Genomic DNA, 144179 nt, shown 5'->3' with positions numbered 1-144179 from the left:
GATACTTCTATAGTGCAGTACTCTCTCTACTTTTTGGGGAAAGTAACTAGTAACTATAACTAATTACTTTAAGTAACATTCTCAACACTGCTTGTATGTATGTATTAGTAACTTCACAGAACAAGTTACAGACTATCATACTGTTAGTGTGATATATGTCCTTCCTCTGTGCCATTGCTGTCCAAAAACTCATAAAAACCCATCAGTAAGCCACACTGTTGCACTGGGTGACATGTTTCTTCATTACTATGAACACACAGACTGTAGTTTATTTTGACTCAATTTCTCATACAATCAATCAAGTCAATCAATTTTATTTATAAAGCCGAATATCACAAATCACTAATTTGCCTCAGAGGGCATACGAGATCCCTCTGTCCTTTGGACCCTCACAGCTGATAAGGAAAAACTCCCCCAAAAAAACCTTTAACGGGGGGAAAAATGGTAGAAACCTCAGGAAGAGCAACTGAAGAGGGATCCCTCTTCTAGGACAGACAAACGTGCAATAGATGTCATACAGAACAGTTCAACATGATAAATTTACAGTATCCCATATGACAAAATGAGACATAAAGAGAGACAGTGAGACAGAGAGACAGAGAGAGATGCAGGACAGACAGTAATGACAGTAGCTTACAACAACATTTCTTTAAGTAATAATATTATAATAATAATTACGGCTATTGTGATACAATATGTTCTAAGTATATGTTAATATATGATAGTATATGTATGTGACAATAATCATATGTGTATAATAACCGTACAAGTATGACTAATAATAACAGTAGCAGTAGGCTGCATCAGGCAGGACCACGGCAGCACCACAACCACGTCACATGATCCAGGCACAGCTGTGATACGAGGTAACCTGCCCGATTGTGGAGGACAAAGGCTCCGGAGAAGAAGCCAAGTTAGTGACATGCAGTAAAGCTGAGTTTGCGATATGCAGTAACAAGACATGAATGTTAGCAAAGGAGAGAGAGAGAGAAGGAGAGAAGGAGGTCCCCTGGCAGACTAGGCCTATGTCAGCCTAACTAGGGGCTGGTCCAAGACAAGCCTGAGCCAGCCCTAACTATAAGCTTTATCAAAAAGGAAAGTCTTAAGTCTAGTCTTGAATGTGGAGATTGTGTCTGCCTCCCGGACCGAAACAGGAAGATAATTTCACAGAAGGGGAGCCTGATAGCTGAAGGCTCTGGCTCCTGATCTACTTTTGGAGACTTTAGGAACCATGAGAAACCCTGCATTCTCAGAGCGCAGTGTTCTGGTGGGATAATATGGCACTATGAGCTCTCTAAGATATGACGGAGCCTGACCATTTAGAGCTTTGTAAGTTAGGACAAGGACTTTAAATTCAATTCTGGATTTTACAGAGAGCCACACATACACCATACTGCTGACACAAATACTCACTAGAGCACCAAATATGGATTCGTGGGCAGCTGAAAATAGTTTCCAACAAATGCACTATAAACCCTGACCCTATTTTATAGGCCTCTGCTTGAAAATTGCATATCTATAATGAAATGAATATATCTCTGCAACCACAAGGTCTATTTGAATACTTTTGTCATGGTAAAGGGAACACTTGTCAGATTTGTTAAGATGTGTAAAATCAGGTCCGGGTATCATCGGATAATTCATAATTCATTCGTAATTCAAAAACCAAAAACAGTAAATCTGTTATTTGATTCAAAACAAAAAAACAAGAGTACCCAAGGAAAACGTTTTTGGTGTCAGAATCAAATAACGAAAAACCAATCTTTTTTAAGACTGTGTACAGGTCCGGCAGAAAATATAACAGCAGCCTACTGCTAATATCTCAAACAGTTTCAGTTGGACCCTGCATCTCAACTGCTCACATGTGCCACCTGCTGGTTGTTGTTGCACACTGCAGCTACCCCTGGATCAATTATTTCACCCCCTTCACTGTGGCTGCGGCACTGAAATGAGTAACATCTGTATGTGAAATGGTTAACAAAGGACGACACAGGCTATTTCCACATATGTAATTAATTAGGCTATTAATTCACACTACGCAACTAAATAATATATCACACATTTTTTGGATAAAATATATTTCATATGCATAGCATATGTAGGCCTATTTATTTATTTTATTAGATTATGTGCTATATATATATATATGATTCTACCCTCTTGGATTTTATTTGATGTTTTTACACTTCACTTCCGCTTCCTGTCTGCCCACCGCGCTACTGTCTGTTCCAAATGAGAAATGAAAAAAGGAATTTGCAAAAACCAAAATTGGTTTTCTGGTTTTTCATTTGGAAACAAAAAAGGCATAGATAACGTGATTTTGTTTTTCGTTTTTGTTTTAAAATGAAAAAAGGAAAAAAAAAAAACATGTGTCTTCCGTTGTTGGTTTCAAACGCAAAAACGAATTGGCTGAATGTCCGCAGACCTGTTCAATATTCAATCCAAAAAGGAATAGCAGTAAAACGAATCGGCAAAAACCAAAAACAGGCCGGGTTTGATTGTTTTTTTGTTATTTGATTCTGACATCAAAAACGATTTTCTTGGGTACTCTTGTTTTTTCTGTTTTGAATCAAATAACAGATTTACCATTTTTGGTTTTTGAATTACGAATGAATTACGAATTATCTGATGATAAGCGGACCATGTCAGTATGTGTTATATGTGAGGAGTAAATGAAGATGGCACATAGCACAAATGAAATATTTTGAGGTTTGCCTTAAAAAAAAAGCATTTTTAGGATGAGTATCTCTTTGGAATGATGCAGCAGAAGCTCTGAACCTCTATCACATCATAGTACAGTATGTGAACATTAACTCTGCAAAGGTTGATTCTGATAAAGTGAAGCAGAACAATATAAGAGAGGTTTTAGTACAGAAAATTCAGGCGAGCTCTCCAAAATTGCACCATGTTTGCATGTGATTTTTGTCATGTACAATCCTATATCTTTCATTTTTTGTTTCTGTAAATCCCTACTGATCTTTAGGGTATACACATAGAACTGTCTGTTTTGTTTTTTTACTCTATTTCCCACTCCAAACTGACCAATATGCACCTACTAAATTTGAACCTGTTTCTATTCTGAGCTTTGGAGGCCCGTATCTCCGCGACGGCTTGGCCGATTTGAGTGATTGACACCTCGTTTGATTCGTTAGAGCCAGTAGAATGACGCTATACCAACCAAAACGAGATTGACAGCACTGTAAGCCAGTCAGAGTCAGCAGAACGCGTTGTGGGGAGATGTCGGCTGCTGTGAGTGGTCAATAGGCTTGTTCGAGATGAACTGCGCCTTACCTGAAAAGTAGACGAGAGCAGGCGGCCGCAGGGGGAGGGGGGGGCGGTGACAAAATTCGGACAGTTTCCCGACAGTTTCCAGCAGCCTTCAGTCCGTCCAGGAAGTCACAGACACACTAACATCCTGTCTGGAATGATGTCAATTCATTAAAAAAGTGATCAGACCCATATATCAGTTTGTTTTCAGTCTCCAGTTGTTTTAATTATGATAGATTAATTTACTAAAATGCTTTACAGGTGATCTGTAGTTTATGTTCATGGTTTATCCTCCATTTGACATGAACTCTCCTGTAAATCAGCATCATATCAGTTTGACCTGTCCCCTCAACTACACAGGCTGAATAAACTGTGTTTGACTATAAGGTTAATATTTTCAGAGGGAAAAAAACCCCAAGACAACAGCTTTCATTAAGGCTCAGTCAGATACAGTCAGGGCTTCACATCTGATGTTATTTTAAGAATCCTCACATCCCACTGACCACAAGTCTCTGTGTTGCTAAATACTTCAATAATTAAACCGTCCAATATTAATATAGTAGCAGTAGACTCTGTATAGTTTATGATGAATGTATTTAGTCTCTGACAACTGAACTTCACCATCAGTCACACGTTTTCTGTTCACAGAATAAACCGTCAGATCAGACAAATACAATCTTAATCTCTAAAATTCAACAAAAATGAGTATTTTATCTAAAACGTCATATTGTTGAGTCGAAATCTTAACCAATCAGCTGTTGGATCAGGTGAGAGCTAGGCGGTGCAGTCAGTGGAGAGCAACTGCAGCGCCTGGCTCTAAAAACTGCGGCCGCCTCGCTCTCGTGGCTTTATCGGCATCCACTTTTGTAATATGTCAGAGCATGTCGGGATGAAGTCGGACACAAAAATAACCGGCATGCATTGTGCGCCGATCGCCGGTGGCTCATCTCGAACAAACCTATTGTTTTTGTTCCCCCGGAACCTTTTTTTCCGATTCATTTGAATGATGGACAACTTCCGGTGGTACGCAAACGGAGCATGAATCAACAGCAGAATGTGCATTTTATGGTGAAATTAATAAGGTAAGAGCCATATTACAAATACATTTTGGCAAAGAGATTTCTGTTGTTGTTGTTCTTTGGGCTGTAGCTCTGTGATGGTTAAAGGGAGAGTGATTTGGATACATGTGGAAAGAGTTTCATTTGAGATGAACGGCGTGTGTTTTGAATAACGTGTGGTCGAGTTAGAGCCCGAAATATACCGAGTGGGTCGGGATATCAGTGTTGTTTGGAGTTGTTGGAGTTAGTTGTTGTTGTTGTTGTTTATTTAGTTGATGTTAAAACTGAGTTTGTGGCATGTAAAAAGTTTTTTTACAGCCTTGTAGCTGAGGTTCTGCTGTTAAATTTGATGGGCAACATCACTATATTCTTCTGATCAGTGTATTGATACACACCAGGCCTTTATTAGCAGCTCTAGAGGTCCCCCAACTGGGGGACTTTCGGGTTCAACAGTTTTAGCGTTTGCTAAAAACTACAGTGACTAGCTGTTCAAGGAAGTTACTGAGCCTTTTTTTTATTAAATGAAACCATATCCTTCAGCAGGAACCAGTAGACTTAGGCCTGAGAGCTGCATGCCTAGCACATTATAGCATATTATATTTCATTGCTGGCAATAAGAAAGATAGGGAATCAGCCAACGATTTAAAAAAAACAAAAACAATTTGAGCAACATACCCTCTTTTCTTTTTCCTACCTAACCTAATGTAGATGTAATTTTTATGCCTCTGCACTGGCAAAAGTCATGGCCAGCGGCATTATGTCTGTCCATCCATCCCATTCTTCTGACTGTGATATCTCAAGTACACCTTAAGGGAATTTTTTTCTTTCAAATTTGGCACAACTGTCCACTTGGAGTCAAGGATGAACTGATTTTGGTGGTCAGTGATCAAAGGTCAAGGTCACTGTGACCTTGCGTCCGTCTCATTCTCTTGAACATAATATCTCACAAACACCTGTAGGGAATTTCTTCAAATTTACCACAAATGTCCAAGTAAACACAACAAAGAACTTATTCAAATTTGGTGATCATAGATCATGGGTCAATGTTACTGTGACCTCTAAAACATGTTTTTGTGTTTTTCAAAACTCAAGAATTCATACACTAATAATGACAAGATTTCACAGGATCTATGAAGTGATGACATTTTATATCCAAAAGGTCAAAGGTCAGCTTCACTGTTCTGCAAAAACACTTTCTGGTTATTAATCAATGTCATATTTTAGAAACAGAAGGGGAGACAGACACTGAATAGGTAACTCTAATCTTGGATGTCCACCTTAAAACTGTGCAGATTGTATAGATCATCTGTGCTGCCAGGGGGAAGATGTGTGTGATGTGTGATCCATGTTTTCACAGACATGGATGTATTAAGTGTAAGAGAAACTTGACTGGCGGAGGCATACAACCGCATAAGGTAGTAATTTTAGTTACTGCACTACATTTATCTGACAACTTTAATTAGCTTCTAAAGTCTTATTTAAAAAGACTAAAAAAGTGGTTCCCAATCAATTTGACTTGAGACCACAAAATCAGCCACAGGTATGTGCCCTTTTTCATGTTTCAGATGAGCTCCATCCAGGGGCGATTCTAGGATCAGAGGTTTAGGGGTGCTGAGCACCCAGAGAGCTGCCCAACCAGGCAAGATAAATTTCACTGTTTTGTACATTTTAACACAGTTTCATTCCAACATTTGTGAAAGAAAAGCACAACACTTTTTGGGAAAGTCTGTGACTAAACCATCAAATCTGATAAAGGTTATTTAAATGCTGAGCCACAGCAAAAGAGGAATGGATTGGAATCATAAAAGAAACATATCGTAACCCTAATTTCTGGGGGAAGATAACTCATTTTGATACAGCAGCTCTTCAACATACACATAAACAGTATGTATGTTTCTGGAGTAAACCAGCCCCCTATAGTGAGTACCAAAAATACCAAAAATGGACATTGGACTTATTTTTTGGACTTTTATTTGAAATGCAATGCACAACATTTAACATTAACACATTAACAGTAATTGACTTTTTCAGTGTTTGTCTCTGACTTTTTCCTTCTTGTCTGTATTATATAATACAAATACATAAATAAAAATACACTTCAAAAAGAAAAGTGCTTGAATCTATAAAATAATAATAATAAATACACACAATAGTAGTTATAATGTTAATGGGCATCCAGTCAGTTAGCTAGTCAGTAGCACCTTAGCTTTAATATTAACACATGCACATGACACAACAGCTAGCTTCTCTCATTCCAATTCAAACAGAGGACAGTGGTACTGACCACCTGTAACGTTTCCTAGCTAGAAAAAACGTCAGCTAACTCCTACCTAACAACATAAACAGTGACCTGCGATTAAATGCAGCAAAAGTGAGGACTGGTAATGATAATAATGTGTTGGTACTGAGTGGTAGAAGTCAGTGGCGGCTGCTGGTCTTTCAAGGAGCGGAAGCTCATTTTCGGCCTACATCATAAAACGTGTCCATTTATTTATACGTAAATTCAACCCTCTGGGGCTGCTGCGCGAGGCTAGTGTGACCGCCTGTGAGTGCTTTGGGACGGTGGAGGTGCTCACAGCAGCACCCACTGCTCGTTGGGGACAGTAACTGCAGGGCGACAGAAGTCAGAGTCTCCAAACACGAGTACAGTCTCCAATAGCACCAGAAAAAGATGCTAGATTTGTTGCTAGTCATTTTTAACAAAGAAAAAGTCACGAAGAGGATTGGAAAAGTCTCCAGATCAACTCGGAACAACAGAATGAAACTTGAAAAATGCTCCAGTGGTGGTTTATATTTCAAGATCGTTGATTCCCTCATTTCGCTGTCAATCAAAAAGGGTTTCAGCCTCAGACAGATCATCCAATCATCATGCAGAAGCCCAGCGTCCAGACCAGCTGAGGCCAGCCCACTGCCCCATAGACCCCCAGAGACGCTGAGCGTCTGATGGGCGGGACAAAATCGAGCATTTATCCAATGACTGTCTAGTTTCGCTGCAGTGGAACAACCCACTCTATGCTTCCCCATTGAAGTCTTTGGACGCTGAGCTTGCACTGTGACGCTACGGGAATGAATGAGAAGAAAGTCGCGTCAGTGACCTGTGATAAGTAGCTGATTCTGAACAAAAGTTGAACGCATTCTAGCGCATATTTAGTCAATGAAATGTAAACAGCCTCAAAACCAGGTATTTTAAGCCAAAACATGATCTTTTCCTAATCACAACTAAGTGGATTTTGTGCCAGACATAACAGCCTGTTCTCATTCCCAACTTGTCAAATACTGATTTTGGTGTCAGAAAACCAATGCAAAGAGCCATCTTTTGTGGCAGTATGATACACCGTGCAGTAGCGTCACTTTGTAACATTGCCAACAATGTACAATAAAGAGGTGGAAAGTCTCTATAAGGGACTGTGGGAGGGGTGGATGGGTCCAGGAAACCCAAGACTTCCACCTGGGAGCCTGCTGTTTGCTCCTCGTGTGAATGTTGATGATGATGATGTGTTTTTCTAAATCTAAGCACAACGACATAAACATGAAAATGAGGTGTTACATATACATTTTAAGTGTTTTTTGAAAAAACTGTATGCATTTAATGAGCAGAAACTGTACATTTCCTGTGAAAACTGAGGTGTATTTTGAAAAGACACAATGCATGTAACAGGCATAAACTGACATGACATCCCAGAATATCAAACACACTGGAGGATAAATAGTGCTTCATATTTCGTCAATGACAAAGCAGCGATATTTGACAAGGTGGGATGAGTGCGTTGAACATAACCATGCACTAAGTTTCCGCTATATAATAATGTGCAATTCTAATGTGTCTGAGCATTGCAAAAATCAATAATGCCAACATTTTTTGAGGTGATTGGGCTGCAGCACTGCCAGAAAACATTCAGTAGTGTTCCGTGTGCTCAACATTTGAGGAAGAGAAGCATGTGGTGTCAAGCATCGTGAGGCGGTTTAGTTTGGCCTGAGCAGGCCTGAGGGACGCACCTAACCCTGTTATCAGACAGACGGGGGTATATTAAAGGACAGCACGGTCAAAGCAGGGCTCTGCATCCTTCTCTTTCCGTTGAGACAGTAGCAGACGCCTGTTGCTGTCTGCAGGCAGGCGATGCCACATCCTTTGTTTCCCATAAATCACACCGTGAAGATCAGCTGTGTCAGGATGCTGATTTTATCAGTGAGCTGACTTCTGTACAGGTGATGACGTGATGCTAAGTACGTATGATGAACCCAGTTTATGACAACAGTTCACAATTAGACACAACCACTCAACACTGAGACAGGGAGTGATGGAATAAAACTGTGACTGTAATCCTAATTTATTGCATTATAATGCTACTGTCAGTGTAATATATGTATGTAACAGACGGCTGTCCAGTCAGCTGCATCAGCACATTACTCCTATGGTCTTTTCTTATCTGCACTGTGAACTGTATTTGTTTAAACATGCCTCTCTGCCCGTTGATTCATTACAGGCTTATGTGCTCATGTAGCAGTGCACCACTTATCTGATACACTGCAACCAGGCTGATTTACAATGACACTATCATCCGTATGTCAATACTGGGTTACAACAGAAGCAAGCAGGCTGCGACAATAGCCTCAGGCTGCTTTGATTTTCTCCCTGTTGAGGCTGAACAGACATACTTACAGTTGCATGTTTCAGCCATCTGAAAGACAAAAAACACTGAGCAGTCAACAACCATAGAAGATGGCAGTATTCAAAGTCTATCTCTTCAACCATTTTAAACCAATGTCAACTTTATCCATCAATATCTACTGACAATAAAAATAAAGACTACAGGGGGGTAAACTAATAGCTGAAATGTCAGGGAACAAAAAGGTCATAGGTTCAATCCCATCAACAACTAAATGTTTCATTCACTGAACTTACACACTCCTGTACTGTTGGCCAATCTGGAGAAAAGCAAAAGCTAAATGTCAACACGTGCCACACAGGCTTATCTGATGGGTATTGGCTGCTACAGTCAGGAATATTCCTCTGAGCAATGTTCAGTGCAGCTCATCTGTCATCTCTCAAGTTAAACCCTGATACCAATCAAACTTCACTGGCATCACTCAATATAACAAACTAAACAGAACGGTAGATTCTCATTTGTTTCTGCTGCCCTCATCAATATATTTGTATGAACAGCAGATCAAATTACTGTGTGTATGTGATGAACCCACACAGAATTACCACCAACTTCAGTTTGCCTCAGTTAAAGTGTGTTTTAGGCATTTTACCATCCTCTGGCTAACTGTTTTACTCTACTTCTACAATATGCATGCCTCAGTGCTGAAATATTAATTTGGTGTTGTTTTGTTACTGTAAGATCTTGATTTTATTTTCTATTCCTAGGAGATTTTCTTTTTTTTCTCCATTGTCGGTGCTAAACTCTCATTCCTGTGATGTCTTGGCATTTCCCATGCAGGGCTTAGCTGTCATCTAACAGTATGTATTACTGTTGATTTTATGATCCCTCTTTTATTTGGGTAGCTGTGGCTCAGAGGTAGAGCAGCTTGTCCACTAATCAAAAGATCGGTGGTTCCATTCCCCATGTCAAGGTATCCTTCAGCAAGATACTAAACCCCAAAGTGCTCCTGATGGCTGTTGCATTGGTGTGTGAGTGCATGTGAATGGTTACTGAGTAGCAGGTGGCACCATGTATAATAGCCTCAGCCACCAGTGTGTGAATGGGTGAATGTGAAGTAATGTAAAAGCGCTTTGAGCGGTTGTATGATTAGAATTTTGCTATCACTGTTCACTGCCACCCTACCCACTTTCCTGGGTAGGGTGGCAAAAGGATTTTCCAAATAGTGGGAAATATCAAGCACATATGCTGTTCTGAAAAAACATCCAGACAAGTGTTTTAGACCATTAACTAGAAGAAAACTGGACAATGGTTAGTTAAAAACATCACTGGGGGAAAAAGGAGCAATATATAGACAGTAATTATTTTAAAATGTCACAGTTGATTGCTTTAAGGCTAATGTTTGAAATGCCTTAAGGTAGATTTATAGCAGTTACACCTCCAAAACACAGTGGGGTTTCTGTAAAGTTTGATTAATTTACGACACACCTGAAACATACTTTTAACATGACTTAATAGCAACAATATCAAACACAAGTACACAAATCGGCTCCATTATAACTCACGAGGTCTTTTGCTGGACATGATTTCCCCACAAATACAACATGCTAACAGAGTTTTCCTCTACTCATATGAAGCCAGAAACAACAGCAACATCTAACAGGTATCGTTACAAAATTAGGCTCCATTATAACTCATAAGGTTCACCGAGAAAACATTGTCTTATACTAGACACATTTTCCCTACATATACAACATGCTTACATTATAAGCATAAGGTCGTGACATTTTACATTGAATTAATTAGACAAGCAGCTGGCAGACTTTCTTCTACTCATATTAAGCCTGGATAAATCACACAAAAGACTATTTTGTGGGGGCTTTATTGTCTTCACAATTTATTGTTCCTTATTTGTGAAATAAAAGTACATAAAAGCTTCATTTCCACTGAGGGAAATGGTTTTCAGTTTATAGAAATAAACAGCAGGTCTGTGTCACTGTCACAGCATGGTATGGCGTGAATTTGACACAAGTATAAATCCCACATTAGTATAAATAGAATCATAAATAATCTAAATAATAACATTTCCACTTTAACCTTAAATGTAATTCTTAATTTGGCTGCTTAAAAAGTTGAACTACTCCTTTAAGTCTTTGTTTGTTGTCTGCCAACACATTTCACAACCAACTGTAAATAGCACCAGCCCTCTGCCAGTACAGTGACATTGCTGTATAGTTAGGCTTATTAAAACATTGAATGACTCCTTTAAAGCAGGAGCTTGTTTGTGTTGCTTGTATGCCATCAGAGTTAACTGTATGGAACCAACATGTTGTAAAATACCCTGCTGGACTAATTAGAACATCAAATGTGTCATCTAACCTCCATCATGTCAACACAGTGGTTTTAATTGGCCAACATGTTTTATTGTCTCGTCTCACCTCAACAACAATGTGAACAGTATAGTGAGAAACAAAGCATCAACTGAACGTGTGTAGACTGAATAACACACACTAGTCTGTTAATAGGAACATATGTTTTAGAAATATTCTGGAAAGTGTGTTGAAAATTGGCCATGATAAACTAATGTAAGGTAACATGCATTTATACTGTATTACATGCATGACTTTATCAAGTCACATGCAGCCTGCATTATACTGTAGTAATCTATTTAAAAAAACACACTAGTTATATTGCAGATTAAAGGGAAATTTTTGTTTATTTCAACCTGTCTCCTATCGTCCTAAATTTGTTTCAAGTGACTATAGTGACATAGAAATAATAGTTAGCATGTTAGCCGTTAGCCTAGATACAGCTGGGGCGCACAGTAGCGTCAGACCTGTTAAAACATAAGTGAACGGGCATACCTTCAAGTGCAAAATTTAGTCCACTAGACAAGCTTTTTTTCCACAAAGATCACCTCATATCGTTAGGATAAATGTCAGAGAACATATAGAAAACGACATGTAAACGTGTTGTCTTACCTTACCGGTGTGGTGCCATGTTAGCTCTGCTTTCCAAAGCTCGGCCAAAATATATCTCGCGAACTCTAGATAAAGCCCAGCTGGATACTAACGTTACCCCAAGTGGAGGTGTCTCGTCCTCGGTCACATCCAGACCTTGAAAATAAGGCTGCAACCGGTCCCATTCCTTGCAACAGAGGCATTCCTCTTCTGTGGGGAAGCTCTTCGTCAGTGTATTCTGGCTCAAATAAATAAGGGCGGCCATCAAACTCTGCAAAATCAAATTCCTCCTCCACAAAGTCGAAGTCTGGCAAAAAGTCAGCCATTATTCTATAAATCTTTCATAAAATAAATGAATGAACTTTTCAGGCTACTGTCCAATTCTGTCTTCCAGCTGTTGCTGCGTGTTCAGGCATGCTATGAGATTGCTGCTTGATCTCTTGATATTTCGGCCGCCCTTTGGAAAGCAGAGCTAGATGGTAAACAGAAGAACTTTGTGAAATTCAAGAACGGAGGAGGAGACCCTTATTTTCAAGGTCTGGATGTTACAGAGGACGAGATACCTCCACCTGGAGTAACGTTAGTATCCAGCTGGGCTTTATCTAGAGCTCGCGAGATATATTTCGGCCGAGCTTTGGAAAGCAGAGCTAACATGGCACCACACCGGTAAGGTAAGATAACACGTTTTCATGTCGTTTTCTATATGTTCTCTGACATTTATCCTAACGATATGAGGCGGTCTTCCTGGAAAAAAAGCTTGTTTAGTGGACTATCTTTGCACTTGAAGATATGCCTGTTCACTTATGTTTTAACAGATCTGACGCTACTATGCCTATACGCCCCGGCTATATCTAGGCTAACGGCTAACATGCTAACTATTATTTCTATGTCACTAGTCATTTGAAACAAATTTGGGACGATAGGCAACAGGTTGAAATAAACCAAAATTTCCCTTTAACATGTTATTTTGACGGTATCTGCACTGATGGTGTTATTTATTATTCAGTGTTTATATTTTGTTTTTTTTGCCCATTATAAATTTTCCAAATATCAGAATAAGCTCAAATGATACACATCAAAGAAAAGGGTAGTGAAAATGTCAGAAGAAGCACCGAATGCTCCATTAACCAGTCAAATGTTTCACTATTTAACAAGTGCACTCCTGAAATGTTAAATGTGAATTAGTGTGTTCCCATTCTATAACAATATATTGCAGAGGGCATCTTAAGTTAACAAAACTAATTAAGTACCCTTAACTGAAATACATCAAAGCATTACATTTCTGCTTTCCACCGAAAAGAGCACCTGTAGTTTTTATATGAAGGAATTTGTTGATTTCACTGAAAGCATACCCTGTGGTGGTATCAGTGTCCATGATGAGGGGGCTGACGTCCAACCAGGTCTCCAGTCTAGAATCCAACTGGTGATGTAATGACATCCTAAAACAACATGCATGCTTAAAAAGCAGCATGCCTCAATAAGTTAAATGTCCCTGTTAGGGACCTTGCAGTGAGGCAACAAGGATGCAGGAGTTGTTGACAAAACGCAGGGTTTTTATTTACCCAAAAAATGCATGAAAAATACTTGAACTAAATTAAACTAGGCCTATAAAAGAGGTCAATATAATGTAACTATGCACAATATAATAACTAAACAAGGTATAAATTGAACAAACTGACCTGTCAGAATGACACACAAGGGAGCATATGTAATGGCTTGGCCAAACCAAATAATACACAAGAGGTAACCAAAACGGACAGGAACTACAACTAAATACAAACCAAGACTAACTAAACTCAAATCTCCCCCCATGACATGGCAGCACATGGTTTTGTCCAATGAGTTGGTTCCAGGATTTAAGAGTCCTCAGCCCACAGCCACACATTTTGCTCCATCAGGAATGGACTTGCCCAAACAACCGCGGTAACTCAAAAACAAAGAAACAGATGATTAATATCAAACAGTTTGCCTGTGTAGCCCTACAATGCTAGAATGTGTACACAAAAAATAGACAGTGTAAGGCTAAAAGCAAATAAACAGATTCTAAATCAAACCAACTGTGTGATGGTAACGTTTAGGTATGATTGACTGTAAATTAAATTAACCTGTGTAGGTGGCAAATTAATGAGTTTAAAGAGTGTGAATTGGGAAAGCATTACCATGTGTGGCTGTAGCTATCACAGTTCCTAATGTTAAAAGGTATTCATGCATTATAAATGACATCAGCAGCTGCATAAGACCGTGTTTAATTAGTGTCAGAGATCTCCAGCAAGACAACTTGAGCCTGAGACTCTTCTATTGCCAACAACAACATGCATAAATGAGCAAGAGTATGGAGATGCAGTAAGTGCAGTAACTGCTTCATAAAGCAGACAGTACATCTTTTCTTAAAAATTAAACTAGAGGCCTAAATCTTAATGCCATGTGGTCTGGGTCAAAGAAAAGTTTGGATCAGTGTTTCTGACCATTTGTTTTGTTGCCATGATGTACAGCAGTGCATTCCCCTCCAGGCTGTGAGCAGACAGAAAAGATACTGTCAGATTGCAGGATAAGCAGATTTGTCAGCTCCAGGATTCATAGCCAGGGCCAGAGAGTCAGCCTCACTAGGTCAGAACTCACAGGCTGCATTTCAACACAGTGGGCAAGACTGCAGGAAGAGAGCGCATGCAGCTCACCTGGGCATTTTTTGTAGCGCTGTGTTTTGTGTCACCTTGTGCAAATGTTTTGATTCAGAATTGATTTCTTTCCTGCTGAGGCTGTGCACATTTTGTGTGTGATAGCAACAGAGTCAGATGGGAGCAGACACAGAGGAGAGAAAGAGGAGTACCATTTTACGAGCTAACTCCATGCTCTAATGAATACAAATGGGCCCTCATCTGCTCCACTTTGCATGGTTGGTGGAGGGCAGTGTGTGACACCAGCAGGCCCGGCTCCACAGACACTAAAGGAGCTAATCATTACCCTTTCAGTGGCTATCTATCAACAGGCTAGCCCTACTAATCTGCCTGTGTCTGCACATGATGGATGTTTTGCTACCTCTAATGCCAGCTCACTCGTGCATGCAGACAGATAATCAGAACGGGAAGTGAAAGCATATCTCATCATTACGATTATGATCCATACCGACGAATTACTACTGAGGGGTTTTGGCGCTCTGCAACTCGCTCTCTGCTGACATTCATAATCATTGATCACTGTGGAGATCCCAGTGGTGATAATAAATGAGTTATGGCAAAGGGCTGAAAGATGGATGGGAGGTGTCTGACTGGATATGGAAATGGAAAGATACATGGGTTAAATTGAGGTTGTTGTGGGAGCACAGATTTCCCAAAGATAATCTTCATCCCACTGTGAGCCAAGAGACAAACGCAGGCCATCTCAATGCTGTTGTGTTCTGGACAAACCGGGCCCAGAAAATGCATTGTAAGGCCAGGGATGATTTTTTTTGCCACCTATATAGCCTTAATTCCAATTTACAGAAGCTCTTCTACCATCTTCTGCAGACAACAAGCTCTAAAGACTCAAAACAAAAGCCTCTAGAATAGCTGAAATGTATTCATCCAGCACAGAGAGAAAGCTGGAAGGAGGGAGGGAAGGTAAACAAGCCCAACAAACCCCTTCCTGAGGCTAAGCCATTGTGCCAGTTTGCTAATTTCCGCCTCCTGGTCAGGCGTTGTTGATTCCAGGAGGCTCTCTCTCTCTCTAAGTGAGTGTGTGGAGGGGGTGGTGGCAAGTGGGGTGGTGGGAGCATAATCCTTGGCCTTTTCATTGGCCTGTAATGATTCCGGGGCTCAGCAGCTAATAGGGCATTATCACGGCCCCTGCCTGGCCGGACAGCTGATTAATGTTGGAGGAGAAGACACGGGGCCCGGCTGGGGCCTGATAAAAGGGCGCTGGGATTGGAGGGAGCAGGATGATGAACGAGCTACAGAGCCCACGCCCGTGTCTCATTAGTGCGCCCCTACTCTTTGGCGTTGAGCTAATGTAGCGCATCGGCACTGCAACCAGCGTGGCTAGCTCAGGGAAGAACGCTCTGTAGGCTCATAAGAGCAAGGCAAGACAAGGCAGGGATGAAAGCATAGAGGAAGTGGACCGGGGGGGATAGTAAAATTGGGATTGTAAAATACCCTTTGCCAATTGGGAAACAGTATAGTACAGTACTTCCAAACCAGACTACAACATGATCAGCCAATCCCACTGCTGATAAGAAATACTTTATGGGAAAGGCAGTGTTAGATGGCCACATTTTAAGAATAGGTTGAAATACAGTATGCCACAATTTCAATTTAAGGCTGTATTTGGTAACTTTAATGAAATGTAACCAGGTGGAAATGGTTAACAGAGATGGCTCATGTTGTTGAAGTGTTACTAGTTACCACTTTTACTATTATTACTGTAACAGGTTTGTTTGTAAAGTATTTCTCTCTGTGACATTGATAATTCAATTCAATTCAGTTTTATTTTTAAAGCCCAATATCACAAATCACAATTTGCCTCACAGGGCTTTACAGCACACGACATCCCTCTGTCCTTAGGACCCTCACAGCAGATAAGGAAAAACTCCCCAACAAAAACCCTTTCACGGGGGAAAAGAATGGTAGAAACCTCAGGAAGAGCATCTGAGGAGGGATCCCTCTTTCAGGACAGACAGACGTGCAGCAGATGTCGTACAGAGCAGATCAAAATGATAAATTAACAGTAATCCGTATGACACAATGAGACAGAGACAAAGAGAGATGCAGCAAAGGTCCACAGGCAGGACTCGAACCCTGGCCACTGTGGCAACAGCCTTGTACATGGGGCGCCTGCTCTATCCACTAAGCCACCAACGCCCATATAATATGTTTATCAAAACATCTGAGGTGAGAAATAAGCAATGCAGTAACAGAAACTTGATTCTTTTTTGATCAGCACTGCCTAATTTGACAGTTTGACTGCATTCATGAGCAGTGACGGCACCTGTCGTGGTGGCATTATATGCCACAGGACAGTGTCAGTTTGAAACGATGAAAGTAACAATGTAACATAAGAAGATGGAAGTGTAGGGTGGGCGGGAGTGGTGGTGGATGGGTCCAACAAGACCCACACTTTCACGCAGTGCCTGGTGTTTGCTTGCCGTATAAATGTATAGCTAAACCATGATGTTTTATTCTAAATCTAACACGTGCTTTTGTTGATGTCCCGGCATCGGTTGCAGTGTCCCAGAATGTCAGCAGCAAACAAAGGAGGATACCTAGCATGTAATTTGTAATTTGTCAAAGTCCACCGACTATATGTGATGACTTGGGATGAGAACAGGTTGGTTTTGCATGACAGGAGGACTTAGCATGTCAAAAATATTTCATACATTTATACCTCACACTAATGTGTTCAAAAAACTTTGATTCAGCCTTTAAAACTGCTGACTGGACTCCATCCACAATATGAAGCCTTGTGTGTGCGTCCTGCTGTCTGCAAGTGTTAATGCATGTCATGTGCGCCTGTGGCACATGATAAACATTTATGAGGATGTATCCTGTCTCATTAACTGCCACCAGCTGTACGCCCCCCACCCCCTACTCCCCACCCCCTACAAAAGCCCAATTACATCCAGGGCTGCGGAGCTCATTGATAACTAATTAGATTATTGTTAAGGGTACTGTTGCCCTTGTGGCTGAGGGGGCAGTGTGACAACATCTGAGTGATAGAGGGCGTTGTCCCAGGATGAATCCTTGACCCCATGCATCTGAGGGGTCGTAGAGCCACACTGAAATGAAGAGGAAAACCCTGTCTGCTTCTGCTGCAAAACACACACTTCAACCCCAACTCCACTAACACAAACATTCACATACATGTGCACATGAAATCTTTCAATGCTGTCAGAGATCAATGGAGAAGCGGAGACAAGGCAAATACTCATAGTTAGGCAATATTAGAAGGATCACACCTGGGAAAATAACAATAATTTTAGTTATTCCACCTATAGACAGCTATGAAAGCTAAAAACTCAGGTCCAGATTTTAGTGGCAGAAAATAAGTATAAGCACGGGAAAATCTGTGGTACACACCATTTCTATTTTATGCTACTTTCTACTTCTACCAAGTTGTGTAAGTAATAGGACTATATTTCACAGGGAAACACTGTACTTTTATCCACTATATATTTTCAACAGCTGTAGTTACAATTTACATTGCAGATTAAGCTTTAACATATAAACCACCCCTGACCCCTCACCCTGGACCCCAGAAAGAAGGATTCATTGCTGAACAGCACACACATGACTGTAATATAATCATGATTGTTTGGTTGAAAAACAGCATTTGAACTTTAATATTTTCTTTCTGCTGGGGTTGAATGGCTTTCTAAATCCTGCCACAATAAATCAGCACAGGCAGTACACAAAATACTATATGGGACATTAAATATTATAGGATACCATCAGGAAAGCTTTGACACAGGTTATATGTTTTTAATGCAGTTGTATTCAACTGTTAAACCTAAATTTCAAAGACTTTACTGATTATAATACAGGCCTCCAAGCTGCAAAAATAAATGATATAATTACTAATCAAAAAACAAATTAACAAAGATATTGCAGGTGACAGGGACCAAGACAGGCAAAATACAAATTGAACTTTCCTCTGTTACCCTGAGGCAGTCTTACTGCACCTGTGGACACCCATATGTAAAACACGTTGTCATCTTGAAAATACACATTTTCAAAAATTAAATTACTAAAAATTATGGAAATGAAATGAAATATTAAAATGCTGCTTATACATGACTGGATCGATAATAATATCAGTTAATAGAATGATAGGGTACCGCTACTTTATAATCTAAAGGATCTAACTACTTCCACAGTCAGCTTTATATGCATGAAAACACAAGTGAATTTACACTTTCAGTCTTTTTGCACCCTCAGTCTGCATGAAGTGATCCAGGAGGTCCACCATGGCTGAACAAAGGGAAGGAAACATCACAGTTCAGTCCACACTGCTTCATTGACAGGAGATCTTTTTTAGGCAGCTGTGCAGAATATGTGTAATACATTTGATGTAAGGGGGATTCACTGTCACTTCACTACCTTTACTGTCCAGCTGGTCACATTTACTTTAGCTTCTGAATCTGCACATTATCACTATATTAGCTGTCAACATGCCACAAACCTACTTCATTCATATACATACATACAGTAAAGTATGCATTCAGCACCAGCAAAACCTCTTAAAAACACCAAGATCAAATAAATGTGTACAGAATGATAAAGAGCCAAAGACTGATCCCTGTGGGGCTCCACAAAGGATTTCATGTTCTAAAAATATAAATAATCAAAAAGTGGGCTGTTAGAAAAGAGGAAATGCTTCTCCCTTGAAAACACAATGTCATGTTGAGGTGTGTTAGAAGGGTAAATGTGTATGGTGCCATGTCTTTTGAGAAGACCCCCACCCCCCCCACCCCCACCCCGCAGCAGCTACACTGTGGGTGGTGGGGTGGCGCAGTTGTTTAGGGATATATGACTCCATGGGGGGGTCAAAGGTTTATCAAAGAAGAAGCAAGTACTTTTTCAAAATATTTTATAATAATATAATATTTATTATATATATATATATATATATATATATATATATAGAACTTTATTCATCTCCGAAGGAAAATTCAGCTATCCGTCAGCTCATAAAAGACAAAAAAACAATAACCACACGTCCCCCCAGTACATTGGTATTAAAATAGAGTGACATAAAATAAATTGAAATAAGTGCATACATAGAATTATGTATAAAATAAAATTGTCCATTCCATAGTCCAGTCAGTTGTGGCTAACGTGATGTGTGTGAGACTGGATTCAGGAGGTGTTAAATAGTCTGATTGGCATGGGGATGAGGGATTTCCTGAAACGCTCTGTTTTGCAACACAGTGAGATGAGCCGACTGCTGCTGCTGCTGCTCTGTTGCTCCAGAAGACTGTGGAGAGGGTGTCTGCTACTGTCCATTATAGCTTTCAGTTTGTTCAATGTGCCCCTCTCCACCACAGTTCTTAGTGGGTCCAATCTCCTGCCGAGCACTGAGCCAGCTTTTTTAACCAGCCTGTCTATTCGCTTGAGAGTGGTAGTGTAGTAAATCCATGGTTTAAATATGTTAAATATGTGTAACCTAAAGCCTTTTTTGTACCAGACTGTAAACATGATGACAGTCTTTGGCACATGTTCAGTTTTTAGTACTAGAGGTTGCCGCTTGGGTAAATGTCATTCCATGGGCCTACCCAACAAGCACAAAATTCTGGTAGAAACTGTTCTAAAAGACAGCCGATGTAAATATTTTCAGTATCCAGCCAAAAGCTGTCACCCAATAATGATCTGAACATGAGTAGGTATTACAACATGTAGAGCCTGGCAGAGACTGTTGTCTTTGGATGTCTGACATCAAGTTGTATCAGCAAGGTCAAGCTCTAGTTCTGTCTTGGATCACTGAATCTGACCTCCCCACCTCCCCCTGAAAAACAAACCAGCCTTCCTTTCTCATCCTAAAGGAGGGAACAAGAGTTTCTGAAAGTCATATAAAAAGAGGCTCACTCTCTCCTGTGAAGCATTGATGTCTAGACGACTACTCTCCCATGAAAGGCTCAGAGGCCTTGTCCCTCACACTCATCCTCTCCTCCCTTTGTCTTGTCCCTGTGCCACTCCATCTTCCCCACTGGCACAGGACAATTACCAGCCAACACTACTTCCTAAACGTGTCATCGGGGCCCGAGCAATTCCCCGTTGAGCTTTGGCAGCCAGGGTCCGAGGGCGGGACCCCCGTGATCGTCCATGCAGAGCTGCAACACAAGAGAACGACTGGCTGCTCTCTAAGGCCTGGCAGATGCAGGTGTCAATCATGGAAGGAAAGGACAGTGGGAAAAAAACGGTGCTGATGATGACAGCAGGTTGAATATTTATCTGGCACTATGATAGCAGTCATGATACTACCACATTCTGTGTTCAGGCAATCTGGGGTCCCAGTGCTACATTGAAAGGTGAAATAATATACTTTGATCTTGATTAGAAATCATCATCTTTCATCATGTAAGAGCAGTGTGTACTCCATAGGTTCATAGCTCACACTGTCCCGACTCCACATCTTTTTTCCTCCCAAATTGGATCCTGCGCTCTATCTCTTAGCGCCGCCTCTCCAGGCTTATCACTAGCTAATGACTACATCGGCACACCAGTGAGGAGGAGGTCCAACAGTGTGTCTAGGTCTTTTCATGCCAGAGAGGCCTCTGCCACAAAAGGCTGTCCACAAAAGACCCTCTTATTCTCTCATTATTGACACCCTTAATTGTTTGCGCTGTCTCATAATGGCCCTCAAAGCCTCGCTATATCAGCAATAACCTTCTGTCTCGCTTGTATGGAGTGGACTGGGGGGGAGGGGGGGGGTAATGTAGCCTCTCTTATTCTGAGCCGTGTGCCACTGCTGGGGGACTGAAATAAATGTAACAAGGGTTTTGAGCTGTTCTCTCTGCCACTTTCACAAGGTTGAAGCACTCCGTATTCATAACCACTGCCTGAATTTTGCACAAGTGCGTGTGAATTCTCACACCCTCCAGAGGTCATCAGGGAATCCCATTTCCATATTGTATATTAGCAGCTTTGTGTGTTTGCCAGAACTGCAATTTAAATTTGGAACCACGGGCGCTTTGCGATATTGTTGTCTTATTAATTACGTGCGGGGGTGTTAGTACAAATCTCTTGATACATCAGGCATGGTCTTCAAACATGCTGCTTTATTATGAGAGGAAACGTTAGCCTTAATTAAACGACACACTTTTATTAGCACAGCGTGTAATGGTGGGTTCCATTCTTGTCAGCAGTGAATGCCTGACACTGGTGGTTATGCCAGTCAATGGCCTTTAAGAAATAAGAACTGTCTAATCCCATTGCAACTTGTGTAATTAGAGGGAATGCGCTTGTCATTAGTCAGGCACAAATTGCCCACTTACCCTGGCTGATAAATATTTGAGAGACACTTTTTATAAATTGTTAGGGTATTGAAATGAATTTGCCTGAAAGCAAATTAATAAGTTATTTATGAGGAGTGTTATCTTTCTGCATTCATAGTTGCACTGCATTTATTTGAGTACAGTAGGTCTAGTCATTGAGACATGCAGCCGGCAATAGCAGGCTGTACTCAACCTTAGTTCTGCTCAAACTTTTAGCCACACACACATAAGACTCATGCTAATAATGCATACTCACACACTTGTTATACATCAGCTGAGATTTATATCAGCCCACAGCTTCAGTGTAACATTTAAATCCTTGCTGCTTTGCTGAGTGAACCTGTTACATAATTGCTAGCAAACAGTTTGTTCAGGCAACCTCAAGTTGTAACTCAGATGTTTTGGAGTAAAGCCCTGAAGACAAGACAGCTTAGCCACTTAACCTGTACATTTGGAACCTAATTTACCATTATAGGATGAAGCTTCCCCAGTGCAAGATAAGATAAGATAAACTTTATTGATCCCACACTGTGGAAATTCACGTCACAGCAGCTCAAAACACAGACAGAAAGTGGAGGGTGACAATATACACTCAGAAAAAAAGAATAAAGATTAAAAATAGAAAATATGTATACGGTATATGTGTGTATATACATACATATATATATATATATATATATATATATATATATATGTGTGTGTATATATATATATGTACATATCTTTCTGGATTAAAATATAAAAGAAATGTATATATAAAGTAAGACATTAAAAAGAATGAACTGTACACACAAGATTATTTACACTATATACAAAATGGATGCGGAATGTTGGTATGTAAATTGCACACAGTCTTGGCAGCAATGATCTTATTCTATGTTATGCAGCAGTCATGACAGTGCTGCATTACATCAGATGTTGCTGTTAAAAAGTCTGACAGCTGATGGGATGAATGACCTGTGGTAGCGCTTCCTCTTGCACTGTGGGTGCAGCAATCTGCTGCTGAATGAGCTGCTCAGTGCACGGACAGTCTCATGCAGGGGGTGAGAGGTGTTGTCCACGATGGATATCAGCTTGGCTAACATCCTCCTCTCGCCCACCTCCTCGATGGTCGCCAGGGGACAGTCCAGGACCGAGCCGGCTCTCCTGACCAGCTTTTTCAGTCTTTTCCTGTCCCTCTCCGTGTTTCCACAGTTCCAGCAGACCACTGCATAGAGGATGACAGATGCTATCACAGTGTCATAGAAAGTCCTTAGCAGTGTCCTGCACACTCCAAAGGACCTCAGTCTCCTCAGCAGGTGGAGACGACTTTGGCCCTTCCTGTACAGGATGTCGATGTTTGTGGACCAGTCCAGTTTATTATTCAGGTGAACACCCAGGTATTTCTACTTCTCCACAACCTCAATGTCCAAACCCTGGATGTTCACTGAAGTAGTCTGGGGCGCTTTCCTGCGGAAGTCAATCACTAACTCCTTTGTCTTGCTGCCGTTGATGTGAAGGTGGTTGACCTCACACCAGTTGACAAAGTCTGTGATGACCCCCCTGTACTCCAGATCATTCCCCTCTGACACACATCCAACAATGGCTGTATCATCAGAGAACTTCTGGAGGTGACAGCTGTCCATGTTGTATCTGAAGTCCAGTGTGTACAGGGTAAAGAGGAAGGGGGCGAGGGCTGTCCCCTGTGGATCCCCCGTGCTGCAGACTACCACATCAGACACACAGTCATGAAGCGTCACATACTGTGATCTGCTGGTGAGGTAGTCGATGGTCTACGTAGACAGGTGGCAGTCGACTCCAGCTCCTTCCAACTTCGTCCTGAGCAAAGATGGCTGTATTGTATTGAATGCACTGAAAAAGTCAAAAAACATGACTCTCATAGCACTTCCACTGTTCTCCAGGTGAGACAGTGTTCGGTGGAGCAGGTAGATGACTGCGTCATCTTCCCCTAATGCCTGTCTGATATGCGAACTGCAGGGGGTCCAGTTCTGTTCTCACCAGGGGTCGGAGGTAGTTCAATATAATCCTCCCCATGATCTTCATCAGGTGGGAGGTCAGGGATACAGGTCTGAAGTGGTTGGGCTCCCTGGGGTGTGCAATCTTTGGTACAGGAACCACGCAGGAAGTCTTCCACAGGACAGGAACCTTCTCCAGACTGAGGCTGAGATTGAAGATGTGCAGAACCACCTGACTGAGCTTAACACAGTCCCTCAGCAGTCTGGAGCTGATGCCATCCGGACCAGTAGCCTTTCTCGCCTTGATCTTCATGAGCACCCTCCTCACCTGGTCGGCTGTTATGGAGAGGCTGCAGCGGGGGGTGGGGGCTGACTCCAGCTGAGAAAGATGGGGGGAGGGAGATGTGAAGTGGAGGTGGGGTTAAAAGGTGAGAGGAGGGTGCAGCTGATGTCCCTGATGTCCTGAGGGAGGGGGAGGAGGTGTACCAGAGAGGGTGAGAGGTCCCTGTGTCTGTGCTCTGGTGGGAGGGGGAGAGAGAGGGAGCAGAATCAAACCTGTTGAAGAACTGGTTCAGTTCATTTGCCCACCCCAGGTCTCTGGATTCTGGGCCCCTCCCGCTGTTGCTGTGGCCCAAGATTGTATTCAGGCCTCTTGAAGTGTCAATAATCGGTGCCTGGAAGTGGGCCTGTAGGCTCCCGATCTTGAACCTCTTGTCTTTGTCAGTTGTCCTCAAATGTCGATTTGGTATCTTAGGTTCAGCTGCAAACACTTAAAGAATCACTGGAAACAGGCGAAGTCCGATGCAATCAAGTTCAATTCAAATGAGTCTCCACCTCTTTTTGCTAATCCTTCCCACTCAGGACCAATTCTATTGGTGGAGAACTTTTCTTTGTGTCCAATTCTGATTGGGCCCATTTTTAATGGTGTAATGCAGCCTGGAATTTCCCAAATTTCCTTCCCTTAGATCTGGTTCCATTTTCACTCTATTTTTAAAAAATATGTGAATTCTGGGGACTCTCTATGCAGTCCACAGTGCTCCTAGTTTCGTACAAGATAAAACCTTAAGAGTACAATATGTGAGTGTGTGTGTGTGTGTGTGTGTGTGTGTGTGTGTGAGTTACAACAGTTGAGTATGTGTTTCATCATTAGACAAGACATGGTGTGTTCTTTCAGTATGTGCATACAACATTACATAGTCTGGTGTTATGTGTATCTTGACAATATCTAATGTAGGTTCAAAGCTTTTATAATGCCTTATACATGATTATATAGCTCTTTTTGTTCCCCAATCAACTTAAGTATCTTAACCTTGTCACTTGATTCATTGAGCTCAAACTTTTACACTACACTCTCCATACATCCCGAATGTTGTTTTGTTGAAGGCGCTCCTGCAACTTCCTCCTATAGCTGTCTTTGCCCCTCCTTACTTCTCTTTTAAGTTCCTTCTGGACCCTCCTCAGCTCTTTTTTGTCCCCCGATCTAAAAAATCCTCTTCTTCTCGTTCAGAAGCACTCTCAGATCAGGGGTCACCCACGGCTTGTTGTTGAAGAAGCACCGTACCTTCCCAGTCAGTACAGTGTTCTCCACACAGAAGTTTATGTAGTCCGGGATGCAGTCGGTCAAACTGTCAATGTCCTCCCCATGTCCACAGTCAGTTGTTCTAAAACAGCCCCTTAGTGCCATGCTGGTCTCCTCAGACCATTTTCTCACATACCTTATGGTGGGGGGTTGTCTACTCACCACAGGTATGTAAAGTCTGATTTATGGTCCTGCGTTAAATCAACGACGTACCTACGTCGTAGGGTACGTGGCTACGCAGGAGTCTCACTATAGCTCCCGGCATGGCCGGATGTGCACCTCCCAAAAAATGTAACTACACGTCAAGGCGACGTAGACCCAGCGCAGACCGAGAGGGCTGATTGGTTTGCTTGGTAGCAACGCATTTCCGGTTCTGCACATCCCATCTCCTACTTCTCCTCCTCCTTCTTCTGTTGCAATGTAGATGTTGCAGTATTAACATACTTTCTTCGACATCCAATAACTCCAACTCCAGCAAGATTCTCTCTCTCTCGGTTGCCATTGTTCACTGTGACTGGAAAAGCCAGAAGCTAAACAAAGAATCAACTAGAGATGACAATAACCATTCAGGAAAGGAACGCAGCCCCCTACCGCTCTGGCGGTGAATTGCACTGCGACGAAATGGAGTGACGGAGGGTTCACGACAGCATCATGGCAACGATGTAAGTACGTTGTCGATTTAATGCAGGACCAAAAATCAGACTTAAGCAGGGGAAAGATGGACCAGGTTGGAGTCTGAGCAGCCCAGTGGGGGGAGTCCACATACTGTGTGAAAGTGGGGAGGATGGAGGACAGGGCAGCATGACTGAAGTCACCAGAGATGAGGATGAGGGACTGGGGGTGCGATGTTTGGAGCTGAGACACAACGGTGTGTAGGAGCTCACAGGCTTCCGCAGCATCAGCCGACGACGGAATGTACACCGTCATCGTGATGACATCTGATAACTCCCTCGGGAGGTAGTATGGCTGGATGCTAACCGCTAGCAGCTCAATGTCCCTGGTGCAGCGCTGCTCTTTAACACTGATGTGCCCCGGATGATACCATTTCTCGTTAACATACATCGCTATCCCCCCTCCCTTCCTCTTACCAGTCTCCTTTGCTCTCCTGTCCACTCTGTTGAGAGTTACCACGTGCGAGTGAGTTTGTTCAGCCAGGTCTCCGTGAAGCACATCATGCTACACTCCAGGTACTCTCTCTGCAGTCTGGTCAGCGCCATGAGCTCCTCCATCTTATTAGAGAGAGATCTCACGTTCCCCATAATAACGGACGGTATAGATGGTTTGTACCATCTCTGCACCCCTGCCTCCTTCTCATTAACTCCTTGGGGATCTCCGGTCTCTCGTTGGGGAATACACAAGTGTGGCACAGTACCAACAGCTGATCACGGGTGTAAACAATCGAGCTGTGGCTGAATGGCTCTCCAGAAGTAACTTTAAACAGTCCAGAAGTGAGTAAAAAGCATAAAACAAATCTCAGCAGTTGCACAACCATTGTTGAACACGAACGAGTGAGATTGGCTAAGAAGAAAATAACAAAAAAAAACACAAAAAACGCATTTAAAGGGCAGAAAAGGGTTACTGTAACCAGCTGCCACTCACGCGGCGTCATCTTGAAATAGTCAATTTAATGCAGTTTTATTCAATGCTATTCTGTTTATTTGTTACATACAATCATAAATATGATTTCAGTAAAATGAATAGTTGGCAGTTCCTCCAATACATGAGTAAAAATATCAGTCAAAAAATGTCAGTGTTTAGGATTAGGCAGCATCTTCATTCAGCTTTATTGTGTCCTGAGGGTAGAACCTCCACCTGAGCCTTTTGGTGCTGCCTGGTGTAACAGGTACTTTCCTCTGGACCTGAGCAAGAAGAAAAGGCAGTTAACCTGGTGGCTGGGATCTTTTATGATTCTCCTGGCCTAACTGTTGCAGCATCTGTTGTAAACATTCTTTATGCAGGGTAGGGCAGTGCCTATACTATGTTCAGCTGAACAAATCACTTTTTGCAGGGCCTTGTGGTCCTGTTCGGAGCTATTTTCATATCAGGTGGTGATGTTCCCTGTCAGGATGCTGTCAATGGTGCAGGAGTAGAACTTCCGTGTTACGGGGCTAGGCTAACCTAGGCTCGACGTCTAGTACTACCCACCCACCCCCCCTTTGTGCTACTTCCCTAACTGGAGGGGTTTTGTGGTTTCGGGGACTCACCCAGCCTGTTGTTCGCAATGAGATAAGATGTTCTGGCAATGACTTGCTGTGAACAACCACATCATCAATGTATGTCACAACTGAGCTCAACCCATGTGTAACCACATTCATCAGCTGCTGAAAGGTTGCAGGTGCATTCTTCATGCCAAAGGGAAGCACATTGCACACATACAGGTGTCACAAAAGCAGAAATTTCCTTAGCCCTGGGTCAGGGGCATCTGCCAGTAACCCTTCAATAAGTCCAGTTTGGACACAACCTCAGCCCTACCTATGCGGTCTATGCAATCCTCCAACCTAGGAATGGGAAAGGTATCTGCTTTGGTCACCTTATTTACTTTCCGGTAGTCAATACATGGTCTCAATGTCTCATCTGGCTTGGGAACCAGCACTACAGGAGAGCTCCACTCACTCTGCCCATGCTCCACAGCACCAATCTGCAGCATGTAAGACAACTCTTCCCTCAGCATCTGCAGCTTAGAGGGAGCTAGCCTATATGGATGTTGCTTTATTGGAGTAGAGTTGCCTACATCCACATCATGGACAGCTAAAGTTGTACGCCCTGGGACATCCTGAAAGAGGAAGGAGAACTCAGCTATGAGAGCCCTGAAGTCAGACCGCCACTCTGATGGTAAGTGCCCCAGCTGACCATCAAGGGATCTCAAAGCCTCCAAGTTCCTCAGACGGAACCCAACAGTGTCAACTTCTCCACTTGCATCCTCTTCTGACATCTGCCCCATAGCTGCACAGGTAACAGGCGGCCCACAAGAACGACCATGATACTGTTTTAACAGATTAATGTGACATAATCTGGTCTTTCGTTTACCCTCTGGAGTGCTGATCATATAATTTTTCAAGACAGTAAATGGACCACAAAACGACACACTCAGACCAGACGCTTGCTGCGGCAATAAAGCAAGGACCTGGTCTCCAACTGCAAAATGGCGGTCAACAGTCTTCTTGTCAAACTGAGTTTTCATATGGTTCCTGGGATCTGTATGAAAACTCGCACTACACTGCTGACGTATTGCAGTAAGCGAGTTGTGTCATTTCCGGTGTTTCTGTGACAGCATCTCTGTACTGCTCTGGTGGATTCTACTGGCCTGCTTTCTCACTTCAGTTGCTTTAACGTTGCTTTAACGTCTACTTCAAGTCTTAACCCACACTGGTTCTGTTTAAGCACTTATAGCTCTCCTCCTTTCTACGACTTTCTCGCTAATCTATTAGCTGTTGTTTGCACGCTACTAGCCTTGGTAGCTACATTAGCTTTACAGTTAGCGATGGCTTCTCCCTCTGCTCTTTCTTGCTCGGTGTGCCAAATGTTTAGTTATGCCTCTGCCTCCTTTAGCGACAGTGGTAATTGTAATTAGTGTAGCTTATTTGCTGCATTGGAGGCAAGGTAGCAAATAAGCTACTGCGGTAGTTAGCCAGCCCCCTGTAGCCAGTGCGGAGCCACATAGCATAGCCTTAGCCTCTGCTAACTGTCCTCCGGTAACTCCCATTCAGCCGGGAGGTTGGGTTATGGTTCGCCAGAAGCACAGCTCCAAGCCGAAGCCCACGGCTCACCACCAGCCTATTCACGTTTCCAACCGCTTTTCCCCACTCAGCGACACACCTGCTGAGGATAAAACTCTGGTTATTGGCAGCTCTATTCTGAGAAACGTGAAGTTAGCAACACCAGCGGCCATAGTCAAATGTATCCCTGGGGCCAGAGCGGGCGACACTGAATCAAATTTAAAACTGCTGGCTAAAGCTAAACGTAGATTCAGTAAGACTGTTATTCATGTCGGCGGCAATGACACCCGGTTACGCCAATCGGAGGTCACTAAAATTAATATTGCCTCAGTGTGTGAATATGCAAAAATGATGTCGGACTGAAGTTGTTGTTCTTGGCCCCAAACAACTCAGAGACTCTTTATCTGATGACAAAGTTTCTCTGGATGGCATTGCTCCGGCCTCTAGCACTACCGTAAAAAACCTCGGAGTAATATCTGATCAAGATTTGTCTTTTAATTCTCATTTAAAACAAACCTCATGGACTGCATTTTTTCATCTGCGTGATATTGCGAAAATTAGGCCTATCCTGACCCGAAAAGATGCAGAAAAATTGGTCCACGCTTTTGTTACCTCTAGGCTGGATTACTGTAACTCTCTATTATCAGGTAGCTCTAGTAAGTCCTTAAAAACTCTCCAGCTAATTCAGAATGCAGCAGCACGTGTACTAACAGGAACTAAGAAACGAGAGCATATTTCTCCTGTTTTAGCTTCTCTGCACTGGCTCCCTGTAAAATCCAGAATTGAATTTAAAATCCTACTGTTAACTTATAAAGCTCTAAATGGTCAAGCTCCGTCATATCTTAGAGAGCTCATAGTACCATATTATCCAACCAGAACACTGCGCTCTGAGAATGCAGGGTTACTCGTGGTCCCTAAAGTCTCCAAAAGTAGATCAGGAGCCAGAGCCTTCAGCTATCGGGCTCCTCTCCTGTGGAATCATCTTCCTGTTACCGTCTGGGAGGCAGACACGGTCTCCACATTTAAGACTAGACTTAAGACATTCCTCTTTGATAAAGCTTATAGTTAGGGCTGGCTCAGGCTTGCCCTGTACCAGCCCCTAGTTAGGCTGACTTAGGCCTAGTCTGCCGGAGGACCCCCCTATAATACACCAGACACCTTCTCTCTCTCTCTCTCTCTCTCTCTCTCTCTCTCTCTCCCTCGTATTCTATTACTGCATCTTGCTAACTCGGCCATTCTGGATGTCACTAACTCGGCTTCTTCTCCGGAGCCTTTGTGCTCCACTGTCTCACAGATTAACTCATATCGCAGCGGTGCCTGGACAGTGTGATGTGTGTGGTTGTGCTGCTGCTGTGGTCCTGCCAGATGCCTCCTGCTGCTGCTGCCATCATTAGTCATTAGTCATACTTCTACTGTTATACACGACTATTGTCACACATGTATACTGCCAGATATTAATACATACTTTCAACATATTGTACCACAGTAGCCAGAACTATAACTATAATATTATTACTTTCAATAATGTTGTTGTAAGCTACTGTCATTACCTGCATCTCTCTCTCTCTCTCTCTCTCTCTCTCTCTCTCTCTCTCTGTCTCATTGTGTCATACGGATTACTGTTAATTTATTATGCTGATCTGTTCTGTACGACATCTATTGCACGTCTGTCCATCCTGGAAGAGGGATCCCTCCTCATTTGCTCTTCCTGAGGTTTCTACCGTTTTTTTTTTTTAAAGGGGTTTTTTTGGGGAGTTTTTCCTTATCCACTGCGAGGGTCAAAAGGACAGAGGGATGTCATATGCTGTAAAGCCCTGTGAGGCAAATTGTGATTTGTGATATTGGGCTTTATAAATAAAATTAATTGATTGATTGATTGATCATGTTTCTGCGCTGCAATGAGCGTGTCTCAAGTCAACACTGAAAGTTCACTTAACCCACACCACTTTGCAAGCACTGTGTCTGCAAGGTCAACTGGGGGTGGGTCACTTGCTGGACATGCCTCTACAATAGAGGGTGACAAGGGAGTGGATTTTCAGTCCCGTCCCATCCCACTCCCACAGAAATAATCCCATCCCATCCCAATCCCATGAAAAAGGAAAAAAAAAAATCCTGTCCCATCCCAGTCCCACAAGAATGACTCCCGTCCCACCCACTCCCGTGTTGTGTTTCAGTTACAGTAAAAAAAAATCTATATATATATATATATGTATAGTACATGGATCACACAATGCCTACCTTAGTTGAATATAAACCCAAATATGACATCTAATGTTGTGTTTTGATGTTTATTGCCTAATTATTTTAACATTCACTCTACCTTGATGCTGTTCAGAATGAAAAATACATTTGATTTCTGATGTGGTCAGACAACACGTCATAAGAACCAGTTCTGAGAGAGAAAAATGTAGTTAAAGTATTGCAGTAAAAGTAGTGTTTGGTTCCTCTGACTGATATTATTATATATGGCATCATTAGATTATTAATACTGAAGCATCAGTGTTAGAGCAGCATGTTACTGTTGTAGCAGGTGTGCAGTTAAGTTGGTCGTATTCGCTTTTTTTGTTGAGATGGTTTTAAAACAAACCCGGCACACCGGCTCATCCAAATTACTGGGCTGCCCTCTGTCATTTGGTTTAAATCCAAAACACTCCCACACAGGGGCCGTGGCATTTGGTTTAAGAACAAGTTCCATGTCTTTCTCTTATGCTCAACTCTCTGTTTTCTTCTCCGCCTCGTCTCCCCTCACGAGGATCGCACTGTGTGTGTATAGCTCATAGCCCCGCCTCCCCCAGAGAGACAAAGACAATGACAAGAGGTTTCTCTCCGCTCATTACGCTAATGAACCAACTCACCTGGCTGCCAGACGATGCAGGGAAGTGAACGCTCTTGTCGTCCAGTCTCTTTGGTGGAGAGAGACGAGGAAAACAAACAGGCATGAATATGGCAATTAATCGCTTTTAATTTACCGTACAATTACCGGACTTATCAAATATGGCGACAAGCCTAATTACGTTTCCCAGTCCCGCTCCTGTTGACTTTTTTTCCCATCCCGTCCCAATCACGTGAAGAATAGTGAAACTGATTCCCATCCCGTGGGAATCCCACGGGAATCACGTGACCCGTGGGACTCCCGAAAAAAATGTCAGCCTCTACTCTACAACTGCAGGAGCCTTGGCCACTACCTCATTTGTAGTGGAACCTGTAACTGCTTTTACTTGAGACCGGGTGACTACACAAACTGGGAAAGCTTCTGGATATTCCTCCTCTAAAGCCTTGGTCTCTGCCACATCACAAGGAGTTGGGGATAACAGAGGGGTCACCACCACCTGTTTAGAGCCAAGTCATTCTCAAGTAGGAAAGTTACACCCTTCACTGGAAGTTTAGGAGTCACCGCTACTTGAGCATATCCAACAAAAATGTTAGATCGTACAAACGTTTCAGGCAGATCAATGGTACCCGCCACCATGACAGACTGACCTGAGCTGTGTCTCGGAGAACTGTAACTGGTGTCTCAGGTGCTCCTTCTTTGACTGCAACTGTCCTGCCTGACAGGAAACCATCAAACATTTCCATGTCAGCTTTATCAACAGTTTCCACAGGTCTGTGGACTGGGTTCAGACCTATGAGACTAGATGGCACCGAACGACCAGCTTCTCCCCTAAAGGTGTCCTTTTTCTGGAGGGCTGGACAACGAGACCTAATTTGGCCAGGCTTACGGCAGTAATGGCAAATTATGTCTCCTTGGAAAGGAGAAGGCTTGTGCTGTTGCCCACCATTCTGAGGGTTCATGGGGGAATGCCAGCTACCACCAGTTTTATCACTGTGGCGTTTCTCAAACTCTCCTGTCTTCTTAGCTTGACCACTAGGTTTATCACGCCATGAGTCCTTATGAATGAGGACATAGTTATCAGCTGCTTCAGCAGCCTTAACCACAGTTTTTGCATCAGCATCATTCAAGTAGGTCTGCATGACTTTTGGCAGGCTCTGCTTAAACTGTTCCAACACAATCAATTCCCGCAGCTCCTTGAAGGTAAACACTTCACTAGCTCTCAGCCAGTTGTCAAAAGCTGCTTCCTGTTGACGTGCAAAGTCTAAATAAGTCTGTCCTGACTGCAGTCTCTCAGTCCTGAACCACTGTCTGTATGCCTCTAGGACTAGCTCATATGCTTTTAGCACTGCCTGTCGCACTATATCATAGCTGTCACTCTGAGCAAGGTCTAAAGCAACATAAGCTTCCTGGGCTTTACCTGTTAGGGAGCCCTGAATGAGAGTTACCCAATCCTCCTTAGGCCAGGCTCGCTGTACAGCTATTTTCTCAAACATCTCAAAAAAACAGCTAAACCCTCTCAGGATTGAACCTTGGTACCAGAGAGAAACACTTATTCACATCAAAAGCCTCTCGCTGCTCCTGACGTCTGTTGTGTAAAGCAAGCCTAGCTTTCTCCAAGTTGAGTTTCATCCTCTCATGCTCTCTCTCCCTCTCCCTCTCCTAACGTTCAAGCTCCTTCTGACGGAGCTCATGCTCTTTTTGTTGCCGCTCACACTCTTTGTTTTCCTCCTCAGGACTGCAATTGAATAAAATGCACAACACGAGCTCTAGCTTCTTAGCCTCCTCTGAAGCCTCTAACTCCAAATACTCCATCAGTTTCCATAGCTTAGCTTTGTCAAACTTGGTTAACCGTGTGCGTGTCAAACTCATTGTTAAAACTGCCATTTTAATAATGCGTGTCAAGCGTGTCAAACTCATTGTTAAAACTGTCATTTTAACAATGTTAATGCTTGGAACAACAAAATGGGGTATACACCAAAGTACAGACAGCTATGAGTGAGCAAAGTTTCCCAAAATGGTAACAACAATGCTAATTAGCCGCAACACAAACAAATATCCATTCAAACAGGATTTGCACACAATGCGTTAATATTACAGGCCAATCAACACAACCAAATCACGCTCAAAAAGCCAAGTCTGACAACATAGCCCGCCAACGCCGACTCATAGGCTCCAAGCACACAGAAGGCTGCCATCACAACGCTGCGCCACGGAAAAACACAGCCACAGAGAGAAACCACTCCAAAGGGACTCCACATCACTGCCACCAACAAACAAATCAACAAGCACGGCTAAGCTAGGCAGTGCCAAGCCAAAATACACACAACAACAAACACTGAGCAATATACGCCACAACAGCTGATTACCAAACACCAAAACTGATCAAAACACGCAAACACTACACTTCATCTCCCGGACGAGCCCCCAGTTGTTACGGGGCTAGGCTAACCTAGGCTCGCTGTCCAGTACCACCCCCTTTATGCTAGCCCAGCACCTGACAAAAGCCTGCAGGTCCCTGCGTGCTGTAGGTAACGTGAAGGTGTAACTTGCTCTTACCTGGGTGAGTGCGATACTTCCCTAACTGGAGGGGTTTTGTGGTTTCGGGGACTCACCCAGCCTGTTGTTCACGTTGTCGAAGACCCGACCCAACCTGACGGTGTCTTTTGTCGTCCCTCGGCCAGCCCACTCTCGAGCCTTGGTCGTTCAGTTTTATTTTGGTATATTCACACCATGAAGAGTGGTGGTGTGTGGTGAGTGTCCGTTTCCAGTCAACTCTCTTGTCGTTCCTCATGCTCTCCAGGTGACGTCTTTCCTCTTCCCAAAACCTCCTTTAACAGCCCCAGCGGCTGCCAATTTGGGTTGATGACCCCAAAACCCCACGCCCCCCTCACGTGTGTGCTTCAGTAGGTCCCTACCACCTGACCCATAGATGCCCAAGAAGACTGAATCCTAACAAGGGGATATCTGGAATTTCCTCAGACATAACAGGTAAAACAGTCTTTGCCTTGCTTTTCTCACCACTGAGTCAGTATGCAGCGCCCAGGTCAGGCTCTCAGTGATGTGGACAGGAAGGTATTTTAAGCTGTCCAACATCTTCACCGAGGACCCGTTTATATTAAGGGGAGTGTAGTTTCTTTGCTGCTTCTTACCAAAGTTCACCATCATCTCCTGTTTTTCTCACATTCAACAGTGGGTTGTTGTCCTGACACCAGCACGTCAGGTCCTCTGCTTCTATCAGGAAGGCTTTTTCACTGTTTTCTGCAATCAGGCCCAGCACACCTGTTTTGTCAGCAAACTTGATGATGGTGTTGGAATCTGAAGTGGCTACACAGTCGTGTGTGTACAGGAAGTACAGCAGGGGACTCAAAATGCAGCCCTGCGGTGCTCCAGAGTTAAGGATGAGGGTGGAAGAGATGTGTCCGCCCACTCACACCTTGGGTCTGCCTGTCAACTGTTATTTCTGTATCCAGTGGTAAGACAGGGTATACTCACCTTTTTCCTGGTGTTTACAGTAAATTGGAATATATAGGAGAGTACACCCACTTCCTCCTCAGTAACCTACCCATCTGCCTAGTAATACAACAACCTCATCAACTGCCACTAGACCACTGGTCTTATCCAGTGTTGGGTAAGGGTTACTTTAAAAGTAATCAAAGTACGTTACTATGTAACTTTTTAAAAAAGTAACCAGTTACTTTACTGCATTACTCCCTGAGTAAAGCAACTCAGTTACTTTAAAAGTACTTCCAACGTTACTCCCTGAGAAAAGTAACTCAAGCACTTTTAAAGTACTTTTGAGTATTCTACATTTCCTATTGGGCAATGAACCACAGGGTGCTAAGCCTACATTTTTTTGTCTCCAAAATTAAAGTTATGGCCCTTTACTGAGATCCAATTCTCCCATCACAGCCATCACTTTGACCAGTAGAAACACAGAACGATCTGCTGCCGTAGACAACTGTATGACAACAACACCCCAGCATTTTTAATATTTCCTCTAGGGATGTTACCACACAGAGTAAAAGGGGGAAATGATGATGTGAAACAGTAGAGGCACTTTGTCAACCCGCTGAGTTAACATTACTGTCATTAGCATCAAGCTATCAAACAATGGTACATCCTCACAGTCGGACATAAAGTAATAACATTAACAAATACCGGCGGGGCTTTTACTCACCACAACTGCAGAGGCTCCCAGCTTCATTTGAAACAAACTACATTATAGACAGTCTGTTATTTATTAATCCCTCTGTGTGTTTACATATTTACTTTTTATCCGGTCCGTTGTCTTTGTAAAATTTACATATCGCAACGTCATTTCAAACTCAACACTTGTTTCAAATTAAAAGCCCCTTATAACCTCAGCTGAGAGAATCCCTCAATTTTTTATATAGGCTTTTATTCTGAAACATTTGTCAGAACTTCCTGTGGAAGATACAATAGCTTGATAGTTTACATATGGCGCTTCAAATGTAGCTCCTGCCATATGCTGACGCTTTTAGGTGACTACAGCAACATGTCGGCTGGCACATGAACAGACACAGTTCTGGCAGTGACTCAAATAGTCAAAGTAATAAAAACAGGACAAGAATAACCTGATGACATCACACACGCCGTGAAAGATGACCGGGGATAATTGGTGAGTACCAGCGTGTAGCGTGTACCAGGCATAATGCATGTCCTGAGTCTGAAATATGTCTGTCAGCGAGTCCTCCTCCACCTATTTAGACTCCACTGTAGACAACAGCAGCATTTCTCCGACCACGTAGCGAGCCACAAGCTCCGTGGCTTCTTTCAGACTGATAGGTTTAACGTTATCTCCGTTATTAGAACCAAACGACAGCCGTTGCTGTTTCGGAGCTGAAGGACCAGCGTTCTAAAAGTAACGGAAGTAACTGATGTCTTGTTTGAAAATGTACTTAAGTATTTGATCACTCAAACAGCAAACTAACATGTTAGGTTACTCGTTACTGCAAAAAGTAATCAAAGTACTCTAACACGTTACTTTGTAACGCGTTATACCCAACTCTGGTCTTATCCATGGCTAATCTCTGTTTTTTTGAGATGGGCAACAGCTCTCAATGACTAGACCCCAATTTAAAGGTCTGGAACCAGCCTAGAACACATCCAGAACACTTTCTTCTTGCAACTGGAACAAAACACTGGTCCACGTTTGCTAATCTTTTGATTTGAATAGCTGAAGTCATTAACCCTGTGGGCCAAAATGACGTGAAGTGCTTCAAATTCACACCTGTTCTCTATGGATTTTCTCTGCAACCGTTAGTCATAGTGAGAAGCCACTTACATCACGTGAAACAGGGGAACTGCAGCTTTCTGACAAGACCAAGCATTTGTCGGTACTCCAATGTTTTCACAAGGAAAAAATTATGAAGTTACACTAAAATTATGTATAACAAAGCTTTCATACAGCTTTGCACACACATTACTCTTGGATGGATTACTCACGATTGCAGGGTCGCACAGAAATGCCATGTCTATCACATGAAAGCGAAGGAACGGAACTTTACGATGATAATAAACACATTGTGCTGTCATCATGCTGTAAATACAGATCAATTGTCTACAACATATAAAAACCTGACAAATTTCTTTACAATCCATTATACAGATCTTATTATCAGTCACTTCATATAGTGAGGAATATCGTATCTTACCACGTCTTAGGCTTGCATGTGTTTTTCCCTTTCTATCTACATTTGTCTCCATATTGTCCAATATATGGTTTACACTCCATCAAACTTTGTATGACAAAGTATTTCTGCAATTTGCCTTTTGTTCCAATGATTGAAGCATTCATAAGAAGACCAGCGCACTTCACCTTTGCGCACCCAGACAACTGTAGCCTAATTATGCATGTGTGACGTAACCTCAGGTCACGTTCGGGGCAGGTCAGTTCAGGTCAGGTCAGGTCAAAGAGCAGCACAGAGCACGGAGAGGTAAGTCACGATCATGTCATAAAGAAAATGTCCAGAATTTTTTTTTACTGCAAACAAAGTGGCAGATATTATCTTGGAGGACATCATTGCACTTGGTTGACTATTTTTCTATTATCTTAAATGTAAATACTGATATTGCATGTTTCTTTCAAATAAAACACATTTTTGACTTGTGAATGAGTCAATGGAATTTCTCAAAGTAATGATTGCTTAGCAATCAGGATACAGAGCTGTAGAGGGATAGGGGACTGTAAATGGAGCTGCAGAGGAATGTTGGCCCTCACCTGTGCTGTTAGATCTGGAGGAAAAAGAGAATGGGTTAATGAAAACATCGACCACAGTCTTTGGAAATTTAAACAAAGTTTTTACAGCTTTGATTTTGCTCTGGCAAAGTAGCTACCCACTAGTCAATGGTTTTATATGGTGGGCGGAGTTAGCAAGTCACCCCAAGTCACATTTGATTGGTTAATTTTACGTAACTAATTACCACAGGGACGCAGAAAACTTGGAAAATGTATTCTTCATTTCACAGTGTCTTTAAAGTATTAAGAGTAAAAGTATTCATCAGATAACAGCTGTGCTTTAAGTTTTATTATGTGGCATACTATGGGGCATTTACTAATTATTTTTCAGTTGAAGCTGGTCGAGGTTCAGCTAATCATGCTGTTGGGTATAACAACACCTTAAATACTGATCTTAAGTCTAGTGTGTCAGATATTTTTCAGCCAAGCAACAATGACTGTAGTTGTTAAAGGCTGATTCCATCTACATTCATTTCTGGGTATTTCCAACATCTGCTTAGTCATTAGCAAAAGGCAGTGACACAGGGTTAGGGTTAGATGTTAAATTCAAAGTTGAACCTTTGAACCCATCATCTCATTGGTCACCAACATGGAGGACTCCAGCCATGAAACTTTGCAGCCCAAGGATGAGGTGGCAGCCTACATCAAGTTCAAGACACCCAAGGCAGATCCTTTTGAGGTTTATGGAGGTGCAGCCAGTGAAAGAGACATCTCCACCACAGGATTTGTAATTTAAGAACATAGAACCCAGCTTAATGTGAGTGACTGTAGCCTGTGTGTGTTTAATTACGAGTGTGGGCGGGTGCACCTTTGACTTCGACATAATGACAAGTAATGGGTTGGTTCTGGTACTGAGCTTTACCAGTATGGGTGGGTTCAGGTTTTCAAAAAGGGACCCATGCAGGACTTTAAACTAAAACTGTTATAGATCAGACTCCTTTGGCAGAAACAGCAGTTTTACCTCATTACTGTATTGTTGAGAGTTTTGGATCTGAACTAACGTGGTGTCCACAGCAATACTTTACTTAGCTTACGTTCTAGTGAGGGGTTTCAAGGATTATAGCTAATTAGGATGATTGATAACATACAATTCTCAAAGAAGATTTGGCTCAGTCATGAGGAGGCACATTCAGTAGGCTAGGGGGTTTATATGCAGCAACCTCATCATGCACAAACCTACATCAGGTCTCTCAATAAAACATTTTAATCAGGGCTTGGGAAAATTGCATTTTGACACTAAAACATAAGTACTTCGTTAAAAATTTGAATGTTCACAGTACTGGGCCAAGCCTTTAAATACACCAGTCCTTTACAGGTTTCAAAATCAGTTGCTATACATTTACATCACAACAGCTGGTATTATTTTCACCTTGTCAGTCTGTGTGTGTGTGTGTGTGTGTGTGTGTGTGTGTGTGTGTGTGTGTGTGTGTGTGTCATCATGGCAAAATGTGGTCCTGGTGATGCCTGGTGTAGTGGTAACTACACACTTTGTACATTTGAGATCAAAATGAAAGCTGAGTTCAGAGTTGGGTGTGATGCAAGCAAGGGAGCTGAAAATAGGATGGTAGGAAATAGGGAAGGGCCCTTAGCCCCCACACTTTTTGCCCCTGGCCTACAATTGTTTGAGTTTTTGATTGTCGTATCACAGCTGGAGTGATCTCATCGCAAGATAGTTAGATATTGTTTACATACAGCTATGGCAGCAAACAAGGGGCCTCATTCACCAACCCTTCTTAAGAAGAAGTTTCTTAAAGCCCACCTACACAGTCTTAACAAAGATTTTGACATTCGCTGATATTTGCTTATTTGGGATTTGTTCTTAAGAACAGACGCTACATACTCAAGAGCACTCTTACACACATTTTGTGCTGACATGTTTGTGCAGAATAAATTGTTATTGTGCTTTCTTCAGTTCTACAGTTGTACAACATTGTAGGATTTAAATTGCAATACCATTTTTACAATTTCTAATATTTCTTAATAATGATTTGGATTGTTTTACAAAGCATTATGGTCTTTTAAAACAAACCAAATCCCATACAACCCCTGAAGTGGGGTTGTATGGGATACTTATCCATAGACAGTATATTACATACAGTATATATCAGTCAGCACGCTGCCAGTTCGGAGAAGCAGGTTGGAGCCTGACATGGAGGTTAACCAATGTACTGCTGTGGAGAGGAGTCAGCAACAAAACATATTTAAGGCACCTAAAAAAAAAAATGTATCTAAAAAATCAATATCAACAGCTACAAGCTACATTTAAAATTATTTCACTACTTTACTTTAATGTCAGATAGTAATTCCCAATGGGAAAATGAAGTCATTATATAGCTCTCTTCAAAGCCAGACTCCAGACTTTAATTTTGGTGAACACAGAAGCTGTTGGTCTACCACTGCCTCAAACAACAGTTAGTTTGTTTTTGTTTTTGTGTGACTTTGACATTTAATGGGGTTACTTTGAAATTACCAAAGTCACACAATAACAGAAATTAATTAACTGATCAAAGCAGTGGTCAACCAGCAGCTCCTGTTTTCAGTGAACTGAAATTACTGTTTTTGACAATGGAGTGTGGTGGCTTTAATAACAGTATAGATGGGGAACTGAAGCCATTAACGGCTTCCCTGTCAAAATTGGCTGTCTGACAGAAAGATTAAGCAGTGAGCATACTCTCAATATAGTGTATACTTAAACTGAAATTGATGTTTTTAGGTGGGATTTTTTTTTTTTTTTGAAACAATTACAGACAAAAACATACTGCAGTCTATACATGGCAAACACAGTAAATAGAACACAAAACTGCAGTCATTTTAAAATACAAAACATTTATATGAGAAACTCATAAGTGCAAAGACATAGTACAGGACAGAATAATGCATAGTACTTTCTACTATGCAGTATAAACTATAGTGCTGCTGTGAGTACCAAGAGTGTCATGTGGAAGACTAATGTTGCCAAGAGTGTGTGTGCACCTGCCGCCAAATGCTGCAACTCACACATGTGCGTTATTGTGTGTTCACACCAAACACAAAGCGAGCATTTCACACAGCCCGATTACATACAAAGCTGCGCCAGATGACAGGAATGATGCAAACTTAAGAAATTTGCACCTGACATTACAGTGAATCAGAAATGGAGAACAAACTTGTTGTCACCATCTGTAGGCACCTGGTGCTCTATGACTCAATGTCAGTACTGTGCAGAGGCAACAAAAACAGAGAGGAGGCTTGAAGAAAAAGCGACCAAGTTCTGAAAATATGTCTTTTTGACTTGTGTAGGCTATGTAAGATAAGACAAGACAGAACTTTTTTGAAATTGCTGTCCAACAGTTGAAATACAAAGTTAGAGGGGTGCAGAGTAAAAAGCGTGCAGTATACAAGCACTAAAATAATGAAGCAGAAAAAGCAATGTATAGCAAATACAAAATACCATATAGCAACAGTAATTATAGTAATAGTAAGGTGCCAAAAGGTGCAACAATATAATATAATATATACAATGACACCAACAGATTACTAGTATGAATGATAAATAAAGTATGGTTGCTCATAAACATCTTGGTTTATTTTGTTTGTCTATTTTGTTGAGGTTCTCATTAGTAAAATGCTCGGAGTAACTTAAGTTGGTCTTTTCATTGTGAAAGATAAAAAAACAGAGAGAGTGAAGCAGTAATGCGCTGCTGTGGACAATATGAAAAATGTTGTTCAGAGCACAGAGCCTCTGTGTTCACCAGCTAATGATTGTTCTTAACTGTGAACCAGGTTGCTTAGCATGTAAATTCAAAGACAATTTGTCATCGATCCAAATACCCATGTACTTATAACAGGAAACCCTTTCCAAGGGAGTCCCATCAGCAGTAGCAAGGCTGATCTTATTTAAATCAGCAGTGCGTTTTTTGTGAAAACCATGTACTTTGATTTTCCTGGATTTAAAACCAATTTAAGATCAGTCAGAGTTCTTTGGATAGAACAGAAGTCATCTTGTAAATTATTCAGAGCTAATTCAACAGAGGGAGCAAAAGAATATATGATTGAATCATCAGCGTAAAGATGAATTGAGCTATTTGTGATACCACAATTAAAATCATTGATATAAATAGAAAATAACAGAGGTCCTAAAACAGAACCCTGTGGTACCCCTTTGTATATATTTAAAAATTCCGATATGGGAATCTACCAGATAAATAATTCTCAACACATTTACATGACTTGTAATCAAACCCAATATTATGCAGACGCTCAAGAAGGATAGTATGGTCAACCGAGTCAAAGGCCTTAGAAAGGTCAATAAAAAGGGCAACACAACCAGGTTGACTGTCTAGTGCTTGAGTGACATCGTTCACAACCTTAGTAGTTGCTGACACAGTGCTATGCCCAGGTCTAAAACCAGACTGATAGATGTTTAAAACTTAATGCTCAGATAAAAAAATATCTAATTTGGTTGCTTATCAGACGTTCTAATAGTTTCGCCAAGCAGGGTAATTTTGAAATTGGGCGGTAATTATTCAGTTCATTTGAGAGGCCACCTTTGTGCAGAGGAGTTACAAATGCTGTTTTCCATATATTAGGAATACAATCAGTTATGAACCCCTGTGGGCTTCCTAGGATCAAGACTATAAAGAGCACTGAGCACTTCAAATCTAGTAAAGGGCCTAAAGGAAAACCTATGGAGACTAGTATTTGCAGGAGTAGGGTTAGGGTTACTGACCAGGCTAGAGGTATGAAAGATATGACCCGCAGCAGTAAAGTGTCTGTTGAAAATGTCAATAAGACAATAATAATAAAATAATAATTTTCCACTGTTAGCACTGTTACTCAAGGAGACACTTAAGGCCAAGTATTCAAAGCACTTTGGGATGGCCACAGAGCTAACAACAGTTACAGAAAAACTTTTCTTAACAAAAATGGCCACACCACCACCTCTTGTAGGCTTGCATCTATCAGTTATGAACATTATAACCATCAAGAGCAATATCATTATCACTCACTTGATCAGTTAACCAGGTTTCAGTAAATACAAAAATATCTGCCTTTGTTTGTAGAGCCCAGATGTTTAATGTAGTCCATCTTAGAAATCAGACTACGTACATTGATATGAATAAAACTCAATCCTTTTTGCAACCTAAAATCTGCCTGAGATTTAAGGACTGAATGAGAGAATACCTGCTGTGACTCATAACACTGTCTAGCTATTGTTTTAATGTTAATTAAATTAGTAGGATTTCTGGACGGGATCTGATTCATTTGATTACCAAACCACTTTGCGTTCGAAGCTGGAATATCATAAATAGACAGAGGGACAAAAACAGGTTCAGGCCTTTCAGAGATCCTAACAGGAATAAAGGAATCAGAAATAGACATGGCGACAGCGCCACCATTTGTAACAGCAGCAACAGCAACAAGACCCGCACTGTCAGGGACAGGGCTGTGAGGTGAGCAGAATGTGGACTGGGCAGGGTCTTGCTGGCACGAGCATCACTGTAAATTAAAAGCAATTAAATTTATAAAGTTGTGAGTCAACTTTTCAGCCCCCATCCTGTTCAGATGTAATCTATCAGAAATGATTTGTTTCACTATCAGCATTTGATCCATTTAGTTGGATAACATTTGGAAAGTTTAAAAGATTATTTTATCCCCCTTCCAGCTGGCGGAGCACTAATCCAGAAGTTAGTCGTTCGGCCGGTGGCTCTATGGGCCACACAGTGCTGAAGTAGTGGCAATTATCAGGGAAATGTTATACATGACAGTTGAAATATTTTGACTTCATGCGCCACTGAGCAATTTTCATAGGGATGAGCAGAGCCCCACGTTCAAGGCTGTATTCAGGTCTCTCAATACATTCATGGATGTAACTTGTGTATCTGTTATTTTTCTAGCAATAATCACAATTTTGCTGTGCATGTTCCTCTAGGAAGCATTAATTTTACCATGCCAAGAGAGGATACACAATGTCATGACACTCTCAATTAAAGATGAGGACAAAAAAACACTTTTAACCCCACTTAAATAAACTTAAGTGATGAATGCTGTTGAGTCCAGGTCTCTTTCTACATTTTGGCGTTGCCATAATCCTGCACATTTTGTAATTCATTTCCCAAAGAGTAAATCAGTGCTGAATGATGGGATGGAGCTTTCAGATGTTTTGCATTTACATCAAACGCTGACTTAAAGCGACACTTATCTTTCTGGAAATTTTACACTTTTCTTTGTTTAGGTTAAAATGCTATTAATAAGCTGATGGCACACAAAGATGTAAGTAAATTGCACCAGACATAAAAACTCCTGATTACGGGGCGTCGGTGGCTTAGTGGGTAGAGCAGGTGCCCCATGTTGCCGCAGTGGCCCGGCTTCAAATCCAGCTTGTGGCCCTTTGCTGCATGCCACCCCCCCCCCAAACCAATCATTGCGAAGGCCAAGCGTCCTGTCTGTCTTTGACAGGCCTCCGACTGATGTAACTGCTTGCATAAAACTCATCAGTCATCACTGACCCCAGATAAGTTTCAAAACTCCGGGGTTGCTTTTGACTGTGCAGGACAGGTAACATTATATTTAGTTTGCTTCTAATATAACATATAACCAGAGTTGGGTATAACGCGTTACAAAGTAACATTAGAGTACTTTGATTACTTTTTGCAGTAACGAGTAACCTAACATGTTAGTTTGCTGTTTGAGTAATCAAATATTTAAGTACATTTTCAAACAAGACATCAGTTACTTCCATTATCTTTAGAACGCTGGTCCTTCAGCTCTGAAACAGCAACGGCTGTTGTTTGGTTCTAATAACGGAGATAACGTTAAACCTATCAGTCTGATAGAAGCCACGGAGCTTGTGGCTCGCTATGTGGTTGGAGAAATGCTGCCGTTGTCTACAGTGGAGTATAAACAGGTGGAGGAGGACTCGCTGACAGACATAGGCCTATTTCAGACTCAGGACTTGCATTATGCCTGGTACACGCTACACGCTGGTACTCACCAATTATCCCCGGTCATCTTTCACGGCGTGTGTGATGTCATCGGGTTATTCTTTTCCTGTTTTTATTACTTTGACTATTTGAGTCACTGCCAGAACTGTGTCTGTTCATGTGCCAGCCGACATGTTGCTGTAGTCACCTAAAAGCGTCAGCATATGGCAGGAGCTACATTTGAAGCGCCATATGTAAACTATCAAGCTATTGTATCTTCCACAGGAAGTTCTGACAAATGTTTCAGAATAAAAGCCTATTTAGAAAATGGAGGGATTTTCTCAGCCGAGGTTATAAGGGGCTTTTAATTTGAAACAAGTGTTGAGTTTGAAATGATGGTGCGATATGTTAACTTTACAAAGACAACAGACAGCATAAAAAGTAAATATATAAACACACAGAGGGATTAATAAATAACGGACCGTTTATAATGTAGTTTGTTTCAAATGAAGCTGGGAGCCTCTGCAGTTGTGGCGATTAAAAGCCCCAACGCTATTTGTTAATGTTATTACTTTATGTCCGACTGTGAGGATGTGCCATTGTTTGATAGCTTGATGCTAATGACACTAACGTTAACTCAGCGGGTTGACAATGTGCCTCTGCTGTTTCACATCATCATTTCCCCCTTTTACTCTGTGTGGTAACATCCCTAGAGGAAATATTAAAAATGCTGGGGTGTTGTTGTCATACAGTTGTCTACGGCAGCAGATCGTTCTGTGTTTCTACTGGTCAAAGTGATGGCTGTGATGGGAGAATTGGATCTCAGTAAAGGGCAAGTGCTCCATAACTTTAATTTTGGAGACAAAAAAAATGTAGGCTTAGCGCCCTGTGGTTCATTGCCCAATAGGAAATGTAGAATACTCAAAAGTACTTTAAAAGTGCTTGAGTTACTTTTCTCAGGGAGTAACGTTGGAAGTACTTTTAAAGTAACTGAGTTACTTTACTCAGGGAGTAATGCAGTAAAGTAACTGGTTACTTTTTAAAAACGTAACGCAGTAACGTACTTTGATTACTTTTAAAGTAAGTCCATATCTGGCCCACACCTGACATGTTCATCCGGCCCACATATCGCATGGAATGATGGCACTTGGGCGCTCCGCTCCTGTTTGCCAAAAGTGGGCCACAACCAAGCCATCACAATGCCAGATGTCAACCAAAAACAGACCATATAACCTTGCACTCAACTGAATGTGGGCCACTGTACATTTTTATTCTGGCCCACATACCACATGGAATAATGACACTTGAGTGGTCCACACTTGTTTCCCAGAAACTAGAACTCACTCAAATGTGAGCCACAGTTAGCTCTCAGACTTACCCAGAACTGGTTTACAGTCTATGACCTTGTCTAGCCTGCACACATAATGAGTCACAACCAAACCATGATAAAGTTTTATGTCAAATATGAACAAATAGAATAAAACAGAACTGGTCTGAATTTGTGGCTGCATGCCATAATGGTACCCCCAGATATTGTGCTGAATGGTGGCATGTCAGTGGTCCAGTCTTGTTGGGACTTATCTGGGGGTCTAAGATGAAGAAACCTACTGAAGAATTGAAGAAATTATCAGACACGAGAAACAACTGGTGAACAGTAGAGGACTATGATTTTTAGTTTTTTTAACCTGTGAGACTAAACAAAAGGCAAAACAAAACAAAATTCAGGCAAAATCAGTGGAACGATTGAAAAACGTGAAAAAGGTGGAACAGTGGAGAAGCTGTGAACGGTCACTCCAAACAAATCTTGCCTGGGCCCAACATCATGGCTCGTCTTCTTGTGGCCCTTTAAGAAATGCACAAAAGAACGTTTTGTTGACTCAGTAAAGCAGTATTGTGGTTACTGAATATGGTGGCAGTGAAGTGCAAAACACAAAACCTTATCAGGAGACCAAACAAAAAAGGCCCTGTAAAATGATATAAAAGTTATACAATATTGTGTTGATGTTTTTCAAAACTTAAATCCATAGTCTGTTTTTAATTACAATTAATCTGAAGCTACAGTTGATATCATGTCTGATCACTGACCCAATATCTGCTTGCTCAACCTCATTATGTTCAGACAAAAATGAAGGATGGGATTGATAACAAGCAAAGTGAGCTGGAGTAAAGCAGCTTCATCAAACACTCAGACAAACTTCACATTTAACCTAAAGTCAATAAAGCATAATGTTTATGTGAGTTTGTCTTCATGTTAAAGGGGAACTATGCACGTCCAGTTGATTTTTTGCCGTTTTGCTAACCTTCCCTCAGCATTTGTTTTCAACGAAGCCGGCCAGAATGCAATCCATGGAGCAGTGGATAACGCTATACAGTATATCATATATGTGTTACAATGTGTGTATTTGTGTAGTCCTATCTGTCATAAAGAGATTACGGATTACGGGGTGTGTTGGTGTCATGGTGCCACCAACACGAGAGCTGGAACACCGGGTCGGAAGCAGTGATTGCGCAAGGTTGGTTTTCAGCCAAGAGAAGCTACATGGAAGGCCAAGAGCCTCCATTCTCCCTGTAACAAGTTACAAGTCATTTATTTAACCAGCACTACTACTCTGAAGCTGTTTCATTAAGTAAAAAGTAGGTAAAAATCTTGAATATTTCCTCTTTAAATCCACAGCTGGAGCTGAAGATGGTGGCAAATAGTCCTCCACATAAAGCAGGCTTTCTCTATGACTCTCCATGGGGACCCCCAAGCTAGCTGTCAGTCTGGTGGGGAGCATAATGTCCACACAACTGGACATTTACTAGACCAGAGGTGTGTGCTATGGCACGGCGCTCAGGCGGAACACTGGGGCCATACTCGGATCGGAAAAGCCCTGACAAGGGGATCAAAGATGGTATGAAAGTAGAGGTGAGGTCTCTCTGTCCTGATCCTGGAGCTGAGCAGCAGGTACTGGGGAGCAGAGCACCAGCGGAGATGCACGGCCTGCTTAATGTCGCTTATAGGCCTTTTAACACACCTGAAAAACTGCTACAGTAGCTGGAATAATGCAGACGTGAGGAAATGCTGAGATGAAAGAACTTTTGCCATGACAGGTATTAACTAACTCATTCATGTGAGTGACTCCACATCAGCATTTACTTCATCCAGCAGCTGCAACATGGCCTGTCTGATAGTGTCTAAATTATTATTATTTTTCTTCTGTCATTCAAAAAATGTAAACACGAGTGAGAAACAGATTGTTTGTTCTACAGGAGGAAACGGTGTTAATTTTTATATATTATGCCAAAGTAAGTATCGTACTCCATAGCAGCATGGCTGAGGCTCTCAGTTGGAAGCAACTCCATCCCACATATTAAACCTGCAACATATCAAGTTGGAGATGACAATGAGTCAGCTAGCCTCACTCGCGCAATTACTGTGTAGTTACACCAGTCGACCACATGGTGGAGCTGAAGACCATGAATGCAGCAGAAAAGGGACAAGTTTGAGGTTAGACAGATGACAGCTAAAGACACAAAACTTAATCCACTCATGTTAACATTAGATATATGTTTTTGTGTTTGATAGGGGGCTCTTTCATTCCAGCTCACTTTACCTGTTATCAATGGAAAGAAAAGTATTTCTAGTTTCAAGTGAAGTTGGACATAACAATGGAGAACAGGGAGACAGCATGTATTATTAAAATTTATTTCAGCTGTTGCTTCATATTCATACAACACTAAAATCAGACAAACACAGTTTGAAGCATTGAAGATGTGTTTCTAACTGAGATGAGATTTCCCTACTTTTCAGACGCTTGTACTGGCTTTTCAGAAAGGCAATGAGTGACAATTCCAGTTACAGTTTACAGTACTGCCCCATCACTGCCAGCTCAGTCTTTCCATCTACAGGCACATCTCTCTGTGCTTGCTGCTTGGTGGCCTGAACAAACTTCTAATTCCTAAATGACCATAGAGGAAAATATGGCAAAAATCACAACACAGCCTTTTGTAATTGTATTTGTTCATTTAGAATTGGGGAGATTTGTTCTGTACTTAGCCCTCATTTTTATACACATGCTGACAGTTTCATCTTGATTTCTGCTGTAGAACAGTATCACACATATATTGCAAAATAGATATTGTAGCTGACTTACGTGTGTGCTGTGTGGCCTGCTTTTTCTCCTCCCTCTCTCTCCTCCCACCATCTCTGTCTCCAGCAAGATGAAGCCATCTTTTTATGTAAGCCTCCACCTCCTGGTCCATTGCAGTTGCTGTTAAGCTTTAAACTGGTGCCTTATAACTTGGTTTCCGATTGATGGCCTGTATATGTTGTAAGTGTTTTGTAACATTTGTATTAGACTGTCATTTTAATTATATTACTGACGTGTTGTGTGGTGTCACATGAGCTGTTTTTGATGACGTAGCTTACCTGCTCCTCCAATCAGAGACGCTTCACTGAGCAGACACCCTATTTAAAGCTGTCATTCATAAAATGCTCTGTTTGCTCTGAAGAAGACATACTCTGTGCCGAAACATCAGCAACCTGCATCATAATAAAACCGACCGTGTGCTCCAGCATCTTCTCCCTGCAGGCCAATACTAAAACTCATATAGTCATGCAGTTCAACAAATTTGAACACACATGGGACATGATCAAACAGCCTTCACTAATTGCCTGTCACTGTAAGACTTGGTTTTGTAGCTGCAGCCAGAAACAACAAGCAATGCCATTCTATTATAACAGATTAGAACAGAATATTGTCTGCTACCACACTGATGCATAATCATCCAGATCCGCACCTTGATAAATCGATTATATGATTCATTTCAGCACCAGCATTTCAATGTTTGGTGCTGACGTGCTGACGTATTGCGGTACATGAGTTGTGTCATTTCCGGTGTTTCTGTGACAGCGTTTCTGTACTGCTCTGGTGAATTCTACTAGCCTGCCTGGATAGTGTGACGTGTGTGGTTGTGCTGCTGCCGTGGTCCTGCCAGATGCCTCCTGCTGCTGCTGCTGCCATCATTAGTCATTAGTCATACTTCTACTGTTAATATACACATATGATTATTATCACACGTGTATACTGCCAGATACTAATATATACTTTCAACATATTGTACCACAGTAGCCAGAACTATAACGATAATATTATTACTTTCATTAATGTTGTTGTAAGCTACTGTCATTACCGTCTGTCCTGCATCTCTCTCTCTCTCTCTCTCTCTCTCTCTCTCTTTCTGTCTCATTGTGTCATACGGATTACTGTTTTACTGTTAATTTATTATGCTGATCTGTTCTGTACAACATCTATTGCACGTCTGTCCGTCCTGGAAGAGGGATCCCTCCTTGGTTGCTCTTCCTGAGGTTTCTACCGTTTTTTTTCCCTGATTGATTGATTGATTGACCCCTAGTTGACCATAGCATCATATATTCAGAAGCATCAAAGAAAAAGAAAACCAATTCATAAGACACATCGCAAAGAAATATAACCCACAATTAACACTTAACAGTAATGACATCTTTCAGCTGCAGGCTGTGGAAAGCAATTTTGCCATTGATGCCATGCCAGTTCAGCTGTTTTGCCAGGGAGTTTGTGAAGCAGTGTTTCATAATTCTCCACGTTGTGTCTTTGACGTCAATTCCACCAATGACACTCAAAGCAGTAATCTCGGGAAAAAAGAACATACATGATCTATATGAGCAGTATTAGTTGTACCACAGTTTTGACTGACTGAACATAAACATTACAATGTTGAATGACGGTGGATAACCATGGGGACAACTTTGAAATGTGAAACGCAATCAGTAGATTTGCTGTAGCTGTAAACTGTGTCCATCTTACTGTTTGGCATTTATGATGAAAATTATACAGCCTAGTGGTGGTGGGTGCTAACTGTAAACCCTGCTTTTGCTCAGCTACTAACCTGTAGAGCATCTCTGCTAGCTGCAGTCACCAATGAAGAGCTGCAGGAAGTTGAGGGCATAGTTTTTCTTCAAGATATAATGTTCGTGTGTTTAAACCAATTTCTCTACAGGATCATGCAATAATTTCATAGAAAAACCCATAGCGTTCACAGCACTGGTCACTTTAACCTTGTATAAAACTGAATGTTAACTAGCTAACACTTTTGCAACACTGGCAACCTCTAACAGGTACACACCTCATTCAGCTACACTTGAAATGCACGGAACACACATTTTCATATATAGACATTTAGTTTGATATAGTTTAGTTATTTGAGAGAGAATTTCATCTTACCTTCACTAGTACGGCTGTCTTTAAGCTCTGGGCAGAGACTGAAGCGGGAAAAGGAAAATCTGGGAAATTACAACGGTAGCCTGACCGAGTACCACCATCGGAAAACCATCGGGGGGGGGGGGGGGGGGGGGCATAGCCTGACATATTTTACACAGCTCATTTGTATATTTAAATTCATTTCCAAAGAAACTTGTAATACAAAAAATGTTACTTTTCATGTATACTTTCATTGTGTTAAGATTCATTGTGATAAGAGTTAAGGGAAAAATAAACCTACTGGGGTGTATTTTCGGCCATATTGGCACACATCTAGGACTGATGAGAATTAAACATATTTCCGCAACTATGATTTCTTAGGACTTTTAGTATGTTGTTCTGGACACCTCATAGAAATGATGTATGGTGAAAATTTTTTTTCTTACAATTAGTCTGATTTTTGGGTCCAAAATGAACTAGATTTCCTGGACTATCAGCGCTTTCTGCTCCCTTGCTCCTTTTCGTCAATTTGAATATGGTGCGTTCAAAAGACTCGGTAATTTGGAATACTTGAAGCAAAAAAAACCCATTAATAGGAAAAGTAATGGCAAATATAGTTTGAATAAAGATAAGATCCTTCACGACATACAGACTTAATAACATTGACTTCATTGAAAAAAAAAAAAACAGTCACTGCATTGAGACTGATATGTTCAGGTACAAACGTTTAAAGGGCTGTGTTAATATATTTTCCTTGATGTTGCTGAATGTCTTAGGGTCTAGAAGCTGAGAGGCCTGCCAGTCATTTTCTGTGTCATGACAGTGAGTTGTTTGGCAGAGAGCAGGTGGGAACTGTTTCTGTTCACAAATGAAGAACTGATAAAGCAGCAGAATGTAGAAGCTTTTAAAGGGATCTTTAAGCAATTGAATCAAGTCAAGTGGACTTAGTTTTAGGTCTGTCTTCCAGACCTAACCAGTTAGAATAGAAAAATACTTTATTCATCCCCCTGGAGGGAAATTCAAGTTAGTTGCTTAGAGATGCCTTCTCCCTGGACAAATGAAAATTTGCACAAACAAGTTTACCAAGGGACGATATTTATCAACACAAATTTGTCATTTATTCTTTCTTTGATGAAAACCAGAGTTTCTGGTTTGTACATTCAGAATTGGGGCAAACACACAGGTTACCATTCCTCTCCTTCAGTGCTCATGTTCTCACTTCACACTGTTCTGTACACATGGCGATGGTGCTGCACCACAACTACACAACTGCTGAATGACTGGCTGTTAGCCTGTCACTCATAGCTTCCAGGGGTATGTGGCTGTTTCAATGAGCCAGGCAGGGAGAAACACATGGGACTGTCTGTTAGATGATAGACTGTTTGTGTGACACTCTTAGCACACTCCATCTCCATTGTCAAGGAATGGGATAGGCTGTTTATGAGCAGGAGCTTATTTTTTATGTGCATTCATGTTGTGCATTTAGTGCATATACTCAAATTAGAGAAAACACTGAAAGACATTGTTGGTCATTCATTCATTCATTCATCTTCTAACCGGGACAGGTCGCCAGACTATCACAGGGCTGACACATAGAGACAGACAACCATTCACGCTCACATTCACACCTAGGGACAATTTAGAGTTATCAATTAACCTAATCCCCAATCTGTGGGAGTGCCCGGAGAGAACCCACGCTGACACAGGGAGAACATGCAAACTCCGCACAGAAGGGCTCCCACGCCCGGGATCGAACCGGCAACCCTCTTGCTGTGAGGCGAGAGTGCTAACCACCACACCACCGTGCCGCCCATTGTTAGTCATTATGTTTTTGTTAGACTTAACCTGTATTTTTTATGAATTAATTAATTTGCAATAGACACCTCGCCCTGCACATGGGAATGAAGGGTGTTGTTGTTCATGATAGACATTGGCTTAGCTAAAATTCTCCTCTCACCCACCTCCATAATGGAGAACAGAAGGCAGTTCAGGCCTAAAAGTCTTCAGTCCTCTCACTGCTTCCATAGCCAACTGCAGCGAAGAAGGTGTGGTATGCTACCACAGTATGATCACATCAGTGCCTTGCACACTCTGGAGGACACGGTCTCAGCAGGTGGAGACCACCTTGGGCATACTTTAAGCACCACATGACCTTCATTATTGCATCATGGATATTTTTTTTATTTTACATATTGACATTACCTAACATCAGCATAGCAACATGACAATCACTCCCACCACAAGAAGGACATCCTGGCTGGACGGGAGCTCCATCAGTGACCAGCTCCTTCACCCAGAATGAGTGAAGAAGCAATATTGCAGGTCGTTCCTGCTGCAACACTGTCAATTTGCCCATCAAGGGACCAAAAAAGGAATATCTACTTATCTTATCTTGTCTTGTCCTGGCACATTTGTACTTCACAAAGTATGGACCTCACAATGTGGGCCACTTTAGGCTCACATCCAGATCACCCGGTGTTAAGTGTGCCATATTTCAGCCAAAACTGTCCCAAATATGTTACAACAAAGGTGGGCCACGTGTGCTACCTTATATGTGGGCCACTTTAGGCTCACATCCAGATTAGTCGATGCTAACTTGCCATATTTCGGCCAAAACTGGCCCAAATATGTTTCAACAAAGGTGGGCCACATGTGCTGAACCATATGGACCAGCCTTGGTTCACTTACGGTATGACCACTGACCACTCTGCCACATATTTGCCAAAGATGGGCCATACTTGTTTTGTGATATTTGGGCCAAATGTTGCATTTACTACATGGGCCAGTTTAGGTTCACATCTCTTATGTCTGGGCCAAAAGAATGCCTATAATCAAAATTCATGTAGAAAATATGTGGTGCACTGTAAAACCTAACAACACATCTTAATAAAAGAATTGAGCTAACAGAACTCATATGACATAGAAAGTTTTAGTTACTCAAGTGATAAACTAACATGAACTCAAAATTGAATTGCTGCCATAATGACTCAGTCATTTGGAGTTTGATCAACTATTGGTATATTTTCAAGTTATGTGCAACAATTGCAATGAATTATATTATCTTGTCTGATCTAAAGTGATTTTATAGACAGTATTGCAAATGTTCTTATCAACACCATATCTCATATTTTAGCTTTAGCCTGATTGTTTTAAATAAAAAGGTTTCATGATAGATTTGATGCAGAAAGTGACTTTGAGCTTATCCTGTTTTGTGACTGATTGTTTACTGTTGCTATGACAATGGGTATTTTTGTGGCGACAAAAACGGTTATTTTAACACAAACCATGATCTTTTCCCTCCCCTAACCATGGGTGCAGATCCCAGGGGGGATGGGGGGGACATGTCCCCCCCAAATTCTGAAAAACACAAATTGTCCCCCCCAATTCTAAATAGCCTAAATGACTGAAATTGAACAAATGTATACAGTAGTCCTATATACTGGGAGAAAGGGAAGATGATGAGGAGAACTGGGAATCCGTGAGAGGCGAGAGTGAGTGGACATAACATGCCTGAGACCCTGAAACTAGAAGTAGCATTAACTAACAGCGAAGCAGTGAAAAGGAGGGGCATGGCTGGTTCCATGTACTACTGGCTGTTTAAGAGAAATAAACAGTAAAGGTAAGCATATGATTCTCTGTGTACTGCTTTTTGAATGACTTGGTGATGGTGATGAGCCTCTATGAAATCATGAAATATGCTGGCAATCTCAAGCGCTCTGTGGGCATGATTTGCACGTGTGCAATTAAAAAAAATCACAAATTGTGTCCCCCCCAAACTTGTCATCAGATCTGCACCCATGCCCCTAACCAAGTGGTTTTTATGCCTAGACCTAACAAGACCTTAACCACAGCGTTGTCACACCATAAAATGTTTTTATTTTTAAACAGTGATTTTTAACGGTTTGGGGAAGAGTAGAATTAACATGTGATGCATGCGCACACACGCAGAGCTGAGCAGTTCAAGTAGGAAGCACACTGCACACCTAATACCTCCATGGTGCACACGGCACGGAGACTCGACACAACCTGTCTGAGACTGAAGCTGGATAGATACACTCACGGAGAAAAGAAAAGAAAAGAAAAGAAAGAAAAAACACTCGCTGAGGCTGAGATTCAACACACACCCGTCCGAGGCTGGAGAGATATACTCGTGGAGACACACACCCGTCCGAGGCCGAAGCTGAACAGATACACTAGCAGCGTGGATTTTCAGTGGTTTATCATCATTTGCTTCCGTTAAACCAAGTCAGGTAATGCTGTTCTGTCTTTCATGAGCTTGCTAGCTTAGTATTTTCAAGCTAATGCTTTTTTTGCGTCAGGCAAGCTGATGTTACCATTACTGATAAATTCGCCATTGAAAGCGTGCACGTTCTCTCGACATTAAGCTAGTTAGCCTTCAAACCAAGTTGAATTTTCACCACTGTTTGAAGTTTTCGACGCCAGCACATTGTTCTCTAACCAAATTAAAATCACCAGAGTGCAAGGGACATTGAGCTGACAGTTTTTTGTGGTTAGCTTGCTACCTAATAGGCCTTACTTACATTGTTAACATTAACGTTAGCATAATTTAGCCTGGTAGTGTGAGGCTAGCATAATTGGAGTGTGCGCCACCTGCATGTGGTGATATCAGCCCAAACAGTCTGTTTTGTCCTTCCCAGAGGCGCTTTTAGGGTAATACCACTGAGATTTTCACAACTAAATAGTAAGCAGTTGAGTTTAAATAAGGTACTTTATATATTTGTTGCTTACAGTTGAAACCCAAACTGCTGCCTTAACTCAGCCACATTTTTTTTAATTGTCTTTTAAGTCTATGGTTCTAATGTGAATTTATTTTCATTTCAGTTGTGGCTGAATCCAGGGACCGAAGTCATGTGGAAATGTAAGCTGTGTGCTTTTTCTAGTGCCATCAAAGTATGCTTACTGAGACATTACAGACTCCAACACGGACCGTATTCTGCAGTTTCTCCCTTACCATGCTTATATCACAACTGCATGTGCACTTACAGCAGTTTTAATGCACTGAAGATACACATGTCAAGAGTACATAGGCCTAATGTTGCTGAGAGAAGGTTAGCAGGCAGTGATTCTCATGGTGTGGCTAGCATGTCAGCATTTCATTGCCCACTATGTGATTTCAAGCAGCCATTTGTTGAGAGGGCCATGTTTCTTCACCTAAGGGGACATTTAAAACTGAAGCAAACTGTGCCATGCCCATTTAGGGACTGCACATTTAAATCAAATGTCTACTCCACATATAACTCTCACAAATGCAGAGAACATCAGAATGCCTCAGATTAGGATGTGTCAGTTGTAGTGCCAAATGAATCAAATGATTCCCAGGACGCTGACATTGAACTTGAACAAGATGCAGCTCTTTCAGATGAAAACGATTCCAACCCAGTGGCAGGTAACAGCACTGAGGGTTTAGCTGACCAATTGCAATATAATCTGGCAGCCCTCTTTTTGAAAATGCAAACAATTCTCCATGTATCGGAGAGGGCAACACAGGATATCATTGAGCATGTGGATGAACTGTTTTCACTCTCACAGCCTCTTGTCAAACAGGCTGTTACAAAGGTACTGAAAAAACATAACTGCCCATTTACCGACACAGTTGTAAGTGATCTTGTCCAGGCAGTCTCAGAGAGTAACATTTTGCACAAATCAATTACCTCTGAAGCCCCATTGTCAACTGCTAAGAGGAGGAAGTCATATTACGAAAATAAGTTTACACTTGTTAAGCCTGTGGAGTACCTTATTAAGTCTTCGCAGCATACCTGTATGTATGTGCCCATTCTCTCATCTCTGCAGGAGTTGCTGAAAAAAGCAGATGTATTTGAGAAAGTCCAAGAAGCTACTACACAACATCCTGGTCAGTATTCATCATATCGAGATGGTTCTTACTGTCAGGAAAACCCACTTCTCTCTGATAAGGACCTCAAATTACCTCTCATTCTATATGTTGATGATTTCGAAGTTGTAAACCCTCTCGAGACCTCCAAGAAAATTTACAAAACGTGTGCAGTTTATTGGACATTAGCTAACCTGCCACTAAAGTATCGCTCAGCATTACACTGTACACAGCTTGCCCTTTTCTGCAATTCGAGTGATGTACGGACTTTTGAATAAGCATAAGTGTTCGCGCCCCTTTTGAATGACCTAAAGACTCTGGAAGAGCAAGGTGTCTATGTCGAGACACTTGGTCAGTGTCTCAAAGGTGCAGTCTACTGTGTTGCGGCCGATAACCTTGCTGCACATGGGCTAGCTGGTTTCAAGGAGAGTTTTATGGGTTTACACTGTTGCCGATTTTGCCTCACTTCCAAGGCAGACATACAGACGTCAGATGCAACCACTGGTAGTTGTGAAATGAGAACAAAAAATCAACATGATTGCCTTGTTGAAGAAATACAAAATGATGGCTGTGAAAATAATTACAGTGTTAAAAGCAGTTGTGTCCTTTCTGACCATCTCTCATATTTCCACCCAATCACAGGATTTCCACCTGACCTACTGCATGACCCATTCGAATGCATGGTTCCTGTCGAGCTGGCCCTGTGTTTGAAAGGTATGATGACAATGAAATATTTCTCTTTGGAGGATCTAAATAAAGCAATTTCTTCTTTTCACTACCAACATTTTGACAAGGTTGACTGCCCCCACCCAATTCCCCCAACATTTGCCTCTCGCAGAACAACAGGGGGGAACGGGCATGAGAACCACGCTCTACTTAGACAGCTGCCTGTTCTTACTGGCTCAAGGGTTCCAGAACGGGACAGATTTTGGGAGGTCCTAATGGAGCTAAAATACATAGTCGAGCTTGCTTTGTCTCCTACTTTCACAGATGATACCATACAGTACATGGCTTGCAAGATTGCAGATCACAGGCAGCTCCTTCATGAGGTCTTCCCTAACTTTCAGTTATGGCCGAAGCATCATTTTATCGAGCACTACCCTCACCTCATTAAGTGTTTTGGTCCTTTGGTGCATCTTTGGACAATGAGGTTTGAAGGAAAACATAAAGTTTTCAAGAAAATAGTGCGGGACACACAGACCTTCAAAAACGTGTATAGAAGTATGGCAGAGAGGCACCAAAAAATGATGGCATTCTACATGTCATCACCGAGATTTTTAAAGCCACCAATCCAGACTTCAAAAGTGGAATCTGTCTTTATTGAGTCTTTGCCCACAGATACACACAAATTCATATTGAGCATCACAGACAGCAAGAGTCTATATGTGGCAAAACGTGTAACCACTGATGGCACACTTTTTGTCGTCGGCATGTTTGTCTGCACTGGGGTACGTGCCGCCTTGCCTGAGTTTAACGAGATCAAAAACAAATTACTGATTAACAGTGAGATCTTCTTTGCACTGAAAGACTTTGAAGCTTGGTGTGTTGACCATTTGCGCTCATATGAGCTGGCAGATAATGAAAGAATGGGCCATACAGTGAAAGCTGTATATCAGCTGACTGACCAAACACCACTGTTGGCCTACAACAGGCCAACATAGTGTCAAGCAAACTAATCCTCACAACTAAACATTTCATTCCAGTTCCTGAGTAAATGAGCAGCTGCACATCGAGCAGTCAACAGCCTGTCACATCTGCATACACAGCTGGAGTACCTGGACAAAGCAATAGAATTGCAGTACGTGAGTAGTATTTTCCACTGATTAAATAATATATGGGGCAACAGATATTAATTATAGTTGTGCAGGTAGCTCCTGGAACATAAGCCAACTCATGCAGTGTTTCTTTTATGTTACAGGCGTCCCATGCACAGTTGTACAAATGGCAACACCTGATGTCCTCAAGTTAAGGGTCATCCTTGATGAAGTCAACACTGAAAGGCTTAACGTACCCTCCCGCCCTGAGACTGTGAATGCCCTCATAACTGAGCTGAAAAATAAGCTGAACCTGAACTATGACTTTCGCCTGCAATTCCAAGACCCCGAATTTGACAATGCCCTATGCAATTTAGTTAACATAGAGGACTTGCCACCTAAGGCAACTGTGAAGATAGTCAAAGTAATGGAGTCCGATCTGAGTTCAGTCAGCACAGATGACACGGTGTTACTGTCAGATAATACAGATTCACCTGAGCACCTCTGTAGATGGCCTGAGGTTTTTGTTATTCCAACTTTCTCATACAAGGTGGAGTTTGCATTAAGAGAGGGCAACTGTGCGTTTGAGAAGGAAGGAAAAACCTTGAGGTTGACCAGGGATCAAAAACATAACATGTGATGGCTGCAGAAATATATAGATACAACAGGTATCCAAGTACCAAACAGTTTAGGGTGACCATATTTTGATTTCCAAAAAAGAGGACACTCGGCCGGCCACGACATAGCCTACTTAAATGATACTCGCAGTTTACTCAAAGATGCCTTATAATTTTAATATATTTAAAATTTATATGCATGGATAGAAAATTCAGTTATATCACAACATAATATCTCTCAAAGACAGAAATTCAGATAGGCCCCAATAGGGGACACATACACACACTAGAGTGTGGCAATCTGAGCCCGACGGTACCCGACGGGTCGGGCCAGGTTTGGTCAGAAATGTAGCTATAAATTGTATTCGGGCTCGGGTCGGATTCAGTCAGCTTTCAGTGAAAATGTAGTGTAAAAATAAATAAAATCCTATTGTCTGTCCTGTTTATTGCTTGGGCACTGTTATTTACGTGACAACACCTGAACATAACACACAGACACACATTGGCCGTTTGTTTCTACCTCTCTCCTCGCTGGAAGTCTCAGACTTCCAAATAAAAGAGGGAGACAGGTTTTTCCTGTTTTATCCTATTTTGTTTTATGTCTCCCTCTTTTCTCGCTAGAAGCGTCGGACCTCCCGCCTCCTGCTCCCGTCTCAAACACGGAGGTCTCCCTCTCCGCACGTCCGGCCTGTTAAATAGCTTGTAACCGTAACCACTGTGTGACACAAACGCAGTGCTTAGGTCATTAAATAATGTCGGGCTCGGTTCGGGTTCGGACAGAAATATGCTGCCCGTGCCGCACTCTAACACACACACACACACAAACACACGGAAAACCAGACATTATCATCAGTTTATAAAAACCCCCGGACGCCCCGGACGGGGCGTGAAAAGTGGACATGTCCGGGCAAAAGAGGACGTTTGGTCAGCCTAAAACAGTTAGACAAGCCCTTGTGAATAAACACCCCTGCCTAAAAGAGAGAGGTTCCCAAACGGGACAGGAAGGATGGAAGAATAGCCTGCGCTTAAAGATGGGCAACTACAGGACGAAGCTGAGCATGGGCTGGCATAAAAGATGTGGCTGTGAACGCAGGGAAGTGCAGCCGTAGCAACCCAGAGGGTGCGTCACCGTGGGCCAACATTAAACGACCCAGAAGAGGGGAAATCCAGTTCCTTCCTAACTATCCCTGTGGCGAGAACAAGGACACCCTTGAGACCCAAAGGATGGAGACGGTGGAAGAATTCAAGAAGACACCAGCTGACAGAGACATGATTCTCATCTATACGCGCATGCAACACACCTTTGCACTCCGACGTGAAGAGATTGTGACTTTAGCTCCTCCGATCGCAGAATTCAAAGCCAGATGGCCTGGTCTCTTCTCTGAAGCCCACGTGAGTAAAAATATACTGAGAAACTTTAATAAAACAATGGTGATATCACACACATACACACAATTTCATGATTTGGTTTAAGAAATTAGTTGTGATGTCCTCAGGTTTCATCAGGGAAACAAACTCATAAAAATGTCTTAAATTACTTAAAATATTACTCATGGAGACTTTGAAATAGCTTAATTGCAATTGAATTATTTATGCCCAGAAAATTGTTTGTCATGATTTAGGCTATTTATGGAATATTTCTTTATGCTTTTGTGTTTGGTACAGGTCTATGGCGAATTCCATAGGGTTGCCAGTCAAAACCTGCAATATTCCTTCTTCACTGCTCTTGATAGACACACGCCACAGCTGCTCAAACTCTACAAACAGAGGAGGACTGGAGCTTTTGGTGAGAAGATGGCAGATCTGCTGATGGCATATGAGGAGCAGGTAAGTGTGTTAATATGTTTACTGAAGGTGCAAGTAACTGCAGTAACACTGAATTGATGAAACTGCTATTAAATCTCCCTCTCTCTCTCTCTCTCTCTCTCTCTCTCTCTCTCATAAAAGGACGAGAATGACATCACAGCAGCTAGAACAGCAGCCGTGGCTGGCCTGCCACTCTACCTAAAAGAAGACTCATCAGAGATCTTTAAGAGTTGCAAGGTAATTTCTTATTCTCCATCACTCTTCATTTTTCATAAGCTCTTATTGGCACTGTCAAGCAATTAATTTTACAAACACTCTGATGCAGCCTATTACAGTTGGCTCCATTAGCTGACTGTGAAGCCATTTTCTGGGAAACAGAGTTGAATTGCAATGACTGTAAAGCACTATAGGTATTTTTTTCTCTTCAGATCCAGTGACACCACCCATGAGTTTCAGTTGCAGAGATACATCTGCTGTGCATGCAGGCTACAGGAGTGAGAGAGAATATAGCAGGGGGGAGTTCCCCAGTTACTGACCAAACACTCTATTTCAGTGATTGCTGTAACAATATAGAGCCATTTAACAGTTTTTAACACAAAAATACCACTTACAACACCTTTTAATGCAGTGTATTTGTACCCTTCCTGCCCTTTAGTGGACTATCAAAGGTACTGCCTAAAGCCGGTACATGTCATAGATTACGTTGCGGGAGTTAATCAATTTCATCCCTACCAACCAAACTACTGTATTCCCTCTATCATACCATTGTTGTCAACTTCCTTATTCTATACCTGTAAATGTTTGTAAGTACACTAAATTACTATATCTCCCAAGAGTACTGTTATTTCTGCTTCATTAGCCTATGGTAGTTGAAACGCGGTTTGTATGCGTTCCGGACCTCAGGAGTGTTCCATCTTTCAGCAGGAGTCGTCTGAAGCATTCCAGCAGGGTGCAGTGACGCTGGTGGCTGTGGTGGATGAAGAGGACACAGTTTCAGGGATTCCTTTTCACCCTCGCCATGTGTCTGTTATCCTGGAGGATCAGGTTGTAATGTCTCTCAAATCTTGGACTGATGCGGTCAAAGCAAGGTTGCAGGCCTTGAAAAATGAGCTAGGGTAAAGTCAGAGTGGGTGTGGTCAGAAACTTATTGAGTAGCTGTGGTTTAAAACTGGCACTTATTGGTTTTAATTTCAATTACAGTTTTAATTTCAGTGTTGGCACGGATGTCTTTTGATTATTGATAGTCTATTGGCAATAGACAGACTCCGGATTCCTAGATTGAATATTTGGTGCTTATTCACTGTCAATTTCAAACCCAACTAGCCAGTTGTTAAGCAAACTCAACATTTTGTTCAGAGAAAAAAATGTTTGCAAATGTTTGTAAGCACTGAGATTTTTATCAGTAATGTAGTTGGCAGCTGTGGAATTTGCCATGTTGTGCTAAAAACAGTTTGGTTTAATAAATTTCATCATTGCATTTAACTACTTGAGTATTTGTCTTGAGTTAATGCAACTTCAACGATTCAAGGCAATCAGTTTCCTTAAATGATTTGAATAGCTGTTATACCATATTGAGTTGTTGTAACACAACCCATTTAATTTAGTCAGACTTAATTCATATACATACTACTTACATCATTTTAATGAGTTCATACAAATATTACATATGAGTTTAGGTAATGAATATGGTTTAAGTTCAGTATAAAGAATGGATTTAGTACAATTCATTTATTAAATTAAGTAAGCCTAACTATTTGAGTTGACTTTACTCATCAGGTTTTACTTCAAAATGACCAAAGTAACAATTTGCTGTGTGTGTGTGTGTGTGTGTGTGTGTGTGTGTGTGGGTGTGTGCGCGTGTGTGTGTGTGTGTGTGTGCGTGTGTGTGTAGGAGAGAGTGTTCTTATTTGCTACAGGCTGGCGGTATGGTGTCATAACAGCAACAGGACGCTGCAGGCACAGTGTCCTCCATCTCCCAGCAGAAAGTACCCAGCTGATGGATACAGGGCCTGTTGGTATATGGGGGATCTGCGTAAGACACGCACATCATGTACATGTCAGAGTGAGACATCCTCATGTTTCTGCATGCTGTACTTTTGAGTTGGCATTATATTCTAGATGCATGTTTTTTAATCGTTTATATTTCTAGATTTATTTATTTGGGTTTTATCAGTATTTATATCTATTTACATTTGTGTGTTTTTGAGTTTGCTACATGTTTTTATTGGTTTTTATATTATTGCATGGTTTTATGGTTTTATTCTTACAATGCATGCTTTGTGGACTGAGGATGAGAGGAACAATATTAGCCATGATTAACTGACCACACCCCCTGAGACTCATGATTGGCCGGCACAGGTCAGTGTGCTACTTAAGTGTGATGGGACACAGGTATGGGAAGAGCAGGAAACAGGAAGGAGGACACAGAGAGCGACACAAGAGGCATGGGAAGAAGACAGCGCACACGCACACGGCGAGAGCTACACGGTGAGAGCTGCATCACGGAGCAGAGGCTACCCGACGGAGGATCTGCACGGACTGAAGGCGGAGCGGCAGGTATCCGAGACGAGGCCCAGGACCGGCGCATGGACGCAAGGCGACAGACACTTGGACAACGCTCATTTAAGCTAAATAAAGGAAAGTGTACAGCTGAGTTGGCCGACGTGTGCGTGTGTAACCCCTCTGTCTGTGTGAACACGTGACTGAGAACGCGTCTTGTCTTCCACAGCGGCAGTCCGTGGGAGGCAGAGCAGCGCAGCAACGTGGAGAAGACACCAAGAGACAGAAACGAATGGCTGACAGACAACTTTACAAGGCCTACCTCTTGCTATCCCTCCTCAGAGAAAGGATTAAGTAAACATTTCCCTATCCTGAACGTTTCTTAGCACAGACATTTTTGAACTATGGAAAGACTTTATTGAGTGACCTGGCTGAGTGGTAGCTTTTATTTGGACACATCCTCATTCCTGTCAGCCATTTTTAAACTGCCCATCATTGTTGTGTGTTAACCCTTTTTTTTAGCCATTGTTAATCTCTGCATTTGTCAGTGCTGTGATTTTACTGGTTTTAAATAAATGATTTAAAGCCACACCGCAGTCTTCTTTTCAACAGTGGAAATACACAGTGCTGGTATAGAAAAGAACCCCACACCCTTTGTGTGACATTTTAATTTGGCGTTGTTGGCAGGACAACCAGCTCCACTGTTAAAAATGGACACGGCACAGCAGAGTAGCACTAATACATCTGTAACGGCACAGTTTGTAATGCCATGGTTTATGGGGGCTGCTTGGATTCCTAAATTTGATGGTGACAAAACAAAATTTGTAGAATGGAGGGCTCAGGTGGAAGCCATGCTGAGAGCACAAGGACCGACTCAACAGCAGCAAGCTGATTTTGTTTTGTGTGCCTCAGAAGGAGAGGCTAAGCGGGAGCTACAGCCTACTAATCCAAGAGATAAAGAGACTGGACAACAAGTCCTTGATACTTTACAAAGACTGTATGCCAAACCAGCCACTACAGCACAACTACGTGCTAATTTTTTTAATTGTAAACAGCGGGCAGATGAAACTGTGGGTGCTTTTATGCTGAGATTACAAGAACTGTTTTTCAGATGGCAAGAACGGGATGAAGGTGGGCGTGAAGATGGGGAAGACCTCTTGCTCGACCAGCTGATGGTTGGATTACGGGCTGGACCCATAAAGCAGGAGTTGAGCAGACACCTGAGGTGAAATGAACAGATGACCTTTGAAGCCATGTGCAAAGAAGCTCGGGCCCTGGAACAGGAGCTACAAGATGGGGAAGACGCCATCCTGTCCTAGAGGGTCACTGTGCCAGCCCCACGTCACACAACTACCACCAACCTGAGAGAGCTGAAAGACCAAATACAGGCTGAACTGCAACAGGGGCTGATGGGAGAAATGAAAAAGGAGATCATGGAGCAGATTAAGGCCCTTTCCGCTAACCTGGTAGAGGAGGTGAGGTCGCAGCTGTCCACCAGGGAAGCACAGCCAATCCACGCATCCCGGCCCATGGACCACCATACACCTGCCACACATGCCCCTCGGGTGAGATGGGGGCCAACAGGCACAACAGCACCAGCCTACCAGTGGGATGCACAGGGCAGACCTATCTGCCGAAGTTGTGGTGCTGCTGGGCATGTTCAGCGCCAGTGTCCACGCAGAACATCAGGGCCTCAGGATTTTTAATCTCCCCTACAGCTGAGGGCCAAGCAGTGGGGGCAGTCACTCAAGAGAAGGAGCCCACAACACAGCCAAAGTCAGCCTTGGTCGGTGAGTGCCCTGATGTTATTGTTAAAATGAATGGGTGCTCTATACCCTTTGTGCTTGATACAGGATCACAGGTCACATTTTTGAGCCAAAGCTTATTCAGGAGGTACCTAGAAGGAACCGGTGTGACAAGTGCAGATGATGTACCATGGCTGACCCTGCGTGCTGCTAACGGCCTGACGATCCCCTATGTTGGCTACGCCTTGATCGACTGTATGGTAGGAAGCGTTCATGTTCCTGAAAAAGGGGTGATAATTGTCAATGATGAGTGCCTGAGTCCAGATAAGGGTATACTTGGCATGAACATTATTAAACCTGTGTGGTCTGCTCTCACCCAAGGAAATCACCCGGGGTTGTCGGCTTTCAAAACAACCATGCCTCGTGTAGAAGGACAGATTTGACGTGCTGACGTATTGCGGTAAGCGAGTTGTGTCATTTCCGGTGTTTCTGTGACAGCGTCTCTGTACTGCTCTGGTGAATTCTAGTAGCCTGTTTTCTCACTTCAGTTGCTTTAACGTTGCTTTAACGTCTACTTCAAGTCTTAACCTACACTAGTTCTGTTTAAGCACTTATAGCTCTCCTCCTTTCTACGACTTTCTCGCTAATCTCTTAGCTGTTGTTTGCACGTTACTAGCCTTGGTAGCTACATTAGCTTTAAAGTTAGCGATGGCTTCTCCCTCTGCTCTTTCTTGCTCGGTGTGCCAAATGTTCAGTTATGCCTCTGCCTCCTTTAGCGACAGTGGTAATTGTAATAAGTGTAGCTTATTTGCTGCGTTGGAGGCGAGGCTTAGTGAATTAGAAGCGCGGCTCCGCACCATGGAAAACCATTCAGTAGCTGCGGTAGTTAGCCAGCCCCCGTAGCCGGTGCGGAGCCACATAGCATAGCCTTAGCCTCTGCTAACTGTTCTCCGGTAACTCCCGTTCAGCCGGGAGGTTGATTCTGATTCGCCAGAAGCACAGCTCCAAGCCGAAGCCCACGGCTCACCACCAGCCTGTTCACGTTTCCAACCGCTTCTCCCCACTCAGCGACACACCCGCTGAGGATAAAACTCTGGTTATTGGCAGTTCTATTCTGAGAAACGTGAAGTTAGCAACACCAGCGACCATAGTCAAATGTATCCCTGGGGCCAGAACGGGCGACATTGAATCAAATTTAAAACTGCTGGCTAAAGCTAAACGTAGATTCAGTAAGATTGTTATTCACGTCGGCGTCAATGACACCTGGTTACGCCAATCAGAGGTCACTAAAATTAATATTGCCTCGGTGTGTGAATATGCAAAAACGATGTCGGACTCCGTAGTTTTCTCTGGACCCCTCCCAAATCTGACCAGTGATGACATGTTTAGCCGCATGTCATCATTTAATCGCTGGCTGTCCAGGTGGTGTCCAGCAAACGATGTGGGTTTCGTTAATAATTGGCAAACTTTCTGGGGAAAACCTGGTCTTATTAGGAGAGACGGCATTCATCCCACTTTGGATGGAGCTGCTCTCATTTCTAGGAACCTGGCAAACTTTATTAGTAATTTAAATCCCTGACAACCCAGAGTTGAGACCAGGACTCAGAGTCGCAGTCCTATACGCCTCTCTGAGCTTCTAGTTCAGTTACCCAGCCATAGTTTTCATAGTTTTATACAAGCGGTGTCTGTCCCCCGACCACCTAAATTATTTAAATCTAAAATTAAACAAAGAGGAGTTGTGCATAACAACCTCATAAAAATTAAAACCTCTTCTGTGACAGAAAGACAAAACAGGAGAATTAAATGCGGACTGTTAAATATCAGGTCTCTATCGTCTAAAGCAGTGTTAGTAAACGAATTAATATCAGATAATCATATTGATTTACTCAGTCTCACTGAAACCTGGCTGTGTCCAGATGAATATGTTAGTCTAAATGAGTCCACTCCTCCCAGTCATAATAATACCCACATTCCTCGAGGCAGCGGCCGAGGAGGAAGTTGCAGCCATTTTTAACTCTAGCCTGTTAATCAGCCCTAAACCTAAACTAGATTATAATTCATTTGAAAGCCTCATTCTTAGTCTTTTACATCCGACCTGGAAAACCTCGCAGCCACTTTTATTTGTTATAGTGTACCGTGCTCCCGGCCCGCATTCTGAATTTGTATCTGAATTCTCAGAGGTTTTATCCAGTTTAGTTCTTAAATCAGATAAAGTTATTATTGTAGGCGATTTTAACATTCATGTCGACGTTGATAATGACTCCCTGGCTACCGCGTTTATCTCATTATTAGACTCCATTGGCTTCAGTCAGGGTGTACATGAACCCACTCACTGTTTTAATCATACCCTTGATCTAGTTCTGACGTATGGAATTGAAATTGATAATCTAAAAGTCTTTCCACAGAATCCCTCGCTATCGGATCATTATCTGATTACTTTTGATTTCTTTTTACTCGATTACACGCCACTCAGCAACAGTTACTATACTAGATGTTTATCAGATAGTGCTGTCGCAAAATTTAAGGAAAAGATTACTCCGTCATTAAATTCAATACCAAGTCCCTCAGTAACAGAGGTTTCCCGTACCGACTTTGATCATTTTGTCGATAGCGCCGTAGGCTCGCTGCGAACACTTCCACTCTGTAGCTCCTCTTAAAAAGAAGTTAAAAAAGCAAAGAAAATTTGCTCCTTGGTATAACTCTCAAACCCGTAAGTTAAAACAAATATCGCGAAAATTTGAAAGGAATTGGCAATTAACCAAACTGGAAGAATCTCGTTTAATCTGGACAGACAGTCTCAAAACTTAAAAGAGGGCCTCAATGCCAGAGCAAACTATTACTCAGCATTAATAGAAGACAATAAGAACAACCCCAGGTTTCTTTTCAGCACTGTAGCCAGGCTGACTGAGAGTCAGAGCTCTATTGAGCCTTGTATTCCTTTAGCCCTTAGCAGTAATGATTTTATGAGCTTTTTTAATGACAAAATTCTAACTATTAGAGGCAAAATTCATGACCTCCTGTCCTCAGATAGTACCTATCTAACCTCAAACACAGCTGTAAAACCTAATATATATTTAGATTGCTTCTCCCCAATTTCTCTTCAAGAATTGACCGCATTGATTTCTTCATCTAAATCATCAACGTATCTCTTAGACCCCATCCCAACTAGGCTACTTAAGGAGGTCTTTCCTTTAGTTAACACTCATATATTAGATATGATCAATCTATCCTTATTAAAAGGCTATGTACCACAGTCTTTTAAGATAGCTGTAATTAAACCTCTACTAAAAAAGCCCACCCTGGATCCAGAGGTGTTAGCCAACTATAGACCAATATCTAATCTTCCCTTTATGTCAAAGATCCTTGAGAAAGTAGTCGCAGACCAGCTGTGTGATTTTCTCCATGATAATAATCTATTTGAGGAATTTCAGTCAGGATTTAGAGTGCATCATAGCACTGAGACAGCACTAGTTAAAATTACAAATGACCTTCTGATTGCTTCAGACAAAGGACTTGTCTCTGTACTTGTTTTATTAGATCTTAGTGCGGCGTTTGACACAATTGACCATCAAATTCTACTGCAGAGACTGGATCACTTAATTGGCCTAAAAGGTTCTGCACTGAGCTGGTTTAAATCTTATTTATCTGATCGTTTTCAGTTTGTTCACGTTCATAATGAATCGTCCTTACGTACCAAAGTTTGTTTTGGAGTTCCGCAAGGTTCTGTGCTTGGACTTATCCTATTTACTCTATATATGCTTCCTTTAGGTAACATCATTAGAAATCACTCTATAAATTTCCATTGTTATGTGGATGATACACAGTTGTATTTATCGATGAAGCCAGAAGAAATTAATCAATTAACTAAACTCCATGACTGCCTTAAAGACATAAAAACCTGGATGAGCACCAATTTCCTGATGTTAAATTCAGACAAAACAACTCAGAGACTCTTTATCTGATGACATAGTTTCTCTAGATGGCATTGCTCTGGCCTCTAGCACTACCGTAAGAAACCTCGGAGTAATATTTGATCAAGATTTGTCTTTGGATTACTATAACTCTCTATTATCAGGTAGCTCTAGTAAGTCCTTAAAAACTCTCCAGCTAATTCAGAATGCAGCAGCATGTGTACTAACAGGAACTAAGAAACGAGATCATATTTCTCCTGTTTTAGCTTCTCTGCACTGGCTCCCTGTAAAATCCAGAACTGAATTTAAAATCCTACTGTTAACTTATAAAGCTCTAAATGGTCAAGCTCCGTCATATCTTAGAGAGCTCATAGTGCCTTATTATCCCACCAGAACTCTGCGCTCTGAGAACGCAGGGTTACTCGTGGTCCCTAAAGTCTCCAAAAGTAGATCAGGAGCCAGAGCCTTCAGCTATCAGGCTCCTCTCCTGTGGAATCATCTTCCTGTTACGGTCCGGGAGGCAGACACCATCTTCACATTTAAGACCAGACTTAAGACTTTCCTCTTTGATAAAGCTTATAGTTAAGGCTGGCTCAGGCTTGCCCTGTACCAGCCCCTAGTTAGGCTGACTTAGGCCTAGTCTGCCGGAGGACCCCTCTATAATACACCGGGCACCTTCTCTCCTTCTCGCTCTCTCTCTCTCTCTCTCTCTCGTATTCTATTACTGCATCTTGCTAACTCGGCCATTCTGGATGTCACTAACTCGGCTTCTTCTCCGGAGCCTTTGTGCTCCACTGTCTCTCAGATTAATTCATATCACAGCGGTGCCTGGACAGCATGACGTGTGTGGTTGTGCTGCTGCCGTGGTCCTGCCAGATGCCTCCTGCTGCTGCTGCTGCCATCATTAGTCATTAGTCATACTTCTACTGTTATTATACACATATGACTATTGTCACACTTGTATACTGCCAGATATTAATACATACTTTCAACATATTGTACCGCAGTAGCCAGAACTATAACTATAATATTATTACTTTCAATAATGTTGTTGTAAGCTACTGTCATTACCTGCATCTCTCTCTCTCTCTCTCTCTCTCTCTCTCTCTCTCTCTCTCTCTCTGTCTCATTGTGTCATGTGGATTACTGTTAATTTGTTACGCTGATCTGTTCTGTACGACATCTATTGCACGTCTGTCCGTCCTGGAAGAGGGATCCCTCCTCAGTTGCTCTTCCTGAGGTTTCTACCGTTTTTTTTCCCCGTTAAAGGGTTTTTCTGGGGAGTTTTTCCTTATCCGCTGCGAGGGTCATAAGGACAGAGGGATGTCGTATGCTGTAAAGCCCTGTGAGGCAAATTGTGATTTGTGATATTGGGCTTTATAAATAAAATTGAATTGAGATTTGGGCCCGAGCCTTTGCAGAGTGCCAACGGATCACCACCAGAGGCCCCCTTCCCTTTTACCAGGGTGTGGCAAAGTTACCGCGACAGCAAGCAGTCATCATCCCACCCAGGTGCATGTAACACGACACAGAGTGGAGTGTGGGTCGGACCCTGGGCAGCCTAAATAGAGGACAGGTGCCTTGTAGGATCTGCAACCCCAACTCTTACCCAGTAGAGGTCCCTCAATGCCAGCCATTGGCCCAAGTGACAGAGGTATCCACGGTGGACATACAAGGGGAGCAAGAGTTGGTACTCAACAGTGTGGCACCAGACATGGTCGAAGTCGCAGTGAGGTGAGTAGGGGTTACAGAGGGAGTCGATGAGCTCAAGTCGTATCCTGTGATGTCCCTAAAGGGGGATGGACTGACCCCAGACCAACAGAGGGAGATGACAGGCCTGCTGCAGAAGTGGACAAAGGTGTTTTCCCACCATGATGAGGACTTCGGCCGCACTGGTGCTGTGAAGCACCAGATACCAGTTGGTACAGTGCCCCCGAGTCGTGAGAGGTACCGACCTGTCCCCCCAAGTCTGCACGCTGAACTACAAACCTTGATTCAGAACATGCTGGACAGTGGTGTGGTGAGGGAAAGTGCAAGTGCAAGTCTTCACCAGGTACTCCACACTGGATCTGGCAAGTGGCTATTGGCAGGTGGAAATGGACCCTGCTGATAGAGAGAAGACAGCTTTTACAACACCCTTCGGCCTCTACGAGTTTGAACGAATGCCATTCAGCCTGTGCAACGCCCCAGCAACATTTCAGAGGCTGATGCAACGCTGCTTGGGCAACCTAGTAAATGATTCATTGCTGATTTACCTGGATGACGTGGTTGTGTTTTCCCCAGATTTCAGCAGCCACGTGCGCCACCTGGAAGAGGTGTTCCAGCGGCTCCAGTGCCACCTTTTCCAGTGAGAGGTGACCTACCTGGGACATGTCATCAGTGAGAAAGGGGTAGCCACAGACCCGGCTAAGACAGCAGCTGTGAGGGACTGACCAGTACCCCAGACAGTAAAGCAGGTAAAATCTTTTCATGGCTTTGCGGGCTAGTACCGCCGGTTTATATCTGCCCTTTCTAAGATCGCAGTGCCATTGAACGCCCTAACACATGGCACCACCACACATGGTAAAAAGTCAACCCCAATTAGCTGGTCCCCAGAGTGCCAGCGAGCTTTTGACCTTTTGAAAGAAGCCCTGTTGAATGCACCTGTCCTGGCATATGCTGATTTCTCTTTTCCCTTTAAGCTGTACACAGATGCCAGTTTTGAGGGCCTGGGGGCAGTGCTAACCCAGGTACAAGGAACCAAAGAAAGAATAATTGCCTATGCCAGCCGCAGCCTCCACCCAGCTGAGCGCAATGACCAGAACTACAGCTCCTTCAAACTAGAGCTGTTGGCTCTGAAATGGGCTGTCACCGAGAAATTCAAAGACTATCTCTATGATGCAGAATTCACTGTTTTCACAGATAATAACCCACTGGTGCACCTTGAAACAGCTCGGCTTGGGGCAGTGGAGCAACGATGGGTGGCCCAACTGGCTAACTTCAGGTATACCATCAAATACCATCCAGGTACACAAAATAAAAAAGCTGATGCTTTGTCCAAGTTGCCTGAACAAAAGCAGGAGATGGCTCCAGTGCATGCTGACCGGATTATGGCTGAAGAGGATGGAGCGTGGGTGGAATGTCAGTCCAGGGACCCGGACCTTTCCCAGATATGGCAGTGGAAAGAGCAGAATTTGTTTCAGCCCGAGGTATGTGAGTCCTTATCACCTTACATGAAACAACTGATTAGAGATTGGGACAGAATCTCGCTGTAAAATGGTGTGCTAGGAAGATGGTGCCAAGAGACTGGATCTGAACTTGATATTTCCCAGGTGATTGTTCCAAAGCAGGAATCCAGTGGCGTGTGAAGAGCATACCACGAGGGAATGGGCCACCCAAGCAGTGAGAGAACCTTGGCAGCTCTGCGACAGCGCTGTTTATGGCCCAGAATGACCCAGGATGTGAAAGAGTGGACCGAGACTTGCCTGCAGTGTGTGTGTGTGCTAAAGCAGGACCTGAGATGAGAGCCCCTCTAGTACCCATCACTACCTCTTATCCATTTGAAGTTGTTGGGGTTGATTACCTCTCACTGGGATGCCCAGATGACCGGTACTCCTATATCCTGGTGATGACTGACCTGTTCTCAAAGTATGCCCTCGCAGTACCTACCAAGGTCTGCTAATACCACAGCCCGAGCCTTGTACAGCAGCCTTATCCAGACGTTGGGCTGCCCGGAACATATCCTGACAGACCAGGGGGCTGCCTGCGAATCATCATTGATAAGTGAGCTGTGCCAGCTCTACGGATGCCAAAAGAGCCGCACCACATCATACCACCCCCAAGGAAACAGAGCCTGCGAGAGATTCAACCAAACCTTGTTGAAGCTGCTAAGCTCCCTGACTGAGACAGACCAGGCACAATGGCATAACCAGCTGCCAGCCCTCCTCCAGGCGTATAATAACACCACCCAAAGTACAACCGGGATGACCCCGCACTATGTGGAACTTGGGAGACACGCCAGGCTACCTGTGGACTGGGCAACCGGCCTGAGCCCTACAGTAGAGATTCACACTCTACAAGGCTGGGTAAAACAGCATCAGGAAAGCCCTGAGTCATGCATACCAGACAGCAAAGAGGCAGTCACAGCACCAACAAGAACGAGACCAAACCCGTTACAACCGACGAGCAAAACTGGCACCGCTTCTTCCAGGCGAGCGGGTGCTCATTCGTAATTTCCGCAGGAGGAAAGTTGACCCCGAGATGGTCCCCGGAACCATTTGTGGTGATAAAGCAGCTGTGAGAAGACCACCCAGTTTATGTCCTTCAGCCAGAGGGTAAGGAAGCACCAACACGCACTGTGCATCGCAATAATCACCGGCCATGCCCTTTAAATGTGTTACAGGACAGCAGGGAGCCAGCGGAGGAGTTGGAACTTCCAACAGCAGACCAGCCAAAGCATTAAAGGGATAGTGCACCCAAAAATGAAAATTCAGCCATTATCTACTCACCCTTATGCTGAGGAATGCTCTGGTGAAGTTTTAGAGTCCTCACATCCCTTGCGGAGATCAGCGGGGGGTGCGGCTAGCACACCTAATGGCTGACGGCGCCCCAGACAAACATCCAAGAACACAAAATTGAAGCCACAAAATATCTCCAACATGCTCATCTGTAGTGATCCAAGTGTCCTGAAGCCCCGACATAAAAATTTGTTTCGAAAAATGTCATTTGAACTCTGTTTTTAGCCACACTGTAGCCTGTAGCTCTGACTGCTTCTCTGTTCTCCGCGCTCACGTGTGCGCACTTGCCCGAGACCAGCGAAAGCATGAGCTTTGCTTACCTCTGTTTACATCACCTGACATGTGCATCGCAGGGGGAGACAACGGTAACCACAGTAGCCAAAGATAATTTGCACTACGATCATTTAGCAAAGGACAGCCCAACATGTCTGAAGACTTTGAAATTGAGGAGGAACAGCATTTCTTTGTTGAGCCGTATTTGTTTGAGCATGAGTATACGGACGCGGAACTCAGGCTACTGGACGAAGCAGCCGCCGCAGCTCATGAGCCTTACCCTCAGCCAGCCACAGAATGCCAGAGTCGAGCACTGGAAACCTGGTGGTGTAGTTGTTTCAAATGCAAAGCAATGCCAACGGATGAGGAAAGTCTTTGCTGCTCAGACTGGGAATTGGCGATGCCTGCACTTGAGAATCTGGACATCAGTACTGACGAGACTGCTGCTCTTCAGAGACCGTGCATCACCGATCACCCTGAGCACGCACACGTGAGCGTGGAGCACAGAGAAGCAGTCAGAGCTACAGGCTACAGTGAGGCTAAAAACAGAGCTCAAATGACGTTTTCGAAACAAATTTTTATGTCAGGGCTTCAGGACACTTGGATCACTACGGATGAGCATGTTGGAGATATTTTGTGGCTTCAACTTTATGTTCTTGGACGTTTGTCTGGGGCGCCATCAGCCATTAGGTGTGCTAGCTGCTCCCCCCGCTGATCTCCGCAAGGGATGTGAGGACTCTAAAACTTCACCAGAGCATTCCTCAGCATGAGGGTGAATAGATAATGGCTGAATTTTCATTTTTGGGTGCACTATCCCTTTAACTAGAAACTTTTCTCGTGCATCTGTCAACATTTCAAACCTAGCCCATGCAGACTGGCTGGATCTTCTTACACGTCCTGTTGCTCTGTAACTCATTCAGGGCGTTGACGGTGATGAAACTGGCTCCTTTTCCCTTACCCACACCCCTGCTGCCATTTCTGCCAGCCAAGACAACACTTCCCCATTCCATTCTCCCCAATCTGAGACAGCTGGCCAACAAACTGCTGGAAGACTTCTTTCTTACTGTGACAGTTAGGGCGCAACTTTGTGAAATTATAGAGATATTAAGTCCTGACATTATATCCATGCTAGCTGCTGTCCCACTAGCTTCTGTAACACAATAGAATCTCTCCATTAGGCTTTCTTTTATCTGTCTCTCTAAAAAGTGAGACATATTTCTGGTGTTTAGCATTCATATTCTAAGATAAATGAATATCTTTTATCACATTTGATGTTAGAATTTGAACCCTTAATGATTATAACAATAGAGAAGAAACTTACCACTCACTCTGCTGACACAAAGAGTTTCATTCAGTTCAGTTCAAGATTTGTAGTCGACAATTTAGTTCATTCATTTTGAGTTATAGTGGTCTGAGGTTCAGCACTGCCTTGGATTGTCTTTGGTTTATTAGTAAATTGAGACTGATGCTGGATTAAAGTGGTACATTCAAGACAGGACAGTAAGCCTATACAAAGAAGTAACACACTGTATATCACAGCTTAGCTGACAACTGATTTGGTCAGTGACAATAGTGATTCAGTATGTTAAAGAGTCACTCATACATCTTCTAAACATTTCTATTTCAACATTGTGACACACAAAGTCAACAGTTTGTCAATGTTGGGCTGTCAGTAAGCGACTGTCTCCTTAGCCTTTGGGGTGTGTCCTGCCCCGTTGGCTCTCATCGGCCCTTGTTGGCTTTTTTTCAGCTGATTCAGCATGTTGAATTGGCATCGGAGATGGTGGAGCCCGTCAGTTAATGGAATCACTGTGACTGTCAGTTCAGCTCAATGCACAAGACGAGAAATTGAAGTGAGGAAAGTGAACAAACAGCTAAACAGCAGAGGGAGTGAGATCAACACAAACTTGTTCCATAAGGTCATATTACTTTTCTTTATCTATTGAGCTCTTTGGAAGAAATGTTTCCTGGTGGTTTGTGTTATTGTTCACGGTGCACATTAAATATGCTCTGTTCTTTCAGCATTAGATTGTGTTGTTAATGTGCTAACTGGCTAACTAGCATGAAGACAGTCTTATAGTTTCCTCTTTTGAATGACGAATACAGTCTACTGCCGTCTGCTGGTGTTGAGACTTATTTCCTCGCACGCAGGCACAGAACGTACGTGCTGGTTAGCTGTCGGTAGTCTGGTGTGTGTTCTTGTGCAACTTTTTGGCCGAGACACAAGCAACATGAGGTGATGCAGCAGTCAGCTTTTACTGCCGCCAATTCTTTGAAGTCAGTTTGGTGTTTTAGGGCCTTTGCCCATGATATCCACCGACACTCTCTTCTTATTTCATCTTTTGAACTTTATAGCTGTAATCTTTCCTGTGTCAGTGGAGGGTGTAGGTATAAGGGGTATACCTACCTCTTTTTCTGGCCAGTTATAGTATACCCACCTATCAGCCAGAAAGCCATTGGAATATATAGGACAGTATACCCTCTTTCTTCTTGGTAATCTACCCATCTACCTAGCAGTACACCAACTCCATCAAATACCACTACACCACTGGCTACAGCCACTCAACTGCCTTATTCTAACGATAAAAGTATTGGATCTAGTGGTTAGTAAAGGCGGCTGAAAAGGCTACTAACTTTGGCATGGGAGACCAGGCTTCGAATCCCAGTCAGGGCAGGTTACACATATCCAGTCTGGACCCTTAGGAAAGGTTTTTAATGCTGCTAGCCTACCTCAGGATGAGTGAAATCGCAAAAAACAAGGGTCATATCGGCTCGGACGTTGCCCTGGTTAACAAGGTCTACGTCAGGTGTTGGGAAACCAGGATAACTTGATGAGAAAAGGGCTACTGGAACAAGAAATAGATGGATGAGGGCAGAGAATATGGGACTGTTGGAATGCTACTATACACGTAATCCCAGCAAGAGCGGTTACATGCAGAGGATGTGGGACAAATGGATGCTTCAAAACCCAACATCTACACTGAAAGAAACAACTCCTAGCCCAGTGTTCCACATCCACAAATGGCAACTGCTATGACAGCTAGAGATTGATGAGGTACAACAAACAAGCTACGCCAAAGGGGGAACCAGAACGACAGGTCAAAGTGGCGATGTCATCATCATCCCCACACGCTGGAATCCCGGCAACCCTGAAGCTGATTACCAAGGCTAAGTGACAAAGTACTCTCTGAAAGTCTGCTAGATGATGTGAATGCAGTACTATGAACTATCCCCACTAGAACCATAACTGAGGCAAATCTGCTGATATACACCACAGTAACAGTGATCCTAGAGATGCTTGGCTACAAGATGAACATCATGAGCCACAAAGAGCACTATCCTCCACAGAGAAGGAGGTTGGAGGCCAAGATCAAAGCAACACGGAAAGAGGTTTGTCAACTCTCAGAGCTACAGAAAGGTGTGGAAGAAAGGGATCCCTAGGAAGTACAACAAACTGTCTATACCTGAGGTACTGGAGACTGCCAAGCAAAGGCTCACAGCTCTGGCCACCCGCCTACAGAGATACACATGAGAAGAAGAAGCCAGGAGAATAAATAGGATGTTCTTCACTGAACCATCCAAAGTGTACTCTCAGTGGCAAGGTAACAACATGAGTATAGATCTACCTAGGGCTGAAACTGAACAATACTGGAAGAGCATACGGGAGAAGGTTTTTTTGCCAATGTTTCTGTAGCATATTGATGTTTTACAAGTTGGGGTTGCAAGCCCCACCAACATACACAACAAACTCCAGACATTCTTCAACCACTGCCTCCAACGCCTCCTTGGAATCTACTGGCCCAACACCATCTCAAATGTGAAATTGTGGGATCTCACTAAGCAGGAACCGTTAGAGAGCCAAATCAAGAGGAGGAAATGGAATTGGATAGGCTACACACTCAGTAGACCAAACACCTCCATTATAAAACATGCGCTAACATGGAACCCGCAAGGCAAGAGGAAGCAAGGGAGACCTAAAGCCACCTGGAGAAGAACCACAGAGGAGGAGATGAAGGCAGAAGGGCTGTCATGGCAACAAGTAAGAGGGCACAAGACTTAAGAGGATGGAGGAGTTTTGTCAATGGCCTATGTTCATCAGGGAATTTAAAGGCCTAAGTAAGTAAGTAAGTATATGGGAGAAGGAGGTGCTAAATAGCTAGTGGCCAGTGGAGCAGACCACAGCACTCTCCCAAAACAAGAGCCAGTCACCATCACAATGGTAGACATCCAAGAAAGCGTATCAAGTATGAAGAGCTGGACAGCACCAGGCCCTGACATGATCCACACCTACTGGCTAAAGAAACTACCTGCACTATATGAACGCCTGGCAGCACAGATGAACCAGCTGCTGATGGATGGGACCCATCCAGAGTGGATGACTCACGGACAGACAGTCCTGATGATGAAGGATCTCCAGAGGGGCGCGGTCCCATCCAACAACCAGCCAATAACCTGCCTCTTAGCAGCTAAGATGAATAGGCACATGGGCCAATTAATGAGAAAAGAATTGGTAATAATACCAGGGGATACAAGCACCAGCTACTGGTCCATAGAGCAGTTCCCCAAGACTGCAAGACCAGGCAGACCAACCTGTGCACTCAATCAACAACTTTAATTTTAGGCTTTTATCAAATGACATACTTCAGTTGTGGTCACAGCTATCACACTCTGGTGCCTCAACGCTGCATCTCAGTAACATCATCACAGCATCAGTAGATTGGGTTTCGGGAGTGATCGATAACCGTCTTTTTATTCCAAACAACCACCACAGCAGCTAATGCCTGAACTGCACTGCCTGAATCGACTACAAGAAAGCCTAAGACTTAATGCCACACAAGGATACTGGAATGCAACATCAACAGGACACTAAGACCCTTCATCAAGAACTCAGTGGGGCTGTGAAAACAACTCTGGAGGCCAACTCAAAGCCAATTGCACAAGTTACCATCAAGTGCGGCATATACCACGGTGATGCACTGTCCCCGCTACTGTTCTGCATAGGCCTGAACATCCTCTGCCAGCTCATCACAAAGAGTGGCAATGGATACCGGTTCCAAAGTGGAGCAACCATCAGTCACCTCCTTTACATACATGACATCAAGCTGTATGCCAGTAGTTAGCAAAACATTGACTCACTGATCCACCAAACCAGGATCTACAGCAGTGACATCGGAATGTCATTCAGACAAGATAAGTGTGGTTGGATTATGTCCAAGAGAGGGAAGATGATCAGAACTGAGGGGGCTGAACTACCAGAAGGCAGCATTGCAGATGTTCAGGACAGCTACAAATACCTTGGGGTCCCGCAGGCAAATGGGCTCTATGAGGAGGCTGCAAGAAAGTCAGCCACAGCTAAATACTTAGACAGAATAAGGCCGGCCCTGAAAGGTCAGCTGGACAGAAAGAACAAGGTCCGAGTCATCAACACGTACGCCCTGCCAGACATCAGATACCTCACTGGTATAATAAGCTGGCCTAAGGAGGAGATAGAGGCCACTGATATCAACACATGGAAGCCCCTCACAATGCAATTTTTTTCTAATTCACTAGACCCAGTTTTTAAAAATGGCACCTCATAAAACTATGTTGTGTCCTGCACTGTACAGAGAGCGCTGCTGGAGTGCAGACACTTGGTGCTTATCAAAGTCAAGGAAGGATCCTTATATGACTGAATTTCAAGGAGGCTACATCATTGAATCCCACGAAAGGACTGTTCCTTTCTCGAGAATGTCGAGAATACTTTTTCTACCAAGGACTGTGTCCTTCACTCCGTGAATTTTCAAGGATACATATATGTATCCTCAGTGGGCATGAAGCACCCACAATTTTTTGCACACTTCCAGCATTGCCAAAATCTGCTTCATGGTCATTTGAGTCCAGCTGAAAGATTTGGGTTCAATCTGGAAGAAATGTGTGGTCCAGAGAGCAAAAGGAATTATTAGGCAGTCTGACCATATTCTGTCCAATGAATTTTCTTAAATGCCCTCAGGCAGCACTGTTATGCACATTTAAGGAAAACAAACTGCTGTTTAAATTATTTTATTCCTTCTGCTGTCAGGCTGCAAAATGACTGGCAATAATTAGTAGAGGTGGGAATCACCAGAGGCTCGACGATACAATTTTATCATGATTCTTTAGTCACAATACAATATTACTGCAATTTTAAACATGTTGTAATTTGCTGAGTGTTGCGATAAAATATATTGTGTTCTCTATCGCTCTAGGCTTCTCCTCCAGAGATATATTGTATGTATCTCTATTGGAGACCTGAACCCCAGGTGACATGGATAATTTCTTTAAGATAATTCACCTGTGGATGTGGCTGACAGCCTATATAAACCCCTGTTAACCACACCCCCAGTGATTTTTCTGATTCCACTTGGAGCAGTGTGGCGTGTGTTACTTCTTTGAGACAATTATATCTCAATTTTTAGCATATTTTTTATCATATGTGACAAATACACAGTCTGTGCCTCACAGGGTTTGAGAGCGGGTGATCACCTCTCACGGTGGCTGTGTTGCACCTTGTAATTGCATATAACGTCCTTGCTGTCACAATCTTGGTGTTTGCATATTGTCTCTGTGGAGAGGCGTCCATGCTGGATAACACTAGGGTCTTTGTCCCGGTCCCATTTGGGTGAGGGGATATCCGTGAGTTTGTTGGTAGCGTGGGGCTTTGGTCAAGACGACCGTGTTGTCTCCATGCAGGGATTTTCTTCACGTTTCTGACACAGAACTCTCTTCTTTGTCCGCTGGGGCTTCGAGAAGGAGTTTGTGGGTTATTAGGGCTGCTGCCCGTCCCTTTGTTTGATGTTGCACCAATCACGCACAATACATTCCACACTCCCACAGTGTTGCTGGTAACAGTTCAGGAGGCGTGCTGAGAGAGCAGCTTCCGTGCGATTAAACCCTTCTGCATGGTGATCTCGCAAGGGCAGGACTATCGGGAGACTCGGGAGATATGGCATCAATAGACCATTTTTGTGTGATGTGTGGAGTTCAGTTGCCCATTGAGGCTAGGCATGACGTGTGTGTGCATTGTTTGGGGGAGGAACATGCTGCTGCAACAGTTGACAATCCATCCTTCTGTATGAATTGTTCTATTCTGCCATTACGGTCCTTAGAGGCTTGACTTTGTGTGTTTAGGGTGAAGCGTAGGTGGGGGCGAGGAGAAGCTACACCATCCGCAGTGCCCCAGCAGTCTAAGCGCCCCAGGAGGGGGGATTTCGGAGGCAGCTCCTTTGTTGTTTCCCGCCCTGAGTCCCCTTCCAGGTCCTTTTTGCCTGGGGACAGAATCAGAATCGGAAGTCTTGAAGCTTATGACCAGAAGGATATGGAGGAGGAAGTTGATGTGTTAGGGCTGTCAGATGATGCAGATGCTGAGGGGATGATGGAGAAGAGTGAGGCCAAAGAGAGTAAGTGCCAGCAATTCAGAAGCTTGATTGAGAGGGCTTCTCAGGCACTGGGCTCAGACCAGTGTCAGGTCAAGCTCCTCCCCCCTCACGCTTCAATGATGATGATCTCCCTGATCCAGAGGTGCCTTTTGCAGTCCCTCTCCTCCCACACGTGGAAGACCTGATGCACAAGGCGTTTGAGAATCCCACGGCTAAACTCTCCTTTACTGCTACCACCAGATGGATGTCTGCCATGCAGGATAAGGAGAAGGTGGGCTGTGGTTCTTTGCCTCAGCTAGACCAGTCAGTGTCTGCCCTCTTATTTCAGACCAGCTCTGTGCTAGGGCCAGCTACTCCATCAGGGGACTGCGAAATGCTGGATGCTTCACTGGACAAACTGCACAGGTTCAGACTCAACTGGCGAATACCGGGTCCATCTTAGCACTGTACCAGAGGAAGTTGATACGTCAGCTGAGCACTGGGGCTGATGTCCATCTTATTTCAGAGATACAGCTTGTTTCATCTGTGTTGTCATCACTAATGAAAGAGCAAACACTGACTGCCGGGAAGGGCATGTTGTCACTCTGGGTTACTAGGCGCCAGCTGTATTTGTCCAGATCAAAGCTGCAGTCAGAGGACAAAGGGGCCCTCCTGAAGCTGCCGGTCGCACCAACAGCCATGTTTGGGCCTGGTGCCATGTTAGATACCAAGCAGAAAAGGCTCAGGACAGAGGTGTAAAGTTGCAAAAAAATGTTTTAATGAAAATGCAAAACTGAGAACAAATTATCAACCAATCAATCAATCAGATTCATTTATAAAGCCCAATATCACAAATCACAATTCGCCTCACAGGGCTTACGACATCCAACAATACATACAACATACATTTTCCGACATACAAAAATAAAGAAATCTAACAAAGAACTAACAAAAGTAGGGCCCAAAAACCAAATGAGATCAACTAAGCAATAAGGAAACTAAGAACTTAAGACAACATAACCAACACTGACCTTCTAGATGTAGTGAGGGAGACTTCTTTCGCTCACACTCCCTCCCTCCCTCTCTCTTGTGTTCTGCCACATCCCTCTGATTACCCTATTGGGACCAGGTAAGACTTGATTACTCCCTGGTCTAACTGTCCATTAAAAGTAGCTGTGTGCAGCCGGCCACAGGCTTTCCTCATCTGTCCTGTCTCCATGTTTGAGAGAGATCATGTCACAATAAGGTATGCATCTTATCTGCCTCCTTTCTAGCTGTTACCTGTGTGCATGTTAAGTTTCTCTCTGGCATCTTCACAGGCGTTGTTTGCAGTAGGACTCACCCCCATCCCCCAACACCACATGAGTGCTGCGTGTGTGTGCTGGATCACATGTGGGGCTATTGTTTGGTCACTGTAACCTGTTGCCCAAGGTATGCTACTATTTACAACTGTAGTTTCATACATGAGTCCTGTACATGTCATACTTTTTACCTAATGTCATACTTTGGGTAATGTCAGTCTGTCGTAGGAGCAAGGAGTATGATGTTGGTATCCCATATGCACTAGTTCCGTTGTACTTGAGCAAAGGTAACCATTGTTCAACTGTCTATAGTGTTTTATTCAAGTGAAGACCTATGTGTTAATATTGTGTTTGTTTTGTCCTATTAGGCAGAGCTCTGTTGCCACTGCTGTTTTTGTTCTGTAGTTAATTTAGTTTTCATACCCTTTTTTTGTTTTGTTTTTTTTTTCTTTTTTGCTTCTATTCATTTGCAGTAGTTGATTTGGACTATTTTCTGTCTTAAGGCAGACTCAGTTGGCGCTACCCTGTTGCATTGTATGTGTATATGGATTATGTGATGGCCCGTAACGTGAGGGAGCCATTTTACTCTGTTTTGTACACCTTTATTTTATAAATTGACGTGGGTGTGTAGCCTGTATAACCTGAGACTTGTGATATTGCTGGGTTTCTTTTTTGCCAGTCACAGGGCGGTTGGGTTGTTATATGCCTGTAGGTGGTTGGTCACTGGGTGGAGCTTTTCGGCTATCCAGGGTTTTTTTCTTTTATCTGCTGTGGCCTTAACGTGTGTGTGCGTGTGTCCCTCTGCATGAAGAGTGGGACATTCTCTATTGCATGTGTTTGCTGTGTGTATTAACCCGTGTGCCTTTTTGTCTTGCAGTGCATGTTTAAACTCCCTTCATGCTCGTGGTGGTGGTTTCCTCCCCCCTTTCACTCCCATCCTCCTATGGGTTTCCCTGGCACCCTTCCCCCTGTACTGGTAATGAGCTCAGCCTAGAAATATTAACATTTTAGAGTGTATTTTAGAGTCTATTTTGTAATAAAAAAACATATTTTTTTTTACTTACAGCCTCTATTTTCAGCTTCTTTCCCCAATAAGTTAAATACTAGTGGATTTAAATAAAAGTGCTATTTTGAAACTAGAAACTCACATCTCTGGTCCTTTTCTTCTCAAAGAACTTGTGATTGACTTAATCATTCTCTTGGTGAAATTCCCAGAGTGGCATTGTCAACCTCTTGTACTCTGGGGTTATATGCCCCAGTCACATAGACAATGAGACACACAGGGGTTATATACAATATGGACTAGTCCAACAGCGACACAAAGGGGTTACCTGACTAACAGTTAACATAAAACATCTAACACGTTTAAGCTGACTAAATATAAACTATCAAAAAAAGGAAACTATATACGAAGAAAATAATCAACTGTAAGCAAATTAATAAGTCCAATTAAAGGAAAGTAAAACTGAGTGGCTAAGTCAGTCCCCCTTCTTCCATCTTTGACTGGCCTCTCCCACTTCCCTTGGACTGTCCTTATAAGGCCTTCTCTGACAGGCTGCAGGTCCTTTGTCAGAAGGAGCTCAGGAGCATAAACAAAGAAAAGGTAAGTAACAAGTATTCTTTCAACATAAAGGACCATAAACAGAATGTTAATTGTGTGCACCCAAAATAACAACTGTAAATGGAATAAAGTGCAATATGAAAGCAAAAGACTGTGTAGTGTTATTATTTTTAGATGTGTGTGGGTGTGTGTAAAAAGCGTGAACAAAAGAAATACTAACACTGGTGGTGGACTGTTGATGTGGCCACCACATGCCACTACTCTTGTGCAACAAGCACAGGAGGCCCGCCATTGTGCTAAGGAGGTTTCTGGTGCAATGACCCCCAAGGCCAAGCCCAGGTAGTCTGGTCAGTCTGGGGGTAAGAGGGTTGAGGCCTAGTTATAGATTGCCAGGCTGGTCTACACTCTCTGGCAGAGGAGAGGCGTCTCTCAGGTCCGGTCTCTCTCCATTCAGGCTGGGGGCCAGGGTCACATGGAGACAGTGTCTCTGCCTTCTGGGCCTGATGGCGTCTTCAGTCCAGGCAGTCCCTTTGGCTCTCCTACACATGCAGCCAGTGCAGAGATGCATCTTAAGTCTGGGTTTGGGTCCCAGGAGTCGCCTTGACACTACGGTACTTGTAACCAGGCGGTTGAGGGCAGCCCTCCGTTGGTGGGAGGACAGCAGGAATCTTGCCAAGGGCAGTGTGCTAGGTCAAGTGACACAATGTCAGTCAGTGACGATGGGTGCGTCACTGACAGGCTGGGGTGCAGTAGTCAGGGAGAGTGGGGTCTGCGGTTGCTGGAGTGGTTCCCAGATCACTTACAACATTAACATGTTGGAATCGCTGGCCGTCCATCTCGCCCTGCGTCATTTCCTGCCCTATCTTCAGGCTCAGCACGTGCTGGCGAAGATGAATAGTGTGACAGCAGCAGCTTATATCAACAGGCAGGTTGATTTCTTCTCGCCTTTGCAAGCTGGCGCACCGTCTGTGGCTTTGGGCACACCCCAGGGTTCTGTCCCTGAGAGTGGTCTATGTCTATGTGGACAACCATGCTGCAGATCTGCTGTCCAGAGGAGGCCCAGATTTAGGGGGGTGGAGACTACACCCTCAGGTGGTGAGGGAGATTTGGCTCCGCTACAGACGTGCAAAGGTCAACCTGTTCGCATCATGGGAAACAACCTATTACACCCTCTTCCTATCCCTAGGGGGAGACATCCTCCCCTCGGAATGGACGCTCTGGCTCACCCATGGCCGAGCGTCCTGCTGTAGTCTTTCCTCCATTTGTCCTTCTTCCATCCCTTCTGCGAAGGATACGGATGGAAGGGATGAGGCTGATTCTGGTGTCCCCATATTGGCCACACATGACCTGGTTCTCGGACATCCTGCCATTGCTGGACAGGATTCCGTGGGAGATCCCAGTACGTCAGGACTTGCTGTCCCAGGCTCGGGGGACTCTGATTCATCCCTTTCCCCAAGGGCTCAGGTTGTGGGCGTGGCCCCTGAGGGGTCTGACTTATTAGCTCTGGGGATATCTCCTTCAGTGGTTTGTACACTGCAGGAGGTTCGTGCACCATTAAAGCCTCTGGAAACCCAAATCCACAATAGCCTTCTAATTTTATTTATAAAGCCCAGTATCACAAATCACAATTTGCCTCACAGGGCTTTACAGCATACGACATCCCTCTGTCCTTAAGACCCTCACAGCGGATAAGGAAAAACTCCCTAAAAAAAACCCTTTAACGGGGAAAAAAAAACGGTAGAAACCTCAGGAAGAGCAACTGAGGAGGGATCCCTCTTCCAGGACAGACAGACGTGCAATAGATGTCGTACAGAACAGATCAACATGATAAATTAACAGTAATCCATATGACAGAGAGAGAGAGAGAGAGAGAGAGAGAGAGAGAGAGATGCAGGTAATGACAGTATCTTACAACAACATTAATGAAAGTAATAATATTATAGTTATAGTTCTGGCTACTGTGGTACAATATGTTGAAAGTATGTATTAATATCTGGCAGTATACAAGTGTGACAATAGTCATATGTGTATAATAACAGTAGAAGTATGACTAATGACTAATGATGGCAGCAGCAGCAGGAGGCATCTGGCAGGACCACGGCAGCAGCACAACCACACACGTCACGCTGTCCAGGCACCGCTGTGATATGAGTTAATCTGAGAGACAGTGGAGCACAAAGGCTCCGGAGAAGAAGCCCAGTTAGTGACATCCAGAATGGCCGGGTTAGCTAGATGCAGTAATAGGATACGAGAGAGAGAGAGAAGGAGAGAAGGGGCCTGGTGTATTATAGGGGGGTCCTCCGGCAGACTAGGCCTAAGTCAGCCTAACTAACGGCTGGTACAGGGCAAGCCTCAGCCAGCCCTAACTATAAGCTTTATCAAAGTGGAAAGTCTTAAGTCTAGTCTTAAATGTGGAGACGGTGTCTGCCTCCCGGACCGTAACAGGAAGATGATTCCACAGGAGAGGAGCCTGATAGCTAAAGGCTCTGGCTCCTGATCTACTTTTGGAGACTTTAGGGACCACGAGTAACCCTGCGTTCTCAGAGCGCAGTGTTCTGCTGGGATAATATGGTACTATGAGCTCTCTAAGATATGACGGAGCTTGACCATTTAGAGCTTTATAAGTTAACAGTAGGATTTTAAATTCAATTCTGGATTTTACAGGGAGCCAGTGCAGAGAAGCTAAAACAGGAGAGATATGATCGAGTTTCTTAGTTCCTGTTAGTACACGTGCTGCTGCATTCTGAATTAGCTGGAGAGTTTTTAAGGACTTACTAGAGCTACCTGATAATAGAGAGTTACAATAATCCAGCCTAGAGATAACACAAGCATGGACCAATTTTTCTGCATCTTTTCGGGTCAGGATAGGCCTAATTTTCGCAATATTACGCAGATGAAAAAATGCAGTCCGTGAGGTTTGCTTTAAATGAGAATTAAAAGACAAATCTTGATCAAATGTTACTCCGAGGTTTCTTACGGTAGTGGCAGGGGCCAGAGCAATGCCATCTAGAGAAACTATGTCATCAGATAAACAGTCTCTGAGTTGTTTGGGGCCAAGAACAATAACTTCAGTTTTGTCTGAATTTAACATCAGGAAATTGGTGCTCATCCAAGTTTTTATGTCTTTAAGGCAATTATGGAGTTTAGTTAATTGATTGCTTTCTTCTGGCTTTATTGATAAATACAACTGAGTATCATCCGCATAACAATGGAAATTTATAGAGTGATTTCTAATGATGTTACCTAAAGGAAGCATATATAGAGTAAACAGGATTGGTCCGAGCACAGAACCTTGGAACTCCAAAACAAACTTTAGTACGTAAGGATGGTTCATTGCGACGTCAACAAATTGAAAACGATCAGATAAATAAGATTTAAACCAGCTTAGTGCTGAACCTTTTAAGCCAATTAAGTGATCCAGTCTCTGCAGCAGAATTTGATGGTCAATTGTGTCAAACGCCGCACTAAGATCTAATAAAACAAGTACAGAGACAAGTCCTTTGTCTGAAGCAATCAGAAGGTCATTTGTAATTTTAACTAGAGCTGTCTCAGTGCTATGATGCACTCTAAATCCTGACTGAAATTCCTCAAATAAATTATTATCTTGGAGAAAAATCACACAGCTGGTCTGCGAGTACTTTCTCAAGGATCTTTGACATAAAGGGAAGATTAGATATTGGTCTATAATTGGCTAACACCTCTGGATCCAGGGTGGGCTTTTTTAGTAGAGGTTTAATTACAGCTACCTTAAAAGACTGTGGTACATAGCCTTTTAATAAGGATATATTGATCATATCTAATATATGAGTGTTAACTAAAGGAGAGACCTCCTTAAGTAGCCTAGTTGGGATGGGGTCTAAGAGACACGTTGATGATTTAGATGAAGAAATCACTGCAGTCAATTCTTGAAGAGAAATTGGGGAGAAGCAATCTAAATATATATTAGATTTTACAGCTGTGTTTGAGGTTAGATAGGTACTATCTGAGGGCAGGAGGTCATGAATTTTGCCTCTAATAGTTAGAATTTTGTCATTAAAAAAGCTCATAAAATCATTACTGCTAAGGGCTAAGGGAATACAAGGCTCAATAGAGCTTTGACTCTCAGTCAGCCTGGCTACAGTGCTGAAAAGAAACCTGGGGTTGTTCTTATTGTCTTCTATTAGAGCTGAGTAATAGTTTGCTCTGGCATTGCGGAGGCCCCTCTTGTAAGTTTTGAGACTGTCTGTCCAGATTAAACGAGAAACGTCTGGTTAATCGCCAATTCCTTTCAAATTTTCGCGATATTTGTTTTACTATGTAATTTAGGGTCTTATGTACATAATATTAAACATGTAAAACAATTAGAAATCTGTTTCCATCCAAATTCGAAATATCTGTCTTTTAAGTTTTTGTACATTCTTGAAATTGGGTTTGATTTGGCCATGGTTATCTCTGAGATTTATTACGCAATAAATTCCAAACCAATCATAAATCATCAGTCAGTTGTCTCATTCCGCCCCCCAGTGGCCGCGCAACAAAACCTTTCTGCTCCAGCTAAATCGAGAGAGACGGCCGGCCGGCACCGGTCTCTCCCGCTTTGACGGTCGGTGTGTGTGTCAGAGTAAAGACATATTTAATCTATTAAGACTGGATCTGTTTGAATGAAAAAGGCTATTATCAGAAAAACGGAGCAGATTTATGTTTTCAATGAAAACGTATCTCAATGAAGAAAGGCAAAGCGCTAGCCTCCCGTTGTCATTCATCTCAGCTAACGGCCGGGCTCAACCGGGCATGTCTGCAGTGCGAGTCCCGTAGCAGCTCGCCCCCCTGTTTATCAATTATAGCGGCTCCACCGGCAACGGGAGCGGTGCGACAACTCTATTTTACGCGGCTCTTCTATTGTTTATCCGTGACACTGTGTCCGTGGCGGACATTTGAAAGCGAGTACATAACAAACAGTACAGTAAACTTGTAGATAACTCAAATATATGTAATAACTTAGGTGGAAAATGCTTTAACATTTCATGCAGCCTACATGCAGCCTCTCGGCTCTGCAAACGGTAAACAACCCCGCTGGCTTCTCTACGGGTCGCTTCCGTATGCAGTCAGTGGAGCCCCAGTGAATATGCCGCGACGCTACGCTGTACGTTTGCAGCCGGTGGAGCCTGGCCGTAACATTGCATGTAAAAGTTATGTTAACTATTCTACGAAGTAACATTAATATGAATCACAAAACATTTTGAAACTTACCATTCAGTGACCACCTGAAAGGAATCATTTTCAGCTTTTGCTTCGTCCTCTGAATCATCAGAGGGCTCAAACATGTACGGCTGGATTAAATTTGTGGCAGCCATTGCTGAGTCAGGGAGATGTCAATCAAAACGAGAGAGCTGTCAATCAGAGCATTATCTGCCACGCCCACTCTGTCCTGGCAAGTGGTCTAAACAGCAAAATCAGCTGTTTTTAAACCAGGTTTTCTAATAGTTATTAATGGTTATTTTCACTCAGGCTTTTGTGGATGATTAATGAGACACTCGACTTTGATATAATATATGCATTTTTACTATTTCAAGCTGTGTTTCCAAAGGCTTTAATGAGAACGCTCTACACATACAGGTGGAGGGCCGTTGCAGCCTGGTGATGGGGGCGCCATGTAGATGCACTGACTTGCTCAGCCCCAACAATCCTGCAGGGGCTTTTGGATGCTGGGAAGTCGCCTTCGACTCTCAGGGGTACTGTTGTGGCGATTAAGGCTGCTCGGATGGGAAGCTACCAGTTACCTGGAGAGGCAGACAAGCTGGTTTCCCAGTTCCTTAAGGGTGCTAGGAGGCATGATGGCCTGCGTTCCAGACCATCCCTCCCACCCTGGGATTTGGAGCTGGTCCTTAGGGCTCTTGGGCTACCTCCATTTGAGCTTTTGGATTCAGTGGACCTGAAATGGTTGTCCTTTAAGTTTGCTCTTTTATTGGCGCTGGCAACAGCCAAGAGGGTGGGGGAGCTCCATGCTCTCTCTGTGCATGAGCATCAGTGCAGGTTCTTGCCGGAGGGGGCAGGGGTGGTCCTAAACCCTGCTTTCCTTCCTAAGGCTCTGTCTCCTTCTCAGCCAGGTAATGACATGGTGGTATGATCTCTCTTCACCGAATCAACGCAGGAGGGAGATCGTAGGCTTGTTGCTTGTGTGCCCAGTCAGGGCACTCAGGTTGTATTTACAGCAGACATGGTGCTATAGGCAGACAGATCAGCTGTTTGTCTGTTTAAGGCCGAACCTCTGGGGTCAGCCGCTGTCCAAGGCTCGTCTTTTGCACTGGATTGTGGGAACTATCCAGCAGGCATATGTTGGGGCAGGGGTGCCCTTCCCGTCTGGGGTGCGGGCACATTAGACCCGGGGCATGGCTACTTCTTGGGCATTGTGGCGCGGTGCTTCTCTTAGTGAGATTTGCGCAGTAGCTACCTGGTCTGCCCCATCATGTTTGTGAGATTCTACCAGCTCAATGTGGCTGTAGGTACAGCATTCGGGGAGTGGGGGCTTGGCTTAGCCCAATGCTAGTGACATTTTGTCTCTTTGTCGGGCCAATCTGGGTGGCTTGACAGAGTGGCCTCTCCACCTCCTTTTACTCTGGCCTTTGCGTTTTGTGGGGAAGCTCTGTCAGAATCATGTTCTTGCCCGGAAGCTCTGTCGGAATCATGTTCTTTGACTTCTCCAGCGCTTTCAACACCATACAGCCTGGGCTTCTGAGGGACAAACTGGAAGACATAGGGGTGGCCAATCACCTCATATCCTGGACTATCTCACAGACCGGCCGCAGTATGTCAGGACCCAGGACTGTGTATCGGACTTGGCTGTCTGCAGTACGGGGGCCCCGCAGGGGACAGTGCTGGCACTGTTCCTCTTCACCCTCTACACTGCAGACTTTTCATACGACACCCCCACCTGTCATCTGTTCTCTGATGACTCTGCCACCATCAGCCTCATCACAGATGAGGATGACAGGGAGTACAGAGAACTGAACCAGGACTTTGTGGACTGGTGCCTGAGGAACCACCTTCAGATCAACATGGTGACAACCAAAGAGCTGGTGGTGGATTTCCGCAGGCGCAGACTCCTCCCCCCAACACCGGTGAACATCAAGGATATTGAGATGGTGACATCTTACAAGTACCTGGGTGTTCATCTTAACAATAAACTAGACTGGACTGATCACATAACAGGACTATACAGGAAAGGCCAAAGCAGACTCTACCTGCTGAGGCGGCTCAGGTCTTTTGGAGTGCGGAAGGCGCTCCTGAAGACCTTCTTTGACACTGTGTCATCAGCCATTTTCTACGGAGTAGTCTGCTGGGGCAGCAGCGTCTCAGTTGCAGATAGGAAGAGACTGGACAAGCTGACCAAGAAGGCCAGCTCTGTCCTGGGATGCTCTCTGGACTCTGTGCAGGCGGTGGGAGAAAAGAGGATGACAACCAAGCTGTCATCTCTGAGGACTAACGGCTCCCACCCCCTGAAGGAGGAGATAAAAGCTCTGGAGAGCTCCTTCAGTGATAGACTGCTTCACCCAAAGTGTGTGAAGGAGCGCTATCGCTAGTCCTTCCTGCCTGCTCAGGGAAATTGAAACTGAAAAAAGGACCTGGTACCAGAAGTTAGTTGAGTCTAACTGAATCGAGTTGATAAAATTCGAGCCAACCTTGCAGTGGAAACGAGGCATTTCGCTGACAGAGCTCTCCCAGCATGCAGCCCTGAATTCACAGCCTCCCACATCTAACATCCTGGCTAGCCACGTCAAATCTATAATGTAATAAATTAGCAGAGCTCATCTTTTCAGTGTGGGGGTTTAAGGTCAGACCCATATTGAAGCGACTAAATACCCAGAATGTGATGTGTTTGTAAAGAATGTATTTTTTTCAAGTTGCAAATTACTTTTATAATAAAATACATTTTCTTACCAGTATTTTGTATTTTATTTTGATACATTTGGTGAGCAAGTATTTCTAATATATAATATATATTTTTAGATGAGATACTTTTTGATGTATTTGTTCACATATGCAGTGGTACTCCCTAACACCTGGAAGCAGACTTTGATGTGTCCAATCAGTGGAGTAGCCACTGTAACAGGCTCTGCTTCAGTTTTCTCTGTGCTCCTGCTGCTTTGTGGACATATTCCTCGAACAAAATCTTTGCACTACTCTGGAGGTGATATTTAATCCAAGTTCCTTTATTAAACATTAATAAAGCAGGACATGCGTTCAGCTGTGCACTCTAAGCAGGTATTTTTCAATATACAGGCAATATTTGGTTTCCAAATTAATGTTTTGGCACACTGATGCAAAAGTCTCTGGGGTGTTGGTGGCTTAGTGGATAGAGCAGGCGCCCCATGTACAAGGCCATTGCCGCAGGGGCCCGGGTTCGAATCCAGTCTGTGGCCATTTCCTGCATGTCACTCCCCTCTCTCTCCCCCCTTCACATTTGTCTGTCCTGTCGATTAATGGCTAAAATGCCCAAAAAAAATATCTTTAAAAAAAAAAGTCTCAAGAATTCTCAAAAGTTTCAGTTAATGGAAGATTCAGCTTACAGGTCATCACGTTCCCGCAGTGGAAGAGACGAAATGTTGCATTGAATGAGGCTGTGTGAACACTGCAGTTCAGACTGTTCTCATAAACTGTTCATATGTTCTCCTGTGCAAAGTAATGCACCCAAATTCATACATATCTATATCTATATGAGCCAGTAATTTGCTCAAAACCCACATATTTTGGAAGGTTAGAATCACGTGACCAATGCGCTGATGGCAGTAAACAAGGAAATGGTCCCAAGCAGTCCAATAAGGGGGAAGGTTGGGGTGGTGAATGGGTCACAAATACAGGATTTTCCCCGAAGTTCTTCCCCCAGGAGATCAGCGTATGAAACCTTGTGAACATTGAGTCATTTAATGTACATCCTCACCATGTTTCCTTCCTAAACCTCGCCACAGTTACTTTAATTGCCTAAACCTAACGTTCATAACTTTACGTTAATTACATAACTTTATGTTAAGGACGTAACGCCATTCATGGGGGGGGCGAGAGGATATCATACAAACTGTTGTGTGTGCATTTTTGTAGGATATTATACAAACCATTCTATGAGGATACGTTGTGTAGTTTCACTTTGGCACTGTGGAACATGAGTTACTGTAGTAACATGCCAGAAATCCTTTCTTCATCTGTCCTTGGCTCGGGTTTTTGTTCCCTGAACTCATTACTTTTGGCTATCTATAATATGGAAGATTATTTTGCCATTGCTGTCCCATTCACAAGGGACTAATATCACCTGCAGGTGTTTAGTGGTTTTCTGTGTGCAAATCTTTCATATCAGTAATTTGTAAAATATTAATTTCAGAAAAACTCACACTTATATTTTGTTGAATGCAGAGTTTTTCTAAGAACAAAGTTAACCTTCACTCTGAGCCTCCTGATGTAATTAATTTCTGAGTATTTTCTTTGTCATCTCTACAATTCAGAATGATTCATTACTTTATATTTGATGACATTTGGAAACAGCCTTGCAAACAGTTTACACAAAAGAATCCAGTTTATAATGTTCACGCTTGTGCATGTAATCAGCTTCACTTGGAAGATTGCCATATTTGAATGTGGACACATGATACAAGAAATGCACTGCAATGCAGGAAATTGCTCTTGTTGACAGGTGTGTAGGAGAATGAAGGCAGGCCACAACAAAAAGATGAAAATGATTTCAATTGCAGATAAATGGAAGCTGTATAGACCTACCAAGCAATTTGTTCATGCCAACTACCCAGAATCTTTTAGTTGAAATCCAAAGCATACACAGCCATTAGAATAAAGCAAAACGCCACTTTGTAGAAATCCAGAGTCTCCTCTGCATTTATAATCTAGGTTAACAAATAAGAAGGATCAATGCTTTTTGATAAAAACTAGCAGAGAGAAATGGGTGAGAGAGAGGAGAGCGGGAGAGGAACAGGAGAAAAGACAACCAGGAAAGAAAACTTAGTGAAGAGGGGGAGTTCATAGAGAAGGGTGCCTAATTTAAGACAGGCCAGAGGCCAGGTGTCCAGCTGGTGTTGCAACAGCGTGAACTGGCAGCGAAGAGTAGACACACATTCCTATGCATGCATGTGTCCATATATACTGTGTGTGTGTGTGTGTGTGTGTGTGTGTGTGTGTGTGTGTGTGTGTGTGTGTGCGCGCACTTTCTTGAGGTTTCTGTTTGATAAACCGTGTGAGTGAAACAATGCTACATGTATTGGATGACATAAAAAACTACAGGAGATAAAAAATAGAATTGAAATACACTCTTAACCAGTCTATATGCCAGAGTTATGTAGAGTAGTTTCAGTTTAAACATGCTGAGCCACGCTGTGCCCAAGGTGGACCATATCTGGTGTCAGGCCAGAAGCATGCCCAACCACCTTCGAGCAGGTGGCGTTATGTCTTATGTTTTCTGCAGCCAACCCCTGACCAAACCTATTTTCTCCAGTAAACAAGCATGTGTTGCTAGTAGAGTTCTCAATGTCAACCTGAGCCAGGGGTTCTGAATGTTTGCTGACTCATGTCTGTCCAACCTGTTCTCATCCCAACTCATCAAATACTGACACTTTGTCAGTGGACAAGGCACTCTCCTGCAACATTTTTGGACTTTCAGGGATGGCGTATCAGTTTACGCTTGTTACATGCATTGTGTCTTTTCAAAATACACTTCCACTTTCACAGAAAGGTACAGTTTCTGCTCATTACATGCATACTGTCTTTTTCAAAATACCTACCTCTTGAAGCTCATGGAGAGAATGCCAAGAGTGTGCAAAGCAGTAATCAGAGCAAAGGGTGGCTATTTTGAAGAAACTAGAATATAAAACATGTTTTCAGTTATTTCACCTTTTTTTGTTAAGTACATAACTCCACATGTGTTCATTCATAGTTTTGATGCCTTCAGTGAGAATCTACAATGTAAATAGTCATGAAAATAAAGAAAACGCATTGAATGAGAAGGTGTGTCCAAACTTTTGGCCTGTACTGTACATAATGAAGCATGGATGGATGAGTGTCTCCTTTTAGTCATTTGATGACACTACAAAAAGAAATGTTAACAGTTTCTTCAAACAGAGACTCTGGACCAGGCGCCCCCTGACTCTTTGGGCCCATGGGCCTGTAATCGGTAATCTATCCATAATTATAAGCTATATACACAAACACCGGTGCATACAGCAGCAGTAGGGTAAGGTGCTTGCTTTGCCCTTCCTCTTTATAATATGCATAACACTGAACACACACAAACACACTCACACAGTCTGGACATTCCGCTCATAGCCCCCACCAACCTGAAAAGTGGCCGCTGCTGACCGCTCCTTTGACCCCACTCAGGACACTGTGCAAACCTCCCACAGACAGGACAGGTGGCAGGAGATGAGGAAAGAGCAGAGTGTTTAAAACAGATCATGTGACCCCTCTTATCCCTCCACCTCAGACCCTTGACCCTCTCCGACCCCTGAGGCACCTGCGCAAGCTGCCACATGATAGGTGGACAACCTCTTGCCATGCACCATTGAGTCTGATGCCAGGGTGAATATGTGTATACTGTACATGCATGCCATGCAAATGAAAGTGTAGGTTACACAAACACAGACATGGAGGCAGTGCAAATTTATCTTACGATAGACAGTACGTTGACTGTAACCTTTGACAATTATACCAACATGATGAACAAAGAAAGCCAGCGGTGTCTTTTTTATTAGAGGGAGCTGGCTAGCTTTCAAGATGTCTTGTCTTTAATGTCTTTATGTCAAAGACTTTTATCAAATCCGTTCTTCTGTTTGTTTCCTTCTCTCACTGGCAGAGGTGCCGGTGTTTGGCCTGGTTCAGGAGTTAAATAGAGTGAGTCTGAGAAACAAGTGCTGTGCTCGAGATGTTGCAACCTTTATATTGTAAAGTGACAACGAGAAACACCATACGTAATAACAATTGCAACAATCAAATTAAACTACTAATTTGAGGAGTATACAGGATGTTCCTTAAAAGGTAGAGACTCATACAGAAGTAATCCCCTCAGTTATTACTTATAACCCACTCTTAGTGTTTCTAAGGGTGTAATTATCTGCAGAGATTCTTCCCTCTGCCTGTGTTTTCTTTTTTAGGGCTCTGCGCCAGTGATAGTCGTGGCTGGAGGGATTGTGTTTTTGGGTTGTCCATCCGTCTGTCTGCCCATTCTTGTGAACATGATATCTCAAGACATACTTCAGGTAATTTATTTCAATTTGGAACAAACGTTGGCTTTGAGTTAAGGATGAACTAATTGGAATTTGGCTGTCAAAGGCCAAGGTCACTGTGATATCTCAAGAACATCTTGAGGGAATTTCCTTAAAATCTAACACAAATGTCCACTTAAGAATAACTTTATTCATCCCCAAGGGGAAATTCAATAAACTTGGACTCAAGAATAAACTGATTAGAATTTTGTGGATGAAGATCAAAGGTCAAGGTCACTGTGACCTCACAAAACAGGTTTTAGACCATGACTCAGGAATTCATATGCTAATTATGACAAAATTTCACAAAAATATCTAATAAGATAAAATAATGAAATGATGACATTTTGTATCCAAAGGATCAAAGGTCAACTTCACTCTGACATCATAATGTTCTGCAAAAACACTTTTCTGTGCATTATTCAGCGTCACATCTCAGGAAGAGAACGGGAGACATTTGGTCAGATACTGAATTGACACTAATCTTAGGTGCCAACTTTGAAATTGCACTGATTGTACAGATCTTCTGTGCTACCAGGGGGAAAGATGTGTGTAAAGCATCTTTGTTTTCACAGATATGAATGTAAACTGTAACTGCAACTTGACAGGTTCATGGAGGCATACAACTAAAAAGCGGTAATTTTAGTTTTTCTTTTTATTTTGACTCTATAAAAAGGTAGCGACCAGATGCCAGACTGTAAGAACAGGCATCTAAAAGGAAGCCATGAAAATCACAGACACACTGAGGCAAAACGCTAAGCAGACAAAGATGTTCTAAAACAAAAGTAAATCTGGGGTTGGCATGCTCACAAAGAGTGACTTAAAATCCCTGCATACTACACCAATAAAAATTGGGTAATCTAAGATAAAATTTTAAAGAATTGGTATCATGTATGATATCCACTTTCATCTATCATATTATTTATATTTAGAATCCTTTCTTGGACAGTAAGTGTATGTCAGCTAGCTTGAATTTAGAAATGCTGGATCTTGGTCTCCACTTAACCAACTCACCCAGTCAGGTAATTTCTGTCACCACAGCAGCAGCTCTCTTTGTAAGGAATCTTTCTGAAACTCAAACGTAAATTTAACCCTGTGCGTGTTTTTCAGGGTGCTGTCCGTACTGAATTTTCCCAGCAGTCTGGACACCAGAGCTCTCTGGGAAGCAGGAGATGGGCAAATGGCAGGTCACAGAGCCACAACACTCACTCTCTTTAAAGTGTCCACCTGCAACCTGCTCCTCTGTTGTTTACTGCCTGCGCAGGGGAAACTGGGAACATGTTGGTCTTGATGAGTGAGGAGAACAGTAAATTTAGCAATCTTGGAACCTCAGCTTTCAGTCTGACAATTAGTCATACGTACTTGTACTGTTATTATACACATATGATACATATGATTATTGTCACATACATAGAATATCATATATTAATATATACCCACAACATATTGTACCACAATTACCGCAATTATTATTTCAATATTATTACTTAAATGAATTTTGTTGTAAGCTACTGCCATTACCAGGGATTGGCAAAAATACATCACAATGTATTTCCAAATAAAATACCAAATACCCAACTTATAATTGTATCAAAATAAGCTACAAAATACACAGCCACAAAATGTATCAAAATAAAATACTTTATTTTTGCATTTTCCAAATGTAAAATACAGTGTAAAAAAATGACTGGCAGCCTATGGGATAGAGAGAAGGCAGCGTTCCAAGTCAACATGTAAATAGTTCTTGAATCCTCCAGAAATAATAATAATAGCCTAAAAAAAAACTGGACAAGGATATGATCAAAAACTCTTTCAAAAGTTGTGTACTGTGTGTGAAAACTGACGGGAGTGAAGACCCTCATCCTCTGCTTCAGAGAGGGACGGCAGGTCGCTCTGTGTCCGGAGCCCAGATGGGACCGTTGCCAGACCGCAGTGCACGCTGTGGAAATGTTCTGATTGATTTGCATGGGAGCGAAGTGCTCCGGTGTGCGCAATGGAGAAGGAACCGTGCAGAGACCAAGCTCCGACAGTGCAGCGAGAAGAACAGGTGCCAAGCAGCACATGAGGAAGATGAAGATGAGCTACTGAACGATGAGCTTGTTGTTGCATATGGTCGCCAACGGAATTCAAACAGAAAGTGACGAGCTAACATTAACTTAACAGTGAAAGTTAGCAGCTAATATTCACGGATTAAACCCATTGTTCCGAAGTCCCGTTGTTCCAAAATCATCATGATGCCCTGTGGTTAAGGTCTGGTCAGGTTTAGGCACAAAAACCACTTGGTTAGGGTTAGGAAAAGATCAAAAAATGAAAATGAAAAAGAAAGTGGCAAACGCATAAGCCGTGTGCTTGCTTCGCCTCAAGCCTTTCCCAGCTGACCCAGAGCCGGTCGCGGAGCACCATCAAAGCAGAAATACGCCCGCCGGGAGCCGTTCAGCACCACGGAGAGCTCCCCACACAACCCCGACTCCAGAGTTAATAACAGGAGGTTATGGTGTTTCACTCTCTTCTCTCTATGGCACTTGTATCTCGACCAGTAGCCTACTTTTGTTGCGTTTGCTGATCCTGTATGGTACACAAATACAGTATAGCCTAGTATAATCACATATCGGAACAATGGGACGTCGGACTAATGGGATGTCGGACTAATGGGCTGTCGGACCAATGACATGGACCCTCTTTAACTGGGTCGACGTCCTCGACAGTCAGAGCTCAACAAGTCCGGGCAAGCCCAATTAGCCTACCTCCGAATGCCAAGGCAATTTCTATGCAGTTAAATCTGCAGCAGCACCTAGTGTTCTTATTGTGTCATTAGCCTATAAGCCCACCTTGTCTCACAGAAAGTATTTTACAGTAATGCAATGATTGGTCGCACAAGCCTGAGCATTTACGATCACATCAGATGCGCATTTCTCCATGCCTGTCGACAAGCGCTTCTGCTCCCAGCTGTTGTCTCCGTCACATTTGGGGCTGTTTTTCCATCATGGGTAAGTAAATAACCTCATAAAATTATAGGCCATGTTGTCCTAACAACTGTACATATATGTCCACTTCTTAGTAATGAGTATATGTATATAAACACACACATATATACATCGCATTTGTCAAACGGTGTGTTTTATTTTGAAATTTGTTTTATTCTGAAAATTGACCGGATGCTGTTGTTGTTCCTTTGTTTGAATTCCTGCCTGGCTTGACACATTCGCTCGCGGCAGAAAATAGACCAGACGCCAAAACGATTGCTGCAGGGCCGGCCTGTGTGGATGACACAATCGGTTAACATGGGCGCCGGAAGGAAACTGGCCTCGCTTCGAGGCGCTTCGAGGCTATTCACAGCACTTCCGCGGGTGGTGCGGCCCTGGCGTTACACTCGCTCTCCTCTTCCACGTATCTAACGTTACCTTGCCAACGCCTACGTCTATCATAGACGTAACGAGGACGTAATGAAGGAGGGGGGAGTAGGCCTTTGTAGGGAGGCGGGAGTTGTGGATGTTCAAATTTTTTCTAAGTGCTGTGTGAAATGCAAGTAAGGTAAGAGTAGCTTTAAATATGATGCATAGTGCAGCTATAAACACCAGCTATAGTGAAATATATGGTGCAGGTGTACTGCGGTGAATGTATGACACAGGGCTGGAGAAAAGTCTTATAGGGCTGTAGTCAACCATAAAAAAACCTTGGTTGACTGAAATTCTACATATGTTTCAACCAATTGATTGGTCGATGAGGAAACAGCCTGTATGTTATCTCTAGATTAACTAAACTTTCTGCAGCAGCTGTGTGGAACTTTTCGTTTTCGTTGATTATAGTGCCCCTTTGGTCAAAGCGGTATGACACCCACAGCCTGGTGTCGTAAAATTCCGACTGCAGCCGGCAATTACCGCATGCATTTGTTTTGGAGAGCAAGAGGATTAACTAACATCAGGTCAGTCCAAGTAATTAGTGGAAACAACAAAATTACTCTGGTGTGTATTTTGAGCTACTAAGGCTACCGTAGTAGTGTGAGCCTCAAGTTATTCTGGGTAATGTAGTAACCGTTGTTGTGCTACTGGAAACAATGAGAAGCAGCCGTGTACGTTCGGTGTAAGAAGGAATAAACAGTTAACAAGTCATCTGCTGAGTCCGCATTATTATGTGAAAAGAATACTCCGACGATTTGGGAGTTATGCCTTTTCTCTATGATTTTCATATTGAGACAGCATGATGGATATCTTTTTTGTGTCTGTATGTCCAGTGGCTGGGTCTCAGCGGTTAGCATGGCGCTTGTAGGGGGTCAGTACATCTTGTGCAGAGGGATACACCGGTGAGCAACAGCTGCAGCTGGCTCTGGGACAGGTACGCTAGGTCACTCGTTAAAAGCAAACAAAAGGACGACACGGATGATATTACTCACCCGACTGAAAGCTGTCCATCAGCTCCTGCAGGCCTGGGGCATTTTTTCCAGTTCATCTTAGGAACATGAAAAAAAGTTTCAATCACGCCAGGATTAGTGATTGCTGCAAAGTTTTCTTTGCCTCTCTTCTCGCCTGCTCAGCATCCAACACATGGAGTTCCTCATCTGTGTACTCTGGCTCAAACAGGTATGGCTCTGGATCTGTGTCCGCTACAAGAAACTCTTCAAAATCTCGTTAAAAGTCATCCATTGCAGGTACTAAAATCCGGAGATATCGCTAGGCTAAATAAACAGCTGAGTTTTGCTTACAAGCTACATCTGTGCCTGAGCCCCCTATAAGCGCAATGCTAACCGCTGAGACCCAGCCACTGGACGTACGGACACAAAAAAGATATCGATCATGTTGTCTCAATATGAAAATGATAGAGAAAGGGCATAACTCCCAAATCGAGTATTCTTTTATGTGAAGATACACAGTGAAGACATAACATGATTCAATTCAATTTTATTTATAAAGCCCAATATCACAAATCACAATTTGCCTCACAGGGCTTTACAGCATGTGACAACATAATCCTAACACAAAAAAGCTGTTACCTGTTAGTGGAATTAGCTGTTAGCTGTTACCTGTTAGTGGAATTAGTGGAAACATGCTAACATTACACACAAATTAGTAGTAAAGTAAGACCTGTTCATAAATGTTCTGGTGTAGGTCTGAATTTCTTATAAACTGATGACAACTGCCTGCTGTATATTTGTGTTCGTGGTCACAGTCACAGATAGTTTTAGATGATGCTCCTTCTTTATCCGTCATGACATCAAAAGTACAACCAAGTCCTCATAGATACACCTCTGGTAAAACTGTTAGGTGTTATGTGTTCAGCAATGCCCGTTGCGTACTGCTCATTCGAAGAACACTGTAAACACGGCTCCTTCTTCTGTGGTTTAATCACTGCGGGCGAGCAGAATCACTTCTGCCTCGGGCGCCGTATTCTGGTTTGCTGACTTCCGCTGTGTGTCCAACCCGAGCGAGGCTACGCTAAATAGCCATATAGAGAAAGGCCTTTTTGTCGCTGCTGGGTTCAAATAAATATGCAGATCTTCAAGGGGGGGTGATACGAACTAGGGACAGTTTTATTAATGGTAAAAAGTTCCGCACAGCTGCTTTAAGTGAAAGGCTGTCTGTCCTCAGCTTCTCAGTCAGATCCACCCTTTGCTCATCCACAGCTCCAGCCTCTCGCCCAAATATGGTCACTTCCGGCCCCCAAAAACAAGATGGCGACACTTAAAAAGCTGACTTTAGGCTTCAAAACAGGAGTCCACAAATCAATGGGTGAAGTTACAATCTATTACAATTTATGGTCTACATACAGTAGCCTACTGCAGCATCAATGAACACTGTTCTGTTTGGCTACTGGCATCTGTGGTACCATCAGCTCTGAGTCCATAGATCGGACGGCACAGGATACAATCTCACTGTGAAAATCGCAGGCATACTATTGAATGACTTTGTTTAAAATTGTGTGCAACTATTCTGGTAAAATTTAAAAAAATGTTTTTGATATTTTTTTTTAAAAAATTCAATTACGTGGGATGCCCATCATCATTTGATGCATTTTCAAAACCAATACTGGCATACAATAAAACAAACATTATGCTGTGTTCCCACCAAACACGATGAACACGATTTACTCGCTCATAATGCGTGAGTTTGGACGCTGGACCATTTTGTTAATTCGCATTATCACGTCATTCGCGCGAGTAGCAGGGAAGCCGGCTGTGCTAACTGGAGCTAAGCTAGTGCTAACGTTCATAGTACAACCATTCTGCAAACTAATTAAAGACACATATTTACAGAACTTACCAAGTAGACCAGTCTCCTCGGTGACTTTCACCCAAACCTGCTCCTTTTTGTTGCGGTCTCTGTAGAGTAGACACGTAGTATCATATAGCTCCGGGTAGCCACTGACTACCATGGCTGAGATAACCACCATCGCTGCTTTGTACCTGCTCTGGAAGTCCCAAATGCGTCGGAGGGCCAAACGCCGTCGTTTTGGGGTTCACCCTATCCTGCAGAAGAGCATCCAGCTCAGCGAGTTTCACCACCTCCTCCAGGAACTTCGTCTGGATGATAGCCGCTTTCAGTGGTACTACAGGCTGACTGGGGCCCAGTTTGAGGACCTGTTGGCGACGGTTGGCGCCAGGATCTCCCGGCAGGACACCAACGACAGGCGCTCCATTTCAGCTGCGGACCGTCTGTCCATCTGTCTCCGGTGAGTAGCAGTTTATTGCTGTGTCGTTGTTGACACACGCCAGTGACGTCGGGAGAATCTCAACGCTGATTGGCTTTCGCGGCACAGCGTCACGCGAATTCGCTTCAAAAGTTCAATATTTTCAACTCGAGCGATGAGCCGCCCAGCGCGAATTTCGCGTCTAATCGCGTCTTTGCATTGACTTTGTATGTAATCTTGACGCGCGAATTTGTGAATTCACGTTTGTTGGGAACACAGAATAAGACTAACTTTGCTGGTACAAAGTGTCTTTGTTAAATACATGAGAGCCAGTCAGGAAGATGTAGAAGGCAGCAGTTTATAGTTTATAATGTTAAATAAAATTCAAGTCAATTCAATAATCTGTGTTCAATGTTCTCAAGTGCTAATTTCATGATAAGTATTCACACTATGAAAGATGTTCAAATTTGCCTGCTCTGTGCTGCAGGAAAGGGGCAATACAGTTGACCCCCCCCCCCCCCGCTTGTGCACATACAAATGATTAAGCCAATGACATCAAAATCGCATTCAAGTCAGTTACCCAAGGTTGGTAACCCTGATACTGATCACAGATCAGCTTACTGTAAGGTAATTAAATCCTGCAGACACTGTATGTTCTAAGTCCCAACTCAAACATTATAGTAATTGGGCTTGAAATGCAGGTTTCCAATTAGTGAAGCCATAGCTTGAAGCTTTAGTCATCCACTTTGTCTTAATCCACGTGTAAAAAAATCGACCACTCGATAAAGTTTAACAGTTTACTTCAAAACTCAAGGATGATACAGGAACAATTGTCCACTTCCAAATCCACAGTTATCCACAAAAAAAAAAGAAGTAAAAAAAAAGGGCAAAAGATATGCGATAGGAGGGCAAAAAACAGCGCAGCTCTGCTCTCCACTGCAATTAGTTCTCTTAAATCCAAAAACTAGTGTAATAAAAGAGTCAACAATATAATCCTAGGTACAATACAATAATGATTAGACCCTTAGCCTATCTTAAAAGTTATAAATGTAAAACTACATTAAAGTTATAGTTAGTAATCCTGTTCAGAAACACTTCTTGTTATATTGGGTGAAATGGTCCTTCCACCTTGAGAGTAGTCAATACATAATGTGTTCAGAAAAAGGAATGAAAAAAATCCGACCTCTGTGGCAGCTGCAGCCCTGTAAAAACTCTGACCAATCCCTGCCATTCGGTGCGAATGGAAAGAACCAATCAGATGCCTTCATGTCTCGTCCTGCCCGAGCCCCCCTTCGTCCCTCCCTCCCCCCTCCCTGCATGCACTGATCACGTGTCACCATTGCCGGAAATATTCAGCACACTCTGAACGGTGGAGACAACTGAGGGAGCTGAAGGGCCTGAAAAGTGATGCAGAGGTTGCTGTCTTTCTGTTGGACAGGTAATTATTTGTTTGCTTCGGGGGGATTTGTTATTTTACTCGGCTCTCCTCTGCCCTGCTGACTGCAGGATGCGAGTTCAGGCTTGTGTGGGGCCGTGGCTTTGTACGGAGCACTGACAGGAGGGGGAGGAAGGGGCGGAGCTTAGAGGAGGTGCCGCTTTCAAATCTTGCTAGCTCTCCAACATTACCAACTATAGCTTTAAGGCTCCTACAACAAAGTAAACTACTTCACTCAGCACTTAAAGGTTCCCTGTGAAGTTCTGAAGACAAGTAACGCTATGGAGCAATGGTTTCATGTGAGGGTCTCGTTTTGTTTGCTCTCATGCACGAGGACACGCATACACAAAGCATGGGGGTGATGCAATACACACTCCAGCCAGCTATTCCAGTGATCAACAGGTAGTGGTAACATGTCAAGAAACAGAACAATGTGCCAACAAAACTAAAGACTGCCAGCTACCAAACATGGATGGAAACAATGCAGGTTTTAAACTTTTAAGAAAACCAGCTTTGCACATGTTTTTGGTGGAGGAAATGCATACATCACATTTACCTCAAGAACACACACTGTCTTTTTTGTTTGTTAGAAAACTCCACAGGGTATCTTTATCTGAGTGTAATGACTGAAACATAATTGGCATAACTCAGAAAACGTAATTCACTTTCATGTTGTTATTTTTTAGAAATGGTAAATGCTAACATGATTTTGTAGGAGTCACACATTTAGCAAACCATTGTCTATTCATTCATCTAGCAGGCACAGAGCAACATCAGAATGCATTTGGAGTTGTGTTTGTGTCCACCTGATGAAGTCCCTTAATCATTCACCTCCTAGATCTGTTTTGATCTCCCACCAACTCCTGAGACTATCTGTTTCTAGCCGTTTGTGCTCATCTTTTGCAGGTTCATCACCATAAGTGAAACCTTTCACATTACATATAGTCATTTAATCCACTGTTAGTATGAAATTATATACTAGATCAGTGCAGCTTTAATTTAGCATGTGTTAATGTGCATGTGTAAATGGATAGAGTTTGTCCACGTTTAGAAGTGGTACTGTGTCTTATATGCAGATGCGTCGCAGTGACACTACTGTATATTTACAGAAAAGGTTCTGTGAAAAACACTCAAGGTCAAGCAAAACATCTATTATCTTAGAAGCCGGTTTGGGTAATATTGAAGACACAAAACTGAAGACACTCCAGCATGACAAATCTAAAAATTACACTGCAGGCCCTTCCCTTTGTTTTGACTCCAATTTACAGTTATGTGTTTTTTGAATATCAACTTCCACATCTACAATGCATAAGTTCATTGCACATTCAACAGAGAGGGTGACGATTCCATGCAGAGAAATGGGGCCTTGGGTTTCTGGAGGCCATCAGGCACCCCACTGTGTTTCTCATCCAAACTCATTTGGATGTGTGACTGGGAACGAATCAAGGAGAATTACTTTTACTCAGCCGAAAAGCTATTTCACATGCACACAGACAACCACACACCCACATATTTCCACAAACATAAGCACGCTGCGTGATTCAAGGGTGATTTTTAGCATCATCTTTCATGGATTTTTAGGATCTTCTTTGAGTTGAAAATGCAGTGCATTCTAACTTTCTGCTCTCATTTTAATTGTTTTATGGTTTTTGGCTCATCTAAAGGCACCTCTTGGACTGTTCCAACTGTTTTTAAGATAATGTAACCCAAACTGTGCCCTGGGGAAGTCATTTGCTTTCATCTTGACCATGACTACCCAAATAATGAGCTCTTGTGGGACGGTTTGCAATTTAGCATCAATCAATCAATCAATCAATCAATTTTATTTATAAAGCCCAATATCACAAATCACAATTTGCCTCACAGGGCTTTACAGCATACGACATCCCTCTGTCCTTATGACCCTCGCAGCGGATAAGGAAAAACTCCCCCAAAAAAAACGGGGCAGAATAATTTATCATAGCTGGAAGCTTTTATTAGATTGAACTATAACTGCAATCGAGCACAGAGGTGCACGTTTGGTGAGGAGGAGCTGAGGAAAGGAACGAGGATTTGTTTGATGAAAAAACAAAAGGTCATGAACTTTAGTGACCTTTGATCTTTGGAGTCTGCCCTCCAAATAAAATTAACAATATCAGACTGCAGAAGTAAACCAATGCAGCTGTAGTACATAAATAGGAGTCATTTTTAACACTCACATAACATCAGTGTCCATCATACATATCAGAGCTCTGAGCAGAGTGTTAATTAATGATTCAAATCCTTAGGAAAATCCTCTCACTCAATTTGCTGTGTAAATGTTACAATAAGTGACCATTTGAGGTGTGAGTTTTGTCACTCCCAACATCAGTAAGCGACCTGAAGGTATAATGTCTAAGTATGAGATTATGAAAACCATTTAGTGCAATAAACAGCTACTGGGCATTCACAAATCTGCTCTGTAATAAAAGTCGTCACACATCAAAAGCAATTTGTAGAGATGTGTATTAAATCTAAAACAGACATGTAGAACAGTTATCAAAAGTAGTTGCACAATCAATAAATTTGCCCATTCTTTACTGTCACATGGTTCCATCAGGGTTAGATGCTTTGTCAGCACACATCCTTAAAGCAAACTTGTTTGCAAAGTGACTATATCTTTTATAGTAATCAGAAACTGATTTAAAAAGCTTCACGTCTTATCACAGGGTTGTATTGAACTAATGTATGTATGTATGTAACCTTTGTTTAAACTCATGAGTACACTGAGGCAAGCCTCATTTACAGTGTCATTCATGTCAATATACAACAAAAGACCATAAAATACATAATCAAATCAGTGAAAACAAGTGTAAGCAGAGGAGAGAGAGTTCGTAATTAATGATTTAAAATGACCAAGGGGAACAGGTGAGTTTAACCTTAAGGTTTTCTGGAGATTGTTCCAAGCGTATGGGGCATAAGCAGAAAAGGCAGACCTTCCCAGCTCGGTACAGACTCTTGGAGTTATTAATTGTAACCAATTACTAGAGCTAAGGAGGACCACCCAACTAAATCATACAGAGAGCAGTGATGTGTGGAATAGGGAGCTCCAGTGATAAACCTAAGGGCAGAGTGGTAAATGGTATCTACAGGTTTAAGCGCAGAGGCAGGGGCATGAGTGTAAATAAGATTGCCATAATCTAAATCAGACATAAAAACAGCTTCAACTATTTTTTCCTGCATGACATGGGAAAATTTGATTTATTTCTGCGTAGGAAACCAATTTTTTGTCCAAGTTTTTTGACAAGATTGTCAATATGGAAACTAAATGAAAACTTATCATCGATCCAAATAGCAAGGTATTTGTAGACAGAAACTCTTTCAATATAAGAGGCATGTATAGTGGAGATATGAAGATTAAGGCATGTATTACTAGCTTTGGAGAACAGCAACCATTTGGCTTTTTCTGCATTTAGTACAAGCTTAAGTTCAATAAATGTCAAAAAAGTCAAAAGAAAAGAAACAGAGTGAGACTGCGAGAGAGAAAGAGAGAGCGCGCGCGCACGAGAGAAACGCAACATTAATTTACAACTGTGGTGACCTCCTCCCAGGCTACCTTTGCATCATCAGCCCGTGGAGGTCTCCTCGCAGTTCCGTATCCACCTTATTTTCAAACACGGAAGTAAATAGTGATCAACTTCCGTTTTTTTTGTGTGTGACTTCCGGTCAGCCGCTTTCCCTCATGCTTTCCCTTAACGGAGCTAATGGTGCAAGCTAATTTTTTTTCAATTTTCAGTTGTTTATGTTAGTCAATCAGTTAGTTAGTTAGTTAGTCTGTGTATTTTATATAGATAACTGTGCCCACGTTTCTGTTATAACGGAAATTTATTCCCTCTAAACGCGAACAAATCGCACGTCAATCAAAAACTATGAACCAAAAAAGCACAATATATCCCGAGTGGGACAAACTGCTTGATCCCCGTCTCCAGTGTACCAGCAGAGAACCTGCAGAACCGAATCAGCGAAAAACACACTGGGCTACACAGCCTCTCTACCTGAGCAGCTGAAGCTGCGGCTCGCACCCTCGACACACAGACACACAGACGGTGTCTGTCAGACGGTTCTGCATGCCAGCCAAACGTGTGCGCAACTCTGAGAAATAAATAGCCTATGTGAGGTGTACACTGCTTTTCTTGCTTTCCTTTCTTCTTTCTTTTTTCCCTTTTCTTTCTTTCTTTCTTTCTGTCAGCGACATACACTTCTAACACAGGACGGGTTGTTTTTATTGACTGAGTTGATTATTAAGCCATAGTGATGCGCGGATCGGCTCTGATAGCACCCGAATCAGCATGTACGCATCAACCATCCAGCTGTTACAACATGATTGAGGTAGCAAAGCAGTTTTGTGTTGCTGTGTGTGGTATTCATTCAGTTTTGGGAAATCACGATGTCTAGAAAGCATCAGTGTCTGCAGCTGACAGAGACAGCTAACACTAGCAGCAAAGCTAACATTAGGACGTCATCCGTTTAAAGCCTCCCGTTGTCGGATATGACATGAAACTACTCCAGTTAGCTCAATCATGTTGTAACTAAGACATCCGCTGGAAAAAAATATTTTTTCACGGACCATTTATTGAGTTATTGAGCTCCAGACACCGCTAGCGGCTAACAGCTAACGGTTACCCCAGCTAATCTACGATAGCCATGTTATTAATTACAAACAAAACGTGCACACAGAAATAGTAACATTTGTTCGATCATTATGTTTGTAGACTTTACAAACACCAGATTAGTCTAAATGGTGATATACTCATACTCGTACTCGTACTCGTCGTCCTTATACAGGTCCAGGTCGCGGGGGCAGCAGCCTCAGCAAAGAAGCCCAGACAGTCCTCTCCCCAGCCACTTCCGTCAGCTCTCGATGTGGAGGAGCAGCGGCTCTACTACGGGTCCCTCCCGGATGTCTGAGCTCCTCACCCTATCCCTAAGGCTGAGCCCAGCCACCTTGCAGAGGAAACTCATTTTGGCCGCTTGTACTCGCGATCTCATTCTTTCGGTCACTACCCAGAGCTCGTGACCATAGGTGAGGGTTGGAACATAGATCGACTGGTAAATTGAGAGCTTCACTTTCTGGCTAAGCTCCCTCTTCACCACAACGGACCGGTTAAGCACCTGCATCACTGCTGACGCTGCCCCAATCCGCCTGTCAATCTCCCGCTCCATCCTACCCTCACTCGTGAACAAGATCCCAAGATACTTAAACTCCTCCACCTGAGGAATGACCTCCTCCCTGACCTGGAGTGGGCAATCCACCCTTTTCCGGCTGAGAACCATGGCCTCAGACTTGGAGGTGCTGATTCTCATCCCAGCCGCTTCACACTCGGCTGCGCACCGCCCCAGCGAGAGCTGGAGGTCACTGTTCGATGGAGCTAGGAGGACCACGTCATCCGCAAAAAGCAGGGACGAGATCCTCCCGTCACCGAACCTGACACCCTCCACCACTCGGCTGTGCCTAGAAATTCTGTCCATAAAAGTTATGAACAGAACCGGTGACAAAGGGCAGCCCTGGCGGAGTCCAACCCTCACCGGGAACAGGTCCGACTTACTGCCAGCCACGCGAACCAGACTCATGCTCCTTCGGTACAGGGACTGGATGGCCCTTAGCAAGGGGCCACCAACCCCATACTCCCGGAGCACCCCCCACAGGATGCCCCTGGGGACACGGTCGTAAGCCTTCTCCAAATCCAAATCCTTCTCCAAATCCATTCAAATAAATGGTGATATAGTGACATGAAAAATGTGATATATATATATATATATATATATATATGTACTATATATATACATATATATATAGCTAAACTCAACAAGGTAAACAACAAGGCGATTCCCATTTACACAGTGGTCAAGAGTGCTGGACCGGAAGTGTTACACAAAAAAACGGAAGCTGGCTGCGTTCTGTTTTGCCTCCGTGTTTCCGTGAAAAATAAGGTGGATATTCGGACACTGCAAGCTTGGACCTCCCGGACCAAAATATCAGTTTCCTCCTGGGAGAAGTTTGGCCGTCTGACGCTGCTGCTCTCTTCTGCCATGACTCTCATTACGCCTTCGCGCGACTTGCGCAGGTAGGAGGGACGGAGGTGGGAAAGAGGAGTAGCTGCGCCAGTCGCACAGTGTGTCAAACTTGCATAATTCTATCAGGTTGATTTGAAAATATCAGGTCAATAATTGTAGATTTAGACGGGTTTTTCAAATTGGGACGTGTTGGTTCATTGATCAACTGGGAAAAATTTGAACTAGCAGAAATCTGCTTTAAATGGTTAGATGAAGAGTCTGACCAATATGAATTGAAGTCGCCTAAAATGATGGACTCGGAATTACAGTGCAAGGAGATTAATTCTGCAAGCTGATCAAAGGAAGCAGCATCAGCGGAAGGGGGTCTATATACTCCAGCCACAATGATGGTATTGTGGGGTCCGAGTTGAATTTTTTTAGGGCAATAAATTTGAGAAATTTTGGTCTGGTTATGGCACATTAAATGGAGACAGAGAGAAGGGACCTGGTGAAAATGGCGACACCACCACCGCGACCAGCTCTATCTGTTCTAAAAATATTATAACCATTGATGGAAATATCAGAATCTGGGACAGAATTTTTGAGCCAAGTTTCAGTGAGGACTAAAGCACTATTTGGACGGGATTAGTTTTACATGGGCACATGGGGTAATGTCACTTTACCACAGGACGTCAGTAATATTAATGGCCGATTCGCACGAGATAAGAAACATGAGTAAAACTACCACAAGTGGGAGGGGTAAATCCATTCACGCATCACCGTCCCCTCCTGCCAATTAAGTTTGAATATTTTTGAATTTATTACATATATATATATATATATATATATATATATTACGGCCGTAACAGTACATGTATTTGTGTCAAATATACATATATATATATATATATATACACAGTATTTAAAATATCTAGTTCTCCGACGGACATAATTGAGTGACGGACCGTCACCGTCGAGTCCGACCGTAAATCTCCGCTTTCACTTTGTGCAACGCATTCTCGCATTTTGACAACATGGCAAGTGAGCCTGACGAACCTGAAGACCCACCCACAAACCTTAAGTCCTCCGTTTGGGAACACTTTGGTTTCAGGGTAAAATACGAAGATGGAAATAAACAAGTTGACAAGACAAAAGCAGTGTGCCAACACTGCAGAACAGCGGTTGGGTATGTACTTGGAAACACATCTAACATGCTAACGCATCTAAAGCGACACCACCCGAGTTTGAACGTTAACCGGCACGACTAGAAAAAGCAATCTGGTGTAAACTACGATATTGTCGTCGTTTAAAAAGAAAGAGTGTTTCCCTGACCATTGTGCTAAAAAAATAACCAGTGCCATTGGAGTTGAGTAAAATTGTTGAAGCTGCACTTTAGATATAAGCATGTTTTGTTTGCTGCACTTTAACAAAGTGGGAAAGCTAAGTTCCTTGTAAAACTGAATCTGAGCAGGCTTTAAAGCTGACCAGCTGCACTATACTTTTTATTTTAATTGAGTAAAACTGTTTAAGCAGAAATTTATATTTATATTTTTCATTCAAAAAATGTGTTAAAAAACAGCAAGATTTTATTTTTCACTTTTATATTTCTATTTTCATTCAAACAATGTGAAAAAGCAGGATTATATATATATTTGTTTCATTCACAAATTGTGTAAAAAGAGTTAACTGCTGTGGTGGTATGTTTTAATAAGGTTACCAATAAGTAAAAGACACTTAATAGTTGTCTATTTTTTTCATTACTGTACCGAAAAAAAACGAACCGTGACTTGTGTACCGAGGTATGTACCGAACAGTGATTTTTGTGTACCGTTACACCCCTAATATATATTTTTACAAAAAAAACAAAAAACACAAAAAATAAGATGCTGATTGCTGGCGCAATATGAACGTGACACTCGGATGAAAACACCCGTTCTGACATCACTGAAGTCCCAGGTTTGACCAATTTCTGCCTCGCTATCTGAGCAATGTTTGGATACTTCAGTGCATAGTTTTCCACCACAAGAGTGGATCCTGGTCGGCTCGTAGTGGTGTCTCATTCTGGTAACGTTTCATCTCTTCTTCAAAAAGGGTAGGCAGGGAGGCAGCAGGTGCAACACTCTCCCTGTATGTCTCCCTGAACAGGGCACGCATCACGGACAGCGCAGTGGGTGGTGTTGGCGCAGCGGGCTCCTCCGTCGGCGCCTCTCCCTCCGTCGCTGCATCCCTCTCTGGCCCGGCTTGTGCACGAGCCATCTCCGCCCATCTCGCCGTGATATACAACATTATTGATAGTATTAATTAATTATTAATGATATTCGAATTATCAAACTTAGGTTCGAACTTATAAAAAATATATATATTCGAATATATTTCTAACTTCGTCGTCGTCGTCGTCGTCGTCCTCCGCTTATCCGGGTCCGGGTCCGGGTCGCGGGGGCAGCAGCCTCAGCAAGGAAGCCCAGACAGTCCTCTCCCCAGCCACTTCCATCAGCTCTTCCGCGGGAACCCCGAGGCGTTCCCAGGCCAGCCGGGTGATGTAGTCCCTCCAGCGTGTCCTGGGGCGGCCCCGAGGTCTCCTCCCGGTTGGACATGCCCGAAACACCTCCCAAGGGAGGCGTCCGGAAGGCATCCTTACCAGATGCCCGAACCACCTCAACTGGCTCCTCTCGATGTGGAGGAGCAGCGGCTCTACTCCGAGTCCCTCCCGAATGTCTGAGCTCCTCACCCTATCCCTAAGGCTGAGCCCAGCCACCCTGCGGAGGAAACTCATTTTGGCCGCTTGTTTTCGCGATCTCATTCTTTCGGTCACTACCCAGAGCTCGTGACCATAGGTGAGGGTTGGAACGAAGATCGACCAGTAAATCGAGAGCTTCGCTTTCTGGCCAAGCTCCCTTTTCACCACAACGGACCGGTTAAGCGCCCGCATCACTGCTGACGCTGCCCCAATCCGCCTGTCAATCTCCCGCTCCATCCTACCCTCACTCGTGAACAAGATCCCGAGATACTTAAACTCCTCCACCTGAGGAAGGACCTCCCCCCTGACCTGGAGTGGGCAATCCACCCTTTTCCGGCTGAGAACCATGGCCTCGGACTTGGAGGTGCTGATTCTCATCCCAGCCGCTTCACACTCGGCTGCGAACCGCCCCAGTGAGAGCTGGAGGTCACTGTTCAATGGAGCTAGGAGGACCACGTCATCCGCAAAAAGCAGGGATGAGATTCTCCCATCACCGAACCTGACACCCTCCACCACTCGGCTGCGCCTAGAAATTCTGTCCATAAAAGTTATGAACAGAACTGGTGACAAAGGGCAGCCCTGGTGGAGTCCAACCCTCACTGGGAACAGGTCCAACTTACTGCTGGCCATGTTGACTCATGCTCCTTCGGTACAGGGACTGGATGGCCCTTAGCAAGGGGCCACCCACCCCATACTCCCGGAGCACCCCCCACGGGATGCCCCTGGGGACACGGTCGTAAGCCTTCTCCAAATCCACAAAACACATGTGGACTGGTCGGGCGAACTCCCATGCCCCCTCCAGCACCCTGGAGAGGGTAAAGAGCTGGTCCACGGTTCTGCGTCCGGGACGAAAACCACATTGCTCCTCCTCGATCCGAGGTTCAACTATCGACCGGACCCTCTTCTCCAGCACCCTGGAGTAGACCTTACCGGGTAGGCTGAGGAGTGTGATCCCCCTGTAGTTGGAACACACCCTCTGGTCCCCTTTCTTGAAAATGGGGACCACCACCCCGGTCTGCCACTCCAGAGGCACTGCCCCCGATGTCCACACAATGTTGCAGAGGTGTGTCAACCAAGACAGCCCTACAACATCCAGAGCCTTGAGATATCCGGGACGAATCTCATCCACCCCCGGGGCTCCGCCGCCTCGGAGTTGTTTCACCACCTCGGCGACTTCTGCCCCAGAAATTGGACGACCCGCCCCTGAGACCCCCGTCTCTGTTTCCTCACTGGAATACGTGTTGGTGGGATTGAGGAGCTCCTCAAAGTATTCCTTCCACCGCCGACAATGTCCCCAGTTGACGTCAGCAGCTCCCCGCCTCCACTGTAAACAGTGTGAGCAAGGTGCCGCCTTCCCCCCCTGAGGCGCCGGACGGTTTGCCAGAACCTCTTTGGAGCCGATCGATAGTCTTCCTCCATGGCCTCACCGAACTCCTCCCACGCCCGAGTTTTTGCCTCCACGACTGCCGCTGCCGGCCTCCGCTGGCCCGCTGGTACTACAGTTGCTTCCGGAGACCCACAGACCAACCATGCCCTGTAGGCCTCCTTCTTCAGCCTGATGGATTACCGCCGCGACTGGCACCAGCGGCCTTGCGGCCACAGCTCGCAACCGCCGCCTCAACAATGGCAGAGCGGAACAAGGCCCATTCGGACTCAATGTCCCCCTCCGCCTTCGGGACGCGGTTGAAGCTCTCCCGGAGGTGGGAGTTGAAGATCATCTGGACAGGTTCTTCCGCCAGGCGTTCCCAGCAGACCCTCACTGTTCGTTTGGGCCTGCCAGGTCTGCGTGGCGTCTTCCCCCACCATCTGATCCAACTCACCACCAGGTGGTGATCAGTTGACAGCTCTGCTCCTCTCTTCACCCGAGTGTCCAGAACATATGGCCGCAGATCAAATGATACGACTACAAAGTCGATCATTGACCTGCAACCTAGGCTGTCCTGGTGCCACGTGCACCGATGGACATCCTTATGTTTGAACATGGTGTTAGTTATGGCCAAACTGCGACCCGCACAGAAGTCCAATAACTGAACACCACTCGAGTTCAGATCGGGCAGGCCGTTCCTCCCAATCACGCCCCTCCAGGTCCCGCTGTCATTGCCCACATGAGCGTTGAAGTCCCCCAGCAGAACAATGGAGTCCCCGGTTGGGGCACTGTCCAGCACCCGTCCCCAGGGACTCCAAAAGGGTGGGTACTCTGAACTGTTGTTCGGTGCATAAGCACAGACAACAGTCAGGACCCGTTCCCGACCCGGCGCAGGGAAGCAACCCTTTCGTCCTACTGGGGTAAACCCCAACGTACAGGCAGAGAGTCTGGGGCTATCAAAAGCCCATCCCGGCCCTCCGCCTCTCACCCGGAGCAACTCCAGCGAAGGAGAGAGTCCAACCCCTCTCAAGGACTAGGGTTCCAGAGCCGGAACTATGTGTCGAGGTGAGGCCGACTATATCTAGCCGGTAACGCTCAGCCTCTTCCACAAGCTCCAGCTCCTTCCCTGCCAGAGAGGTGACATTCCATGTCCCAAGAGCCAACTTCTGTAACCGAGGATCGGACCGCCAAGGCCCGCGCCTTGGTCTGCTGCCCAATCCACATTGCACCGAACCCTTCTGGATCCCTCTACAGGTGGTGGGCCTGCAGGGGGACGAACCCATGTAGCCGGTTCGGGCTGGGCCCAGCCGGACCCCATGGGCGAAGGCCCAACCACCAGGCGCTCGCCCACGGACCCCAACCCCAGGCCTGGCTCCAGGGCGGGGCCCCGGTAACCCTCCGGGCCGGGTACACTTGTCCTTGATCATAACCATCATGAAGGGTCTTTTGAACCGTTCTTCGTCTGACCCTTCGCCCAGAACCAATCTGCCATGGGAAACCCTACCAGGGGCAAAATGCCCCCGACAGCATAGCTCCTAGGGTCATTAGGGCACTCAAACTCCTCCACCACGATAAGGTGACGGTTCTATTTTTTTTTTTGACAGTCCTAACACACATATTTACTGCTGGTCTATTCGCACGGGATTAGTATTACCTGAGGGAGGTAATTGTCCGGGACCCTTTTACAGAAGGTAAAAGTCGCAGTAATGTTTACTTACATCATGCAGTAATGATTACTGACATGGTACATTTGGATGGGACTAAAATCTCTGGTAATTATTACTTTCCCTCACGTACCTTTGAAAAACTAATCCCGTCCGAATAGGGTTTAAGACATCAGGATTGGATTGGGCAATTAATAAATTAACATGGTCTAATTTATGATGGCTGAGAAGACTACGAATGTTCCAGTGAATTATCCCTAAGCCTTTTCTGAATTTAAATGACTGAAATTGAGAAGAAGCAACAACATCAGATAAACCAACATCAGAACCAGAGATGTGGGAACTAGAATGGCTGGCAGGACAGCAGGGGGCGGCAATGGTTATTCCTACTGGGATGGACGCTGGGGGTGCATTTTTGAAACACAGAGTGTCAGCAGGGATGGGTGGGGTGGGGTTACTGTTATGCCTCACGAGCGAAGGTACTGACAGTCAAATGGAGAGGGCCTTGCAGGATTGCAGTGTGAGATTAATGTTTTGGGATAGATGGTGGGACCCTGTCTGGTTTAAGTGGAGGCGGTCATGTTTGAAAAGGTCCGGTCTATGTAGGAAGGTAGTGAAATTATCTGCGTAGGAGATGCCAGTGCTGTTGCAGTAACCTTTAAGCCATACATGAAGCTGCATGAGTCTACTAAACTTAACGTCGCCAAAGGATGGGGGTGGGAGGGGCCCGGAGATGATGCACTGTTTATTCGCGTGTAAAATATTGTCAATAAGGTGAATACAGTCTTCCCTGAGCTTTATTGATTGTTGCAGTTTGAGGTCATTAATTCCTCCCACGTGAGCCACAACAGTGCAGGCAGATGGTTGGTTTCGCAGCAGCTGGGGGATAACATCATCTATGTCATTAGTGCATGCACCTGGATGACACGAGGTGTAACACTTGTTGATTCGGATATCACCAACCATGGAGGACCTGACTAATAGAACGGGGGACTGTTTTCATTGGAACTGGACACGGCAGATGACCCAGACCAATTGATACCAACAGATGAGCAAGGCAAAGGCCCTGGGGTGTGCCCACACACTGGACGGTGGCAGGCAGCGGTAGTGCGCTTCACCTGTTGCTGGACTGCACTCCCAGGCATGGGCCCCCAGTGGAAGGCTGGCTTGGAATGATGGGCTGGAGTTCAACATCAGCCAGGACAGAGTGGATTAGCAGGTGGGATGGAGGTGTCCAGTTGAGCTGTGGCTGAGGAAACAGCAACCGGAATTGTGGCATCCAGGTCAGGTTCAATAGGGGCATGATTAGTGGCTCTCAATGTGACCAACGAGTCCATGAAGTCTTCCCCATCTCAGATGTAGTAGAGATTGGATATGCGTCCTTGCAGCTCAGCGATGGTGCGGCGATGATCAAGCACAGTTTGGCTCAGCTGAAGGCACCGATCACATCCAGTTGGTGAGGTGAGTGGTGGCATGGTGGGGAGCAGATGGTAACTGGGGAGAAAGAAAAGAGCTCCGGCAGAAAATTGTGTTGTGTTTACATTGAGTTGGCAAGCAGCTAGCCACTAGCTAATGTAGCTTCAGTCTGTGACGCAGATAAAAACTTACACACAAGGACTCCAGATGGAGTCAACAGCGTTGAGATGGTAGTGATACAGATAAAGCAGGTTTGGATCTTCAAAGGACAGGAACTTACCGGCACGGGCCCAGTACTGGGCCCAGTGAGGTGAGTGGATATCCGGTAAGCTAGGTTGTTGCGGTGACGGCAGAAATTTCCCATGCTGTCAACTAATTCTTGCTCAATAAATAACAATCGTACGTTCAGTTCAGCACTGTCTCGATACATTTACAGCTCAACAGTACAAGACAAAGTCTGACAAATTCACACGTAGGTAATTCAGAGTAGTTTTCTCACAGCTTCACACACTCCTGGTGTGCATGGCAGCCATGTCAATTAGGTGGAAAATGCTCACTGTGAAGGTATTTGGGGACGGCACAGGTCTGGCATTCATCGTTGGCCGGCCCCTCACAAGAGTGTCTGTGTGTTGCTGTAAAGTCTTGTTTCCACCAAGCAGTCTGGTTCAGATCAGTCTAGTTCACCTTAGACCAGGTATATTTTTGTTTGCATTGTGAAAATATTCAATTCCATTTCAGCTTTATATATAATATCACAAATCACAGTTTGCCCAAGAGGGCTTTACAGCATACAACATCCCTCTGTCCTTGGACCCTCACAGCGGATAAAGGAAAACTCCCCCAAAAAATACCCTTTAACAGGGAAAAAAGGTAGAAACCTCAGGAAGAGCAACTGAGGAGAGATCCCTCTTCCAGGGTGAACAGATGTGCAATAGCTACTGTGTGCACTGAATAAAGCAACATCATAAATTACTGTAATCCGAGGTGAATTAATCAGGGGTCCATGTCATTGGTCCGACAGCCCATTGGTCCGACATCCCATTAGTCCAATGGTCCACGGTGCTGAACGGCTCCCGGCGGGTGTATTTCTACCTTGATGGTGCGCCGCAACCAGCTCTGGGTCAGCTGGGAAAGGCTTGAGGCGAAGCAGGCTCACAGCTTATGTGTTTGCCACTTTCTTTTACATTTTAATCCACACCATGATCTTTTCCTAACCCTAACCAAGTGGTTTTTGTGCCTAAACCTGACCAGACCTTAACCACAGGGCATCATGATGATTTTGGAACAACGGGAGTTCGGAACAATGGGTTTAATATGGTGGGAACAATGGGATGTCGGACCAATGGGCAGTTCCCTTAATCAGCACATCTTAAATTTCACTGACAACTTTGACGATTCCATTTGTTTTTGTTGTTCTCTTGGATGACATATGCTTTAGTAATGATTGGATCTTCAAGCATTTAAAAATTGCATCACCGATGAAGAGGAAATACATTGAGTGACAACAAATCCTACATTTTAGAGTACTGTCTGTAGTGAAAACACTAAAGAGATCTAGGCTCTAGGTTAATATCTGTATGGGCTATGTATGGTACTAAAGGTACTATACCGAAAGTGTTGAGCTGAGCTTTATCTTAGCTTAAAGGCTGGAGGTGGAGGGAAACTGGTCTTCTGGTTCCGTCCAAAGTACACCTACCAAAACCTGTAAACTCACCAATTAACACATTGTATTGTGTTTTATCAAACAGAAGTGTAAAAATAACAATATCTAATTTTAGGGCAAGATGCATGCTGGAACATTTCTTTGTGATTAACAGCTGGATGTAGAGGCTATATGCAGCTTCCTGAAATCTGGTGGGCACAGTGAGGTCATCAGATGTGATACCATGCTGCCTGTGCAGAGGCCTACGAGACCTGTGTTCATTAACTGTGTTCATGTTTTTGGTGAACTGGACATATCCATTTGCAACTAATGAACATGAACATGAACTCTCATGAGCAACGCTCAAGCACTGTGTTTTATAGCAGCCTGCATGCCAGTGGTTTGTTGAAGACTGTTTCCCTGTCGATATGTGTTTCCTCCTACCTAAATCCTAACCAAACCTTATCCCTAACTCTTCTGCCCTGACCATGTGCGGAACTGAGAACACGGTGTAGATGTCACTTTTTGAGTCAAACAAAATTTACTAGTGGCAGACTGAACATATACATGCAAAGGTACACCTTTAAAACATTACCAGTTGGTATATAAACAATAAAAACACTACTTAATAAAATGTCCCAAATAAAGCCACAATAAAATGTCTGTATTCCTTGCCACGCTGACGTTCCTCTTCAGGGCCCCAGGCAAACCAGTGTCTATGAGTCCAACTGCAGCCAGAAGATCGGGGGAGGTCTGACGGCGTCCTCCACATGCGGCCTCCAGCGTCACACTCTGTCCGCCGGGGAAACTGCACCACTGAGGGAAGACACACAGGATCGCCTTAATGCCTAGCACAACAGCAGGGAGACTGTGCTTCTCTCGCACACGCTCTGCGATTTTCAACTTTCCTTTACTTAGCTTTCTTTTTGCATACCAATCAGAGCGTCCCCCTCTGTTTCCTGGTGTGATCCTGTTAGCGTCTCCCAGTCCTTCTGCCCACACGTGCCCATCGGCTGTCCTGCAGTCTTCCTTAAAAACAGTCTGTGAGGCTGACACTCCACCCTAAGAAGGTCTGTCATTGGCCTGTCATAAGGGTCTATTTCCTAGGTTGCTGCACGGCGAGCATCGTACAGGTACCCGATCTTGCAGGGGCTCTAAATCTGGTGGGTCCAGTCTTTGCTTAGTTTCACGTGGCTGCTCACCAGTCACTGTGGTTGCTTTTTCCTGGGCTGCAACTGGGTCTGTTGGAGGAAGCTCTGTGTTCAGTGGTGTAGGTTCATTTTCAATACTTTCACAGGGTCTGATAGGGCATGGGCGTAGATTGTTGCGGTGGATTGTCTTTTCTGGCCCACTCCGCCCCTCTGGTCGCACTTTATACACTGGTGAGTTTGGATGCATTTGAGAGATGACAATGAACGGTAATGGTTGCCAGCGGGGCACAAGTTTGTTGTGATCATGACGACGGAAGTTTCTGAGGAGTACTCTTTCTCCTGGAACTAGGGGCATGTCTATGGTGTGGCGGTCATACCTTTGCTTGTCCTTAGTTTGTTGTTGTCGTGCCCGAGTTGAAACCTGTTTGCAGGCTTTTGTGAGTGTTTTGTGATGGTGTTGACCCCACTCGCGGATGTTGCAGCGCTCCATTTGCGGCGGGACTCCAGTCGCTACCTCCACTGGGAGTCTTGCATGCCTTCCTGTCAAGACAAAATGAGGGGTGAGACCTGTACTGCTGTGAACAGTATTGTTATAAGCGAAGAGTAAGGCTGGTAAATTATCTGACCATCTGTTCTTCTCCTCATCATTTAGAGACCCTAGTAGAGACAGGAGGGTCTGATTAAACTGTTCGCAGGCACCGTTCCCCTGGGGGTGATAAGGAGTGGTTACAACCATATAAAGTGCATAGTTGTCGTAGCACTGCAGACTCAAAGGCAGGCCCCTGATCCGATAGGAGTCGTTCAGGACAGCCCCAGGTCTGGATGAGGGTTTGCCAGAGTACCTGGGCTGTTGTTATTGCTGTCTGGTCCTTGGTAGGTACAACCCAGCTGTATCTGGAGAACAGGTCAGTCATCACCAGAATGTACGGGTAAGGGCCTTGGGGCTGACCTAAAGACAAGAAATCAATAGCCACAGTTTCAAGCGGATAGAAAGTAGTAATTGGCTGAAGGGGTGCCTTTACCTCCAGCCCTGGCTTATTTTCGCAGGAAGTATGACATTCTCTGGCCCACTGGTGTACATCCTCTCCCATACGCGGCCAAAAGAATGACTTCCTCAGGACAGCTTCAATCCGGTTAGCCCCCATGTGGCCACAGGACAAATGATAGCATTCCCATAAGGACCGTGTGCATGCGTGCGGAACCACCATCTGGTATGACAGCTTTCCTGTGTAGGGGTCCTTCACCGTTCGCTGGAGGAGTCCCTGTTTCAACTGCAATCTGTTCCAGTCTCTAAGAAGACTGCAGGCTACCTGAGGTGCTGCCTGCCTTGATTCCTTTGCTGGTCTGGCTCTCTGTTGGAGCCACTGACATACTACCTGAAGTCTGCGTCTGCCTGCTGTTACATACGCCAATCCTCAGGCCTCCGGGCTGGTGTTTCCGTGGCGTGCCTGCACATCCAGTTCTGGTTTTGCATTCTGTGGGAGTCTAGACAAAACGTCAGCATTTCTATTGGCCACCCCTGGTCTGTATTTGATAGTGAACTGGTAATTGGACAATTTTGCCACCCACCTCTGTTCTACTGAACCCAACTGTGCTGTGTTGAGGTGGACCAAAGGATGGTTGTCTGTGACTGCTGTGAAAGTTGCTCCCCACAAGTAGTCTTTAAATTTTTCAGAGACAGCCCATTTAAGGGCCAACAGCTCTAGTTTGAAGGAACTGTAATTCTGGTCATTCTTCTCAGTTGGGTGTAGGCTGCGGCTAGCATAAGCGATCACTCTCTCACGTCCACCCTGCACCTGAGCCAGGACTGTGCCAAGCCCCTCCAGACTCGCATCTGTATAAAGATGAAAGGGTTGAGAAAAATCAGCATAGGCAAGCACTGGTGCACTCAACAAGGCAGCCATCAGCTTTTCAAATGCTACTTGACACTGGGGAGACCATGCAATGGTTTGGTCTTTCTTACCCAGAGTTGATGTACCAGTCAGAGTAGCATGCAGGGGAGCTGCTACCTTGGAGAAACCAGGAATGAAACGCCTGTAGTAGCCTACAAAACCCAAGAACGACCTGACTTGTTTAACCATGGTTGGGGGCTTCCACTGCTGGACTACTTGGGTTTTCTCTGGGTCTGTAGATACATCTTCCTTACTGATGATGTGTCCAAGGTATTTTACCTTCTTTTGGAAGAGATGGCACTTGTGGGGTTGGAGCTTCAGCCCATGGTTTGCCAGCCATTCAAAAACCTGCTCTAGGTGCATAATGTGAGAGTCAAAGTCAGGTGGAAACACAATAACATCATCAAGGTAAATGAGGAGAGAATCGTTTACCATACCACCTAAACATCTGTTCATCAGTCTTTGAAAGGTGGCTGGCGCATTACAGAGGCCAAATGGCATCCTCTCAAACTCATACAGACCCAACGGGGTTGTAAATGCAGTTTTTTCTCTGTCGTTAGGATCCACTTCTACTTGCCAATAGCCACTGGCAAGGTCGAGGGTGGAATACCAGCTGGCTTGTTTAAGGCAGGTGAGAGACTCTTCAACTCGAGGTAGGGGGAAAGCATCTTTGTGGGTCAGGGCATTTAATTTCCTATAGTCCACACAGAAATGCCAGGACCCATCTTTCTTTCTCACCAGTACAATGGGGGCAGCCCATGGGCTAGCGCTCTCTTTAACTACGCTCTGTTCTAGCATGTTTTGAAGCAGACTGGGTAAAGAGAAGGTGGGATAGGCCGGTACCTTTCTCGGCATGGAGGTGTTGTTCCTGTGGGGATCTGATGCAGAACTGCACTGGTGTGGCCAAAATCATCTTCATCTTTGGCAAACACAGAAATCCAGTGACGAATCAGCTCTTCCAACTGCTGCTGCTGTTGTGGGCTGAGGTTATCACCTTTAAGAGTCCATGCAGGATGGTCTGTGGAGATGGGCACCCGTGCTGTTTGCACATCCACTTCAACCACATCTGGCCCTGCTGCACTCAGTACAAGCTCCTGCTCACAGTGAATCTGGTCAGGGGACAAAAGAAAAACAGAAGCAAGTGGCGTTCTTTGTGGTATGGAAATGGGATAAGAGTTAACATTCTGGATTCTCACTGGTACCTTACCCCCTTTGAAGCAGGCAAGTGTCCGTGCTACCTGCCACTCTGTTCCTTCTGGCACACCTTCCATGAGAACCGAGCCATGGGGCAGTGATTCGCCCCCCTGCACCTGAGCCCAGACCACCATTTCACTTTGAGGTGGGATTTCAACTGCAGACTGCTTGGTCAGCTGGGCTACGCCAATCCTCCCATCCACAGAGTCCTCCTGAGCTACACAGTTGCACACTGCAAAAGCCCACTCCCACTGTCCCAGGGTGGAGGATGACACTGTGACTCTGAAGGCTGAGATGCCTGGGTGGGTACCCTGGAAAATTGATTTCCAACAGCTAAAAATGGCATTCAAGAGGGTTACTTGAGATCCAGTATCTAGAACACATGGGATTTTCACACTTGCCACCTCCACTTCTACCCCTGGGCAAGAGCCGACACATTTCTCCTTTAAAGTGTGTGGTGCGCCTTCCCTAGCCACCTGCCCTACGGCAGCTGAGGAAACTAGTTTAAAACATTCACAGGCTGATTCTTGGTGGGGCAGCATCTCTGGATGTGACCGGGTTGGTTACAAACCTTGCATATGGGTCTGCCCTCCTCATCCCACTGGAAAGCCGGTGAATGGTTAGAGGGGGGCGAGCACCTCCTTTGTCCCCGGAAAAAAGTGTCACTGTCTGGGTGAGGGTAATGTTTACTGGGTTGTAGATGCTGCCTTATTTCCTCCACCAAGGTACGGCCAAGTACAGACAACTGCTCTTGCATCTCATGTCGAATTTCTGCCTTAAATTTCTCTGTCCAGTCACTCATTTGGCCCGAATTACAGTGTGTTAGTGTAGGTGCTTTTACCCGTGAAGTCCAGGCCTGCTCCTCTCCTACATATTCCCCCTCCAGGGCCTGAGCCTCCCTGCAGGCCTCAGAGAAGGACAAGGTTGGCTCACGTCGCACCAGCCGCTGGAGCTCTCGTTGAACTGCGCCGGCCTCCAGACCCAGAATTAGCTGATCTCGAGCAGTGTTTTTATCTTGCACTGAGCCCTCTGGTTCCCACTCCCACCACCTGTTGAACAGTTCTCTCAGACTTAATATGAAAGAACTCATGCTTTCCTCTTCCTGTTGTCTGTACTTGAAAAACTGAACCCTCAGCTGTGCCAATGAAGTCTCTTTACCATACAGGGTTCTCAAATGGGACAAAATCTCCTTTACATTGCTCCTGAGATTTGCCTCTAGAAGTAAGAGCTCTCTTTTTGCATTGCCCTCTAAAGCCCTGATAACAAAATCAGCTTTTGCTCTTCGCTAAGCCCTTGTGCCCTTAGCATAGCTTCAATCTGCCACAATTTTAATTTCACTGCCTTCACCTGAAAATTTTGGTACCCATGGTACTCCCATGAACCAAGGCATTACCATTGTGTTAACTATTGATGGATTATTGGCAGTAGGGACACTAGGTCCCGCATTTGCTTCCATGTTACAGTTGTGTGGTAAGGGATCCCTGCCGACAACGCCAAAAATTTGTCACAGTTTGAGTCAGACTCTAAATGATCCCGGGCCAAGCACAACAGCAACAGGCAGCAAAATAGGATTGAAGGGGTTTTATTTTTTTCTTGTGGCTACTTCCTCCAAACAAAATTTACTAGTGGCAGACTGAACATATACATGCAAAGGTACACCTTTAACGCATTACCAGCTGGTATATAAACAATAAAAACAATACTTAATAAAATGTCCCAAATAAAGCCACAATAAAATGTCTGTATTCCTTGCCACGCTGACGTTCCTCTTCAGGGCCCCAGACAAACCAGTGTCTATGAGTCCAACTGCAGCCAGAAGATTGGGGGAAGTCTGACGGTGTCCTCCACACGCGGCCTCCAGCGTCGTGCTCTGTCTGCCAGGGAAACTGCACCACTGAGGGAAGACACACAGGATCGCCTTAATGCCTAGCGCGACAGCAGGGAGACTGTGCTTCTCTCACACACACTCTGCGATTTCCAACTTTCCTTTACTTAGCTTTCTTTTTGCATATCAGTCAGAGCGTCCCATTGGCACTCCTGGTCTGTGAGGTAGCTGTCGATCAACCCTTCTTGTCGATCTGAAGCTCCCTGCATGCACTCACAAAGTTGGTACCACAGTCCGATCTGAACTGCTTCACAGGGCCTCTGATGTCAAAGAAACGCCTGAGAGAATTGATGAAGCATGATGTATCCATGGACTCGAGCACTTCGATGTGGATCGCACATGTACACATGCAAGTGAAGATGACTGCCCATCTTTTGGCATTGGCTTGACCACCTCAAGTTCTTCGTGACATCACCAACCAGGGGCCTAACACATCCAGTCCGACATACGTAAAGGGAGGATCTGTGCGTAGTCGGTCAGCAGGTAAGCCAGCCATGATCTGCTCTTCCTGTTTCTCTTGCAGGAAGTGATGCAGTTGAAGATGACGCTACTGATCGCTCTCTTCCCCCCAGCAATCCAGTATCCTGCTGCTCTGATGGCTTCTTCCGTAAAATGTCTTCTCTAGTGACAAACTCTCTTGTGGAAGTGATGGATCAGCAGCTGAGTGACATGATGTCTGCCAGGAATGAGTATGGGGTGCAACTCCTCCGATGTGAGCTGGGCTAGCCGACTTCCAACTCTGAGAATTTGATCTTGATCAATGAAGGGACAGAGCTTGCGGAGTGGGCTTGACTTAGGGACCGGCCGCCCCTCCTGGAGACATCTGATGTCCTCTGCATGCACTTCTCCCTGGACGGTGCAAATGATTGTGGCTTTGGCCTGATTAAGCTGCTCTTCATTGAGATGTTTGTTGCACTTATGCCAGCCATGACAAATGTTGTCCTTGGACCCCTTGATGAAGGACTTGGCAATGTGCCCAAGCAGTGCAACAGCCTTTAAGAGGGGACTCCAAGCAGAGAACCGTCCAAAGCTTGCACTTCCAAGCTTGCTGTGTGACCAACTGGTGACATAAGTAGTGACCTCTGACCATACCTCTACATCTGACTCAGGGTCAACAAGGCTAAAAACCTCTCCAGATGATAGAATCTGCCTTTTGTTGGTGAGGAAAGCAGGTCCCGTTAGCCATGCAGAGAAGACCAGCTGGTCAGCTGGCAGTGATCGGGTAGCATGATCAGCTAGGTTGTCATTGCTGGGCACATAGTTCCACTGACTTGCCTTTGTGGACCGTCTGATGCGCTGCATGCGATTGTGGACATAAACGTAGAACCGCCTTGACTCATTAAAGATGTAGCCAAGCACCACCTTGCTATCGGTAAAGAACTTGACGTCATCCAGCGTCACGTCCAACTCTTCTCGGAGCAGGTCTGCTATCTCCACAGCCAATACGGCAGCGCAGAGCTCGAGTCGTGGAACTGTACTCTCTGGTTTGGGTGCAAGCTTTGCCTTGCCAAAGATGAACCCCACATCACTGTGACCTTTTGGCATCTGTCACTTTCAGGTAAGCAACTGCGCCTACTGCTTTTAAGAAAGCGTCACAAAAAAATGCACATTACTTTTCTCTGAGCTACAGACAGAGGGAGTGATGTGTACATTCTTGGAATTTTCAGCTCCTGTAGGTCCTCCAAGGAATCTCTCCATCTTTGCCACTTCTCATGACTCTCCTTTGGGAGTGGTGCATCCCAGTCACCAGCATCGAAGGTAATGTCTCTTAGTATAGAACTACCCTGGATGCTGACGGGTGCAGCAAATCTGAGAGGGTTGTATTAAATATTGATAGTAGACAGTACACCACGTTTCGTTTCAAGCCACTTGAAACTGGAATGTGTCTGTGGACAGGTCCCACCTGAGTCCCAGACTACGCTGCATGGGTGTGAAGTCCTGCCCAAGCTCAATGCCTTGCAGTTCATTAGCAAGGTCTTCGCTTGGAAAGGCTCTCATGACATCTGGGCTCTTAGATGCAATTTTTTCCAATCATAGATTGGACTGAGCTAGTATGTGTTGAACTCTCTTTAGCACATCAACTGCGTCCGTCGCACTGGAGAACGACTTCAGTCCATCGTCGACATAAAAGTGGTGTTCGACGAAAAGTCTCACGTCGGCTCCATACTCCTCTTCTCCTTCCATGGCCGTCCTCTTCATGCCGTAGATGGCAACAGCTAGAGACAGGCAATTCCCGAACACGTGGACTTTCATACGGAACTCCACAATGTCCCCATCAAGCTGATGGTCTTGAAACCACAGGAAGCGCAGGTAGTTACAATGCTCATCTTTGACCAAGAAGCTGTGGAACATCTGTTGAACATCAGCCATTACTGCAACGGGTTCCAACCTGAAACGTACAAGCACACCAACCAGGCTGTTGTTTAGATCTGGGTCTCTGAGTAGCACATTGTTAAAGGTAGGGTCTGGAGGATTTTGCAGTTGCTGTTTGTAAACACACATTCAAATTCGGCCCCTCCTATCAGGCTCAACTCTCCCGGGTGTACGGAGCCCGGAGGTATGGAAGAAGGCTTCACAGAAGAGGTTCAGGCAAGGCTCGCTCTGGTGCACGCTCGGACACGCTTGGACACGCTCGGGCATGGCACCTGCGCTCTCTCATTGGCTGGGGAAATCTCCGCCCAGGAGCAGTTCGAGCTCACAAAAACATCAAAATACAGTTAAAGGGCAGGAGCTCTGCAAACAGAGTCACCACCACACATGAGTAGAAGCCCATAGGTGATGATTAAGCAGGCTTTCATTTATATATGTCTATATTTTGTTTTGTTTGAAAATCCTCCAGATCCTACCTTTAAGAGATACATTTTTATGCTGAGCACTTGAGTCAAAGACTACTCTTATCTGTCCTGGCTTCTGCGGATGATAGACACCAAAGCTCGGCAGATACCAACACTCTTCATCATATTTCAGAAGAGGAACTGGTTCTGCGTGTCCATTACAGAAGATCTTTTCCATGAACTCTGGTGGTCTTTCATCTCTGGCTTCTTCTTCAAAGTACGTTGAAGAGAAAGGAGGCAGTTGAGGGCTTGCTCCCTGTTGTTCGGCAGGCGCTGTCTTGGAAAACGGAATGGGAGGGGGGCCACCCAACTGTTTGAGTCGTCCTCAGAGAACTCTTCACTCATGATGCGGAGGAAGATCTCATCTTCAGCCAATAGTGCCAGTTTATTGTCCTCAACAGCGTGGCTAAAAAGCTGCTTGCCGAGACCATATTGAGCTGGCTTCCCGTGAGGTTGTTTAGGGTTCTCACCTGTAAACCTCTCTTTAACACAGATGCTGCTCTCACAGGGTCTGAAGAAGGTGACTCGACCATTCTCCAGGATACTGGTCCTGAAAATGTTCACAGTGGGTTTGTGGGCTCCCTTGAGGCACACGTCTCCTATAATTACCCATCCCAAATCGAGGTGTTGGGCATATGGCGCATTGTGTGGCCCGTTGCACTGACTGCGAACCTTGTGAACTTGGATGATATCCCTTCCAAGCAGCAGAAGGATTTCAGCTGAGGGGTCAAGAGGTGGTATCTTGGAAGCAATTGTTCTCAGATGACGATGATGTGTAGCAGCCTCTGGAGTAGGAATTTCCTCTCTGTTATTTGTTATCAGATTGCACTCAATGAGTGTCAGCAATGCCAGTGATACCCCGCCATCAATAGCCTCTATCATGAAATCCATGGCTCTTCTTCCACTGGTCTCTGTTATGCCAGAGCATGTTTTCAGTGTGTAAGGAGATACCATTCCCTGAATGTTGAACATGTCGAAGAAGGCGGATTTGGCCAGTGACAAGTTACTCTGGATGTCCAACATCACGTACATTCTCTTCTTCTGTTCATGACGTCCTTTGGGATATACCATGACCAGACACATTTTGGAGCATGACTTTCCGCACAAGCCTTCCCCACAAACTTCTGTGCAGCTGGACATAGTTACAGGTGAGTTCTCCTCAGCTTTCTCCTCGCCATCTCCCTCTGCTGAAGTGACAGGCTCCCTTGCCATCCAGGGAGGTGGACCATCATGAAGAGATGAGACGTGACGATCACTGTCACACTCTGAACAGCGAATGGCAGTCTGACAGTCCCTGGTTCTATGGTTTGTTGACATACAGCATTTGAAGCAGATGGAATGCTCTTTCAGGAAACTCTTCCTCTCTTCCAGACTCTTCATTCTGAAACCCCTACATTTTCTGAGAGAGTGTGGTTTCTTATGAATGGGACAATGTCTCTCTGGATCTATAGGAGACTTGTCACTATCTGGAGAGTTGGAGGCCTCAACTTCAGTTTTATTAGCAGAGATGGGAAGTCTGGCTTTCCTGAAACTAGCTAAAGGTTTCTCATCTTCGTAGGGTGCTGTACTGGAGCCTTGGAGGGCAAAACTGGGATCCATTTTCATTTCTGCATGACTATTCACAAAGTCAACAAAAAAGGAGAAGGGTGGATAATGGACAAGATGCTCTTTTTTGTATCTGGTTCCTTGAGTAACCCATGTGTCTTGGAGATTATGTGGAAGCTTCTCCACAATTGAGTTTATGCCTCTAGCTGAGTCGAGGAAGCTGAGACCTGGTAGGTAACCTCCATTCTTTGCGGCTTCTATCTCAAGGAGAAGGTCTGCAAGCTCCTGAAGATGTTGGTTATCTTTGTTAGAGATTTTAGGTACATTCTCAAGACGTTTAAATAATGAAGCCTCAATAACCTTAGGAGAGCCGTAAGCCTTATCCAACCGTTGCCATAGCTGTTGAGTCCAGCCGCTGGATCGTTGACATGGACCGCTCTGATTCTCAGGGCATGCTGAAGTGACTCCCCGCCAAGCCACCTGGTAAGTAAATCTAGCTCCTCACTAGGTTTGAGATTCAAGCCTTCTATGGAGTTGTAGAAAGCAGATCTCCACGACATATAGTTCTCTGGCCGATTGTCAAACACTGTGCACCCTGCTGCGAGAAGGTTGCGACAAACGAGGAAGGCAGCGAGGTCAGAGACATCTGTGGACCTTGGTGTAAGCCTGTCACTAACCTTGTGTGGTGAACTCGCTGTGCTGTTGCCCTGTGCTAAGTAGGGACTGAAAGCACTGACGTTGGCGTGAGGGGAGATTGAGTGCCACGTGGCTTGAGGGTGTTTAAAATGAGAAGAGACGATACAGGCTGTAACATGCGCTGACTGTCATCGAAAGTGTCTTTATAGTGGGGCTGTGAAGCATTTACTGTCTCTCTTTTATTCATCTTCTTTTTGGTGGATGAAATGTGTATTGATGTAGTCATCAGTACGTTTTCTTGATACAGCTGGTGATAAAGGGGGACCAACTTCCACTTCCAACGACCACTTTCATTTTCTGCAGCAGCCTCAAGCACCTTTGCTGCAGCCCGTGCAGCTTCAGCTTCATTCTCTGCTTTAAGAGCATTCAATGTTGCATCGATTTGTGTTCGTTCAACCCTCATGTCAATTTGAAGTTTTGCATATTCAGCTCTTTTCTGTGCAGCTTCCATCTTTGCCTGTGCCTCTGCTGCGATCTGGCATGAGTTTGACTTGGAAGAGCGATGCGAGGATGATGCTCGGCTTACCTTTGACTTGGAATGTCGTGAGGATGATGCGTTTGCAGCTCCACACTCTGACCTGACCTCAAGGTTGGACACTTTGTTGCGGTCTGACATTCTGCTCTGGTAGGTATAGTGTGTATCCCATCTACTCTTGTGCTCTTGATGTGGGCAATGTTTTCACTCTTCTGCCCTGACCATGTGTGGAACTGAGAACACAGTGTAGACAGCGAGCTAAACAATTTTCCAATAAAAGGTTTATGTTTTTTATGGAAGTCTTTTTTGTGAAACATACAGACAGGAAAACAGAAATAAATAGATGTACAAGCCATATTTAACACATGTAATTATGCTTGTATAACTGTACACTACAAACTAAGACAGTTATTAAAGTAAGTGTTAAAGGTAAGTACATTCAAGTGATGCACAAAATGCAACCAGCTTTAAGTTAACCAGTAAAAATAATTATATTAATTGAATCAACACACCGAATACAAATATATTCAACTATAATTGTACTCACAGATTGTGCTGAATGAAGAGCCAAAACAAGGAGGATGGATGAGGATGGAACTATACACCTCTCCACTGCTGTGTCTGTGTTCAAAACGGTTCCTCTGAGCACTAGAAATCAGTGTTTTAACTACCTCCACCACTAGGTGTCACTACACACACCTATTGTAATTATTGGGGCCAGAATACTAACCGAGTGGTCAGGATGTATGGATCAGGTAGTGACAGGTGTTGCCACATATTTGAACATGGGGGAGCAGACTGTAACACAACACCGGCATGCCCAGTGCAGTTGGCAATTCAGATAACGCAGCTACAGGTACTGCTGAGGCTAGTTCATGTGAATATTTGAATTTTATGAACGAATCAGTACCGATTCTAAAAGAAAAAAAAATCTCACATTTGCAAATTATGCCTGTCTGAAAAAACAAGTCAGAACATCAGTCACACTAGTGACAAAATTATTTGAGAAAGAAAAGAAAAGAAAAACATAAAAAATGAGAGTGAACCAGTTTATTTTTTGGGACTGTGAATGGTCAAAATTGGAAATATTGAACTATACTGTATATATTGAACACTCCAGTTGAGTGGACGCTGGCATGACTTGCTGCCGCTGCTCACCGGTAACCTTTTAAAGTTTTTATGTTTTTTGTGTTTTTTATCGCCTTCTGGACGTGTGCTAGTAATTGCACTCAAGCGTTGGTTGGCCGAAGTTGTCACAAGTTAACAAGTACTGTAACGAAGTATTGTTACTTTTATACATTCCACCACTACCTATAAAAAGACACACTTTGTAATAAATTGGAATTTTCCTTAAAGCTGCACTTATATATATATATATTTATATCAACAATAAATCAATTGACAATGTGCACTCTGAGGGAAGTTGTTCGTAGTAATAAGACCACACATAATTAAAAACAACTCCATGGTTACCCTCAGTGGATGCACTCTGAGCTCTCTCATTTGTCTAATTTCTAGCAATAGCAGGCAGCTGTTAAACCTATAACGCCACTGTACGCTACGTTGCTACCTACCCAGCACTAACAGGGCTTTTCCATTGGCACTTTTGTCCGTGCTGAGTCAAACCATGCTGTACCTATGTGCATTTCCTTTGTCAATTTCAACAAGTGGAGCCATGCCCAAGGTGGACCACCTCACCGACCACAGCCTTCTCCACCTGAAACAAGCATGTGTTGTGTGACTCAACTCACGTCTGTCCAATCTGTTCTCATCCCAACTTGTCAAATACAGTGGCCCTACACGTCAAAATATAATGTGTCAGGTACCCTCCTGTGTCATGTTTCTTGGATGTTCAGTTTATGCTTGTTACATGCAATGCGTCTTGTCAAAATACATCTCCGTTTTCTCGGGAAATGAATAGTTTTTTGCTCATACTGTACCTCTGCAAACAGCTCACCTACAACACATAAACTTCTTTTACCTTCTTACCGGCCCAGCCACGCTGAGTCTACATGCCAAGTCAAACCACGTCAAGTCTAGCCAGCACATGAGTGTGGAAAGGTATAAGACAGGCACAGTTAGAGACTAGCCGTTTTTTTTCCCCGTTAAAGGGGTTTTTTGGGGGAGTTTTTCCTTATCCATTGTGAGGGTCCAAAGGACAGAGGGATGTTGTATGCTGTAAAGCCCTGTGAGGCAAATTGTGATTTGTGATATTGGGCTTTATAAATAAAATTGATTGATTGATTGATTGATTGATTGACTGACTGATTGATATAAAGAGCTAAATGACTGTCTCAGAAGTTGGTGGAGACCAAAGCAGAGAAAAAACACAATACAGGTTTGTTGCTTTTACTAGTCATTCTATGTTGTCTCAACTAGGATTTATGTTTGTTGAACTTGAAATGTCTTGTTGGTATCACTAAAAAAAACTTGTTGATGACACCTAAAGTATAAAGTTGATGGAACTAATCTGTCAGCTTTACCATTGTCATACCAAGTATTAATTTTAAGTTGAAGGAACTCAGATAGATGTGCAAACAAATTAAGTTTCTGAGCTTACCTAACATGTCAAGGCTGCCAGGTTACAAATTATTTTAAGCTGAAGCAGCTTGTTCTTTTTTACAGTGGAAAAGGGGAGTGCTATAACTGCTAATATTGCTTCATGCCTACTAGGAGTGTAATAAACTATTGTTAGCTAACATGTTTACCATAAAAATTCCATAATTTAATAATATGTCATTGTAGTCAGTGCTTACAGTTTCCGTGGCCCCCAACTGGCAAAAAAGAAAACCAATGAATGCCGCTGTAATTGTTAAATATAGATTATATTTGGTGAACAGAGTGCATAAAGACAATGGGTAACAATCAGTTTCTGAATTTGTCTTGAAAATTCCCAAATAAAATTAAGCTTAAAATCAATGTAATTGTGGAATTAGTTTTGTTTGGAAAGATCAGTCTTACAGCATTTCCTGCAATACAAAATATATTAGTGTAATGGGATTTACAGTAATGTAATTTTTAGGAAAGGTGGCAGTAATATTGCTCCAGGAAAAAAAAACCTGTTGTCTGAGGATTGAATGCTGCTCTCACAGAGAATAAAAAAAAAACAATGATAGATCCTGATAGGTAGGACAGGAAAATACCTTTTTAAAAATGTGGAGATAGGATATAACCCAGCACCTGTGACACACCTCCTTGTCCCTGCACACCTTTGTGTAGTCTATTGTGCTCCTCTGATGCTGCCCATCCCTTTCCCAATGACTGACAAAGTGCAGTCAGCCATAGCAACTATGCAAGAAGGGCCCTCAGGATGAGGGGGTGTGAATTCCCACCTCTTTTTCCTACACAAGAATTACACACCTTGTGTTAAAACCTTTCGGCTCCTGCTCTCAAGTGAAGTTTTGCCAGCAGCAATGCCACAGGCTTCCTCTCTTCTCCTAATAGATGACACGGTGATTTTTGAGTTCTTCAGGCCCCATCTGACTCCAGGTGTCACAGCCGTGGCCACATGCTCGGGCAGGACACGCCCTTCCAAAGACCTGTGGACACAGCCATGTTGTCATGCACTCATTTTGGTGTCACGCCACATGTCAGTCACTCAGCACCGAGCTGAGAGGCCAGCACTTAGCTGCCTTTCACACATCTGCAACAAACACGACTGAGGAGGCAAAGCTTCAGGCGGTCATTGCTGATGAAGATCCTTCACAAAGAGTGGTGAAAAATACAAACTCAGTGGAGCGACTTCTCGGTAACCTAATTACTTCAGTGTTAAGGGGTTACGCCACATCTTTGATGGCCATGGGCATATAGGCCCTGTTGTTGCATTCTGCTACTTAAAAAATTGTAACATGGAGGAGTTACAGGACTAATTATCACAAATATGAACATAGAAGCTCAGACACATACACAGAGGAAGCATAAGTTCAATCTTTTCTTAGGATGCCATTACTCCACTATATCTTTACGGAGACAATAGTGGTTTGCTGCTGTATTAATGCTCTGAATCCAACTTCTTTAAGTATCATGCACAACATGCAGAGACATTTACTTTTTTTTAAACAGTGTATTAACTGGATTACAATCTACAGGAGAAGACACAGAATTCTCATTTTCCAACATACAATAAAGTAAAAAAAAAAAAAAAATCCCACAAACCCAGTCCCTCCCACCCTCACCACCCAACAAGGGCCATAATAAAACACCTTAGCTCAAGTGCATGTCAGACATATCTTGCTGTCAAACCACAACAGGTTGAGAAATATTTACCATGTAACTCCTGAAGCCAAAAGAAGCCATCAAATAGATATAGTTGTCTTTTAAGATTGAATGTATTTTTTTCTGTTGTCATGTATGAGATTTCTTTAAGTCACATGGAGACAGGTGGAGCATCTGCACTCCATAATAAAGCAATACATTTATTACCAGCAATCTTGGACACTTTGATGAACCGCACCTTGTTTCTTCTGGCAAGAAGAAGGTTAGATATATCACATAGTGAGGCTAGTTTAGGTGAATGAGGGATCTCAAAGAAATTAATCCCATTAAGAATTTCAAATATTCAATCTCAATAATGTTTTCATTTATTGCATTTCCAGAACATGTGAATAGGATTACCTGTCTCTATTTCAGTTCAATCAGGAGAGACAGGAGAGTGAAGTAAAGATAATATTTAATACAGAATTAGAGTGTTGGGGAGGGGAGGTGTCGCAGCACAGACACTGGGGGGTGCGCATGCAGCCACATTTGGGCACATCGCATCACCCTCCCATGCTACATTGCGACGAAGGGGGGGGGGGCAAGAAGGCGTTGAGTTGGAGGGGGTGTGCGTGTTATATGTGTCTTCATGTGTGTGTATGTCTAAGTCCATGTACTTCATCTCCACTCAGTCCCAACCCATTGTCTCTGCCGTCTGATAACTGATGACGAAGACACGGCCGTTGCCGTGGAGACGACCTCGGAGAGTTCTGATCCAGTAACAAAGTTCACAGGAGGAGGGGGTTATGGGGCCGGAGCATCTTGTCTGCATAACATCCAGGAGAGTGGAGAGGTAAACGGCCTTGGGAGAGCTGGTTATCTCGGGGAGCCAATGAAGGTAACAATTGCTTTGGGTCAGGCCAACACTGCAATTTTTTCGTCTGCCTTTGAGTCTCTCTGAGTCTCCCGGTGGCTTGCTTCCAATATGTCCGAATTGGTGGCCAGTTTCAGCCAAGCCGGGCTGACAGCTTCTCCAAGTTGGCATTCATCTTGCGAAGGAGTTAAGGAATCTCATCCAGCTTGCGATTGAACTCACATATCACTTGAGTCTGAGTGTTGACAGCCCTGCACATTCCCTCAGTCATGACGGGCAGCTTCTCAATTGCCAAAAGTGCTGCCAACGTCTTCTGAACTTTGCGATAGATCAGGAAGCTGCTAACTCCAAACAGCAGAATGCCTGTTATCATAATTCCAATTATGTAGACGTCTTCAACATCCTCAACGGAAAGGATCGACAGGCACACGATCCTCCACTTCTCCCAGGAGTCCATCGTGTATCCGGCTGCAAATGTTCCGTCAGGGCAGGTGGGCTCCCCTTTGCCCAGTCTCCTTGTCGAGAAAATTTGGTCAATTGCGTTGAGAGACCAGCTAATCAAATCCATGGTATTAGTTTTCGGATAGAAATGCAGAGATAGGCTCCGATAGATCAGACAGAGACAGCACAAGACAAAGAGCAGCAAGCAGGGCAGATAGGGGCAAGGAGGGAGCGAGAGAAAAAGCGTCCGCCTTCGTTGAGAGCCAGATGATGGGGAGGTGGTGGGCATGCACGCTGGCAGCAAGGAAGAACTACAGCAGAGAAAGAACCATATTTAAAATGAGGTGCGGTAACATGATGTAAGATCTCTAGATGGCATTGCTCTGGCCTCTAGTGCTACCGTAAGAAACCTCGGAGTAATATTTGATCAAGATTTGTCTTTTAATTCTCATTTAAAACAAACCTCACGGACTGCATTTTTTCATCTGCGTAATATTGTGAAAATTAGGCCTATCCTGACTCGAAAAGATGCAGAAAAATTGGTCCACACTTTTGTTACCTCTAGACTGGATTACTGTAACTCCCTATTATCAGGTAGCTCTAATAAGTCTTTAAAAACTCTCCAGCTAATTCAGAATGCAGCAGCACGTGTACTGACAGGAACTAAGAAACAAGATCATAATTTTCCTATTTCTCCTCTGCACTGGCTCTCTGTAAAATCCAGAATTGAATTTATAATCCTACTGTTAACTTATAAAGCTCTAAATGGTCAGGCTCCATCATATCTTAGAGAGCTCATAGTGCCATATTATCCCACCAGAACACTGCACTCTGAGAATGCAGGGTTACTCGTGGTCCCTAAAGTCTCCAAAAGTAGATCAGGAGCCAGAGCCTTCAGCCATCAGGCTCCTCCTGTGGAATCATCTTCCTGTTGTGATCCGGGAGGCAGACACCGTCATTTAAGACTAGACTTTCCTCTTTGATAAAGCTCATAGTTAGGGCTGGCTCAGGCTTGCCTTCTACCAGCCCCTAGTTAGGCTGACTTAGGCCTAGTCTGCTGGGGGACCCCCTATAATACACTGGGCACCTTCTCTCCTTCTCTCTCTCTCTCTCTCTCTCTCTCGTGTCCTATTACTGCATCTTGCTAATTTGGCCATACTGCATGTCACTAACTCGGCTTCTTCTTCGGAGCCTTTGTGCTCCACTGTCTCGCAGGTTAACTTATATCGTACCGGTGCCTGATTAGTGTGACGTGTGTGGTTGTGCTGCTGCCGTGGTCCTGCCAGATGCCTCCTGCTGCTGCTGCTATCATTAGTCATACTTCTACTGTTATTATACACATATGATTATTTTCACCTATGTATACTATCAGATATTAATATATACTTTCAACATATTGTACCACAATAGCCAGAATTATAATATTATTACTTTCATTAATGTTGTTGTAAGCTATTACCATTACTGTCTGTCCTCTCTCTTCCGTCTCATTGTGTTATACGGATTACTGTTAATTTATTATGCTGATCTGTTCTGTACGACATCTATTGCACATCTGTCTGTCCTGGAAGAGGGATCCTTCCTCAGTTGCTCTTCCTGAGGTTTCCACCAGGTTTTCTTCCCCATTAAAGGGTTTTTTTGGGGGGGAGTTTTTCCTTATCCACTGTAAGGGTCCCAAGGACAGAGGGATGTCGTATGCTGTAAAGCCCTGTGAGGCAATTGTGATTTGTGATATTGGGCTTTATAAATAAAATTGACTGATTGATTGATTGATGATAGGCTGAGTTAATTTTAGTTTAATAAATTCTGCTTAAGTAAATCTTTTGTGTGGACTCCCTATTTTTCACATTCACTGAGCCAGTTTGTGACAACAGCGTGACCAGGATAGCTAATTATCCACCAAAATGATTACTTACCGAGCTGAATTGAACAAGCCATGATAGATCAATAATGTTGGTATGATATGCTAGGAGATAAAACATAGAAATGATCAAGACACCAAAACTTTAGGTCAAATGGTTAAATTAATAGTGTACTATGAATGAACAGAAACAAAATTTACCTTGCCGTGAATGTGCTGCTTAGCCTGCAAAGGCTGAGGGCTGAATGCCGTGAATGCGATGCTGGTTAGTGTGCAAAGGCTGAGGGCTGAATGCCGTGGATGTCATGCTGCTTAGCCTGCGAAAGCTCTGTGGCTCAAAGCCATGAATGCGATGCTTGGCCTGCAAAGGCCACGTTAGCTACTTTCCCTTACTTACCAAGCTCAAGTGAACAAGCCATAATAAATCAAAAACGTTGGAATGATCTGCTAAGAGATAAAAAAACAGAAATGATCAAGACACATAAAAGTTTAGGTCAAATGATCAACTCAATAGTGTATCGTGAATGAACAGAAACAAAAGTTGACTCCCATTCACTGTCTTCAAAAGTGCATTCCAGGTCTTTCTCCCATTTGGTCCTAGAGTTTGGGGGTTTAATCTCTGCAAGGGGCAAAATTATGTTTTTTGTTCAGGATAAAATGCCTCTGGGGTGTTTAATCGTTTTTTAGAATTTCATCAGCTGGGGGGGAATCGAGGTGAAAAGCATGTTATTCTCATAAAGATCTCCAAAACACTTATTTCCCTGGTTGTACCACAACTTGGTTATGCCATCTCTAAGTACATTTGGTAAGGCAAGGTTGGTGTGGAAAGGAGTATTACACTCCTTATTACAGTACAGTTAACACTATTAGAATGTGCCTGAATGGCAAACCAGGTTCTGGATGTGCATTTAATGAAAGGATTATCAGTCCCATTCAGGGCCGTGCCTGACCAATTTGGCACCCTAAGCAAGATATTTGCTGGCACCCCCTCGACTCACGGTTCAGTTCAAACCTCGGTTTTCAAAACTACTGAAGAAACATTTCAAAATCTTCCTGAAAAAATGTCTGGATTTTATTAATTATTAAACAAATGTTGCATTGCAATAAACATGAACATTACTTAAGTTATATTAACTTACAGTTCACAATAAATAAATAAAAACTTGTTAATCTCTTAACAGTCTACATTCTCTAAATAATCTTATTTCTCCACTGGCAGTTTGTGTGTGGGAGGGAGATGCACTTGAGGCTGCATCACTTGGAGCTGAGGTGGATGAGGTGGCTGCAGTTACATTAGTAGGCCCAAGATTTGCAGAGGTGGGGGACAAATACTTCAGAAGTGCATCTAAAAAGAGGAGATACATATATTTGACAAACTGGGCTTTTACAATATATTAATCAAATAGCTGTTGATTGTGAAACCATCATGGAATAACGATAATAGCACCTAACATTACAGCCTGCCTTGATCTAATGACATTTTAAACACAGCAAACAGCCAAAATATAAAAAATGCAACTGTAACATCACAAATTGCACAAATCTGAAAATTGGAAAACATAAATATATAGTATATGAATATATGCCTGGTTGGTAAACAGTGAGTGGTTTGTGCAGCAGCACACTAAACATTAAAAGAAAAGATAGGCCAATATATTCAATTACGTTGCTCATTTATTCCATCATACACTGAGTCTTTCTTTCCAACTTTCTCTAAGATGGGAGCAACATTAACTGACATTAACTCTAGCTGAAGGCTTAAAGTATTCCTAAAACAAGTGGCTAATGAAGTCGCAGTAACATTGACGTTACGTAGTAGTAGCCTAACCGCTAATAATTAGCGGCTAATGAGATGACGTTAGCTTGCTTAAGTAACTGTAACTTAAGTTGTGTTTCTACCATTTTAAATGAAGTGTTCATCACATCACATCATTACCTTGGTCTCGTTCACGTTTCTCCCATAGACTGTATAAAATAATGGACGTAGTCACCGTGACGTCATCCGTCCGTTTCTGAAGAGTGGATTTGAAGCTCAAAATACTCCGCTCTGGACGTCGCCATCTTGGCAGTGCCTGACTCCGCCCAACTCCCGGACAATCAAAAATGGGCAAAGAGGTGGGCCAAAGGAAGCCTGGCTGCCTAAACACGCCCACCTCGCTCGGCGCTGCTAAGTTAGCTAAGGCTAACAAGCTAGGCTAAGAAGCTACGAGGCTAAGAAGCTACGCTACTTTGGCTAGCCCTGTGGTGTTGGCTGCTCCCTTGGTGCCAGCTCCCTCACGAAACTTGAGGTAAGTTGAGTTTAGCTGAAACTAACGTTATACAACAAACTTTGAAACAATGATTCAGTTGTTATCTTAAAAAAAAAGCTTCAACTTTTTTTTAAAATATATAACGCTAATAATTTATTACACTCATTTTACTTTCATATACACAGCGTGGATCATTGGTGACAGCTATGTCCGGCGTGGTGTCCAGAGAGCTGCAGAGACCTTGGGAAGTACCCTCAGCATGCCGGGCGTCCGTGTCTGCTGGTTTGGCTGACTGCAGTGGGGAGGCCTTCTCTCCTTCTTTTCGCACTCCCTGCGAGGAAGAGCAGCACCAGATGTCCTCATCATCCACTGTGGCGGCAGTGACATGGGGAAGGTCAGCAGTGTCAAGAAGCTGGTCAGCATGATGAAGGAGGACCTGCACCAGCTTCACCTCCAGCATCCTGGCATTAAGATAATAGTTTCTTCATTGGCCCAAAGATGCAGGTGGGAGGCTGGTGGCAATCCAGCAAAGATTGATAAGACCAGGAAATGTGTGTTATGGCTACATTTGTTCATAGTTTAAATGGTGCCATAATTGAGCACCCTCACATCAGACACATTCATCTCACACCTAGGGGAAATTATATGTTTTTAAGTAAATTAGTTAATTGTCTTAAAGACCACCTCCAAACGCAGTGAACTGCTTACTGTTGGCAGTGTCACTGCTTTTGAATTTGGCCTTTAGGACACATTTTGTTAGGCCTGATCATAGCCCAGGCTGTCATGGCTAATGTTGAGTTTTGATATTCATCTATAACTTGTTTAAAATTTCAATAAATTCTATTTATATTTGCACTCCTTTTGTCTTTGTTACTGACTGAATGTTGTATTTCTCAATCAAATCTGACTGTCAATTGAAAGGACAAACAAATCATATACTACAGATAAAACATTAAGCATTAATGTTTAACATTGTCACTGACAAAAAATTAAGCTGTCCATTTCTGTGTGGGCCTGATTATTTTAACTTTGTACTTGAAGATAACTAAGCATCTTACACCCAGCAGCAGAGCCTGAGAAGATTTTGGAGAGTAACCTTTGTTTGCTGCTCTGTTAGAAGTCTAGTTTTAACACAGAAGAATGTGACTGGATAAAAGGGCTCAAAGTGAAAAACAAAGAATTAGCTGGACACAATAGTTTTGAAGCCCCAAGGAGGTATCACTTGTTCGCTATGTTGCCAACTCTGAGAGGGTCTTCCTCAGGCAAAGGTACTGTGACGTTTTTATAGTGAGGCAAGCAGAAAGATAATCAGCCAATTATGTGTTGCTGGTTTTTTTTAGCCTCACTATATAAGTCTCAATACCGAGCAATACCCACAGAACCTTCTCATATGTCACAACGTCACAAATAAATAATACCTCCTACGGGACTTAAAACTATTCAATGTGCAGATATTTCCTTGTTTTTCACAAAAGGAGAAGAGTTTCTCAGTGAAATTTCTTCATTTGTCTTAAAGAAATGTTCAAACAAAACCAGCACATAACATCAGCTTTTCATTTTTTTTTACATTCTGCTAAGATAAATGCAAACTTGGGTAAATGTTAAGACATAAATGGAAACATTAAGATGCCATTAATAACTATTATATTTTGTTAAAGGTTTAAATCACCACTATATTCCAATCATCACAGGAAACTGATGAAAGACAGCTTTCAAAAAATTGTTTTTACTCTAAAGTAAATTTTGTCTGATCCACTTTATATCACAAAAATTCGAACCATTTCACAAACAGTTTAACAAAATTAAGTCAAAGCTTGCATTCATGAAAACATCCATTTTAAAATGTTACAAAAAGTACACATGAAATAAATGAAAAGATTTATAACAGTAATTATAAAACCTATGGATTAGGACCCAGTGTCATAATTTGCAAAATCTTAATTTCTTGTGAAACAACCTCTTTACTGTGGAGTAAATATCACATTGGCCGAGGCGTTGTAACTTTCCTCAAGTGTCCTACATGAGAGAAAGATAATAGGTTAAAAACACAGGTAGAAAACATTGACTACAGCCTGTCTTGGTTAAAAGCCCACTCACCACCAAAATGATCTTATTGCTGAGTAAGTGGCTGTCATTCATAAAATAGTTTTGTGTTTAAGTTCTGTAGATATTCAACTTTATATTTGAATGTGATTTTAAATTTAACTGTACTATCAAGACAAGTGGAGTATGAATGTACAGTATGCAATTCATCCACATTAAAATAATTGCTGCTATCAAAAGGAAACTGAACTGTTCTCAAAGCTCACTGCCACTGTGGAATCATGCTATGTTCAGCTGTCTCATTATGAGAATATTTTTTCTATTGGTTCTTCACAGACTGTGTGTGGGGAAAAAGGTAGTAGTTCTCACTTTGATAAAGGGTCTTTGCATAAAAGGCACTAAAATGTTAAAGTCGGTAAATACATGTCATGTTCCTTGATTAATAAAATCTTCATTTGGCCTTTTGCATCAGGGGAACACTAAACTGCACTGGTGTGTCAGTAATTTCACCTTATCAGGAATCGTACGGAGCAAGCTGTGCCCTAATCGAGTACTTAGTAATGTATGACAATTAGTAATTTATGTAATGCATTTAAATGTATTATGGACAATAATTCATAATTTTAAACTAATAAGTTTCTTGACTCTTTGTGAGGTACTGTATAAAAAAAGGTGTCTTTATCCTGGAGTCAGTGCTGAAGTGATGACTCTCAAAGTGTTCACTGCACAGATGGGAAGTCTTGTTTGGAGTCCAGTTCTGTCTCCTCGTGTTGTGTCCACTGGTCCAGTCTGTCTGGGTCACCTAGAGGAAAACTTTACACAGACAAATAGATATTAAAAGTAATATATGTGTTAGCTACCTACTTTACAGACACCTTTACATGCAAACAATACAACTTAACTTACTTCAATGTTTAACAGATCATAATCAATTTATTTTAGCAAAACAAAAAGGTGGTGGCCATCACAGTCCTCATATTCTGTCTGTGCATTATCTATTGTTGTTTAAGCACAGGCCTATATCATACACTAGTCTTCTTAATATTTTATATGTGACAGTCAAATGTCACATTAGTTTTTTTTCAATCACGTTACACACCTTATTGTAATTTCACACAGTTCGCCACTTTTTAATTTAAATACACAAGTATAGCCTTAATGTTACGTTAACGTTACACTGCTCATATGACAACGTTAACATTGCAACACGTTAGCTA

Source organism: Epinephelus fuscoguttatus, linkage group LG13, assembly GCF_011397635.1.
Source record: "Epinephelus fuscoguttatus linkage group LG13, E.fuscoguttatus.final_Chr_v1".
In the NCBI taxonomy this organism is placed as follows: domain Eukaryota; kingdom Metazoa; phylum Chordata; class Actinopteri; order Perciformes; family Serranidae; genus Epinephelus; species Epinephelus fuscoguttatus.
This window is presented reverse-complemented; position numbering follows the sequence as displayed.